General features: G+C 38.1%; 3 protein-coding genes across 6 annotated transcripts; all 3 read left to right on the top strand.

The window, feature by feature from the left end:
• Nucleotides 1–6,697: 6,697 nt before the first annotated feature.
• Nucleotides 6,698–29,336, top strand: Cfhr1-ps1 (complement factor H-related 1, pseudogene 1). Its single transcript, XM_063272686.1, is given in 6 exon segments — nt 6,698–6,989; nt 10,063–10,257; nt 11,151–11,327; nt 15,521–15,697; nt 24,959–25,141; nt 27,624–29,336. Coding segments are annotated over 6 exon segments (1,056 nt in total). The 5' UTR covers nt 6,698–6,862; the 3' UTR covers nt 27,821–29,336.
• A 25,875-nt stretch (nt 29,337–55,211) lies between these two features.
• On the top strand, nt 55,212–65,440 carry LOC102555306 (complement factor H-like). Its single transcript, XM_006249954.2, has 4 exons — nt 55,212–55,284; nt 62,324–62,497; nt 65,004–65,201; nt 65,415–65,440. Exons 1-4 carry the CDS (start codon nt 55,212–55,214, stop codon nt 65,438–65,440), a joined length of 471 nt encoding a protein of 156 aa, XP_006250016.1.
• A 29,210-nt stretch (nt 65,441–94,650) lies between these two features.
• Nucleotides 94,651–128,783, top strand: Cfhr2l1 (complement factor H-related 2-like 1). Of its 4 annotated transcripts, NM_001402196.1 has the most exons (7): nt 94,651–94,802; nt 98,827–99,000; nt 110,712–110,906; nt 111,268–111,444; nt 121,678–121,854; nt 124,456–124,638; nt 128,094–128,783. In NM_001402196.1, exons 1-7 carry the CDS (start codon nt 94,730–94,732, stop codon nt 128,294–128,296), a joined length of 1,182 nt encoding a protein of 393 aa, NP_001389125.1. In that variant the 5' UTR covers nt 94,651–94,729; the 3' UTR covers nt 128,297–128,783. The 4 variants fall into 4 exon arrangements, with proteins under 4 accessions (NP_001389125.1, XP_008767803.2, XP_038947270.1 ...); XM_008769581.4 differs by lacking the exon at nt 121,678–121,854 and having other exon boundaries at nt 94,654–94,802; XM_039091342.2 differs by lacking the exon at nt 98,827–99,000 and having other exon boundaries at nt 94,661–94,802.
• The last annotated feature ends 12,379 nt before the right edge of the window (nt 128,784–141,162 follow it).

Below are 141,162 nucleotides of genomic sequence, written 5' to 3'. Positions count from 1 at the left end.
ATCTCAGTCAATCAATCATAAGGAACACACCATAAGGCTCTAGGTATATAATTTTCATCTGACATCATTTCAGAAGGAGTAAAAATCATTTGGCCAACTTCTTCATGTAATTTACTTGTTCTTGCCTTCAAGAGCTGCTGAGACCCACTCTTGTATATATCACTTTCATTTGATAATAAATTGCGGCTGAGTACATTTTGCTTTATGATTGGCACATCAGATAACACTTATCTCATCATGGACTTCTCAGGTCACATGATAGATAGGGTCCCAAATAGCAAGCCAAGAACTGTCTTTCAAATGGAGAATAGATTGTTTACAGCTTATGGTAGAGATTTGCTTCTAAATCTCAAAGTTCTATTCTTCAATTCACCAATGGAGGCCTGTGGCAGGCTCCAAAGACCATTCCTATCTGCCATTGGCACTTCAAGTACCATCTACTCTTCTGGATCATAAGGTCCAAGTAGTAGATCAGTCATAGACCTTTCAAAGAGATTTCGCCTGTTTTAGGCTAACCAAAATCTACCAGTCACTTGGTATATGCACCAGAGTAGCATACCTAAGTGAGGAATGTGATTTCTCTGGAATCAAAATAGGCCCTGTAAACATTTTATTTTAAGCGGGTGAGATACACCAGGTATAATAAAAAAATCTATCCTCTATAAATTTCCTACTTTTATGAATATTAATATAAGTATCTGATATTCAGGATATCTGATAAGCACATTTATGAAATTGATGTTTGATTCCCCAAAGGCAGCATAACACATGGCTGAGGATTCCCTTAAGGAAGATCTATGTCAGATGAAAACCTAAGATTCGGTGTCTTATCAATATTTACCTTCCCTTTTCGTGCTGCTTCATGGTAGAATCTTGGTAAAGAAATGCTGTGTGCTTTGCTTGTAATGGATCTAACTTTATTATTGAGGAAACTCCCACCTTATCCAGTTGCCCAGAAAACCCCATTATCTTTGAAGGTGATGTGAAAGAATCAAGTAAATGTTAGGTAGAATCTACCCTGCTGCCTCTGCCTGTCGTCGACTATTCCAAAACTACCTGAATCACTGGAGACCTGCTGCTGCTCAGGAGAAACAGAGGCTTGCATCCATCAGGAGCTCCCAGCTCTACCTGTACTCCTGGAAGCCTCCCCTCATGCAGGACAACCATCTGCTTAAAGTTATCAGAACCTACCATCTCTGCCTGCATACGTGGAAACCTGTCACCACCAAGAACACACAGTTCTAACTGAAATGCCAGTATCCTGCTGACTTAGGGATTAGGAGCTCTACTTATAAACCCAGAAACCTGACCTCATCAGGGATTACCAGGAATGCCAAAACTAGGGCCAATCTGATGATGAAAGGCAAGTATAAGAGCATAATCAACAACAGACAGGCAATATGGCAGCACCAGTACTTAGGAATCCGATAACAGCAAACCCTAAATATCCTACCATACCTGAGTCACAAGGAAATGACCTTAAATCTAATCTTAGGAAGATAATAGAAATCCTAAAAAAAAAAATGAACAGTACTTTTTTTTCTTCCATCATTATTAAATTGGGTATTTCTTATTTAATTTTCAAATGTTATTCCCTTTCCCGGTTTCCAGGCCAACATCCCCCTAGCCCTTGCCACTCTCCTTTTATAAAGATGTTCCCCTCCGCATCCACCCCCCTCATTAGAGCCCTCCCCCAACAATCCTGTCCCCTGCGGGTTCAGCCTTGGCAGGATCAAAGGATTCCTTTACCACTGGTGCCCCTACTAGGCTATTCATTGCTACCTATGAATTTGGAGCCCAGGGTCAGTCCATGTATAGTCTTTGGGTAGTGGCTTAATCCCTAGAAGCTCAGGTTGGTTGGCATTGTTGTTCATACAGGATCTCAAGCCCCTTCAGCTCTTCAAGTCTTTTCTGTGATTCCTTCAACAGGGGTCCTGTTCTGAGTTAAGTGGTTTGCTGCTGGCATTCGCCATATATTTGCCATATTCTGGCTGTGTCTCTCAGGAGAGATCTATATCCCGTTCCTGTCAGCCTGCACTTCTTTGCTTCATCCATCTTATCTAGTTTGGTGGCTGTATATGTATGGGCCACATGTGGGGCAAGCTCTGAATGGGTGTTCCTTCAGTCTCTGTTCTAAACTTGGCCTCCCTATCCACTCCTATGGTATTCTTGTTCCCCTTTTAAAGAAGGAGTGAAGCATCTACATTTCGGTCATCCTTCTTGAGTTTCATGTGGTCTGTGCATCTTCGGTAATTCAAGCATTTGGACTAATATCCATTTATCAATGAATGCATATCAAGTGCATTTTTCTGTGATTGGGTTCCCTCACTCAGGATGATATTTGCTAGTTCCATGCATTTGCCTAGGAATTTCATGAAGTCATTGTTTTTGATTGTTTTGTGAATTCTTTATTATAAAACTGCAGGTATAAATGACAAAGTCAAAATTGAATAGATATCTTGAATCTTTTTATCACATGATATTGGAGAGTTGAAACATAAATTATCCAAACTTCAGTGAAATGCTTTACTCTTAACAGTAAAAGTACTTTACAAAAAGAATTGTGTTTAACAGCTGTGAAGTTAGTTGTCTAAAAGCACTAATGTAATAAATTACCATAAGCAGGATGTTCTAGCTGAAAAGACACTCATCTCTTGAAGTTCTACAGGATAACATGTCTAAATGTCTAAAATGATGGCATAAGATTTGGTGTCAGACTGGGGATTGCCTTCCCTTTTATAAGTTTTGCTTTCTAGCTGCACCTTGGCAAGGACAAACTCTGAGATTTATTTGTAATAAAAATTAACTCCATTAGTGAGAAAAGAACCTTCTCAACCAATAATCTGGCAAACCCCATCATATCTATCATCACAGAGGTGATATAGAAGCAACATACAAATGTTAAGGAGAATTTCTATTAGGACTATAACAGAGAAATGAAAAGAAACTATTCATGGATTGGGAAGCAAGGATATCACTAAGGATACTAACATCAGAAAAATAGAACTTAAAAGTAAAAAGAGGAAACCACAAATAAATTTGTAATTATGAGATAAGTTCATAAAATATAGCTGACAAGTAGGTATATGTATAACTAACTTATAAAAATATATTTATTTGTATACACCCAAATCCAAAGGTAGAATACACTTGTGGGCCTTAACTATTAGAGTCTTGCACAGCACTATTTAAATTTGTATTAATTAGACAGACAGAAACACTGTACGATGATAGTAGAATATATTACACATATTGTCTTCTTCTTCAAAATAATATTATTTCACAAAAATTTAAAACTAACCTGACAAAATTTACACTATTGCTGAGTATAAAACTTGAGTCTGGGGGCTGGGGATTTAGCTCAGTGGTAGAGCGCTTACCTAGGAAGCGCAAGGCCCTGGGTTCGGTCCCCAGCTCCGAAAAAAAAGAACCAAAAAAAAAAAAAAAAAAAACCTTGAGTCTGTCAGATATATGCAGAGCACAGAGCATGCTAACTAAAAAGAGCATGGTGCACGTCATTTTCAGAGTCATTGAAAAATATTCTAAAAGATAGATCCTATGCTATACAAGGAAACTCATCTTTAAACAATAATTGGGTTTTCATTTCAGCCTACTCACAACTCCATATCCATGCCATGTAAACATCAGCATCTGCATCCTTAGCCATTATAGCCATGTGCATTCACTGTGAGAAGCTTTTCAAAATGCTGGAACCCCAAAGCCTGGCTGTACAATGACCAGCATCTGACTCCCTAGTACATTAACAAGGAGCACTCTGATCTCTCTCCCCTTGTCATCTGATATCCTATGCTTTCTGAGAAACTTTTTAACCTACTGGTCACATGCATTACTTTTTCTCTCATACCTCCAGACTTAACTTCATGGGAACCCAAGTGTTTAAGCTTTCTATTTCCTTCATTGAAAAAAAATAATACATTTTATCTGGGTCATGCTTTTCTAAACTTTCTTGTCTCATAGGCTTCACATACACTGAATCCATGAGGGGCTTTAGCATTCTTTTTAGAAAACAAATGGACCAAAGAATAAAATCAATCAAACAAACTAATAAATAAAAAATGCAAAAAGCATACACAGAATTCAAACAATAAAAACACATTGCCAATCACATAAAGTCAAAACATCAATAAGACAAAAGAAACACTCAAGGAAATATGAAACAAAAAGTCTATAAATATACCATTGACTTTGTTTGTGTTTTCATTCTCCTGCTGGGCAATGGCACCTACCTTTAAGTCTGGTTCACATGCCCTGTGCAACTGTACTGAAGCAAACCAATTTCTTTCATTCTTCAAACAATGTCCATAGCATTTTGGTTAGTAGTGGGAGCCCCAAACCACTTCTCTCCTTAAACACCAATGTTACTTCCCTAAGGACATTCTGCTACACCCAGAGATAAGTGCCTTGCCCACTTAAAATTAGAGACCATCCTCTTGTATTAGATGGGAACTAAACCGGATATTGTTCAGCAGGAAAATGTGCTGGGTATAAGGGATACTGGAACATGCAGTTCTAAACAGGATGTCTGCATCAAAGCCTCCACTCAGGTCTCTGGGAGCTATGCAGAAGCAGAAGTAGAAAGAGTCTAAGAACCAGAGGGGGAAATATCCAACATTATACTGAATGGGAAAAAATTAATGGTTTTTCTGATATGGAAAATAAGACAAGGTTGTCCACTTTTACCACTCTTGAACAATATAGTACTTGAAATATTTCACACAACAATAAGAAAAAGTATAAATTAAAGAGAAGCTTACAGCAAATTAACTGAAATTGCATATATTATGATGTTATCCATGAAAGGCCCTGATGACTTCTTCAGAAGATTGCAATATTTGATAAATAATTATGGTACAATATCAGAGTACAGAATCAACACCCAAATATCCAATACTTTAACACAGTAAGAATGATTTCCTGAGATATATACAGGAAGCAATTTCATGCACCACAGAAATCAAAATTACCTGAGAAGCAGTATTATGCAAGATGACTTAATAAGGTGTATGCCGCACAAGCAAGAGAACCAGAGTTTGCATCCTCAGGTTCTGTATGGTGGGATCTGACAGCATGGGTAACTAATCCTAGAACTGGAGAAGCAATACAAGTTGATTTCTATAGCTCATTACACACACACACACACACACACACACACACACACACACCTCGAGAATAAACAGGCCCTAGCCCGTTATGTTTGATGAACTAGATTTTAAAAAATAATGTTTACATGGAAACACAAATAGCCAAAAAAATCCTAGGAAATTAGAGCAAAGATGCAGGTCTCGCAAACCTGATTACATGTGATATTTCAAAGCATGAAACTTGTACAGAAGTAGATGTCAAGCCCAATAGAACAAATGGGATATAAATTAGCCCATGAAACTATAACCAGCTGATTTTTTTTTATGAAAGAGATAAAAACTTCATTTTAAGGAAAAAAATATATAATAATTAGTGCTGGGACAACTTGATATCTATACAGAATTTTCAAACTTAACTCTCATGCTATGGAAAATATCATCAAATGCCTTATCATAGGACTGAAGCTTTCATACTGCTGAAAAAATGCAAATATATCAAAGACATAATTGTAACCCATTGCTTTCTGGTAGGATTCCAATGGTTAAGGAAATAATGTTGATAATCAATAAAAACATTGCATTAAATTGAGTGTTTTTTTCAATACAGAGGAGGAAACAATCCGCAAAGATCACAGTTAACCTATGGATCAGGAGAAAATGTTTTCTAGCTGGACATAGGATGGGGGGGATAATGTATAGAATGTACAATGGGTTTAAATCATTTACCAACAAAAAACAAAAATTTCACCACAAAATTGGGTAATGTTTTGAGTTTATAACTTTCAAACATTTTTGCTTACACCGAAGATTCCTACCTCTAAATCTTCACACATATGTCCACATCCTGGAGTAACTACAGAAATAGGGAAAGTAAAGACAGACTTTTGCCATAGTAATTTGGTGGGTGAGCAATGGAAAGGTGAAAGGCAGGATACAAACAATCTGACAGGGGAAAGGGGAAAGTAAGATGGCCCTAATTAGGGAGAGCTGAAAGAAATAAGTTCACGAGGGAGAAGGTAAAATAACAATAAGGATGTATGAGAAAATCATAACAAATCATACTATTAACTCTCCACATTCAGAATGAACTATCATTTGAGTAATTCTATGTACACAGATATCATACAAATAGAAATTATTTGTATGGATATTATTATGTAAATATAATATTAGATAAAATTTTCTCTTCTAGGTTGATAATGTTCCCTCCAAATACCAATGATCACCTAATAAATACAGTAATACTAGACAAGAGAAATACTCTTGTAAGTTGTTGGTCAGGGTTGTCTTATAGAACCTAAGAGACTACTTACTTGCATTGCATTTGGTGGAAGATAAACACATATTGCAGAAGGCACAATGTACTTCATCACAGGACCTGATGCACCCTGAGCTGGAACTGTTCTGAAAGTCTCCTACCTAAGGACCAGCATTCATCATACCAGCAGTTGTCATATAAGGATTCAAAGAAGAAAATCAAACAACAGCCCAAACCAACTAGCATACCTATAAGGAAGTGCTATCTTTCATCTTCTTTTCTGAATAGTTCAGTTTGATTGTCTAGGATACTCACACCAAAAATAATAAATAAATAAATAAATGCTAGTATATTGCTAAATAAATGGTTAATGTGAGTGTTGAATGTTAATGTAAAATGCCCATTGGATGTTGTTTATTTGTTTAGCCCCTCCCTTGTGACCTTTGATATTTACCAAACTGGCTGCCAGTTATACACTGAAACTTCATGTCATGCACTGTTAATGACCAGGTTCCCAGAAGCAGCACCGCGGCTGGAGTGCCCTCGGCTTCAGAAGATGAGGTTCTGTATCCTGTTGTTCTTAGCCAATGTCCTCCTAACTTCATGGTTCTCTTTTGCCAAAGGGGAAGGTAAGCATAAAGAGATGGGAAACATCCACATCCTGTTTTGTATATTAGCATATTTTTAATTTATTTTATTTTTAATACCAACCAACCAGAGCTCCCAGGGATTAAACTACTACCCAAAGGGTACACATGGACAGACCCATGGCTCCAGTTGCATATGTAGCAGAGAATGGCCTTGTTGGGCACCAATGTGAGGAGAAGCCCTTGATCCTGCAAAAGCTGTTAACCCCCTCAATCCCCTCCCCCAGTGTTGGGGAATGTCAGAGTAGGAAGACAGAAAGGTGTGTGTGTGGTTGGGGATATGGAACACTCTTATAGATAAGAGGAGAGGGGGATAGGATAGTGGGCTTATGGATGGGAAACTAGGAAATGGAATAACATTTTAAATGTAAATACAAAATATCCAGTTAAAATGAAAAATAAACTAAAAAGTATTTTAAGTGAAAAATAAGAAACACTTTGAAGTGTAAACACCAGTGTACTTATGAATATAGTTTCCTGTAGGCAATTAAAAGGAAAAATTGAATAAAAAGGTTTTGTTCCTGTTTTCTAAACTTCCAATGCAGTTTAGACAACACAAACAGTAATATTTTAAAATGCATAGATAATGAGTGTTACAGGATTTATTTTCAAAGATAATGGCGCTATAAATAAACAGAGCCGCTGACAAAGCCAAGCTCCATAAGGACCCTAAAGTCTCCTGAATCTGTGTGAAGTTGATTTCCTTTTCACAGATTAGATGCCTTTTAACTCTGTCATCATCAAAATGTGTCTTTCCTTTTCAACCAAATTCACCTTTTATCAACTGGAAATGTCTTACGTAAGATTACATGAGGAAACCGGGAAAGGTAATAGCAATCGAAATGTAAATAAGAAATACCCAAGTTAATAAAGATGAAAAAAATCATAAAAAAAGATTACATGAGGAACACTGTTATTTTTTTTTAATTTATTTAATACTTAATAATAATTCTTTGGTTTCCGGGCAAACATCCCCCTCCCTCCTCCCCTTCCTTATGGGTGTTCCCCTCCCAACCCTCCCCCCATTGCCACCCTCCCCCCAACAGTCTAGTTCACTGGGGGTTCAGTCTTAGCAGGACCCAGGGCTTCCCCTTCCACTGGTGCTCTTACTAGGATATTCATTGCTACCTATGAGGTCAGAGTCCAGGGTCAGTCCATGTATAGTCTTTAGGTATTGGCTTAGTCCCTGGAAGCTCTGGTTGCTTGGCATTGTTGTACATATGGGGTCTCGAGCCCCTTCAAGCTCTTCCAGTTCTTTCTCTGATTCCTTCAACAGGGGTTCTATTCTCAGTTCAGTGGTTTGCTGCTGGCATTCGCCTCTGTATTTGCTGTATTCTGGCTGTGTCTCTCAGGAGCGATCTACATCCGGCTCCTGTCGGTCTGCACTTCTTTGCTTCATCCATCTTGTCTAATTGGGTGGCTGTATATGTATGGGCCACATGTGGGGCAGGCTCTGAATGGATGTTCCTTCAGACTCTGTTTTAATCTGGAACACTGTTATTTTTGATATCACTTCCATGCAATCTCAAATGACGCTTTAAACAAAGGGTGGGATTCTGGAATTTAGTCACTGTACTTGAGTCTAGTTTCAGAAAGACTTTATTTTGTGATATATATTTTGGCTAATCGTCACATAAAATTAACGGTTATTTAAAGAGTGATTCATTTTTCACTTAAGAGAATAAATTAAGAACAAGTCATCATTTTTGTTTTGAAATGCATCCTACGAAATTTTACAATATTATTTCAGAGATTAAAACATGGTTTTTTGATTACCACATCTCACTGTGAGAAATAATAGTTACAGAATGAGAGAAGAATTTTATCCTGCCAAATGACAGAAAATATTTATTTACTTTTTTAACTTAAAATTTTTTGAGTTTGTAGTGTATTAAAATTTACCCTTCCCTTTTGTCTCTACAAAGCATTGTGTGTGTGTGTGTGTGTGTGTGTGTGTGTGTGTGTTCCTAAATACAGTTAACTATGTCACACAATTTCATTTTTAAATACTGAGAGTTTGGTATTCTGTACAGTCTGGAAAATGACCTACGATATTCAAACATGTAATTTTGACTTAGTTTACTAAGAATGAAGCAAGTCAGAGTTAAAAATAAGTAGCAGCTAAGAAATTTATGAATAGATGAGAGATCAGCAGACAGGGTGGCATGCAGACAAACAGACACAGAGAAGTAGATTGAGAGAGAGAGAGAGAGAGAGCGCACAAAACATTATTTTTCACAAAATGATGTCCAGCAATAATCCTCTAGGGCTGCTAATTTATAGCAGGCATCTTGACTTCACCTCTGAGAGTCTTTTTAGATGACACATTTAAGTAATAGAACAGTCAGCAACAGATATCACATGATCAGTTCTCACAATATCCAACAGAAACTGACAAAAAAGGTTGAAATCATAAGCTGAAGTGTCCAGTTAATTTTCCTTCAAAGATAACTTAGCCATAGCTGATTTCTCAGTTGTTTTCTCTGCTCTTCCTGGGAATCTGGATGGGGTTCTCCAGTTGGCTGCCTTAGACACACTTTCTCGGTTTCTGCAGGATATTTGAAGATGCTCCATTTGTGTTACTTTTGCTTTTTACGTGTAATTCTCACCCAATGGGACATGTCTTTGCCTTTTGGAACTCTACATGGCTGTCACTAAAAAACAGTTTCCCTCACCTATTTCTTCAGGGTATTCTGGACATAGAACATGTGTGTGTGTGTGTGTGTGTGTGTGTGTGTGTGTGTGTGTGTGTGTGTGTGTGTGTGTCCTATAGTAAAGATATTTGTAAGTTCACATCAGAATCTATAGGAAAAAAATCATTTTCCATTTCGTAGTGGGTAGTTGAGTAAAGGAAGCCTGACAAGGGTGCTAAACATTTCTGGTCAATGGCATCACTGAGTAAACTCAGTAATAGGTGATTGGTGTAAAATATTTTGAATGAAGTCGGAATGTTGTTGGTGGATAGGAGCAATATTATTAGAAAACACAAAAATGTGCAAATAAGTGTATACTCAATAATTATAGGCTATTACTTACCTTTTTTATTTTTTCCAAGGGATCCATTGTGATTTTCCAAAAATAAGACATGGAATAGTATATGATGAAAAGAAATATGAGCCAATTTCACTGGTTCCTGGTGGGAAGATTTTATACTACTCCTGTGAATATAATTTTGTGTCTCCTTCAAGTTCCTTCTGGAATCCCATAATTTGCACAGAAGCAGGATGGTCACCAGTTCCAAAGTGTCTAAGTGAGTAAACACCCATCCTTAGATGAACACTGAGTCCATGAAAACAAGAACATGTAGGAAGGGAAAGTGGGATCTGGAAAATCCCAGAATTAGGCTGGAGAAGGGGCAGATAAATCCTTTCTTTTAAGAGTATTTTTGTCCTCAGAAAAAATCCAATGAAGAACATATTGTCAACGTCTACAAAGAAAAGTATGAATTGGAAGCTGATGATGAATATATTTAACTACTAAGAGCTCTTAAAACCAATATGGCCACTCTTTTATGGAAAAATAAACACGTAACTATACACTTTATTTGAATTATTTTTCTCATAATGTCTAGCAAGACATTTTACTAGTCTATTTTCCAAAACTTACTTCACCCTAAGACTTGTTATCTATAATACATAGATCCTTAAGTGAATGCATGCAAACCCCGTGATGAAGGATATATTTTAAAAAAATGAAGGGAAACAATATAGATCAGTGAAGGGCAGATTAATAAAGTCATTATTTGTTGAAGAAAGAATCAGGAAACCTGTATATCATAACTATTCTATACAGAGAAATTTATCAGTGAAAATAATTTATTCAAAGAACATTTCAAAGCACCATGAATATGGAGATGGATTGGTAGATGAGATGCTTGACCTATAAACGGGAATACCAGAATTGAGTCATACAGAACCCACATGAAATGCACAGTGGCCATCTACAGTCTCAGCACTAGGGATGTGGAGGTATAGTATCCTTGGGGAACCTCTCTATCTGGACCAGCTAGGATTCACAAGCCTCAGTAGATTCATTTGTATAGTTTGCGTTACTGTGTCATTCTTTTAACAATATTCTAAAGTGCAACCTACCTTTCAATTAACATCCTTCATATTTGGAATTGATATTTTTTCTCTCTCTTAGGGCTATGCTTCTTTCCTTCTGTGGAAAACGGTCATTCTACATCTTCGGGTCAAACACGCAAAGAAGGTGATATTGTACAAATTGTTTGCAATTAAGGCTACAGCCTTCAGAATAATCAGAGCACCATCACCTGTGCTGAACAGGGCTGGTCCAATCCTCCCAAATGCATTTCCCCCAGTAAGTACACAAACACTGTCCTTTCAGATCCTTCCATAATCCACGATACTTAAAATCAAATTTACTGTTATGGGTTAAATAAAGTTCTTTCTACTGACTTTTACCATTAAGCACTTGGATTTAGGTTACAGCATGTCTTATTTCTCACCATTTCCTATTTCTACAACCATATTTAGAGGAATACAAGAAATGGTTAAAGAGTAAAAAGTAAACTTAATTATAAATTTGAACTAAAATTTGCATATTTTTGATCTCAAAAGAAGTTGAGGAAAGGCCAATGAAATTGTTATTTCTTCAACTGATCACTATACTGGCAAGGGTTGTCTGGAATTAGCAGCAGCATTGGAAGTCAGACAATGAATGCTACTTTCTGGTCACTGATTAAACATATTCTTTGCTATTAAAGTTTCTATATGACCTTGCAATGGTAATGAAAACAATTTTGAAGATAATCTTATACTTAAGATAGGATCTTTGTTCTAGTGCAGGCTGAACTAAAACTCACTATATCATACAACATGTCTTTGAACTCAATGAAAATCAATTTTTCTGAACATCCTGAATGCAGGAATATCATTTGTAGCAGTAAATAAATTGAAGTAACTCTTCCTAATAATAAAGTCTTCAAATAGTGCTGAGTTGTGCAAAATAATGCTGTTCCTTGAATTTCATTTATCAAGAAAAGTTTCCTCCAATTCAAACAAAAATATAGACTATATTCAGAAATCGGCACTAATGGGTCATTATAAATAGCAGACTCTAACTTCCCTCTCCAAATTTTGGGAAGTGTGAGAAGAAACATTAAACTTGCTCTACATGTTTAGCAGGATTAAATACTCACTCGATTTTATCCCAGTCTTCTCCTTGTTAGAGTTAATGCTCCCTAAGTCCATTCGTAATCCTTTGCACCATGTTTCAATGTAGTAGATCACAGGTGTTTAGGATTTGTTTCTTCTAAATTTTCCAATTTACTGTCATCAACTGTGTCATAGACGTCTTCTCTGGATCAAAGCTCTAATGCATGTTTTAGGAATTTATTCCACATGAGCTCTGAGACAGCCCCCCCGCCCCCTTTGTGATGAAGTAACTGACAACCTTGTCAGTGGGGTCCATTGAGACTGTCTGCTTCATGCTGTCTATTGTGGTACAGATTGTCCTCCCCTAGAAAACCACTCTCACTTTAGCTCATGTTGTAGCTCACAGTTCTGGCACTGCTTCAGTTATCTTCATCCTACAAAGATTCTTTTGATCTTTTCTTTGATAATTTTTGATTTGAGAGTGAGACTACTACTACTGAAAGTCTCTATTTGGTCTTCTGTAAATTTTGATGTTTACTATATTGTTAGATACAAATATGGTGTGTGAATAATCTTTAATTTTTTTTGGAATTGTTACATATAACTAAACATCTCTAAATATTCTGTCACCTTTAAATCTATGATACTATAGCTATTAAAGGTATTCTGGTGATAATACCTCTTTAAACTACCTTTTACTTTTTGTTTGGTTTTTTTTTTTTTTTTGCTTCTTTTTTTCGGAGCTGGGGACCGAACCCAGGGCCTTGCGCTTCCTAGGCAAGCGCTCTACCACTGAGCTAAATCCCCAACCCCTGTTTGGTTTTTAATATCACTTTTTATTTAAACTTTTTTACAGTCTAGATTTTATCCCAGTCCCATTCCAGCATCTGATTGACCCACATTACATACCTCCTCCCCCACTCGCTTTCTCCATGAAGATGTTTCCACCTCCCCAACTACTACCCCACCAAACCTCCCCACCCCTGTGGCCTCTAGTCTTTTGAGGATTAGGTGCATTTTCTCTGAGTCCAAACCTGGAAGTCTTCTGATGTAAATGTGTTGGGGGCTTCATAACAACTGATGTATGCTGGCTGGTTGGTGGCCCAGTGTCTAAATGATCTTGGGGTCCAAGTTACTTGAGACTGCTGGTCCTTCTACAGGGTTGCCCTCCTCCTTATCTTTTTCTGGCATTTTCCTAATACAACTACAGGTGTCAGAAGCTTCTCTCAATTACTTGGGTGTAAATATCTGCATCTGACTCAGCTGCTTGTTGTGTCTTTAGGAGAGCAGTCTGTCATGGCAGGCCCCTTTATGTGAGCATAGGATAGCCTGAGTAATAGCATCAGGCCTTGGGGCCTCCTCTTGAGCCTGTTGCTGGACCTCCTTTCCCACAGCCTTCTCTCCATTTTTGTTCTGCAGTTCTTTCAAACAGGAATAGATATGGGTCAGAGTTTTTGACTGTGGAATGGCAACTCCATCCCTCACTCTATGTCCTGTACCTCTACAGGAGGTAGACTCTACAACTTCCCCCTCTCCACTGTAGTGCATTTCATCTAAAGTCCCTTTCCTTTGAGTCCTGAGAGTCTCTCACCTCTCAGGTTTCTGGTACATTCCTGAAGTTGCCTGCTTCCATTCTTTCTGCTGCCCCTCAGAACTTCAGTCCTCTTCCCCTAAGCCAATAGCCGACCATGTTCCCCTATCCCACTCCTGTCTGCTTTCCTAACCAGGTTCCTCCCTCCCTCCCTCCTCCTGTGATTGCTTTCTTCTCCCTTCCAAGTGGGATTGAGGTATCCTCACTTCTGCCTTCAAATGTGGCAAGATTCTCATTTAGTTTGTTTTCTGTTAACCACTTACTACTCCGCATGGTACATGGCATTCAGCATGACTTGTATACCCAAATAAACAAACATGGAAAAAGAACTATCCATTGTGAGCTAAAATCACTTCAAGATAGCTTCTGGGCTTGAGTTCTCCTTCAGGTCATGGACAACATCTAGCTTAGTTCATGCATGCTCTGTGCACGCTGTCAGAGAGTCTGAGTTCATGTGTGCCTGCTGTGCTTAGAAGTCCCTTTTCTGGTGTTCTTCATCACTTCTGACTTATACGATATTTTGCCTCAACTGCCTGATTGGATTGTTAGCCTGGTGAACCTGGTTGTTTTACTAAATAAATCGATATCTTAAACAGATGCTATAAGTGAAACACATATTTTAACAATTATTTGTATTTGTTTAGGATTGTATAACATATAAAGTTGATAAAATACATGAAACCTATTTAATAATAAAATATCTTGATAACATATAGATATCTATGTGAAGTTGTTCTCACCTACCCAAAGAGACCATTTGTCCTGTAATTCCACTTTCTTTCTTGGAAAAGAGGATTGGATAAAAACAAAGAAAAAATAATAGAATGAAAGTTAATGGTGAAAGAAACTAGCAAGGTTTCTTTAACTCAGTGTTATACATGAGGCATTTTCACAGTTTTCTTTGCCATTTAAAAATATCAGTGCTCTATAGCTGTGGCTGTGGTAAACATCCTCAGCACAGTTCATGAGAATATCCTAAATCTAATTTTTATTTTCTAATGGGAAGGTATAGAGAACAAAAATGTTTAGATCATTACAACATGTAAATATGAGTGAGAAATAGGTAGTGGGCTTTGGTTTTAGAAAATAAAGAATATAAATTGGTGTCTGACTTGACACTTTCAAGAAAAAAATTGTATCTTGTTTAATGTAACCAAAAGCCATAATTTGGATTTGCAGTTAAACAGGCAGAAAGGTTTCCTCCAAATCCCATATCTACTCCTTATCCCCCTATTTCCATGAGGATGTCTCCACCCCACTTCACCCCACCCCCCTCAAACCTCTAAACTACATGCGGTCTCCAGTCTCTTGAAGGTTAGGTGCATCTTCTCTGAATGAACCCAAATATGGCAGTCGTCTGCTGTATATGTGTTGAGGGTCTCATATCAGCTGGTGTATGCTGTCTGGTTGGTTTGCCATTGTCACAGAGATCTCGGGGATTGAGGTTAGTTGAGACTTCTGGTCTTCCTATGGGTTCGCCTCAGCTTCTTTCAAGCTCTTCTGTAATTCAACAGACACTGGGTCAGCAGCTTCTGTCCATTGGTTGGCTGATTTTTCAGCTTCTAGTCTGGTCTTTTGGAGGGCAGTCATGATAGGTACCTTTTTGTGAGTGCTCTATATCCTCAATAATACTGTCAGGCCTTACAGCATCCCCTTGAGCTGGATCCCACTTTGGGTCTGTCACCAGACCTCCTTTCCCTCACGTTCATTCAAGTCAGAAATATATTTGGAATCTTATGCACTACCTGGACACTCAAGATGAGGAAAAGGAAGTAATGCTATTTTTTTTCTTTTTTGCTCTTTAGATAATTCCTGTGTGAATCCACCACATGTGCCAAATGCTGTTATACTAACAAGGCACAAGGCTAAATATCCATCTGGTGACACAGTACGTTATGAATGTAATAAACCTTTTGAACTATTTGGGGATATGGAAGTGATGTGTCAAAATGGGATTTGGACAGAACCACCGACATGCAAAGGTAGGGCATCATTTCCCCTAATGTTTATTTGACAATGCAATTTAGTTATTGTACATTAGTGAAAGTAAACTGAAGCAATCTTTAAAACTTTAAAATTATTTTATTTATTTACAAACCAAATGATGTCCTCTCCCAGTCCCCCCTCCAAGAACTCTTTCCCCCATACCCTACTAGTTCACCTCTGAGATGGTGCTTCCCCATCCCTCTTGCCTGGGGCATCAATTTTATAAAGGATTAGGTGCATCCTATCCCTCTGAGGCCAGAAAAGGGAGTCCTCTGCTAGGTATCTGCCAGGAGCCTCAGGTAGCCTCTGTATGCTCTTTGGTTTTGTGGCAGAGTCTCTGTGAGCTGCGAGTGGTGAGCAGTCCATGTTTGTTGACACTGTTGGTCTTCCTGAGGTTTCCATTCCCTTCAGCTTCTTCAATACAGCCCCTGCCTGACTCTTCCATAGAGGTCCCAGACCACTGTCCAGTGTTAGGCTGAAAATACCTACATCAGTCAACTGCTGGTAGAGTTTATTAGAGGAAAGCCATGCTAGGCTGCTGTCTGCAAGCACAACATAGCATCAGTAATAGCATCAGGGTTTTTTGGTGACCATCCCCACCTCCATGGGACAGAACTCATATTGGGCCAGAAACTGGTCAACAATTCCTTCAGTCTCAGCTCCATTTTTGTCCCTGAATTTCTTTCAGACAGGAACAATTTGGAGTCAAAATTTTTGAAGTTCAGTTGGTTGTCACATCCCTCCTCTGGGGGTCCTATTGAATTATTGGAAGTGGTTTCTTCAAGTTCCTCTTCCCACCATTGAGTATTTTGCTTAAAGTCACCCACATTAAAACCTGGGAGTCTCCTCCACTCTGGGTCTCTGGGATTTTAAGCATTATCTCCAGATTCCCTGTCCCTGGCAACTTTATGTTTCCACTTATTTTCCTGGCCTGCTGGGCTTCTCTTCTGTTTTGCCCCATATCTGATCCTGCCTGCAGCCCCCCCCATCCCTTCCCCTCCCACCCAGGTAACCTCCTCCCTGTACCTACCATGATTATTTTGTTTCATATTCTAAGTTGGATTGAAGCATCCACATTTGGACCTTCATTCTTGTTTAACTTCTTAGGGTATGTGGGATATATCATGGGTATTCTGTATGTTTGAGCTAATAGCCACTTACCAATGAGTACATAGCATGAATGTCCTTTGAGTCTTCGTTTCTCAATCAAGATGATTTTTCATTTCTTTTTATATTTTATTTACTCCTTTTTTACACTCCTAATGTATCCCCCCTTTTTGTCCACCCTCTGACTCTTCCACATCTCTTCCCTGCCCTACCTCATCTATGAGGATATCCACAGCCCCTAAACCGTACCCCACCACCAGATCTCTAAACTGCCTGGAGCCTCCTGTCTCTTGAAGGTTAGGTGCCTCTTCTCTGACTGAACCCAGACCTGGCAGTCTAGTGCTGTATATGTGTTGAGGGTCTCATATCAGCTTGTGTATGTTACGTGGTTGGCGGCTCAGTGTCTGAGAGATCTCAGGGGTCCAGGTTAGTTGAGACAGCTCGTCTTCCTATGGGGCTACCCTAATCCTCAACTTCCTTCAAGCATTTCCCTAATTCAACCAAATAGGTCAGCATCTTCTTTCTATTGGTTGGGTGCAAATATCTGCATCTGAATTTTTCAGCTTCTTGTCGGGACTTTTGGAAGCCAGTCATGAGAGGTCCCTTTTTGTGAGTGTTCTATATCCTCAGAAATACTGTCAGGCCTTATAGCCTCCCAGTGAACTGGATCCCACTTTGGGCCTGTCAACAGATCTCTTTTTCCTTGTGTTCTTCTCCGTCTTTTTCCCTGTAGTTCTTTCAGACAGAAACAATTCTGAGTTAGAGTTTTTTGAGTGTGGGATGGCAACCCCATCCTTCATTTTATACCCTGCCTTCCTACTGGAGGTAGACTCTACCAGTTCCCTCTTCCCACTATAGGGCATTTCCTCTAAGGTCCTGCTTTTTGGAACCTGGGAATCTTCCATGACCCAGGTCTGTGGTACTTTTTATAGGGTTTCCCCCATCTCCTACCTCCCAAGTTTGCCTATTTCCATTCTTTCTACTAGCCCACGGGGCTTCAGTCCTGTTTCCCATGCTGCCAATACTTATCAAGGTCCCCTATTCTCCTTTCCCATCCAATTGAGGTACAACCCTTCTCTTTTCCCACCCTCTCACATGATTGCTTTCATCTCCATGACAAATGGGATTGAGGAATCCTACTTGGGCCCTTTAGCTTGTTAACCTTCTTGAGGTCTGAGGATTGTATCCTGGGTATTCTGTACTTTTTGGCCTAATATTCATGTATTAGTGAATACATACCATGCATGTCTTTTTGGGTCTGCGTTACTTCACTCGGGATGATATTTTGTAGTTCTATCTATTTGCCTGCAAAACTTTTTATACTTAATAGTTAAGTAGGATTCCATTGTGTAAATGAACTACATTTGCTCTATCCATTATTCTGTTTTAGGACAGATGGATTATTTTGAAATTCTGGTTATCACACATAAAGGCTGCTATGAACATAGGGGAATGCATGCTACCTGTTGCATAGTAGGTAATCCTTTGGATATATGCTCCAGAGTGATATAGCTGGGTTTCAGGTTTATCTATTCCCAATTCTCTGAGGAACCTCTAGATTGATCTCCAGAGTGGTTGTACCTGTTTTCAATCTCACCAGCAATGAAGGGGTGTTCCTCTTTTCCCACATCCTCACAAACATATGCTGTCTCCCAGAGTTTTGATTTTAGCCATTCTGATTAGCAAAAGGTGGAATTTCTGGGTCTCTTTGATTTGAATTACCCTGAGCTAAGGAATTTGAACATTCTTTAAGTGCTTCTGGGCCACTTGAGATTCCTTCCTTGTTAATTTTTTTGTTGAGTTCTATATCCCATTTTTGATTGGTTTTTGGTTTCCTGGTGGTTAGCTTCTTGAGTTCCTTATGTATTTTGGATATTAGCCCTCTATTGCATGTGGGGTTAGTGAAGAGTGTTTCCCAATCTGTAGGTTGCTGATATTGCCTATAATTGTCTCCTTTGCCACATAGAAGCTTTTCAGATTCATAAAGTCCCATTTATCAATTATTTATTTAGAGGCTGAGCCACTGGAGATCTGCTTAGGAAATTTGAACCCAAGGCCAATGAGTACAAAGTTCTTTGCCAAATTTCTACTACAGATTCAGGTCCTTGATCTACTTGGACTTGAACTTTGTGCAAAGTGACAGATATAAAACCTTTTTTTTTTTTAATGTATAGACTGCCAGTTAGACCAGAGCCATTTATCAAAGATCCTTTCTTTTTTCCATTGTATATTTTTGGCTTCTTTGTCAAAGATCAAGTGTTCATAAATGCGCAATTTTATTTCTGGGTCTTAATTTCTATTCCATTGATCAACATGTCTGTCTATGTATCAATCAATACTGTGTAATTTTATCACTATTCTGCTATAGTATAGCTTGAAGCCAGGGATGATGATTCCCTCAGAAGTTCTTTTATTAAGAATTGTTTTTGAGGGGGATGTTTGCCCGGAAACCGGGAAAGGGGATAACACTCGAAATGTATATAAGAAATACTCAAGTTAATAAAAAAAAAAAAGAAATGAGAAAAAGAAAAAAAAGAAATGTAAGTTAAGAAATATATCTAATAAATATTTTTTAAAAAGAAAAAAAGATAAAAGAAAAAATTAGAGGCTAGCTGTGAAAAAAAAACAAAAAAAAAAAAGAATTGTTTTTGATCCTTCTTGGCTTTCTTAACTTATATATGAAATTGAGAATTTTTCTTCATCTATCGTGTTGATTTTCTCAAAGAACCTGCTTTTGGTTTTGATGGTACTTTGTATAGTTCTCTTTGTTTTTATTTGGCTGATTTTATCCCAGAGTTTGACTATCCTACTCTCTAATTCTCTTGGGTATTTTAGGTTCATTCTGTTCGAGAACAGTCTAGTGTGCTGTTAAATTGCTAGTATAGAATGTCTATAATAGTTTTTTAACCAGAACAGTTAGTTCTATGAATTTTCCCCTTTGCACTGCTTTCATTGTGTCCCATATGTTTGGGTATGTTGTATAATTATTTTCATTGAATTTCAGGAATTTTAATTAATTTATTTATTTCTCTTTTTCTTTCTTTCTTTCTTTCTTTCTGTCTTTCTTTCTTTCTTTCTTTCTTTCTTTCTTTCTTTCTTTCTTCCCTGACCAAGTTATCATTGTATAAACAGTTATTCAGTTCCTATGTGTATGTGGGTTTTCCCATGTTTTGCTGTTATTGGAGACCACCCTTAGACTGCAGTGGTCTGCTAGGATGCATGGGATTATTTCAATTGTCTTATATCAGATGAGGCTTGTTTTATGACTGATTATATGATCAATTTGGGAGAAAATAACATGAGGTGCTGAGAAGACAGTATATGCTTTGGTTCTAGAGAGAAGTGTTCTGTAGATATCTGTTAAATTCATTTGATTCATAACCTCAATTAGTTTCACTGTGTCTCTGTTAATTTGTGTGGGTTTCATTGTGTCTTTTGATCTTTAATGAAGTTTAGTTTTTGAATGTGGGTGCTAATGCATTTAGGGCATAGATGTTCATAATTGCCACTTTTTCTTGGTAGATTTTCCTTTCCTGAATATGAAGTATCCTTCCCAAACTCTCTTGATAACTTTTGCATTTAAAATCTACTTTATTGGATACTATAATGGCAATCCCTGCCTTTTTCTTGGGACTATTTGCTTGGAATACCTATTCTTTCCCAGGCTTTCTCTCTGAGATACTTTCTGTATTTTTTATTGAGGTATATTTCTTCTATGCAACAAAATGCTGGATCCTGTTTGTTTATCCAGGCTGTTAGCTTAGGTCTTTTTATTGGGGAATTGAGTCCATTGGTATTGAGAGATATTAAATCAGGTGATTGTTAGTTCCTGTCATGTTTGTTTTTGTAGGTGGCATTATGTGCATGTGATTCTCTCCTACTTTCTTTGTTGTTAGAGGTTTAATAACTTGCTTTTTCTTCTCTGTAGGTACCCTCCTTATCTTGGAGTTTACTTCTAGAATCCTCTGTAGGGTTCATTAGTAGTTAGGTATTGTGTGAATGTGATTTTGTTCTAAATTATTTTGGTTTCTCCATCTATGTTGATTGGTAATTTTGCTGGGTATTGTAGCCTGGGCTGGCATTTATTTTCTCTTAGGGTGTGCGTGATCTCTGTCCAGGCTCTTCTGGCTTTTGGTGTCTTTTCTGACAAGTCTGCGGCAGTTCTGATCTGTCTGCCTTTGTATGTTACTTTGCTTTTGTCCCTCACAGCTTTTAATATTCTTTCTTAGTTCTGTGCATTTAGTGTTTTGTTTATTATGTGATGACAGTACTTTTTCCCCCTCCAATCTATTTGGTGTGCTATACATTTCTTGTCTATTTATGACCATCTCTTTTTTATATTGGGGAAGTTTTCTGCTGCGATTTTGTTGAAGAATTTTTTAGGTCCTTTGCTCTGGGAATCTTTGCGCTTCTCTATTTTTATTATTCTTAGATTTGGTATTTTCATTGTTCCTGGATTTCCTGGATGTTTTGTGTTAGGAATTTTCTTAGGTTTTGAATTTTGTCAGTCGTGTCAATATCTTCTTAAGTATGTTCTACACCTTAAATTCTCTATTTTATTTCTTGTATTCTTTTGGTAATGCTTTCATCTGTGATTCCTGACCTCTTTCCTAGGTTTTCCAATTCAAATGCTGCCTTCTTTGTGTTTTCTTTGTTGTTTCTATTTCACTTTTAAGTCTTGGACCATTCTCTTCAGTACCTTTAACTCTTTGATTTTTTTCCCTGTATTTCTTTAACGGATATATTTTTCCTCTATAATGGCTTCTACCTGATTACCTGCTTTTCTGTTTGTCTTTCCATGACTTACTTATATCCTCCTTAAAGGAATCTATTATATTTATAAGATAAGATTTTAGGTCAGCTTCCTGATTTTTCCAATGTGTTTGCACAATCAGGGCTTGCTGTGGTGGGAGAAATGGTTTCTGCTGATGCCAAAGTATATTGGCTTCTGTTTCTTATGGTCTTGCGCTGTCCTCTAGCAAACCAGTTATCTTTGGTGTCATCTGTTATGGCTATCTCTGTCTTGGTCCTACCTCTTGTGACCCTCGGTCCTGCAGTTCTCTGTAGGCTTGTGTCCCTGGCTGTAGCTGACCTCTTGTGAAGCCTTCAGAATGTGAGGTCTTCATAAGGGAATGTACTCTAGTGACCTGTTGTCCTGGCTGTAACAACTCTCCTGAAAGGCCTTCAAACTGTGCAGTCTTCTGAGGAGAAGACAACCTGCTGGTCTGTTGCCCTGCCTGTAGCAGGTATCTTTGGAGGCCATCAGACCGTGGGGTCTGCTGCCCAGTGTGCAGTAGAACTCAACAGGAGGCCTTTAAACTGGTCAGTTATCCTGTATGCAGCGAAATTCCTGGGAAGCCTTCAGACTGTGATGTCTTCAGAGAAGCAGAGAAGCTGATGATCTGCTATTACAGAAGGTGCAGGCTGGAAAGCATTCTTTTTTGGGAGGATCCCTTACTTATTGCCCTGTATGCAGCAGAACTGAGAGGCCTTCAGACTGTGATGTCTTCAGAAGAGAAGTCAAACTGGTTGAACCTTATTTCTGTTTTTTTCTTCATGTTTTGCAGGACTTGTTCTCAATAATTTAATAGTTGCATGCATTTTTATTGCTTTTGAATACACAATCTGACTATGTTATCTCTAATAGTTTCCTAAACCCCTGTTATTAAAGTCACCCTAGGTGTTTGTGTATGTAAAATCACTGATTAATGCTAACATTAATCAGTGACCTGCTACAGGCAGGGCAACAGATCAGCAGATTGTCTTCTCCTTGGAAGACTGCACAGTTTGAAGGCCTTTCTTCCAATGAGTCAGTAGAAACTGAACTTACCTTCAAAACCAATTATTTTTCCCATTTCTATGTTTTTGAAAAGATTCTTTCAGAGTTTTCTGTTACATATATTAAATGCCATTCTTTTTTGTTTTTATTTTTTCAGAGTCCTTGTTTCATATAATTACTCCACTTCCTAGTACTCCCCTTTGAATAAATCTCCTTTATTTGTTTTTCATCATTACTCATCAAGCTTTTTCTTTTTATTATTTTATTTATTTAGTTCCAAATGTTGGCTCCCTCCCTAGTTCCCCATTCCCAAGCTCTGCATTGTACCCTTTCCTTTGCTTTGGAGAGGGTAATCCCTGACCTACACCTCACCCCTGCCAGCATAACTCTTCCCTTGTGCAATAAGTTTCTACAGGATTTGGCTGTTCCTCTCCTACTGAGGTCAGACAAGGCAGCTCTCTGCAATGTATGTACCAGGGGCCATGGATCAGTCCATGTATAATGCTTTGTTGGTGGCTTAGACTCTGGGAACTCTGAGGTGTTCTGTTTATTTGATACTGCTGTTCTTCCTGTGGAATCACAATCCCCTTCAGCTCCATCAATCCTTTGTTTAACTCATCCACAGAAATGCCAGAACTCATTTTACTGGTTGGCTGTAAGTATCTTCATATATTTCAGTCTGCTGCTGGTAGAGCCTCTCAGGGGACAGCCATGCTAGGCTTATGTCTACAAGCACAACATGGCATCAGTAATAGTATGAAAGTTTGGTGCCCATTCATGGGATCGATTCCAAGTTGAGAGGGTCACTGGCTGGGCTTTCCTTCAGGCTCTGCTCAATTTTTCTCCTTGCACTTCCTTTAGACAGGACAAATTCTTGGTCAAACATTTTAAAGGGGACTGGGTGACCCCACCCCTCACCTGGGGCCATGTCTACCTACAGGTGTTCTCTTTAGATTCCATCTCTTCACTGTTGGACATTCTGACTAAGCTTATTTCCATTGGATCCTAAGAGACTCCTGTCATATCCTTGCTCTCTAAGATATTCTAGGGTTTCTCAAGTCCCCCAGCCATTCATGGTAAATATTTCTATTCATTCTCAAGGCCCTCTAGGATTATGTCCTGTCTCCCACCATATCTGATCTTGACTTTCTTCTTTTCCCTCATCATCCCCTCGACCATTCATGTACCTCCCTCCCTCTGCCTCCTATGATTATTTTTAACAGTATTTGTATATGCTAGTTTTCCCTTGAAACACAAACTTAATTTGATGAAAACAAAGACTATCTATTCTATACCCTCAATTTTACAGTTAAAATTTTCCTACCCTTAATTTTTATTCTTACTTATATAATGAATTCTAATGGTTATTCTTTAGGAAGAACTCTTTGTTGGATATTAATCCCCTTTATCTTCTTTGATCTGATAATGTCTCATTAATGTCTTTATTCAAAAGGTAAGCACCACAGGATGTAGAAATTAAGGCTGACACTCATTTTTTTCCTTGCTATGGTCTGCATGGTGAGAGGATAGGAGTCACTTTCTTTGGGATCTTGGTCCAGTGTGGTCGATGATGACTTCCTACTGATTTTTGTCCAAGATGTTTTCTTTAAACAATTCAGTAGATGGATCCCCAGGAGCTACATGGGACTTGTCCTATTTGAGTTTACTCAGCTCTTGAATATGTACAGTCATGTATTATGGAGAATTGTTTTCATTTTCCCTCACACTAAACCATTAATTTTGCTTAAATCTAACTAATATGTTAGTTTTATCTAAAAAATGATTGAGTTTGTCTCAGATTCATGATGTTCCTCTTGAGATCTTTCAGAACAGAATCAATACTTTCGAATTCAGATTTTTTCTGTATCCTTACAAGGGCAATCAATAGTCTAAAGAAAAACATGGGACAATATTATGCTGATAGATGAGTTCTGAAATTCTTTGCTAGAATTTCCAATTTAGTCACTGTCAGATACCCAGAAAGCCTCATTAGCCTTCTGTAATATTAAAAGCTTTCAAGTCTTGTTTACAAATGTATTTATATGAAATGGTAAAGAGTGGGAGTATATATGTTTACATACTATCAAGTTTCTTTAAAAAATGCCTATCTGTATTGGCATCTGTGTGCTTAGAAACTGTTAAGATATTTACTAGTACTTGAGGGTTTTCTGAAACATGTTTGCTGTAATTAAGTGCTTAATGTGAAAAGGAAAGAAGAACTTGTAACTCTCAGTTTATATTACTAATCTTTCTTCAAGTAATCATTTATTTAACCAGAAATCACTAACGTGTTAATACTTCATTCTTTTTGGCTCTGCATAAGCCTGTACTTTGACTTGATCGCTTGACTACTCAAATGATGTTTCCTTAGACTCAACAGGGAAATGTGGGCCTCCTCCACCTATTGACAATGGAGACATCACCTCCTTGTCATTACCAGTATATGCACCATTATCATCAGTTGAATATCAGTGCCAGAACTATTTTTTACTTAAGGGAAATAAGATAATAACATGCAGAAATGGAAAGTGGTCTAACCCACCGACCTGCTTACGTAAGTACCTTATTTGCATAGATTATAAGAGATTCTGTTTTATATTATAGATACTTTTCTGTTGATGATAGAACATTCACAGAAACAAGTGCTGTTTTGTCTGTGCTTCAGTGCCAAACATCAGCATGTGATAAAACAAGATTGTTAGATCCTTAAAAACCTGTCAAATAAAATTGTGCATGTTATTCTTTAAAATTAAGGTTTCACTAACATGTATTAATGTCTACAAAACAGGGTGCCAACATGATATTTTATATCTTTTGTCTGAGTCAGTGTTCTATTGTTGTAATGAGGCACTATGACCATGGCAACTCTTTTAAAAGAAATCATTTGGTGGGGATTGCTTACAACTTTAGAGATTTAATCTATTATCTTCATGTTTTTGAGCATGATGGCACAGAATTAAACTTGATTGTGGAGAAGTAGCTGAGTATTCCATATCTGGCTTTGCAGGAAACAGAAAGAAATTGACATATGTTTAACAAGTCTACACAAACTCCAACAAGACCTTAGCACATAATAGTTCACAAGTATAACCATTGTTCAATGTATAATCAATATGTGTGTCTATGGTGGCCATTATTTCACAAATCAGCAAACCTGTATACACCTTGCAGTTATTAAATCCATGCAACAACTCCTTCCCCATAGATAAGAAACCTAACATCTATTAATCACTGTCATGCATTTTAAAGAAATTATAGTCTTTCTTTTCTCTTTGTGAGATAGAACACAAAGTAGTTGTCTTTCTGTGTTTGGTTTATTTCACTTAATGTCCTCCTTTCTTCTAACTAAAATATTAAAATATATCTTTAATGTTTGAACAATATTTTACATTTAAATATACCGTGTTGTCTTTATAAATTCACCAATTACTATTAGTCCATGGAGGTTTTTCATCTTAGTTGTTTTCCTGTAGCAGTTTAGAATGAATATATACATGCAGGTTGAGTAATTTGATTTTATCTCCTTTGTGTACATACCAGAAGAAACATATAAGAACAATGTATAAAAAATCTATTTTTAAATTTTTAAGAAATCTCAATTGTTATCTATAGTAACTTCACAAAGTCATATTTCCATCAATGGCTTGTGAGTTTTCACCACATACTCATGAGCACTTGTAATTTTAAGGGCTCCTTTCTTGGGTGCTATTTAACTGAGTGAGAAGATATCTTATTAAAGCTTTGGCAAAGAAATGACAGCTAATAATCCTTAGGTGTTTCTTTTAGAAATATCTATTCATTTATCCAGTTTTGATTGGCTTATTTTTTCTTTTAAAATGTTTTTTTTTACTGCAGACTAATGACAGTTCAGCTAAAGGTTATCAACAAACTGAAATCTTTCTCAATTATTTAAGTACAATTTGAGACAGATGTAGTGCAAGGCCTTTTCACAATTTGCTAAAAATGGTGTTGTAACTTCTAACAGACCAACAAGACCCAAAGCAATTAAATCAAATTAAATAAAAAAACAAAACAAAAGCAAATAAATATACTTTCACATCTTTATGTTTTCATGACATAGAACATCCCTATAAAAGATATGTAAATACCTGGAAACAAAGAATAGACAACCATTTACTTCAATTAAACTTGCTGCCAATTTCTTAATTGCATTGACTATGCTCTGTGATATGCACAAGTACCACAATGGGATCAAATCCATAGGTCAAAGTTTGCTTTTTGCCTTGTGATTTGGAGTCCCAGCCAAACATGCAGTGTCAAAACCATGAAATGTTTCACTGTTGTGCTTCCTGATACTTTCAGTGGTTTGTTCTTACATCAATGTCTTAGACCAAATTTCAGTTGACTTTGCCCAGAATGACAGACTGATATTGAATTTCAATCATCTCCATATGGATATCAATTATCCTCATATCATTTATTGAATATGGTATCAGTTCCCTAACATAAGTTTTGGGAAAGTTTATTAAGATCAGTAAGCTGTAGATGCATAGATCATTTTCAAATCACTTTTCTCATTCATTGGAGTCCTCAGAGTGTTCTGGTTACTGTGGGGTTCCTGGTGTATACTGGAATAAAGTATCATGGTATGTCCTGATTTTTCCTTTCTGTCCTAGTTACAGTTGTCTATTCATTCTATTGTAGTTCCGTTCAAGTTTTAGATTTTACCCCTATAAGGATGAAAACTGTTATTGGTATTTCAGTGTCAGCTCACAGAGTCTGCTGTTAGCCATAGGATATGTGGACATGTCTACACCTATATTAATTCTTACAACCCATTAATAGACAAGCTTTCTCTATTTCTGTCTTTTCAGATTATTTTACCAATTAACTAATATTTTTGATTGAAGTTTTCACTTCTGTTTATAAATTCATAGCTGATTTAATTTTTGAAGTTACTGATAATGACATTGCATTTATAGTTAATTCTCAGAAAAATGGAATTTTTCTATAGAAAGGGGGTGATTTCTGTAGGTTTATATATTAATTTTGAACTTTGGTAATTTATCTTTCAGGTGCATGTGTGATATCAGAAGATATTATGGCAAAACATAATATAGTTCTCAGATGGAGGGAAAATACAAAGACTTATTCCCAATCGGGGGAGAATATTGAATTCATGTGTAAACCTGGATATGGAAAATTCAGAGGATCACCTCCATTTCGTACAAAGTGCATTGAGGGTCACATCAATTATCCCACTTGTGTATAAAATTGCTATACAATTATTAGTAAACCTTATGGATGAACATTTGATTAGAAATGCACATACATATTACTAATACAGTTTGAATTTGCATTTGAAATATTGTTTAGCTCATTTCTTCTAGTAAGTATATAAACTTTTTTGTTATATGGTGATTAATCTTAGCAGCTGTTGCCACAATGGAAGAAGACTGAATTCAAAACTTCTAATCCAAAACATGACATGTCCAAGGACAAACTATGTCCAAGCAAGAAAATAAATTCTTCAATTTCTGTTTCTGTTTAGAACTTTTCAGATTTTCATGGATACCTTTTAATGTAAGGTTCTGATTCACAGTTAGTAGAAGACATACTGACTCTGGCTTCAAATTAGTATTATGTCCCAAACATATAACAACCAAACTATCATATATAATATCACAAATGCATATAGCTAAGTACTCTAAGCTACTTTTGTATCAATAAAGAAATGTAAGAAAGTTCTTGCATATGAACTTCTAATACTTCATACATTGAAATGATAAAATATTCAAATAATTATACAAAAGGATTAAATAATTTCCTAAGGATATGATTCTATTACTGTAATAATATTTACATTTAAACTATAAATATTTTGGATCACTTATAAACAGGTAATGAGTATTGTCTTAGACAGGGTTTTACTGTTTATAAGAGACATATTAACCAATAAAACTTATGAATAATAACATTTAATTGGGACTGGTTTACAAGTTAACATATGTAGACCATTATCATCATGGTGGAAAGTATGGAAATTTTTAGGCGGACATCATGCTGGCAAAGATGCTGAGAATTCTACATCTGGATCCATAAACAGCAGAAGACCATGTGCCACACTGAGCATGGCTTGAGCATAGAAACCTTCAAAATCTGCCTCCACTGTGACATACTTCATCCATCAAGACCACACCTACTTTAACAAAGCTGTATGTCCTAATGTTGTCATTTCCTATGGATATGCATTCAAGGACTTGAGTATAGGGGCCATAGACATTGAAACTACCACATACACGTGAACACTCTGTACCCAAATTAATAAAAAAGTAAAATAACAATAAATACACTTTAATTTATTAAAACTACAGTTATCTTTAGAGTTCATATTGTTAAGGGTTGCTATTCATTATCCTAAAATTGTTTCTTAGTGTATGGACATCTCTTATAAATATTTTGATAGAGAAAACCGATATTTATTCAGCAAATACTGAGTGTTTAATTTTATATATGTAACCTTTTGTTCATATACATATACACATGTATAAATATATATTACATACACATTAAATACACATTTATATACATATATAATAGGCATATTATATGTTTATATACATATATACATGTATATGTTTATATAATAAGACAATCTGGGAAAGAGAAGGAGTAATTCACAATAGTTCCTGTTTAACTAATGTAAGAAGTCAACATTTCAAAAATCTCTGTTACTGAATGTGATTAATAATCTGTTAGGTATTTAAAATAAATTTAATCCAACCCTGTTTTCAGTGTACATTGGTGTATTATTCAGGTTTTTCTAGAGTAACAGAACATATGGAATGAATCTTATACAAGATACATTCCTGGTATCTAAGAATGAGTGTAAAGGAACAAAAAGTCCAAGAATTCAGTAGTTGCTCAATTCGTAAGGCTGCATGACCCAGTTGGTTTTTAATGTACTCTGCAATCCCAAAGACATAATCTCTAATTCCAGAGAAATAATTGTATGTGCTAGCAAGGTGAGGGCAAGAAGAGAAAAAGCAAAAGAGCAAAAGTCCCTTCTTTTATGTCCTTATATAGGCTTTTAGCAGAAACTGTGCCCCAGATTAAATGTGTGTCTTCCCTCCTCAAATTCTGGACTAAAGCCATTTGTCTTCCTGCCTCAAGTTCCAGATCAAAGGTGTTTAATTTCCTAACTCAAGGATCCACACTAGAAAAGAGGATTTTCCTATTTCAAATCAAGTAGAATAACTCTCATAGGTATGCACTCCATCTCTGGATTCTACTTTTTTCAAGGGGTAATCAAATTGACAATCAAGATCAGCCATCACGAACTTCACACACAATCATATCTCCTCATTTCATGATTAATTTCCAAATTAAAACAATAACCAGGTTATAGACACACTTAAACATATTTACTGTTGATATATACAATTGAAACTTTATTATAAATTTAGAATAGAATAGAGCACTTATTTTGATTATTTTATTATCTCAAAGTTTAAGAAAACCATTATCCCCTTAGTTGATGTTAGAGCATATGATTAGGAAATAGAAGAAATAGAAAGAAAACAGAAATATGTTCACAAATGCACTCTCAACAAAATACAACCAAAGCACCCATTTCACCATAATATTTGTTCCTCAAACTGGTTACACTGTCTTAGCTGATGGCATTGATAGGGTGCTATTGTGGTGAAGAGACACCATGGCCATAGGAACTCTTACAAAGGTAAACCTTTATTTGGGGCTGGTTTCCTGTTTCAGAGGTTTTGCCATTATCATCATGATGTGAATCATGGCAGCTTGAGGGTAGCAATGTTTCAGGAAGTGAGATATTTTACATCTTGATCTTCAGGCAGCAGAAGGAAACTGCGTAGCACTAGTCACAGCTTGAGCATAGTCTTCAAAACCTGCCCCAACATTGACACACTTCTTCCACCAAGAATACACCTTATTCAAAAAGGCCATATCTCCTAATAGTACCACGCCTAATGTGCCAGGAAATTTAAAAGGTGGTATATGTGGGTCATTCTTATTTAATTATCACATCTGGTACTTATAACTATATTCCTTTAGTATCCATTTTGTATTTTCCTCTACCATCTGCAAGCACCTCAGCAGATCTTGGCTCTCTTCCTGGATGAATGACTCAGTTTCACTCCTGAAAGGTCTGTGCTTTTGGTCATGTTGTCTAAATTAGGCCATGGTAAATTTCTATTGACTTTCACCACAGGACAATGTAGCACCAACAGATACCCTAAAGTACTCTATGCATGCAAGACTTAACCTTTCTTACCTCCATTGTGGAGTTGCAATCCAATTTTATCATGGTAATTTGGATCAATCAACCCTCTTAACACTGTTATGCCTCTCTTACCCTGTTTGTTAAAGGACATTAGAAACCCAAAGTGGCCATATGGAAGTGTGGAATTCTAGGTCAATAGAATGTTTGTTGTAGAGATGCTGGAGCATTTTCTACTCTGGAAACAAAACTTCCAAGATAGCAGAACTTAAGGTCTCAGGAACAGTAAACAATTTTTTCCAAGTACATTACTAGGGGTGGTGGTGGATTTCTGATTCACAACCCTTGATCCTTGACTCATGGATCTTGGCTACAAGAGACATCATACTATATGTTAGCTAAATATTCAAAACATATTCTGCCCTGTGGAAAACACAGCTCTCCTGGCTGTTGTCACATAATTTTACACTATAGCTCTGTCTTCAAAAGGCCTTTTTATCTCTCCATTAGGTTAGTTGCTGCATAATAATAATGGAGAGCAAAAGACCAGTGCATTCTGTGACTATGGGCCTTGATCAGATGCAATACTGTGTAGAATACCATGATGGTGAAAAAGGCATTCTTTAAGTCCACAGATGGTCATTTGCCAGAGGTATTGTTTGTAGGAGAGTCAAATTTATAACCAAAATAAGTATCTACTCCAAGAGGACAAAAGGATATACTTCCCACAGAAGAAGACATACAATATCAGTCAACCTGTCACCAGGTTGCTGGCTGGTCTCTACCAGGAATGGTGCCATATCAGGAGGTAAGTACTGGTCTATGTTGTAGACAGACTTGACACTTAGAACAAAGCTGTAACCAGGGCAGGTTTGGTGAGTAGAAGTCCATGTTGTCAATCCCATGTATATAACTCATCATGTCACTACTTTGTTTGTGGGCACATTGGACAATGACAGGAATGCCTGGGAAAAGAAGCTGACTATCCACAGAATGCAGGCATTAAGACTAATTGATTCCTGATCTCTTCCTTTCATAAGTTACGTATGGATGAACATTTCTGTAGGACACAAGTTTCTCCACAACTTCTGACAATTTGGAGAGATCTATCCACACAGAGCTTCTTATCCAGATGTCATTACCATCAATTTTTCCAACCATGATCTCCCTCACATAAGTAAAGGAAAAATTTTCCTGAACAAAACACCAGTGGCTTATGCTCTAAGATCAAATGGGACCTCATAAAATTGTAAAGCTTCTGTAAGGCAAAGGAAACTATAATTAGGACAAAACTCCAACCAATAGATTGGGAAAAGATCTTTACCAATCCTACATCTGAGAGATGGCTAATATCTAATACATACAAATAACTCAAGAAGTTAAACTCTACAGAATCAAATAATTCTTTGACAAAGGAGCTAAAACCATCCAATGGAAGCAAGATAGCATTTTCAACAAATGGTGCTGGTTCAACTGGAGGTCAGCATGTAGAAGAATGCAAATAGATCCATTCTTATCACCATGTACAAAGCTTAAGTCCAAATGAATCAAGGACCTCCAGATACACTCAAACTAATAGAAGAAAAAGTGGGGAAGAGTCTTGAACTCATGGGCACTCGGGAAAATTTCCTGGACAAAACACCAATGGCTTATGCTCTAAGATCAAGAATCGAAAAGTGGGACCTCATAAAACTGCAAAGCTTCTGTAAGGCAAAAGACATTGTCATTAGGAGAAAATGTCAACCAAAAGATTGGGAATTATCTTTACCAATCCTTCATGTGATAGAGGGCTAAGATCCAAAATATACAAAAAACTCATGAAGTTAGACTGCAGGGAGACAAATAACCCTATTAAAAAATGAGGTTCATAGCTAAACAAAGAATTCACAGCTGAGGAATGTCGAATGGCTGAGAAGCACCTAAATAAATGTTCAACATCCTTAGTCATCGGGGAAATGCAAATCAAAACAACCCCGAGATTCCACCTCACACCACTCAGAATGGCTAAGATCAAAAACTCAGGTGACAGCAGATGCTGGCAAGGATGTGGAGAAAGAAAAACACCCCTCCATTGTTGGTGGAATTGCAGACTGGTACAACCATTCTGGAAATCTGTCTGGAGGTTCCTCAGAAAATTGGACATTGCACTACCTGAGAACCCAGCTATACATCTTTTGGGAATATACCCAGAAGATGCTCCAACATACAACAAAGACACATACTCCACGATGTTCATAGCAGCCTTATTTATAATGACCAGAAGCTGGAAAGATCCCAGATGCCCTTCAACATGGAATGGATTCAAAAAATGTGTTACATCTACTCAACTATCAAAAACAGTGACTTCATGATATTCATAGGCAAATGGATGGAACTAGAAAATGTCATCCTTAGTGAGGAAATTCAATCACAGGAAAACACACATGGTATGCATTCATTAATAAGTGGATATTAGCCCAAATCCTTGAATTACCCAAGATGCACAGACCACATGAAACTCAAGAAGGATGACCAAAATGACGATGCTTCACTCCTTTAAGAGGGGAACAAGAATACCCATAGGAGTGGATAGCAAGGCGAGGCAGGGTTTAGAACATTGTCTGAAGGAACAGGCATTCAGAGCCTGCCCCACACGTGGCCCATACATATACAGCCATCAAACTAGATAAGATGGATGTAGCTAAGAAGTGCAGGCCGACAGGAACCGGATGTAGATCGCTCCTGAGAGACACAGCCAGAATACAGCAAATACAGAGGCGAATGCCAGCAGCAAACCACTGAACTGAGAATAGGACCCCCGTTGAAGGAATCAGAGAAAGGAGTGGAAGAGCTTGAAGGGGCTCGAGACCCCATATGAACAACAATGCCAAGCAACCAGAGCTTCCAGGGACCAAGCCACTACCCAAAGACTATACATGGACTGACCCTGGACTCTGACCTCATAGGTAGCAGTGAATAGCCTAGTAGAGGCACCAGTTGAAGGGGAAGCCCTTGGTCCTGCCTAGGCTGACCCCCCAGTGAACAGGATTATTGGGGGGAGGGCAGTAATTGGTGGATGGGGAGGGGAACACCCATATAAAAGGGAAGGCAGAAGGTTTAGGGGGATGTTGGCCTGGAAACCGGGAAAGGGAATAACATTTGAAATGTAAATAGGAAATACCCAAGTTAATAAGGATAGAAAAAATATAAATGTTAGTAAAATAAAAAAAAATGTTCTATGTCCTTAGCTATCAAGGAAATGGCAATCAAAACAACCCTAAGGTTATACCTCACACAAGTCAGAATGGCTAAGATTAAAAACTCAGGTAACAGTAGATTCTGGGAGGGTGTCAAGAAATAGGAACAGTCCTTTGGGGACAGTGGGCAATGAAAGGTACCCTGATTCCTTGTCAAGATAGTCAAATTACCAGGAGACCCTAAAAGGGACAGCAGGTGCATTCCCAGTCTCCTATGATATCAGGGCCTCACTTAACTGTGCCCCCAAAGACCCCTGTAAAGAGGTTTGAGACAGATAAGTCACAAAGAACAATACCCCAAACACCTCCTCCACAGGTAAAGACATGAACATACATCACGTAAGCTCAAGACAGATCAGTCATAGAGGCAGGTCCATGCCTCTGATTATGTAGATGAGATCTTCCCAAGCTCTCAGGCCAAACCAATAGGAAGTACCTGCTGTCAGACCCTGATCCATCTAAAACTGTATTTAAGTATTGTGTTCAGAACTAAAGGTGTGCAGGAATTACTCCATCATCCTAAAACTTCTGTCATAGAGCTGTAACACTGACTCTCGGGGAAGAGATTTGCTCTCTCAAAATCACTGTCAAAAGCTTCCCTGCACCCCTCAGTCTCCTGCTGACTCAGCCCAGCCCGGGCAACAGAAGCAGCAGCAGAAACTGAGGTGGAGCAGGACCAGCTGGAGAGGTGGCAGAAGCAGTTCCCTCTTCCTGCCTGAGTTCTCTCCCCTGGCCTGAACCCATGCACCTAGCCAGGCAAGAGATCTCCAAGAAGAGCCCCTGGAACCAGAATCTCACACACTCCTCTCTTGTTTTATCTCAGAATGGATCATCTGTGCTGGCCAGCTATACCTCATCCTATGGTTAAACTTTTATGCAGACCACTGACCACTTGTGACTCCCTAACACCCACCAATGAAATTTTAGATTACATAATCCTTCTAGAGTGCTCCTTCAGGTCCTTATAAGAAGGCCTACAACCTTTGACTAGGATGACTATTTCAAACAGCGTTGACCCTCGAATGCTGATTGTTACAGCAGAATAAACTCTTTGTCTTCATAGTGTTTGAGTCTGGGGTCTTCATTGATTTTTAGACTCTTACAAGATATTAAACACACCCTTGTCTCCTGTACCTATTCTGTCTCTAGTTAGCATGGAGTCTACAGTCTGAGGCTCAGGACAATTTGAGCTGACTTGGGGGATCCCTGCGAAGAGCCTGGGGCTATAGTGTTCCCTTGGCTGACAGGACATTCCTTGAAGGAATAAAGGGAAAGAATGTACATTATTATACACACCACAACCATCAATACTCAAGGAGTCCCACATCCTGCTGGTTCACTTCCAGGGCCAGGAATAACCATGCCATGTCATCCCTTATAAATGGCCAGGCAGGACTCAGCAAAAGGTATTAGGTTCATGATATCTTTCTCAGATAATTTGCCATTTGTGCATAAGAGACGTACTGATGTTCATTAACTGATCAACGGTAAGAGTTCCCAAGTAGAAATTTGGGGGGGGTCATGTACTGTAGGGTTGTGGGTCCCAGATCCATTCCAACACAGAGCTCTGCTGCTTGGGGAGGCAGGACATGGGGAGTTTGGCTAGCCTTACCCCATGCCATCACCAGGTGAGTGCTGAGATATAGGGAAGAACAGAGGCAACACTTGGAGTGGGAAACTACAGTCTAAGGCTCAGGACAATTTGAGCTGGCTTGGGGGATCCTTGGGCCTGCAAAGAGACTGGGGCTGTGGAGTACCCAGAATCTTGGACACCCATGCATAGCTGGGAGTTGTGGAGAGCTGAGATAAGAATACAGGCCCATGGGCTGGATATAGACTGGGATGGGGAGATTGGAAAAGGAGGAGCTTGGGCTGGTTCCATGGGGAGAGTTCTTGGCTTGATGGCAGTGGGCTTGATGGTGGTTGTGATTAGAAGTGTAGAAAGGCCTTCTATGGGAGATTAGATAATAGCTCTATAGGCAAAGGATTTCTCCATGGCTTCCCAAGGCAGATCCTGATGAAAGAGACAGTTCATAGTTCTGAATCATTTATTGCCATGGTGGAAAGTCGATGTGTAAAACCATACCCCACGTCTCAGTTTGGGTCTGAGTAAATACCTGTTGCAGGGAGGAATATCTGGCAAGGAAAGCCTATTGACTAAGCCTTCCAGGTCTCTAGGTACATCATAAGAATGACAATCTCTGTCTTGAGCCTTCATGATCACAAGTCATGTCCTTTTTCTTATTTACATGTGTAGGGGCTTGGAGCATTGCCTTTATGTGACTGATGGCCACAAATCTATAGGGGGGAGGGGGCTGTGGCTAGTGACAGGGGACTGGTGCCTGGGAACAGGTGAAGCTCCTAGTGTACCTTCAGGATCTCCAGGGCTTCTAGCCTTAGCTTATTTAAGGACCAAGCTACATTTTAAGGTCCAGTTCCCCACAATGGTCTGTTCTGCCCCTGTTAATATAGCTGTAGCCATTATGTTCCATGCCTTTTATCTATTTCATATTCTTGCTGCAACATGCCTGTCACTCATTGACAGAGAAGTTATTTGGCTCAAAGACATGCTGACTATATACCCTATTTAATTTTGTTTTGTTTTATATGTTCTGAATATTCTGTATGAGGTTTACTAATCTCAAAAATTTCACAAAGCTTTACATAGGACCCATTAAACCAACAGTCAATATGAATTGTTATATCTAAATTTGCTTGAGTGAGAGCTGACCAGTGGGCAACCCTTACTGCATAAGCAAAAAAGTTATGTTTATAATACTCGTGCTCTGCTGTTTCAGTATTCTAAAATTCCCTGTTCACCACCCATCTACCACCCCGTTGGGAGCGATGCCCTTAAAACCCTCCATTATTGATGTTAATAATATAGTTAGAGTTAAGTATGACTGGTTCATGGAAAATCCACCAAACTAGATAAGATGGATGAAGCAAAGAAGTGCAGGCTGAAAGGATCCAGATGTAAATCTCTCCTGAGAGACACAGCCAGAATATAGCAAATACATAGGCGAATGCCAACAGCAAACCACTGAACTGAGAATGGGACCCCCGTTGAAGTAATCAGAGAAAGGACTGAAAGAGCTGAAGGGGCTTGAGACCAACCAACCAGAACTTCCAGGGACTAAGCCACTACCCAAAGACTATACATGAACTGACCCTGGATTTCAAATTTATAGGTAGCAATGAGTAGCCTAGTAGGTGAACCAGTGGAAGGGGAAGCCCTTGCTTCTGCCAAGGCTGGACCCCCAGTGAATGGGATTGTTGGGGGGAGGGCAGTAATGGAGGGAGGATGGGGAGGGGAACAACCATATAGAAGGGGAAGGGGAGAGGTTTGGGGGATGTTGACCTGGAAACCAGGAAAGGGGATAACATTTGAATTGTAAATAAGAAATACCCAATATAATAAAGATGAAAAAAAAGAACCAAAGGAATAAAAAGAGGTAGAACTCGAATTTCCATCTTCAGTACCATGTCTGCTGGATGCTGTTCTGTGTCCCACCATGATGATAATGAAGTGAACCTCTGAAACTGATGCCTATGTAGCCCTAGCTGTCCTGGAACTTGATATGTAAACCAAGCTTCTAAGCCAGCCTGGCCGTGGATAAAATGTCTTCTGGTTTTTTTTGGCTCAGCATTAGGACAAGCTGAGGAGTAGCACTCCATGGAAGACAAAAACTCAGCAATGATAAGGTGCTATTAATAAACCTTTTCAACTGAATGCCAGGATCATTTTATCAGTGAAAAGCACTAAACTGTTAACTAAGCCTTTCTGGATGCTAATATTGTCGTTCCATGTTCCACCTCTGCACAGGGGTGTGGGAACTCTGTCCAGCATGTGAAATGCAGACCCTGTACTGGATTTACCCTACAGCACCACAGCATCTGGTGATGGGATTGTGGGAAGCACTGATGCCCTGTTCAGGGGGTGGGAAAATGCAACCTAAAATGTGGACTCATCCCAGATGAGAAACAATGTAGTCTGAGGCTAAAGCTGGGGATTCCAAACTTTTGGACATCCAGACACTGCTAAAAGTCAAGGGGAGTTGGGAATGGGGCCCTGTGCTGATAATGATGAGCCTGGGGCCAGGGGAGGGAACCTCTGGCTTAGCTCATGGGTGAACGTCCAGGAATACAGAGGGGCCTTCTGTGGGAGACTTAAGTGGCTAGGCTGTGTAGATGAAGGCTTCATCCCCATGCTCCCTATGGGGTTTCTTGATGAGGGAGGCAGTCCTTGGTTCCAAACTGTTTATTGATTATTCATTATGGAAAATGGATGCTTAACCCTTCCTCTGTGTGGAACAGAGATTAAATATCTTTTTCAGGAAGGAATATCTGTGCCCCTACACCAAGTACAAAAAAAACAAAAAACAAAAAAAAATTAATGTTTTCTGATTCTCCATTTATATATTCATTCAATATCATTTCCATTACTTTGTGGCTCCATGTAGACCTACACAATGGTTCTCTACAAGAAGCTTCATTACCATCGCACATGGCTGGGAATAGGAGAGCTCAGGGTCATCAATTGATTAAATAACAGAGTGGCAAACAAGACAAAAGTAAAACTCTCACTCAGCAAATTTCAAACCAGTTATTTGCATGAAGAACCACTTCAAACATTATAAATCCAGATGCTTAGTTATATCCTAGCCCAAAAATACAAATATGAATAACCAAGTGAGGATGCTTCCTCCAGAAGCCAGACCCCTATGAAGGAAAACTGAACTGAAGCAAAAGAAGAGCTTCAAAATGGCAACTGTTGAAGAATGTTTAAAGGATAAAAATAATTACCTAAATGTAGATAGTAAAAACAACACACAAACAGTGGAATGAAATTATGAAAACAATTCCAAACAAAAAATAAAATTCGTCTTTGACCTGGAAATTACCCTGTACCACAGGTTTCTGTACCCTAGACCCACTCAGAGAGAGCTGGTCTCCCAGGAGTGGTGACACACCAAAAATCACAGGTGAGACCACCACTGCTACCCAATTACTGGGTCCAATTGGGACCTACCCAGAGACCATGGGACCCAGGAACTGCAGAGACAGGATTCTTCCAGTATCAATCTGCACTCTGGAGCTGACCCTTGGCCACAACTATCAACACCCCAGTCTCCCCTGAAGAGAGCAGGTCTCCCAGGAGTGCTGACACACCTAAGATCACAGAGAGAGCTGGTCTACCAGGAGTGCTGATGCATCTAAGACCACAGGTTCATAGGCTCACAGGCTCACAGGAGGAATAAGCTCCAGTCAGAGACAGCAAGACCAGCTAACACCAGAGATAACCAAATGGCAAAAGGCAAGTACAAAAACATAAGCAACAGAAACCAAGGCTACTTGGCATCATCAGAACACTGTTCTCCCGCTCCAGCAAGCCCTGGATACCCCAACACATCAGAAAAGCAAGAGTTATATTTGAACAGATGTGTGTAGCAATGGGGAATGGGAAACTAGGGTAGCCACCATAAAGTCCCAGATGCCAGGAAAGCAAGACCAGGACCCAGTGGGTACAACTTTAGCTGAAATGCCCAACAAAGGGGAGTGAGAACCTGTAGAGACCACATCCAGAGGTTAGGAACAACCCTGGTTGAGGGATGAATCACTCAGACTTCTCAAAATTTTAACCCAGAATTGTACCTGTCTAAAGGAAACACAGGAACAAAAAGTTGAGTAGAGACAGAAGGAAAAGCCATCCAGAGACTGCCCCACCTGCAGGTCCATCTTATATGCAGCCCACCAAACTCAATCACTATTGCTGATGCCAATGGAGGAATTAGGGGAAGGACTGAAGGAGCTGAAGGGGTTTGCAACTCCATAGGAAGAACAACAATATCAACTAACTAGACCCTCCAGAACTCACAGGGACTAAATCACCACCCAAAGAATGCACATGGAGTGACCCATGGCTCCAGCTGTATATGGAGCGTGCGTTTGGCCTTATCTGGCATCAGTAGGAGAGAAGGCCCTTGGTTCTGTGAAGGCTTGACTCCAGCATAGGAGAACACTAGGACATTGAGGAAGGAGGAGTATGTGGGGGAGCACTGTCACAGAAGCAGGGGGCGAGGGTGGGTAGGGAGTTTTCAGATGGGAAACTGTGAAGGGGCATTACATTTGAAATGTAAATAAATAATATAACCAATAAAAACTTTTTAAAAAGAAAATTGAATTTAATTAATGAATAAAATCAATAATGAAATGTCAAACTGAAGTGAAATTCAAAAAGCTCAGGATATTGAATAAAAATGTAGTGTAATGGACTGATATAATTAAAAGAGTAATTTCAATTCTTGAAGGCAAGATGAAAGAAATGAAGAGCTCAGTTAAGAAAAATGTTCATTTTAAAAGAGAATAAATAACAATAATTAGAAGGAGGAGGAAAAGGATAAAGAAGAGGAATAAGAAAAATATGAGCAAGAGGAGGAGGAAAGAAAAGAAAAAAATTCAAAAACATCCAGAGAATCTTGGAACCACAAGAAGATCAATAGTTACAGGAAAAAGTAACATTGCAGAAGAATGGCACATAAAATATTTTTAACAAAACAGAAGAAAATTTCCCTCAATCTAAAGAAAGATGCATGTATAATTATGTAATAGTCTTACATGAAGGGTAGTAGACAGTGCCAAAAAATAAATTTTCCATGAACATAAAAATTAAAATAGGAAATATGTATAATAAAGGATTTAAAAGTTTCAAGGAGCCAGGAATAATAGCACTTGGAAGGCAGAGGCAGACATATTTCTTGAGATCATCCTGGTCTACAAAATGACTTCCAGGATAGTCAGATAGTCAGGGTTGTTGCACAGAGAAATCCTATCTCCAAAAAAAAAAAAAAAAAAAAAAAAAAAGGAAAACGATGTATAATGTCAGATACAATTTTTTGGGGGGAGGATATCACTGTTTATTGACATATAGGTACCTTTGAATTCTACTTCCTGTAACTCAAGATAGAGTGACTGTAAGCCACAGTGGCAATATTCCTCTGTGTATGCCCAAATGCATGCACATGCAGAACATACATCTTCATGATGACACTGTGTAGTCAGAATGCTTACCTTTTAGCTAAACAAATAATTTTCCATACAAGGAAGCAATAGAAGGGAATCTCTCTCCTTGTTGGCACCAATGTTCATTTCTTGGGCCAGTATAAAAAACTAGCACAAACGAGGTGACCTGAAACAACAGAAATTTATCCATTCATATTTTAGGAGCTTAGTTCAGAGGATAATATCCTCCCTCAAAAATCAGGCAGTCTAAACTTTTGACATCATGGCAAGATGTTCACGTTGTTCTCTATAAAGTTCATGCTTAAGAACCTTGAGTTACGAAGCAAAATCTCATATTGTTTTAGGTGAACTGATGATATTTGTATTGGGCTGCCTTCGTAGCCATTCACTCAGCTGCATGCCTTACCTCTTGTGGCTTCTGGTGGTTTCCAGAAATCTCGAGAGTTTGTTGGCTTGCATATGTGATGGATGGTTAGTCTTTTTATTTATTTATTTATTTTATTAACTTGAATATTTCATATTTACATTTCGAATGTTATTCCCTTTCCCAGTTTCCGGGCCGACATCCCCCTAACCCCTCCCCCTCCCCTTCTTTATGGGTGTTCCCCTCCCCATCCACCCCCCATTACCACTCTCTGCCCAACAATCCCGTTCACTGGGGGTTCAGTCTTGGCAGGACCAAGGGCTTCCCCTTCCACTGGTGCTCTTACTAGGCTATTCATTGCTACCTATGAGGTCAGAGTCCAGGGTCAGTCCATGTATAGTCTTTGGGTAGTGGCTTGGTCCCTGGAAGCTCTGGTTGCTTGGCATTGTTGTTCATATGGGGTCTCGAGCCCCTTCAAGCTCTTCCACTCCTTTCTCTGATTCCTTCAACGGGGGTCCTATTCTCAGTTCAGTGGTTTGCTGCTGGCATTCGCCTCTGTATTTGCTGTATTCTGGCTGTGTCTCTCAGGAGCGATCTACATCCGGCTCCTGTCGGTCTGCACTTCTTTGCTTCATCCATCTTGTCTAATTGGGTGGCTGTATATGTATGGGCTACATGTGGGGCAGGCTCTGAATGGGTGTTCCTTCTGTTTCTGATTTAATCTTTGCCTCCCTATTCCCTGCCAAGGGTATTCTTGTTCCCCTTTTAAAGAAGGAGTGAAGCATTCACATTTTGATCATCCATCTTGAGTTTCATGTGTTCTGTGCATCTAGGGTAATTCAAGCATTTGGGCTAATATCCACTTATCAATGAGTGCATACCATGTGTGTTTTTCTGTGATTGGGTTACCTCACTCAGGATGATATTTTCCAGTTCCCTCCATTTGCCTATGAATTTCATAAGGGCATTGTTTTTGATAGCTGAGTAATATTCCATTGTGTAGATGTACCACATTTTCTGTATCCATTCCTCTGTTGAAGGGCATCTGGGTTCTTTCTAGCTTCTGGCTATTATAAATAAGGCTGCTATGAACATAGTGGAGTACGTGTCTTTTTTATATGTTGGGGCATCTTTTGGGTATATGCCCAAGAGAGGTATAGCTGGGTCCTCAGGTAGTTCAATGTCCAATTTTCTGAGGGACCTCCAGACTGATTTCCAGAATGGTTGTACCACTCTGCAATCCCACCAACAATGGAGGAGTGTTCCTTTTTCTCCACATCCTTGCCAGCATTTGCTGTCACCTGAGTTTTTGATCTTAGCCATTCTCACTGGTGTGAGGTGAAATCTCAGGGTTGTTTTGATTTGCATTTCCCTTATGACTAAAGATGTTGAACATTTCTTTAGGTGTTTCTCAGCCATTTGGCATCCCTCAGCTGTGAATTCTTTGTTTAGTTCTGAACTCCATTTTTAATAGGGTTATTTGTCTCCCTGCAGTCTAACTTCTTGAGTTCTTTGTATATTTTGGATATAAGGCCTCTATCTGTTGTAGGATTGGTAAAGATCTTTTCCCAATCTGTTGATTGCCATTTTGTTCTAACCACAGTGTCCTTTGCCTTACAGAAGCTTTGCAGTTTTATGAGATCCCAATTTTTGATTCTTGATCAGATACAATTTTTAAAAAGCAAAAACTAACCCTGACTTCTAAATAGAGACCCTTGATTTAGAAATAGATACTGAAGCCATGAGGATATAGATGTGTGTTGTACAAACTCTGAAAGGTCACAGACACTAACTCAGATTACATATACAGCAAACTATTAATTAAAACCAATGAAGAAAGAAAATAATTCATGAAAAACATTAAACAATTACTGTCCCCACGAATCCATCTCTGCAGAAGGCACTAGTAGGAAAGGTTCAGTTTTCAGAGGTCTAACTATGCCATAAGTATAAAGAAAAATAAATTCCAGAAAAGCAATTTAAAAGTAAGGCCATAGTGATACCACCACAACAAAATACCAATAATCAGCAATACTCCTCAAAAATACTCTCATTATTAATGTTTCCAATTCCTCAATCATGCAAACCCTCAAACCATGATTCCTGATTAAAAGCTGTACTACAGAGCAATAGTAATAAAAACTGCATGGAATTAGAATAAAAACAGTCAGCTTAATCAACGGAATTGAAGACCCAGAAATAAATCCACACACTTATGGACACTTAACTTTTGGGCAAAGAAGTCAAAACTATGCAATGGAAAAACAAAAGAATTTTCAACAAATGGTGCTGGTCTAATTGGATGCCAGAAGCCAGAAGAATGCAAATAGATCAATACCCATCTCCCTGCACAAAACTCAAGTCCAAGTGAATCAAAAACTTTAACATAAACAAGATACATTATACCTGATAGAAAGGAAAGTGAGGAATAGCCTTGGATGGATTGACGCAGGAGACAACTCCCTGAAGAGAATACGCATCCTAGCTCAGGAACTAGGATCAATAATTAAAATGGGACCTTATGAAACTGAAAAACTCCTGCAAGGCCAAAGACACCATCAAAATGGCATCAGCCTATCAAATGGGAAACAATCTTCACCAACCCCATATCTGACAGGAAGAATGTCCTGTGGAGGACTGATATCTCTGAAACTCAAGAAACTAGGCGTTAAAAAAAACAAATAGTCCCATTAAAAATGGGGTATAGATCTAAATAAAGAATTCTTAACAGAAGATTCTCTAGTGTCCAAGAACTTAAAAGAAAAGTTAACCTAAGCTCCCAGGAAAATGCAAATTAAAATGGCTCCGAGCTTGAATCTTGCACCTGTCAGAAGAGCTAAGATGAAAACACAAGTGCCAGTTGCTGGTGAGGATATGGAGTGAGAGGAATACACCTCCATTGCTGGTGGGAATGCAAACTAGTACAACCACAATGCAAATCTATATGGCAGTTCCTTAGAAAATTGGGAATCAATTCGCCTTAAGATGCAGATATACAGCTCCGGAGCATATACCCAAAGGACACTCCACCATACCACAAGGGCACTTTCTCAACTATGTTCACAGTAGCTTTACTCATAATAGCCAGAAGTTGGAAACAATCTAGATGTCTCTCAATGAAAAATAAATGAAGAAAATGTGGTATATTTCCACAAGGGAGTATTATTCAGCTGTGAAAAACAACAGTATCGTGATGTTTTCAGGCAAATGAATGGAACTAGAAAAAAATCATCCTGCATCAGTCTTAGAAGACAAACATGGTATGTACCTGTTTATAAGTGGACAGTAGTCCTAAAGTCAAGGATAACCATGTTATAATACACAGACCTAGAGAAGCTGAGAAACAAGTAGGGTTTGGGAGTGGGAGTATGCATGAGTCTCATTGTGAATAGAGAAAGAGAACAGAATGGGAAACAGAATAGTGGATAGTGGAGATGTCTTGATTCAGGATTGGGATTGGAGCAGGAGGGATTATGTTGCTGGTAGATGGAAGAAGACAATACTGAGAGAGTTAACTGGAATCTGGGGGAATCTCTAGGATGAATTAGAAACCTAGTAAAATGAAAACTATGATATATCTATGAGGGTGACTCTAGCTAAAATGGGGGATAAGGTTCCTGAACCATCCATGTTCTGTAACCAGGCAAGATTTCTTGTTAGAGGAATTGGTCAGCCAAGCACCCTTTTAAACATAAATAATAAAATATTTATCCCTTTCTTTGTAAACTCAAATTGCTTTCTGCCAGTAAGAGAAACTGGCTAAGGAAATTACCAGGCTTGCTTAACTTTGTTAATTTATAACAAGTTGCTTAGTTACGAATGTACGTGGGTTATTGGGAATAATTTGTTTTCTTTACCTGTACTACATAATGTTATTTCTTATAAAGGTATTGGGTAACACATTGCTTTTTCACAATCATTCACTAGAAGAAAACGAAAATGAAATCACATTGTAATGTAATACTCCTTGAAAAATTTTGCTGAGATATATGTTATGGAAGAAAAAAAAATCAAGCGTCAGGGTTGTCACACTGCTCCTTTTATCTATCAATTGTATGCATATATATATGTATATATATATGTGTGTGTGTGTGTGTGTGTGTGTGTGTGTGTATGTAAAGCTTGTCTGGGTGTGAGTTAGAGCTCGCTCTGTCTACTAAATTGGTTGTATATATGTATGTTTGTATATGTATGAAATGATGAAATGATTGGAGCCTGTTTGCTGCAGCTTTGCTCTAACCATTCTATGTGTAAATATGCACATATCTGTCTGTAGGTATGTATGCATGTATGTATGTATGTGTATATGTATGTATGTCTGCATGTATGTATCCCTATATATGTGTGCATGAAGTTATTGGACTCTCCCTTTTGTTTTGTCTACCCATTGTGTATGTGTAAGTGTGTGTATGATGTGTATGTGTGTGTGTGTGTGTGCATGTGTGTAAATTTTTTATCTTTATTTCTTTTTCTTGCCTACCTCTAAGAATTAAAAGAGTTCAAAGTTTTTTACTGGTCACAGAGAATAATTTAAGCCCCAGTAATTTAAGCTTTGTTTTTTTCTCAGAAAATCTGCTGAGTAACTTCTATAACTACTGGCTGCCATAGGCAGCAGCCCCTGTAGGCATCTGGATCCAAACCCATGAGCCAGCAGCTCTACGGACTAACCCTAAAGGCTGGCTGCCTTAGTTTACCCACCTCATAGATGTCAAAGCTGGGGATTGGCATTAAGACAATGTACCAGAAGATTGAAAGACACCACCCTCCCACATGCACATATTCACTAATTGGTCCAATAAATACTGTAAAAATGGCCATGTTACCAAAATCAATTTATAGATTTAATGCAATATCTGTCAATATTCCAACATGATTATTTTTAAATATTTATTTATTTTTTTAATGTGCAGCAGTGTTTTTCCTGTGTGTGTGTGTGTACGTGTGTGTGAGTGTGTGTGTGTGTGTGTGTGTGTGTGTGTGTGTGTAATGATGTCAGATGCCCTGATACTGGAGTTAAAGACAACTCTAAGCTACCATGTGGGTGCTGGAAATTGAACCTGGGTACTTTGGAAAAGCAACCAGTATTCCTAACTAAGGATCCATCTCTCCAGACCTCAAATACGTTTCTTTAATGGTGTATAAAGAAGAATCTTCAACTTCATATGTTAACACAGTAATCTCACAATAGCTAAAAACAATTCTTAATGATTAAAGAATTCCCTGGGATATCACTTTCCTAGATTTCAAGTTATACTACAGACTAATAGTAATAAAATTGACATGGTATTGACATATGAACAAATCCATGAATTATAATTCAAAACCCAGACATAATTTCACAACATTTTTGACAAAAACAACACACACAAACACACAAACACACACACACACACACACACACACACACACATACACACACACGGAAAAAAGACAACATCTCAGCAAAAGGTGCTGGTCAAAGTGGATGGTTCCTGTGTAAGAGAATTCAAATATATCTATCTATATTTGAATTGAAACTATCATCCTATATAAAAAAATCAACTCCAACTGGATCATGGACCTCAACAAAAGACCATATATCCTGAATCAGGAGTAAGAAAAAGTGGGGAATTCACTTAACTTCATTGCACAGCAAATTACTCTGAACAGGACATCAATAACACAGTCCTTAAGACCTGTCAATAGCATTTGTAATCCCCTAAAGCTAACACCCTTTTGTACAGTAAAGGACATAATCATTTAAACAGTCCCAACTTACAGAGTGGAAAACTTTGCTTATTAAAAAATGGGGAATGTAATAACAAACATACAAAGAAGTAAAATAAAGAGATCACAGATACTCTCCCAAACACAGTAGCTTCAAAGAAAACAAAATATATAGGAATAAACATAGAAAATGAAGTGAAGGATCTCTACTATGAAAATTTTAAACTTCTGAGAAAAAGGACAGAGACAAGCACTAGGAAGGGGAAAGGCATCCATGCTTTTGAATTGGTAGAATTAACACTTTGAGAATAACCATTTATGTATATACACTCAAGGAAATTCCAACCCAAATCCCAATGTCAGCTGTTTTATTTCTATTAAAAAAAAAACCTCTCCTAGATATCTCCTGTGATAACAAAAGAATCCAAATACCCAATATTCTTGAGAAAAAAATCAACAATGCCAGATAAATGATGATTTGAGATCTTAAGGTATGTTACAGAGTCAAAGAAATAAAAAGATTATGCTATAGGCACAAAACCAGACACATAGACTAGTGAAAAAAAAGATCCAGACATGGGTAAAATTAAGTTCAACTAACTGATATTTAACAAAGTTATAAATAACACATCCTCACGAAAGCAAAGCATCTTCAACGAAGGTGAGAAAACTAAATGTCCACATGCAGAAGAATTAAGCTACAGAAAGGGACTTTCTAAATTGAAGTCCTTTTTACCAATATCAAGGCCAACTCTTGACGAGTGGGACTTCTAAATCCTAAAAGCTTATACACAGTTAAAGAAACAATGGGCTGAAGAGAAAGTCTACAAATTAGGGGTAATTTGCCATCTTTTTGTCATCTTTATTCATGTGACAGAAGATTAATACCCAGAATATGTAAAGATCTAAAGGAAAATCAATAAGACAGAGGGAGGGAGAGAGGGGGAAGAGAGAGAGAGAGAGACCCATTTAAAAAACAATGGTTCTGCGATCTGTGCAGAGTTCAGAAAAGAAGGATAGTGATGTTTAAAAAACGTCTCAAACACTGTTTTTGAAACCTAGCAAGTAAAGAATGTAAATCAAAATAACTATGAGCTTTCAAATTATTCTGTCAGAACAGCAAGGAGTAATGACCACAAGAACAATGACAAAGAATCAAACAAACCCTGACAACAAAGACTAGAGGGGTATGTCAAAGGGGAAACATTATTCAGCTTTTTTTTTTGTGGAGACTTTTATATCTAATAATGACTTGACCTGGCTATTTCTTTAAACTAAAAGGACTTTACATACATAGAGTAATATGTGCATATATCTTTTCCTCTGTACCCTTCAGATCTTTTATATATGCAATATGCTTGATGACTTTGTGTTGTTATACTATTCTAGAATGTGTAACTGTTGACTTAAACAACGAATATTGGTTTTGCGACATTTCTGTTTGTGATTAAGGCCATCGTTATTTTCAAATACCTGGAATCTCATCTTTTTTTAATTTTTTTATTTTTTTATTAACTTGAATATTTCTTATATACATTTCGAGTGTTATTCCCTTTCCCGGTTTCCAGGCAAACTCCCCCCCTCCCCTTTCTTATCTGTGATCCCCTCCCAACCCTCCCCCCATTGCCGCCCTCCCCCCAACAGTCTAGTTCACTGGGGGTTCAGTCTTAGCAGGACCCAGGGCTTCCCCTTCCACTGGTGCTCTTACTAGGATATTCATTGCTACCTATGGGGTCAGAATCCAGGGTCAGTCCATGTATAGTCTTTAGGTAGTGGCTTAATCCCTGGAAGCTCTGGTTGCTTGGCATTATTATTCGTAAGGGGTCTCGAGTCCCTTCAAGCTCTTCCAGTTCTTTCTCTGATTCCTTCAACGGGGGTCCTATTCTCAGTTCAGTGGTTTGCTGCTGGCATTCGCCTCTGTGTTTGCTATATTCTGGCTGTGTCTCTCAGGAGCGATCAACATCCGGCTCCTGTCTGCCTGCACTTCTTTGCTTCATCCATCTTGTCTAATTGGATGGCTGTATATGTATGGGCCACATGTGGGGCAGGCTCTGAATAGGTGTTCCTTCTGTGTCTGTTTTAATCTTTGCCTCTCTATTCCCTGCCAAGGATATTCTTGTTCCCCTTTTAAAGGAGGAGTGAAGCATTCACATTTTGATCATCCGTCTTGAGTTTCATTTGTTCTAGGGATCTAGGGTAATTCAAGCATTTGGGCTAATAGCCACATATCAATGAGTGCATACCATGTGTGTTTTTCTGTGATTGGGTTACCTCACTCAGGATGATATTTTCCAGTTCCAACCATTTGCCTATGAATTTCATAAAGTCATTGTTTTTGATAGCTGAGTAATATTCCATTGCGTAGATGTACAACATTTTCTGTATCCATTCCTCTGTTGAAGGGCATCTGGGTTCTTTCCAGTTTCTGGCTATTCTAAATAAGGCTGCGATGAACATAGTGGAGCACGTGTCTCTTTTATATGTTGAGGCATCTTTTGGGTATATACCCAAGAGAGGTATAGCTGGATCCTCAGGCAGTTCAATGTCCAATTTTCTGAGGAACCTCCAGACTGATTTCCAGAATGGTTGTACCAGTCTGCAATCCCACCAACAATGGAGGAGTGTTCCTCTTTCTCCACATCCTCGCCAGCATCTGCTGTTACCTGAGTTTTTGATCTTAGCCATTCTCACTGGTGTGAGGTGAAATCTCAGGGTTGTTTTGATTTGCATTTCCCTTATGACTAAAGATGTTGAACATTTCTTTAGGTGTTTCTCAGCCATTCAGCATTCCTCAGCTGTGAATTCTTTGTTTAGTTCTGAACCCCATTTTTTAATAGGGTTTTTTGTCTCCTTGCGGTCTAACTTCTGGAGTTCTTTGTATACTTTGGATATAAGGCCTCTATCTGTTGTAGGATTGGTAAAGATCTTTTCCCAATCTGTTGGTTGCCGTTTTGTCCTAACCACAGTGTCCTTTGCCTTACAGAAGCTTTGCAGTTTTATGAGATCCCATTTGTCGATTCTTGATCTTAGAGCATAAGCCATTGGTGTTTTGTTCAGGAAATTTTTCCCAGTGCCCATGTGTTCGAGATGCTGCCCTAGTTTTTCTTCTGTTTGAGTGTATCTGGTTTGATGTGGAGGTCCTTGATCCACTTGGACTTAAGCTTTGTACAGGGTGATAAGCATGGATCGATCTGCATTCTTCTACATGTTGACCTCCAGTTGAACGAGCACCATTTGCTGAAAATGCTATCTTTTTTCTATTTGATGGTTTTGGCTCCTTTGTCAAAAATCAAGTGACCATAGGTGTGTGGGTTCATTTCTGGGTCTTCAATTCTGTTCCACTGGTCTGTCTGTCTGTCTCTGTACCAATACCAGGCACTTTTTATCACTATTGCTCTGTAATACTGCTTGAGTGCAGGGATAGTGATTCCCCCTGATGTCCCTTTATTGTTGTGGATAGTTTTAGCTATCCTGGGTTTTTTGTTATTCCAGACGAATTTGCAAATTGTTCTGTCTAACTCTTTGAAGAATTGGATTGGTATTTTGATGGGGATTGCATTGAATCTGTAGATCGCTTTTGGTATAATGGCCATTTTTACTATATTAATCCTGCCAATCCATGAGCATGGGAGATCTTTCCATCTTCTGAGGTCTTCTTCAATTTCTTTCTTCAGAGTCTTGAAGTTCTTATTGTACAGATCTTTTACTTGCTTGGTTAAAGTCACACCGAGGTACTTTATATTATTTGGGTCTATTATGAAGGGTGTCGTTTCCCTAATTTCTTTCTCGGCTTGTTTCTCTTTTGTGTAGAGGAAGGCTACTGATTTATTTGAGTTAATTTTATACCCAGCCACTTTGCTGAAGTTGTTTATCAGCTTTAGTAGCTCTCTGGTGGAACTTTTGGGATCACTTAAATATACTATCATATCATCTGCAAATAGTGATATTTTGACTTCTTCTTTTCCGATCTGTATCCCCTTGACCTCCTTTTGTTGTCTGATTGCTCTGGCTAGAACTTCAAGAACTATATTGAATAAGTAGGGAGAGAGTGGGCAGCCTTGTCTAGTCCCTGATTTTAGTGGGATTGCTTCAAGTTTCTCTCCACTTAGTTTAATGTTAGCAACTGGTTTGCTGTATATGGCTTTTACTATGAATAGTTATGGGCCTTGAGTTCCTATTCTTTCCAGGACTTTTATCATGAAGGGGTGTTGAATTTTGTCAAATGCTTTCTCAGCATCTAATGAAATGATCATGTGGTTTTGTTCTTTCAGTTTGTTTCTGTAATGGATAACGTTGATGGTTTTCCATATATTAAACCATTCCTGCATGCCTGGGATGAAGCCTAGTTGACCATGGTGGATGATTGTTTCGATGTGCTCTTGGATTCGGTTTGCCAGAATTTTATTGAGTATTTTTGCGTCGATATTCATAAGGGAAATTGGTCTGAAGTTCTCTTTCTTTGTTGGATCTTTGTGTGGTTTAGGTATAAGAGTAATTTTGGCTTCATAGAAGGAATTTGGTAGTGCTCCATCTGTTTCAATTTTGTGGAATAGTTTGGATAATATTGGTATGAGGTCTTCTATGAAGGTCTGATAGAATTCTGCACTAAACCCGTCTGGACCTGGGCTCTTTTTGGTTGGGAGACCTTTAATGACTGCTTCTATTTCCTTAGGAGTTATGGGGTTGTTTAACTGTTTCATCTGTTCCTGATTTAACTTCGGTACCTGGTATCTGTCTAGGAAATTGTCCATTTCCTGCAGATTTTCAAGTTGTGTTGAATATAGGCTTTTATAGTAAGATCTGATAATTTTTTGAATTTCCTCTGAATCTGTAGTTATGTCTCCCTTTTCATTTCTGATTTTGTTAATTTGGACACACTCTCTGTGTCCTCTCGTTAGTCTGGCTAAGGGTTTATCTATCTTGTTGATTTTCTCAAAGAACCAACTTTTGGTTCTATTGATTCTTTCTATGGTCCTTTTTGTTTCTACTTGGTTGATTTCAGCTCTGAGTTTGATTATTTCCTGCCTTCTACTCCTCCTGGGTGATCTTGCTTCTTTTTGTTCTAGAGCTTTTAGGTGTGCTGTCAAACTGCTGACATATGCTCTTTCCTGTTTCTTTCTGCAGGCACTCAGCGCTATGAGTTTTCCTCTTACCACAGCTTTCATTGTGTCCCATAAGTTTGGGTATGTTGTAATTTTCATTAGATTCTAAAATGTCTTTAATTTCTTTCTTTATTTCTTCCTTGACCAGGTTATCATTGAGTAGAGCATTGTTCAATTTCCACGTATAGGTAGGCATTCTTCCCTTATTGTTATTGAAGACCAGCTTTAGGCCGTGGTGGTCCGATAGCACACATGGGATTATTTCTATCTTTCTGTACCTGTTGAGGCCCGTATTTTGACCAATTATATGGTCAATTTTGGAGAAAGTACCATGAGGAGCTGAGAAGAATGCACATCCTTTTGTTTTAGGATAGAATGTTCTATAAATATCTGTTAAGTCCATTTGGCTCATGACTTCTCTTAGTCTGTCTACGTCTCTGTTTAATTTCTGTTTCCATGATCTGTCCATTGATGAGAGTGGGGTGTTAAATCTCCTACTATTATTGTGTGAGGTGCAATGTGTGTTTTGAGCTTTAGTAAGGTTTCTTTTACGTACGTAGGTGCCCTTGCATTTGGGCCATAGATATTTAGGATTGAGAGTTCATCTTGGTGGATTTTTCCTTTGATGAATATCAAGTGTCCTTCCTTATCTTTTTTGATGACTTTTAGTTGAAAATTGATTTTATTTGATATTAGAATGGCTACTCCAGCTTGATTTTCTGACCATTTGCTTGGAAAGTTGATTTCCAGCCTTTCACTCTGAGGTAGTGTCTGTCTTTGTCTCTAAGGTGTGTTTCCTGTAGGCAGCAGAATGCAGGTTCCTCGTTGCATATCCAGTTTGTTAATCTATGTCTTTTTATTGGGGAGTTGAGGCCATTGATGTTGAGAGATATTAAGGAATAGTGATTGTTGTTTCCTGTTATATTCATATTTGGATATGAGGTTATGTTTGTGTGCTTTTCTTCTCTTTGTTTTGTTGCAAAGATGATTAGTTTCTTGCTTCTTCTAGGGTATAGCTTGCCTCCTTATGTTGGGCTTTACCATTTATTATCCTTTGTAGTGCTGGATTTGTAGAAAGATATTGTGTAAATTTGGTTTTGTCATGGAATATCTTGGTTTCTCCATCCATGTTAATTGATAGTTTTGCAGGATACAGTAACCTGGGCTGGCATTTATGTTCTCTTAGGGTCTGTAGGACATCTGTCCAGGATCTCCTGGTTTTCATAGTTTCTGGCGAAAAGTCTGGTGTAATTCTGATAGGTCTGCCTTTATATGTTACTTGACCTTTTTCCCTTACTGCTTTTAATCTTCTTTCCTTATTTTGTGTGTTTGGTGTTTTGACTATTATGTGATGGGAGGTGTTTCTTTTGTGGTCCAATCTATTTGGTGTTCTGTAGGCTTCTTGTATGCCTATGGGTATCTCTTTCTTTAGGTTAGGAAAGTTTTCTTCTATGATTTTGTTGAAGATATTTACTGGTCCTTTGAGCTGGGAGTCTTCACTCTCTTCTATACCTATTATCCTTAGGTTTGATCTTCTCATTGAGTCCTGGATTTCCTGTATGTTTTGGACCAGTAGCTTTTTCTGCTTTACATTATCTTTGACAGTTGAGTCAATGATTTCTATGGAATCTTCTGCTCCTGAGATTCTCTCTTCCATCTCTTGTATTCTGTTGGTGAAGCTCGTATCTCCAGCTCCTTGTCTCTTCTTTTGGTTTTCTATATCCAGGGTTGTTTCCATGTGTTCTTTTTGATTGCTTCTATTTCCATTTTTAATTCCTTCAACTGTTTGATTGTGTTTTCCTGGAATTCTTTGAGGGATTTTTGCGATTCCTCTCTGTAGGCTTCTACTTGTTTATTAATGTTTTCCTGTGTTTCTCTAAGGGAGTTCTTCACGTCTTTCTTGAAGTCTCCAGCATCATGATCAAATATAATTTTAAATATAGGTCTTGCTTTTCTGGTGTGTTTGGATATTCAGTGTTTGGTTTCATGGGAGAATTGGGCTCCAATGATGCCATGTAGTCTTGGTTTCTGTTGCTTGGGTTCCTGTGCTTGCCTCTCGCCATCAGATTATCTCTAGTGTTACTTTGTTCTGCTATTTCTGACAGTGGCTAGACTGTCCTATAGGCCTGTGTGTCAGGAGTGCTGTAGACCTGTTTTCCTGTTTTCTTTCAGCCAGTTATGGGGACAGAGTGTTCTGCTTTCGGGCGTGTAGTTCTTCCTCTCTACAGGTCTTCAGCTGTTCCTGTGGGCCTGTGTCTTGAGTTCACCAGGCAGGTCACTTGCAGCAGAAAAGTTGGTCTTACCTGTGGTCCCAAGGCTCATGATTGCTCGTGGGGTGTTGCTTACAAGCTCTCCGGGGCGGCAGCAACCAGGAAGATCTGCGCCGCCCTTTCTGGGAGCTTCCGTGCACCAGGGTTCCAGATGGCGTTTGGTGTTTTCCTCTGGAGTCAGAGATGTGTGCAGAGTGCAGTCTCTTCTGGTTTCCCAGGCGTGTCTGCCTCTCTGAAGGTTTAGCTCTCCCTCCCTCAGGATTTGGGTGCAGAGAACTGTTTATCAGGTACATCCCTTCAGGTTCTGGTGGTGTCTCAGACTCAGCGGTCCTGCTGCTCTTGGGCCCTCCTCTACGGGAACCCAGAGGCCTTATACAGTTTCCTCTTGGGCCAGGGATGTGGGCAGGGGTGGGCAGTGTTGGTGGTCTCTTCTGCTCTGCAGCCTCAGGAGTGCCCATCTGACCAGGCGGTGAGGTCTCTCTCCCACGGGGTTTGGGAGCAGAGAGCTGCTGCGGGCCGACATTATTCAGCTTTAACAGTACTGCCAACTGGTGCAACCACTTTGTTCATTTCTTTGGCTGCTCCCTTGGGACCTTTGATATTTACCAAACTGGCTGCCAGGAATGCACCGAAATTCAATGTCATGCACTGTTAATGATTAGGTTCCCAGAAGCAGCACCATAGCTGGAGTGTCTTCTGCTTCAGAAGATGGGGTTCTGTCGCCTGTTGTTCTTAGCCAATGCCATCCCAACCTCATGGTTCTCTTCTGCCAAAGGGGAAAGTAAGCAGAAAGAGATGGGAAACATCCACATCCTGTTTTGTGTGTGAGGATATTTTTAAATCATTTTTATTTAAATATAAAATATTCGAAATAGAAACTAAAATAGAAAAATGTTTTAAATGAAAAATGAGAAAACATTTTAAATAATAAAAGTCAATTGTTTTATATAGTTACTGATCAGCAATTAAATAGAGAAAAAATTGAATAAAAATGGTTTCTTCTCTGTCCTCTGAACCTCAAAGTGTGATTATCCTCTATACATAATTCGGAGAGAAGAAAAGAAATTCTCAGAGAAATTGATGGAACTAGAAAATATCATCTTGATTGAGATAACTCTGACCCAAAAGGACTTGTACGGCATGTTCTCACTACACAAAAAAGTACAGAATAACCAAGATACAGTCCACAGAACTCAAAAAGATCAACAAGCTTAAGGGCCCAAGTGTGGAAGCCACAGTCCCACTTGTGAGGGAAAGAAAACAATCACAAGGAGGGAAGGAGAGTGGGGCCTGGGAGGGAAAGGACAACTGGATGAGGGAAGAGAGGAACATGATATGGTATTGGGTGAGGAAAAAGAACTGAAGCCCTGAGGTCCAGCAGAAAGAATTAACATAGGCATCCTCAGAACTAGGAATTTGGGAAGACCCTCCAGAATATACCAGAAATCTGGGTGAAAGACTCTCAGGACTTAAAAGAAGGGAGATTAGATGCAATGCCCTACAGTGGGGAGAGGGAACTTGTAGTGTACACCTCCAGAAGAAAGACAGGGCATCCCACATGCAAAACTCTGACCCATAATTGTTCCTGAAAGAACTATAGGGATAGAAATGGAGAGGGGACTGAGAAAAAGGAGGTCTAGCTACAGTCCCAATGTGGGATCCAGCTCAAGGTGAGGCCAAGACCTGACACTATTACTGAGGCTATGGAGTGCTCACAAAATGAGACCTATCATGACTGCCCTCCAGAGGACTCAACAAGCAGCTGAAAGAGTCACATGCAGATACTTGCACCCAACCAACGGACAGAAGCTGCTGACCCCTGTGAATGAATTAGAGAAAAGCTGGAAGAAGCTGAGGAGGAGGGCAACCCTGTAGGAGGAACAGCAGTCTCAATTAACCTGAATCTCTGAGATCTCTTAGACACTGGGTCATCAACCAGGCAGCATACACCAACTGAGATGAGGCCTCAAATACAAATAAGGCAGAGGACTTACGGGTCTGGGTTCTGTCAGAGGAGGAGCACTGTTATAAGACCCCCGAAGTGGCCCTACCTCAGGAGCGCCACCCACAGAGCACATCTTGACAAAGAGACCACTGCAATAGTATGAGGGTATAAGGTTTTTTAATCCATGTGCATGGGGTTGCTCATACACACAAGGAGAGGCAACCCCAAACCCAAAAAGTAGAGAACTTTTATACTTTACAGAGGCAGACTTTAGCAACAGGGCTAGTTGGCTTATTCTCATTGGTGGTACACAGGACAAAGGATCTTGTCAGGTATTGGGTGGCCTGCTCAAGGGGCTGTTCTTGGCTTAGTTAGTCACTTCCCTCACCTAACCCTACACCTGGGAAAATCACTGGGTAAGGGATAAGTTGGCAAGCCTCTTAGAAGGGAGAGGAACTGGGTGATCAGGCAGGGTCAGGAGGACATCTTGAGGTTGTTCTTGGAATTTACCACAGAGAGGGGTAGGGAGAACAGTTATTGTTTTGTCTTAATTAGTTTAGTCAGAATTGCCTCAATATTTTGATCACCAAAACTTTATCATATCACTGGGCAATCTGACGCCAGATGTATTTCTCAAAACCTTGTTTTTACAGCTTTGCTTTTCACATCTATGAAACTTTATTTCTTCAGCACATAACCCTCTAAAGACTAGAGGCCCTAGGGAGTTTTGAGGTCTGGTGGGGTAGAGTTTGAGAGATGGGGACATCCTCATGGAGACAGGAATTCAGGGAGGAAATATGGGACATGGAACAGTCAGACTGTGGACTAGGAGAGGAATAAAATTTGGAGTGTAAAAAAGACTAAATAAAATTAAATAATATATAATTATGACCAACAAATCTGGGTAAATGGTACACAGATGACTCTTGTAATAAATACATATATAACATATCAGTAAGAAAAACATACTTAATTTTATTAGTTCTCATGATACTCCCAATCCAAGCCACAATGAAGATACTTCATCATCTCACTAAAATGGTATTACTAAAAGGAGCCCTTAAAAATAACAAATGCTCATGCAGAGAAAATGAAGCTCATCAGCTCTTGATAGGAATGTGATTTTGTATAGTGACTATGTAGAATAGTATGAAGATTTCTGAAAAATATATCTAACATATACCATCCCTATGTTCCTCTTTTGGTATATATGCAAAGGAAATAAAATTAAATAACTCAGTCTCCAAGTATATATTATTTGTGCAGTGTTATTTTACAGAACCTAAGAATGGAAATTTGTCTGGTTTTATGTTACGGTATTTGATCCACTTGTATATGAATTTTGTGCAGTATGACAGATATGGATCAATTTCACTTGTCTTTCATGTAGACATCCAGTTAGACCAGCACTATTTTTGAAGATGTTTTTTCCCATTTTATATTTCTGGCTTCTTTATCAAAAATGTCACATGTCCACAGTTATACATATTTACATCTGGGTGTTTGCTTTGATTCCTATAACTAATCTGTCTGTTTCTATGCCCATACCATACTGTTCTTATTAGTACAGTTATGTAGTACACAATCAAATCAGGGAGTGTGTCACTTCTTGACATTCTTTTATTCTACAGGATTGCTATAGCTCATTTGAAGTTTTCTGTTGGTCTGTCTGTTTGCTTGCGAGCTTGCTTCCTTGCTTTTTTACATAACATTGAGTATTGTTTTCCAAGGTTTGTAATGACTTGTTTGGAATTTTGACAGAGATTATATTGAATCAGGAAATTGCTTTTGGTAGGATGGCCATCTTTACAATGTTAATCCTACTGTTCCAGGAGCATGGGGGATCTTTCCATCTTCTTCAATTTTTCTCTTTTTCTTCAAAGACTGGAAGGTTTAAATCACAAAAGTCTTTCATTCACTTGCTTGGTTCGATTTTCACAAGATCCATGTATTATTTGGGGCAGTTATAAAAGGTGCTGTTTTCCTTGATTCCTTACTTAGCCCATTTCTCATTTGCATATATGAGAGATATTGATTTTTGTTGAGTTTCTCTTGTATCTAACTACTTTACTGAAGGTGTTTTCAGCTTGAGTAATTTTTGTGGGATTTTTGGATATATATATATATATATATATATATATATATATATATATATATATATCACATTCATATCACCTGCAAAGAAAAATATATACTTCTTTCTTTCCAATTTGTATCTCCATGATCTCCTTCGGTTGTCTTATTGCTCCAGCTAAAACTTCAAGTACAATATTGAATAGATATGGAAGGAACACATGTGTTTCTGTCCTTGCTCCCAATTTCAATAGACTTGCTTTGAGTTTCTCTCCATTTAATTTAATGTTGGCTATAAGTTTCTGGAAAATATCTTTGTTATGTTATATCCCTTATAGTCCTATCTCTCTAAGACATTCATCTTGAAGGAGTGGTGGATTTTATTTCTTTATTTATCTATTTCTTTATCTATTTATTGAGATTATTGTTTTGCTTTTATTTTCAATTATATGTATTTTATCTCTTTGCAACCAATATCAGCCTATCCTCTTCTCCCAGTAATCCACTCATACAAATCCCTCCCCTACTCCTCCTTCCTCACTTTTGAGAAGGGGAAGTCTCTGTCTAGGTATCAACCCCCACTCCCTCTGCACATCAAGTCCCTGCAGAAATAGACACATCCTCTCTCACTGAGGCCAGGCAATGCTGTCCATTTAGGGGTGCAGGATCCACAGGCAGGCAACAGGCTCAGGGATAGACCCTGCTCCAGTTGTTTGGGAGACCTGCATGAAGACCAAGCTGCTAATCTGATACATATGTGCAAGTGGCCTAGGTTAAGCCAATGTTCAATCTTTAGTGGGTAATTCAGTCTCTGGGAATCCCCAAGGATCCAGATTAGTTGACTCTTGGTCTTTCTGCGCACTCCCTGTCATCGTTGGGTCCCTCAACTCTTCTATAATCCTCCCTCAGTTCTATCTAATATTTGGGTATGAGTTTCTATATCTTTTTCCATTAGCAGCCGGTTGCAGCCATTAAGAGGGCAGTTATGCTAGGCTCCTGTCTATAAGTATAACAGACTATCATTAATAGTGTTAGGTTCATGCCCATGTGATGGGTCTATATTTGGGACAGTCCTTTTTGAGCCATTCCCTCAGTCTCTGCTGGATTTTCTTAAAGAATTTTTCAGCATCAATGAAATGATCGTGTGGTTTTTACTTTCAGTTTGTTTGTAATGTGGGTTACATTGACAGATTTTTGTATGAAGAACCACCTCTGCATCTCTTAGGGGATGCCTAAATGATCACCGTGGATGATCCTTTTGATGTGTTCTGTGATTCAGTTTGTTAATATTTTATTGAATATATTAGCATCTATTTTCATGACGGAAATTGGTAATTCTCTTTCTTTGTTGAGTCCTTGTGTGGTTTTGACATCAGGGTGACTGTGGCCACTTTAAATGAATTTTTCATTGTTCCCTCTGTTTTTATTTACAAATTTGACAAGTTTTAGCATTACCCCTTCTTTAAAAATCTGGTAGAACTCTGCAGTAAAATCATCTGTCCCTGGTCTTTTTCCCCAACTGGGAGATTTTTAGTGACCAATCCTAAAGTCCCACCTCTGTTTCCCTGCCCAACCATTAGCTGTTGGCAACTTTATTTACTAATCAAAACCAAGTGGAGGCAGGAACATTTAGAATATTGCATGCAGGTTCTCTTGCAATTTGGGGAACCCAATTAACATAATTCAAGCATTAAACCAAATCCACAACAAAGATCTTCCCGAATCATTGGTTCCAAACCTAATGGGGACATTTAGAAGTGAGCCAAGCAAGAATGAGGAACTGACTCATTTTACTAATTTGCTGAGAACCCTAGGCATTAGAAGAATTATATCTCCTGATTAGGATATGGGGAGCTACTAGGTACCAATAATTAAATAAAAATAAAGTTTCTGTGGTATGCAATTTATCGCCTCTATACTGTACCACAATTCCTACCAACCATGCTCTCTTAGGTTTACGAAAGAGCTCTTTGAGATGATCTTAGCTTGTTCACTTTTCTTTATTATGGGTGGATGTGAATACATGTGCTTTATTTGCAGTGAACAAGAGATTACATAATTGGGGTGGGTGAAAATATCCATGAAGGGCAGGTCATTTGCTGAATATTAAAGATACTGAGATGCTTCATCAGCTGGAAGAGAAGTTCCAGATGTTGTGGTACATGATTGATTGCCCTTGGTCACCTTAGTAAAAAGTTGTAGTTATATGCGCTAGAACAGGTATGGGTGCAGGGAGGGAGCAGCATCACTCCTGTTGTTAAAATTTCTGAGTTTCCTAGGGTTTGGCAATGCTCAACACAGTCCATGTGCCCTGCAGTGGGAATTAAAGTATAAACTGAAAACTGGGACAATACAGGGATGATGATCATGATCTGCATCGAGAGAAATCCCACAAATTGATCGTTTGTGACATACTGAATCTTTAGTAGGATGAAATTTAGCAGTAATAAATAGAAGATCCTGAACTGGATCTTCTAATGAGCTGTATGATCACTGATTTGGAACATTAAATATATTAATCAATACTGTAAGTAGCTTGAGTGAAGACTTTGATGAAAAAAAAATCACAGCTCATAGGGCCACAGCATGCATCTGGAAAAGTGTTAGCTATTAATCTATTTGGGGCAGATTTAAATGCATCCTACCAGCATTGATGATGCCCTTTAAAGAATATTAGGTTTATTTCAAGGAATAAGTAATAAAAAATGACAAATTCAGAGCATGCTTACCCACATGAGAATTAAAAATAGATAAGCATCTGAGGACTGTGATAATATGACAGTATTTTAAACTATGCCACTTTTAATAATGAATGCTATTCTGATAGTAAACTACTTATTATTTATTAATAAGAATATGAAGAGGAAAGATTTATGAAAATGTTACTTATAAACATATTCATACAATGAGCAATAAAGAAGTTTAATATGATGTTGCAAAATAGCTTTAAAATGATGTAATCTCATCAAGTACATCAAATGATGTAATTTCAAGTCAAACTTTGAATAAGTAGTTATCATATTGGATACTAATGAATGTCCCTAATCTACTTCTCTGGTGAGTTGTAATAATAAGTGTGACTTCATGAGGAAAGACTTCTGCACATACTTCAGGTATCTGAATTATATTTGTTTTCCTGTCAGCCACACATCTGTCTTCTTATGCAGCTATTTTAATTAGGATAAAATGATTCACTGATCAAGTGGTTTATCTATGGGGTGTGTGTGTGTTTGTGTGTGTGTGTGTGTGTGCGTGTGTGTGCACACGCATGCATACATGTGTGTTTAAAAGTGAAAATTTATACACCATTTTCCTGTAACGTGAAAGATAAAGCTTCCTTATTCCATCAGTTTTCTCACATAAGTCAAAGGACACATTTGGTTCAAAAAGGAATGGGTACAAAATCTTCACAATGATTTAGGAGGATGAGCCTGTAAATATTAATTCATAGGTCTAAAGAGTGTTGAGAACAGCAAGGTCAAAATTAGAAAATAGAGGTAAAACATGAAGTTCTCTATGGTGAAGTTATGGCCAGGTATGTGAATCATAAATTATGAAACACTAAATGTGATGGCTTCGACAAAGAAGAATTCCTATCAGAGAGGCACAAGTACATCAGGAGGACAGAGAGGACACCTGAGTGATATGTCAAGCACAGGAAGATGTGCTTATTAAATGTGATATTTACAGATTTTGGAAACAAAAATAGTAACTGCCATTATATAGTAATTATAATAGTTATAATATTCTAAATTGTAAAATTATTCAATGTATTCTAATTATTTTATATGCTTCATTTCAGGAAATAAGTGCAGACCTCCTGATATTCTAAATGGGATCTCCTCACCTCACAGGGTTAACCACACAACTGAAGATGAAATAAGATATGAATGTAAAGGTGGCTTCTCCCCTTCAATCCTGGGAACCGTTGTAAAGTGTAGAAGCACTGGCTGGTTCCCTGCTCCAAGATGTAGTTGTAAGATTTATTTACATCTATTTTCCCCATAGAACAGAAATTACTCTTTTAAACATGCACAAATGGAGACATATTACTAGCAAATATTTGATTATTTATTTCTGTACATCCCTTAAAAACACTCTACTGTTCAAACAAGTATTTTATGTGATATTACATTTTAATTAATATTAAATTTTAAGATATTAAGTAATATTAAAAGCACATTTTAGAAAACCAAAAATTCATAATTTTTCTACTGAAATTTATGTATATGTGGATATGTATATTTTTGATGAACATTTTCAAAAATTTTTAGCAATTTATTGGGTAAGAATATCGGGTAAGAAAATTGTAACAAAAGAATCAGTTTTACTTACTTATTTGCATTGTAGCAAATATTTTTCAATAATATGTGCTTCATAATGAAACTTTGTTGTCCCCCATTTCTTTCAGCCAGATTTGAAGATAACCTGGCTGCTGACTGCATCAGTGTGATGGTGTCAGACATTATCTTGGCTGTCAGTTACCAGGATACTTTGCTAGGCTGTAGGCCATATGTCCAACATGGCTCACTCACTAGGATTTGGCAAGAGGCCTCAGTTCCTTGTCAGATAAGACTCTGCTTTGATTGGTTGATGAACAGCTAACTTACCTTACAGTTACTGATCAGAGAGATAGTAGGGGTCTAGAATCCATCCATGAACATCTCACACACACTATGTTTTTGCCATGGCAAAGCATATGCCTCATATGCTGAGTTCAACATGCACATGTAGAGGGAAATTACATTTCTCTCTGGAGAGAGTATCTTTGAAGGCTGTCAGTTCTCAAAACTCAACATGTCATTTTAGTCAAGCGTATTTTTTCCTGGGATACTTGTTTCCTTACTTACACTTTTTAGCCTGTCTGCACTCTGTTTATTTCTTTCTATCTAGTAATAGATGGTAACTGGGTATCATCACAAGCCTGATATTCCCTAAACGAACAAACAAACAAACAAACAAACAAAAAACTGAAGAAAAAGGCAACAATGCAAATGAATGATAAAGCATCTAATGTTAGTTATCTTTCCATCTTTGAGTTAATGTTACTAAGTAAATAACAAGGATTCATTTACTATTTGGGTGACTTGAATTCATTGTCAACTAGTCCAATCATTTTAAACCTCTGAACAGGAAGTTCTTTATGCTAAATATTGGGTTCTAAAGCAAATCTCATTGCCTAATGTCTACCAGGAAACAAAGGAGGAAAGGAATGAACAACTTCCTGATATCCCTTCAGAGGGAAGCCCTTGGTCCCAGTGCAGCAGAATATAGGGGGGCAATAAGGGAAATGGATGGGGGAATATCTGTATGGGGAGGGGGAGGGGATGGGAGAGTTTGTGGACAGGAAACCTGGAAAGGAAATAACATTTGAAATGTAAGTAAAGAAATATATCTAATAAAAAAATCCTAACAAAAAGAAAAGAAAAAATATGTGAGGTCCAAATTGTAATGAATAGATAAGATATTTGCAGTAAGAGATACCATTAATACATATGAGAACTGTAAGGAAATCATTTAATATTTTTATCATGAAAAATAACTATAAAAATAGTCTATTTTAATTTTTAATATTTAGTCCATCCAAAATTTCTTACACATATATAGTGTATTTTGGACTTTCTATCTCTTCTCATTCTCCCACATTTCTCCAACTCTGTGAATATCTAATTCTTGCCTGTCTTTTTCCAAATTCATAAGTTTGAGTTTTGATATATGATGCATTTAGTTTAACCTAGGTCATATGTGTAACTCTGAGATGGGAACTATCTTTTGGAACCTGGTTCAATCACTAGTGGATATATACTTGGAAGCATGGATTCCCGCTTTTCAAGCATCTCTCACCATGAAATATTTCAGATGTGACAGCCATGATGCCCTGGGCTCTTATTCCAGTCATTCCTGGATACTGTAGAAAATTCTCAAAAATCATCTCTTATGAAGCCAAAACTGAAATGAATAAGAAAGCCATACGATGTTTGTATGCTTTTGCTGGTATTTGTTGGAATTCTTTTAACATTGCATGAGGTTCTCTGATGTAGACTTATACTTCAAGGAAAATTAATACAAATCTGATATTAAAATTATTATTTGTATGTAAAAACATGAAGAAAAATTTAATGAAACATTTATATAACTTATTAATACAATGAAAATTGCAGCCCTTCTCTAGGAACATAAAAGTATAGTTCAATATGATATAATCACAATAGATTTCAGTTCTTATTCATATTGTAAATAAGTGGTTACATTAGATATTAACAACACTCTAATTCACCTCTCTGTTAAGCTGTAAGATATAAATGAACTTCATGAAAAAGACCTCCCTACAAATCTCAGTTGTCTAAATAACCTGTGTTTCTTTATTGAGGACACCCTCTGCCATCTCATGTAGTTATTTTAATTTATTGAATATAATTTAACAATCAAGCATCTTATCTCTGATATCAGTATTTTCTGCTTTCATTTATTCTTGTTGCAAGTGACACCTTGTGATTTTTCACAGTCCAAAAATGGAAATCTATACTATGATAAGAGACAACCAAGACCCTACTTCCCGGTACCTATAAGAAAGAAGTACAGGTATTACTGCAATCGTGGCTTTTTGATACCTTCGGGGTCATACTGGAACTACCTTCAGTGTACAGTACAGTGGAAGGGGCCTGCAGTCCCACGCCTCAGTAAGTCAATGTCTTTATTAAATCATGTTTGATTCTATCAAATACTGGAAAGAGAGGAGCACATGAATAATTATAGTTAAGTTTGTCATGACAAAAAGAAGACACATAGAGGAGTTTGGGGGCAAAGGTAACTGTAACCTGTGAGCAGATCTGCATGAAATGCACATAAAATGTAGACTATTAGAACGCCCTTATTGTTTTTTTCTCTTTCAGATGTTGAATATTGGCTTTATTTTTGAGTGTCATATATGCTCATTTAACTATTATATAAATTTGATGGTGTCATTGTTTTTCTTTTTTTTCTTTTTATTTATTTTTTGTATTAACTTGAGTATTTCTTATTTACATTTCTATTGTTATTCCCTTTCCCGGTTTCCAGGCCAAATCCCCCTAACCCCTCCCACTCCCCTTCTATATGGGTGTGCTCTTCCCCATCCTCCCCCCAATTACCCCCCTCACCCCAACAATCACATTCACTGGGGATTCAGTCTTAGCAGGACCAAGGGCTTCCCCTTCACTGGTGCTCTTACTAGGCTATTCATTGCTACCTATGCAGTTGGAGCCCAGGGTCAGTCCATGTATAGTCTTTGGGTAGTGGTTTAGTCCCTGGAAGCTCTGGTTGGTTGGCACTGTTGTTCATAAGGGATCTCAAGCCCCTTCAAAGTCTTCCACTCCTTTCTCTGATTCCTTCAATGGGGGTCCTGTTCTCAGTTCCGTGGTTTGCTGCTGGCATTCTCCTCTGTATTTGCTGTATTCTGGCTGTGTCTCTCAGGAGAGATCTACATCCGATTCCTGTCGTCCTGAACTTATTTTCTTCATCCATCTTGTCTAATTCGGTGGCTGTATATGTATGGGCCACATGTGGGGCAGGCTCTGAATGGGTATTCCTTCTGCCTCTGTTCTAAACTTTGCCTCTGTATTCCCTGCCAAGGGTATTCTTGTTCCCCTTTTAAAGAAGGAGTGAAGTATTCGCATTTTGATCATCTGTCTTGAGTTTCATGTGTTCTGTGCATCTAGGGCAATTCAAGCATTTGGGCTAATAGCTACTTATCAATGAGTGCATACCATGTTTTTCTGTGATTGGGTTACCTGGATATTTACCAGTTCCATCCATTTGCCTATGAATTTCATAAAGTCATTGTTTTTGATAGCTGAGTAATATTCCATTGTGTAGATGTACCACGTTTTCTGTATCCATTCCTCTGTTGAAGGGCATCTGGGTTCTGTCCAGGTTCTGGCTATTATAAATAAGTCTGCTATGAACATAGTTGAGCATGTGTCTTTGTTATATGTTGGGGCATCTTTTAGGTATATGCCCAAGAGAGGTATAGCTGGGTCCTCAGGTAGTTCTATGTCCAATTTTCTGAGGAACCTCCAGACTGATTTCCAGAATGGTTGTACCACTCTGCAGTCCCACCAACAATGGAGGAGTGTTCCTTTTTCTCCACATCCTCGTCAACATTTGCTGTCACCTGAGTTTTTGATCTTAGCCATTCTCACTAGTGTGAGGTGGAATCTCAGGGTTGTTTTGATTTGCATTTCCCTCATGACCAAAGATGTTGAACATTTCTTTAGGTGTTTCTCAGCCATTCGGCATTCCTCAGCTGTGAATTCTTTGTTTAGTTCTGAACCCCATTTTTTAATAAGGTTATTTGTCTCCTTGCGGTCTAACTTCTTGAGTTCTTTGTATATTTTGGACATAAGCCCTCTATCTGTTGTAGGATTGGTAAAGATCTTTTCCCAATCTGTGGGTTGCCGTTTTGTCCTAACCACAGTGTCCTTTGCCTTACATAAGCTTTGCAGTTTTATGAGATCCCATTTGTCGATTCTTGATCTTAGAGCATAAGCCATTGGTGTTTTGTTCAGGAAATTTACTCCAGTGCCCATGTGTTCGAGATGCTTCCCCACTTTTTCTTCTTTTAGTTTGACTGTATCTGGTTTGATGTGGAGGTCCTTGGTCCACTTGGACTTAAGCTTTGTACAGGGTGATAAGCATGGTGCGATTTGCATTCTTCTACATGTTGACCTCCAGTTGAACGAGCACCATTTGCTGAAAATGCTATCTTTTTTCCATTGGATGGTTTTGGCTCCTTTGTCAAAAATCAAGTGACCATAGGTGTGTGGGTTCATTTCTGGGTCTTCAATTCTATTCCATTGGTTTATCTGTCTCTGTACCAATACCGTGCAGTTTTTATCACTATTGCTCTGTAATACTGCTTGAATTCAGGGATAGTGATTCCCCCAGAAGTCTTTTTATTGTTGAGGATAGTTTTAGCTATCCTGGGTTTTTTCTTATTCCAGATGAATTTGCAAATTGTTCTGTCTAACTCTTTGAAGAATTGGATTGGTAGTTTTCCATTTCCTACTTAGAAAAGCTATTCAGTTTCTGAGTCTATTTTTTAATTGATTATTACAGTTCCTAGTTATTGGTGTTTTCTTCAGGCTGTTGTATCACATGTCAGTGCATTGAAGGCTATTCTTCACTTCTCTTCAATCAGATTTAGTGTGTCTGGTTCTATGTTGACGTCTTTGATCTACACAGACATCAGTCTCTGCAGGGTGATACATATGACTCTACTAGCATTCTTCTAAATACAAATATCCTGCTAATACAGCACCACTTGTTGAAGATGCTTTCCTTTTTCATTGTGTATTTTTGGCTGCTTTATCAAATCAGGAGTCTATAAGTGAGTCCATAAGTATGCAGAGTTTTGTCTGAGTCTTTTATTCTTTTCCATTAATCTATTTTTAGTTCAATAACTTGTGGGTTTTTTTTTTTACAATTGCTCTGTAGTATATCATGAATTCAGGATGGTGATAGCTTCAGAAGGTATCCTGGGTTAGGTGTTTTTTATTTTGCTTTTATTTTTGTTTTTCATATGAAGTTGAATATTGTACTTTCAAGCTAATTGTAGTGTAATTTAGATGTGGGGGGCAATAAATCTGTAGATTATGTTTAATTAGATGCCCATTTTAAATGTCTTAATTTTACCAAACTATGAGCATGAGAAATCTTTCTATCTTCTAATATTTAATTTAGATCTAATATTTAATTAGATGTTTTTGATGGGTCCTTATGTTTGCATGTATTTTATTGGTTGGAAAAATGATCTATAATTGCCTTTCTTTGCTGAATCTTTGTGTATTTGGGTATCAGGGTGACTGATGCTTTATAAAAAAGTCAGTGTTGCATCTGTCTCTATTTTGTGGAATAAATTGAGGGATTTTTGTGCTAGCTCTTCTTGGAACTTCTAGTAAGATATATGATTTGATTGCTTAGTTTGGGGATTTTGTGGGACTCTGAAATATATGAGGGTGTCTCTGACTCTTGCCTGTTCTTGGAACTCTTTTTCTACCTACTGGGTTCCCTCATCCAACCTTGATATGAGCCTAGTCTTTGTGCCTAGTCTTATTGCACCTTGTTAGGCCATGTTCAGTTGAAAACCCTCAGAAGTCTGATTTATTTCTGAAGGGAAATAAGGACCAAAAAAGAGTTGAGAAAGGGGAGTGGGGAAGGAGGAAAGAACTGGAAGCAGTAGAGAAAGGAGACACTGTAGTTGTGATGTACTGAATGAAGAAGAATAAATAAACAGAAAAGAAAGTCTGGTAGAATTCGGCATTAAATCCATCTGGCCTTGAGCTTTTTTGTTACCTAGACTTTTAATGACTGTTTTCATTTCACTGGAGGTTGTAGGTCTAATTTAATTCTATATCTGACCTTGATTTAACTTTCATCTATTAAGACAATTATCCATTTCTTTTACATTTTCAAATCTTCAGAAGTACATGTTTTAAAAGGGTGCCCTATAATTCTTAGGTTTTTCTCAGTGTATGTTATGTTTCTCCTTTCATTTCTAATTTTTTTTAATGTAGATATGTTATTTCTTCTGCTTAGTTAGTTTGGATAAGGGTTTTTCTAACATGTTGGTTTTTCTCAAGGAAAATCAGCTTCCATGAGTTTGTAGTTTGTAGGCTTTTTTTTTTTTTTTTTTTTTGCTATTGTTAAAATCCAGCATAAGTTCATGGATAGGATTCAGGAAGTTATTTCAATTTTCTTGTATCTATTGAGACTTGCTTTGTGGCAAAATATGTAGTCAATTTTGAAGAAAGCTCTTGCCGTGTTATATTCTTTTTAATTGTGTAAAATGTTCTGAACATATCTGTCAGGACCATATGTTGGTTCAAGTATTTCTCTCCTTAGTTTTGGTTTGGATGACCTGACCATTGGTGAGAGTGGGGTATTAAAATCTCCCACTATTAAAGTATGTCTTGAGCTCCAGTATTATTTATTTTACAGACATAGGTATCCTTTTTGAGGATAGATGTTAAGAATTAATTGCAGCAATATTCTGATGGCTTTTTCTTTGCTGTACTATGAACTGTCCTTCACTGTCTCTTTTGATTAATTTTAATTAAGATTTTTAGGTTGCTTCTCATGTCTGTTTGCTTGAAAAATCTTTTTATAACCTTTTACTCTGAGGTAATGTTTCTCTTTGATGTTGAGGTATTTTTTCTTGTATGTAGCAGGATAGATACTATTTTAACATCCATTCTGATATTCCATCTCTTTTTCTTGGGGAAATTGACCCATTTATGTTTAGAGATGTTAATGACCAATGATTGCTAATTCCTGTTATTTGGTGGTGCTGCTGCTGGTTGTGCTGATGATGGTGGTAATAGTGGTGGATGGTGATGATGGTGGTGGTGGTGATAGTGGTGGCTGGTGATAGTGTTGATGGTGATGGTGGTAGTAATGGTGGTAATGTTTGTGGATATAATGATATTTGTGATTATGGTGGTTGTTGTTGTGTGTGTATATGTGTTCTTTTATTTTTTAATTTTGGTTTGAGATTATTTAATACCTGTATTTTCATGGGCGTAGTTAAGCTCCATGTGTCGCGCCCACCTCAGCTGGCAAGGAAGACACAACACAGTCGGATTCTTCTCAACAGCCTTTACTGCAGGACCACCTCATTGCTGATACAGGGACCTTGAGGGCAGAAGCGCTCGTCTTATATACACAACAGGCTGGGGATATGCTAATTGTCTTTCAGGGATTGGCGGAGCATGAATCACCCCACTATCACCCCTGCTATTTTTCCTCCAGGGATTGGCGGAGAACGAATCACCTCACTAGCATGGTACTGTCCCGGCCAACTGACACCAGGTGCAAAGCCCGTGCATGCGCAGTACCATTGTTCACTACAGAAGAGCACCCTACATCTCCCCCTTTTTTGTTTAATAAAATGACTGGTCTAGATCTGGGTGGCACGTCAATCTTGTCATCACTCCTGTCTTAGGTCGTTCTCATCCAAACTCGGCCTTACCTGTTATAGAGTTACCCTATCGTCACTGGGCCCCATGTCTTAGGTTGGTCTGAGCTCCAGGAAAGTTGCCCATCTCTGGATACAATGACCCACATGACAGTGACAAAAATGATCTAGGGCGAACTCTTAATCTTTCAAAGAGGCCAGCCATATGTTGGGAGAAGCACCATTTTCAATGGCAGTCATAGCCTGGTAAACAACCACTTTGTGTCTGACATGTTTTCTTTTTAAACGGCCAATAAGCCAGAGACCTACTCCGCATCCCAGGAGGACAATAGCTCCCAGGCAAACATGCCCACCCACTCCTTAAAAAGGGAGAAAGCATTGGTAATCCATGAGGTAAAATCTTCAACTGTGATGGGATCCAACCTAGTGCTGTTGAGGACAGCAATCTGCATCAGCAATTGTCTTGATAGTTGCTCTTGCTCTGTTGAGAATGCTGAGAAAAGTTAGCTCGCAAAGGAATAATGCATAAACCTCTAAAGGAGGAAACGCAGGACAGCTGCGTCATATGATACAGTGCTTCAGTTTGTTCTTGAACTAAATCTATCCTTTGATTAGCTAATAGAAAGCCAGATGCCAAATGGGTACATTGCTCACATTAGAGTTTATATTATATTGAATATTGAAATGTGGCTCTACGCAACCAAACGCAGGGCAGGGAAAAGTTCTTAACAGTAAAACATAAGGTATGCGACAAGAAAAGTTAGTGGCAGCATACCATTGAGCCATTTCTCCATTTGGCACTTTACAGGGAACATCACACAAACAGGAGGTAGAGAAAAAGGTTGGCAAAACAGTAGAATTGCTATGAATTGGCATGGGTACTGGCCAGGATCTGGCAATAGCCCACAAGATGAGTGAATCAACCTAGATTACCATTCCCAGTAATAGTAGGGTTCGTAGTCTCATCTTCAGGAAGAGCAGAAGGCAATTTTCGAGTCAAGAGCTCAGGTACCCAAATTGGATTTTCTTGATTCTGCGGAAAAAACACAAATAGCTCTCCTAGATCTTGAAATCACGGGATCTGGGCCACGCCATTCACCAGTTAATACATCCTTCCACTTTACTTCTACATTAGTCATAGGTGTAGTAGCAGCATGGCTATCCGCAGCAGGGCGGCCATGTGCATTCAAAATTAAGAAATTTAGAGTAAAAAGTGCTAAAGGAAGTTGTTCTTTTGGTGTTTGGCCACTGGCAATTCCCTCTTTTTGTTTTTGTATAAGCTCTTTTAAGGTACGATGTGCTCTTTCTACAATTCCTTGACACTGGGGATTGTATGGTAATCCTGTAGTATGACCGACCTGCATTGTCTGGCAAAATGCCTGAAAGGACTTTGCAGTGTAGGCAGGTCCGTTGTCTGTCTTGAGACTATCAGGCTTTCGCCAGGCCGCCCATGCCTCCAAGCAATGACTAATGGCATTACGAGCCTTTTCACCAGTCATCAGAGTAGCGTGTATAATACCGGAACATGTATCAACAGAAACATGAGCATATTTTAAATTTCCAAATTGAGATATGTGTGTGACATCCATCTGCCAAAGTTTTAGTGGGATCAGACCACGACGGTTAATCCCCACATGAGGAGAGTGGTGAAATTGAACACAATTCTGGCAACGTAACACCACATCACGAGCTGTAGCCCTAGAGATGTTAAATTTTTGTTGAAGAGTAAAGGCAGGAACATGAAACTTTTGATGAAATTCTCTAGTGAGATCAACCAGAGCAGCATGAAAAATAAACTCTCTATGAGTACTAGCATCCACTAGGGTGCTATAACTGGTCATGGGACCAGGCAAATTAGTATGAGCTCGAATATGTTGTATGAAAAATTTATTTTTTCTGGCCCAAATCAAATTTTGCAATTCTAAAAGAATTTGACATATGGTACTACTCGACCGAATTGGCCCTGCAATTTCAAGTGAGCGCACAGCATTAACTTCATAAGCAGAGTCAGAAATTAAATTAAAAGAATCATGAAATCTTTTAAAAACTTCCAATACAATTTTACATTCTATAATTTGGGGAGTGCCTGGACTGTATTGAATTAAGACTGGTTCTTGAGAATCAACCATATAGGCACCTACACCTGTTTTGGAGCCATCTGTATAAATATCTAACATTCCAGACAAAGGCTCTGAGGCAGTGACCTTGGGAAAAATCACTGGATGTTCAGTAAAAAATTGTAGCAAAGAATCCTTAGGATAATGATTGTCAAACTCTCCGTCAAAACTACAGTGTAATATGGCCCAATCATCTATCAAGGCACACAGTGTTTCTATCTGAGCTGTTGTATATGGTATAATAATTTTCTTGGGTAAAATACCAAAATGCTGAGTACAAGATTTTATGCCTAACACAGCAAGCTGTGCAACAGCAGAAGGGTATTATTCAAGGGTCTTATTAGGAGAAATATGGGGATAAATCCAAAGACGCGGTCCCTGTTGCCATAGCACTCCTGTAGGCTGACGAAAGGTTCTCAGTATTCAAAAAGATAAGATTTCCAATCTAAATATTGACCTGAGGAGAGGCAGGCTTTAGCCAGACTCCCCCGATCCCCAGGGATGAGGCAATACCTAGCAATAGCCTCAACTTGAGCTACAATAAAAGCTGCATTGACCCCATAGGTTCTGACCGATTCTGCCAATTGCTTTATAGTCTTAAAGTCAACGGGTTCATGATATCGATGCCCATTAGCATCCAGAAACACTGGAAAACTTAATTCCATCTCTTTCCACACCTCTGGGCAAAAGAAAGTAGCTTTTTAGGCTTCACCATGCTTTTATATTGAGGGTTATATGGAGGTGCTGTTGGTATAACCACTTTCTTGCCTAATAGTCTGCCTCATTGCCACGTGCACTAGCATGTGGCCAGTCTGGATCATATCTCTCCCTCTTACACTGAGCAGCCTCTTCCTCGAGATCAGCCTCATCATCCCAAAATCCAGTCTCCAAAACACCGAGTCTATCCTTCATGCTACAAGGTTTGACTGCCAATCCCTATATATGAACGTATGATGGTGCGGTCTCCAATACCTCAACAAAGAGACATTGCCTTAAAATCTTTTAGAAGCCTGGTTTCTAGAATAAGATTTCCATAAAAATATCATCCCAATTTAGACCTGTTTCCCTAGATTGGCTCATGCCACATGTTGTCTAGAATGACTCCGTCCAAATTTACCAGTTTTATGTCAACTTTCTGTTACCAATATTACATTTTTTAATGTTACATTTTTTAACCATATCCAATAACTTAAAAGCCAATAGTCCATAACCAAGGCATGTAGAGAATATTCATACATTTAAAACCAATCAGAAACAAAATTGAAATGGCTACACATACCTTTATTATTTAAATCAATCACCATTTTTACTTTTTCTAGCTGTAGTTTTAAGAGAAACACCTTGTCACCTGTTGAGTCCAATAATCACAGTCAAAGATTTTTCTAAGAGAAACAGTCATCAGTTCCATTAACTTAGAAGCTGTGAAGCTCCTGGTGTCTTTAGGATTGGCTAGTGTAAACATTTAGCCAGCCCCCTGGGGGCTTGCCCAGCCGACTTAGGCTTCTAGCTACAGATGCAGGCTCCAAAAGCCAATTGAAACTTTTTATTCATTTGTTCCTTTCTTGAAAGGAGTTAAAGCTACATCAATGGGTGAATCAGCCAGCATTTAAAATTTTAACCTTTTCTTTTAAACATGAAACACAAAACATTCAAGCAATGAGAAGCAAAACCCAGACATAAATTGACATACATGGACAGCTTGGTGCACCAAGGACAGACAATAGACACAGAGGAAAAGAAAGATGGTTCCACCAAAGTGACCCAGACATCCTACCTAAAGAACCCAGAACCAGAAATAAGCACTTCTCCAATAGGAGCCAGCAAGGAGGCAAGACGTCTCCCATCTCCTTCTGTCTCCAGGAGAGCTTCAAAAAACTTAAACTCATTTACTTCTTTTGCCAAAGCATCTGTGGAGAGTTCGGGAGGACTGTTTTTCTCAACCCCATTCTCTCTCTTGTCTAGGGTGTAAACTGTCTCTTGCCAGGGTCCAAAGACTAAAAGCATCTATGAGAATCGACTTTGCTTCTCTAGATTTTAACATAACTCTAAAAGAACACATACACAAAAACATTTTACCATTATTACCTTGTCCCCTTTTGACCACTACCACTACCCCAAATCTTTATCTTTGCACATGCTTTCAATTTCTGCGATCCTTCTGAATTCTGCTTACTGGGGCCTTTAAAATCTGTATCCACCACCTGAGTTCCCATTTGAGGGGTCAATACGAGTCTGGTGGTGGAACTGAGGTCGAGTCCTGCGCTTCCTTTTATTGCTCTGCGGGGCAGCCCTGGACCCGATGGTTCTACCTTTAGTTTCACTTTCTCTAACCTGTTGGTGATGCTTTCTAGATTGTCTGACATTTCTAAGGTCAAGGCTTTTAAAGAAGAATATATCTTATTTGTTTCCTGGTCCTGATTATCCTCTTTTTTTTTATCTCTGGCTTCTCTCTGTTCCTTTTATCTCCTTTTCTTTTCTTTTTTTCTTTCGAGACCTTTTCTCCATCCGACATACTTTCTTGTTGCTCTGCAAGGACCCTCTGACCTGTCCTAACCGCTCTAACAGCATCCTCACATCGTTTATCCTCTAAGCAGGCACGGGCCATTTGCAAAAGAGGTTTTGGTCCAGGCTTAAGCTTGCCCTCTGTGGCTTCTCTATCCCACAAAAGAAAAAAAGAAACAAAATTACAAGCCCTACCCACAAAGGATCCATTGGCAACAACATTGCCATAGTTTAGAAACCTTTCCGCCTCTATACCAAGGCTTTCATCTTCTCTGCTTACCTCCAGAGAACCTTATTGTCCCTTATCCGGGAATTTACCAACGTCGCTGTCCTGAATTTAAAGAGTTCTGAATCCATGAGAATGTCCTCGGGTCACCGTATGGGCCACCAGTTGCCGCGCCCACCTCGGCCGGCAAGGAAGACACAACAGGGTCGGATTCTTCTCAACAGCCTTTATTGCAGGACCACCTCATTGCTGATACGGGGACCTCGAGCGGCAAAAGCACTCGTCTTATATACACAACAGGCTGGGGCTATGCTAATTGTCTTTCAGGGATTGGCGGAGCACAAATCACCCCACTATCACCCCTGCTATTTGTCCTCCAGGGATTGGCGGAGAACGAATCACCTCACTAGCATGGTACCGACCCGGACAACTGACACCAGGTATAAAACCCATGCATGCGCAGTACCTTTGTTCACCACAGGAGGGCGCCCTACATCCATGGATTGGAATTATCCTTCTAGTATCTACCATAGGGCTTGATTTGTAGAGAGGTATTATTGAAATTTTACTTTATCATGGAAAATATTCTTTTCTCCTTCAATGCAATTGATGATTTGTCCAGGCATAGTGGTCTAAGCCAGCATCTGAGGTCTCTGTGAGTCTGCAGGACATTTGTCCTGACACTTCTGTGTTTTAGAGTCTCAATAGAAAACTCATGTAACTCTAGTAGGTCTGCCTCAATATTTCACTTGCTTTATTTCCCTTGCAACTTTTAATATTTTTTTCATTTTGTCTATATGTTTAGTGTCTTCATGGTTATATAACAAGAGAAGGTTTCTTTTCTGGTCCAACCTACATGCCATTCCATCTGTTTCTTTTATGTTTATAGGCTTGTCCTTTAGGCTAGAAAATATTTCTTTGATGACTTCATTAAAATAGTTGTGAACCTTTGAGCTGGGAATCTTCTATATCTTTCGCTGCTGTTTGATCTTCTTTTTATTTATTTACTTATTATTGGATATTTTAATTTACATTGCAAATGTTATTCCCTTTTCCAGCTTCTCTGCCATAATCCCCCTATCCCATCCTCCCCTTCTTCTATAAGGGTGTTTCCCCTCCACAAACACCTCCCCCTTCCCACACCCCCTGACATTCCCCTGCACTGAGGGGATCCAGCCTTGGCAGGACCAAGGGTTTTTCCTCCCATTGGTGCCAAATAAGGTCATCCACTACTACAAATGCAGCTGGAGCCACGGGTATGTCCATGTGTAGTCTTTGGGTAGTGATTTAGTCCCTGAGAGATCTGGTTGGTTGGTATTGTTGTTCTTATGGGGTTGCAAGCTCCTTCAGCTCCTTCAATCCTTTCTCTAATTCCTCCAATGGGGACGCTGTTCTCAGTCCAGTGGTTTGCTGCTAGCATTCGCCTCTATATTATATTTGTCATGTTCTGTCTGAGCCTCTCAAGAGACAGCTATATCAGGCTTCTGACAGCACGCACTTCTTGGCTTCATCAATTTTATCTAGTTTTGGTGGCTATATATAAAGGGACTGTATACCCAGATGGGGCAGATTCTGAATGGCCATTCCTTCAATCTCTATTCTAAACTTTGTCTCTATGTCCCCTCGTGTGAATATTTTCGTTCCCCCTTTTAAGAAGGGCTGAAGCATCCACATTTTAGTCATCCCTCTTCTTGAGTTTTGTGTGGTCTATGGACAGTATCTTGGGTATTCGAGCTTTAGGGCTAATATCCACTGATCAGCGAGTACATAGCATGTGTGTTTTTTTCTTTTGTGATTGGGTTACCTCACCCAGGAAGATATTTTCTAGTTCCATCCATTTGTTAATGAATTTCATAAAGTCATTGTTTTTAATAGCTGAGTAGTACTCCATTGTCTAGATGTGCCACATTTTCTGTATCCATTCCTCTGTTGATGGATATCTGGTTTCTTTCCAGCTTCTAGCTATTATAAATAAGGCTGCTGTGAACATAATGGAGCATGTGTCTTTGTTGTATGTTGGAGCATCTTTTGAGTATATGCCCAGGAGAGGTATACCTGGGTCCTCAGGTAGTTCAATATCCAATTCTCTGAGGAGCCTCCAGACTGATTTCCAGAGTGGTTATACCACTTTGTAATCATACCAACAATGGACGAGTGTGCCTCTTTCTCCACATCCTTGCCAGTATCTGATGTCACCTGAGTTTTTTATCTTAGCCATTCTGAGTGGTGTGAGGTGGAATCTCAGGGTTGTTTTGATTTGCATTTCCTTGATGCCCAAGGATGTTGAACAGTTCTTTAGGTACTTCTCAGCCTTCGATTCCTCAGCAGAGAATTCTTTGTTTACTTCTGTACTCCATTTTTAATAGGGTTATTTGACTCTCTGGTGCCTAACTTCTTGAGCTCTTTGTATATTTTGGATATTAGCCCTTTATCAGACGTAGGATTGGTAAAAAATCTTTTCCCAGTCTGTTGGTTGCCTTACAGAAGCTTTGCAGTTTTATGAGATCCCATTTGTCGATTCTTGATCTTATGGTTTAATCAGGAAAATTTCCCCAGTACCCATGTGTTTGAGGTTATTTCCCACTTTTTCTTTTATTAGTTTGAATGTATCTGGTTTGATGTGGAGATCCTTGATCTACTTGGACTTAAGCTTTGTACATGGTGGTAAGAATGGTTCGATATGCATTCTTCTACATGCTGACTTCCAATTTAACCAGAACCATTTGTTAAAAATGCTATCTTTTATCCACTTTTAGTTCCTTTGTCAAAGATCAAGTGACCATAGGTATGTGGTTTCATTTCTGGATCTTTACTTCTATTCCACTGATCTACCTGCCTGTCTCTGTACCAATACCTTACAGTTTTTAATCACTATATCTCTGCAGTACTGCTTGAGGTCAAGGATGGTGATTCCCCCCAGAAGTTCTTTTACTGCTGAGGGTAGTTTTCACTGTCCTGGGTTTTTGTTGTTCCAAATGAATTCTTCAAATTGCTCTTTCTAATTCTATGAAGAATTGAGTTGGAATTTTGATGGGGATTGTATTGAATCTGTATACTGCTTTTGGGAAAAATGGCAATATTTACTATATTAATCCTGCCCATCCATGAGCATAGTTTGATCTTTTCATGGAGTCCCAATTTCCTAGATGATTTGTATCAGGAAATTTTTTTTAAGATTTAACATTTTATTTTACTGATACATCTATTTCTTCAAATATGTGTTCAACACCCAAGATTCCCTCTTTAGTCTCTTGTAGTCTGTTGGTGAAGCTTGCTTCTGTAGTTGCTATTTGCTTAGCTTGTTTTTTGTTTTTTGTTTTTTGTTTTTTCATTTCTAGACGTTTCTGGGTACGTGCTTTATTGCTTCTATTTTATTTCCAGGTCTGGAACAGTTTTAATCAAACTTCAAATGTATGTTTTGTTTGGCTTTCTTGACTTTCTTTCAGAAAATTCTCATTTCCTCAATTTTTTTGTTTCTTTTTTTCTTCATGTTCTTTAAGGAATTTGATTCACTTCTTATTTAAAAAATAGTATCATTGTCATAAATTTTAAGGTCTTTTCTTGTGCTTCTCTGTGTTAACATATTAAAGAATGATATAGTAGAATAGCAGAGCCCTGGTGGTGAAATTTTGCCCTGACTTTTGTTGATTGTGTTCTTTAAAATGCCTTCTACATATCTAGTTTTGGCATGAATACAGGTCTACTTGCTGATTTCTGAGTTTGTCACTGCTGGAAGGATGTTGTTCTTAATTTCTGTTCCTGTCTACTCCTCTGCTGTGGAACCTGTAGTTGAGCATGGCTCTTGACACAGGATGGTGTCTACGACAACGCAATGAGTATGGTAGTGTGTTGGGGATAAAAAGGGGAAAAATGGGGAAGGTCTGCAGACCAGCACCATATCTGTTCATCAACCAGAAGGTTCTCACATATATTGGGGGTTAGAATACCAAGACTATGGAGAGAGATGATTGGAATAGTATGTGGGGTTGTGGAGAAAATAGGGAACGTCCTTAGGCAAGAGGCCTACCTGGGCAGTTTTGGAGAAGGTTCCATGAGATGTTGAGAAGAAGATATATCCTTTTAATTAGGATGGAGTGTTCTATAAATATCTGTTAAATCCATTTGGTTCATAACTTCTGTTAGTTTCTCTATGTCTCTGTTTAATTTCTGTTTCCATGATCTGTCCTTTGATGAGAGATGGGTGTTGAAATCTCCTACTATTATCATGTGAGGTGCAATGTGTGCTTTGAGCTTTAGTAAGGTTTCTTTTATGAACGTAGGTACTCTTGCATTTGGAGCATATTTAGAATTGAGTGTTCATCTTGGTGGATTTTTCCTTTGATGAATATGAAGTGTCCTTCCTTATCTTTTTTAATGACTTTTGGTTTAAAGTCAATTTTATTTGATATTAGAATGGCAACTCCATCATGTTTCTTCGGGCCATTTGCTTGGAAAGTTGTTTTCCAGCCATTTACTCTGAGACAGTGTCTGTCTTTGTCTCTGAGGAGTGTTTCCTGAATGCAGAAAAATGCTGGGTCCTTATTACATATCCAGTCTGTTAGTCTATGTCTTTTTATTAGGGAATTGAGTTCGTTGATGTTGAAAGATATTAAGGAATAGTGATTTTTGCTTCCTGTTATTTGGTTGTTAGAGGTGGAATTATGTCTTCTTTGTCTCTCTTTTCATTTCCTTGCAAGGAAATTATATTCTTGCTTTCTGTATTATGTAGTTTCTCTCATTCTGTTTGAGTTTTCCATCTATTATACTTTATAGGACTGGATTTATAGAAAGATATTGCATAAATTTGGTTTTGTCATGGAATATCTTGGTTTCTCCATCTATATTCATTGAGAGTTTTCCTGGATACAGTAACTTGGGCTGGTTTTTGTTTTTCTCGTAGATGTCTGTATGACATCTGTCCAGGATCTTCTGGCTTTCATAGTCTCTGGTGAGAAGTCTGGTGTAATTCTTATAGGTCTGCCTTTATATGTCACTTGATCTTTTTCCCTTACTACTTTTTTTTTCCCTTACTACTTTCAATATTCTTTCTTTGTTTTGTGCATTTGGTGTTTTAACTATTATGTGATGGGAGAAATTTCTCTTCTGGTACAATCTATTTGGAGTTCTGTAGGCTTCTTGTATGTTAATGGGCATCTCTTTCTTTAGGTTAGGGAGGTTTTCTTCTATAATTTTGATGACTATATTTACTGGCCCTTTAAGTTCAGAGTCTTCACTTTCTTCTACACCTATTATCCTTAAGTTTGATCTTCTCATTGTGTCTTGAATTTCCTGTTTGTTTTGGGCTAAGAGCTTTTGGCATTTTATATTACTTTTGACAGTTGTATCAATGTTTTCTATGGTTTCTTCTGCCCCTGAGATTCTTTCTTTTATCTCTTGTATTCTGTTGTTGATGCTTGTATTTACAGCTCCTTGTCTCTTCCTTTGGTTTTCTATATCCAGGGTCGTCCTCTTTTGTGCTTTCATTATTGTTTCTATTTCCATTTTCAATTCATTCACCTGTTTGGTTGTGTTTTCCTGTAATTCTTTCAGGGATTTTTGTGTTTCCTTTCTAAGGGCTTCTACTTGTTTACTTGTGCTTTCCTGCATTTCTTTAAAGGAGTTCTTTAGGTCTTTCTTAAAGTCCTCCATCATTATAAAAAAAATGTGATTTTAAATCTAATCTTGCTTTTCTGGTGTGTTTGGATATCCAGTATTTTCTTTGGTGGGAGAACTGGGCTCTGATGATGCCAATTAGTCTTGGTTTCTGTTGCTTAGGTTCCGGAGCTTGCCTCTAGTCATTGGGTTGTCTCTGGTGTTTGTTTGTCTTGCTGTTTCTGTGAGTGACTTGACCCTGTATAGGCCTCTGCATCAGCACTCCTGTAGAACTGTCTTTCTGTTTTCTTTCAGCCTTTCCTGAGAATAGGTGCTCTGATTTTAGGTGTGTTGGCACTCCTGGAGACTGTGTTCCAGCTCTAGGCGTGAGCAGGAATCAAAGGGTCCTGCCCATGATTGCTCCTAGGTCCTTGCACCCAGGGGGCACAGTTGGCACTATGCGATTCCCTCTTGGGTCTGGACTGTGGGCAGAGGGTAGTCTCCTCTGATTTCTCAGGAGTATCCACACTTCTGAGCACCCATCTCTCTTCCCCATGGGATTTGGATACAGGGAGCTGTTTGGACAGTTCAGTTTGGTCCTTGTCACAGATCAAATTCACTTTTCTAAATTCTGTTTCATATTAGCCACTAAGTATGGGGATTTAATTCACAAAATTTTGATTATGCTTCCCTAAAAATATATATCTGCCCTTTCCTATAAATATATACCATGTGATAAATATAATTAAACTGAGCTGTACAATATTTTTAAACTGAAATTTTATAAAAGCATAAGTGAAGATATAAATGCTATAAAGAAACCTATTTTCTTATTAATATTCTTTCAGCAAAATGGTTTATTGTTGGTCTTCTTAGACAGTTTTCATACAGTTTTTATTTTGTTAGCATATAATAACCTATAAAATCTTTGTTCTTGTTATTGGAATTACTATAATTATCCACTGATGTATTAGAAATGAAATCTTCGGGGCTGGGGATTTAGCTCAGTGGTAGAGCGCTTACCTAGGAAGCGCAAGGCCCTGGGTTCAGTCCCCAGCTCCGAAAAAAAGAACAAAAAAAAAAAAAAGAAATGAAATCTTCAATTTTATTATGCACTAGAGTCATGTGATGTACCTGTATTTGAGAATGTTGTAACTAAAAATAATATCACATGGTTTAAACTAAATGACAAAATAAATTATTAATGTCATATTGGATACTTGAACAAAGATAAAGATGCCAAGGGCTCCATAACATGTAATTATGATAGATGGTCTGATAAAACTTCATGTTGTTATAAGTACTATTGTTTTTTAAATTCTTTTTAAAAATGTATTTTACTTTAATAATTGAATTTCCCAGAATCTTATATCTGATTTAAAGTAAACTAAGAGAAAAGAGAAATTACTAGCACAAAGATGATATTTGCTTATATTATTTCATTACATTCATTTATTTTTCCTATGTGTGTATTTGCATGCATGTGTGTATTTATGGATGTATGTACATCACACTGTACATGTAGATGCCAGATATTTGTGAGAATTGGCTCATTGTTTTCATCATATAAATCCTTGAGTTCAAACACAGGTCTCCAGGCTTAGAGCCAAGCAATCTTACTACCTTGGGCTACTCACTGTCCTGATAATCTGTTTTAAAAGAAAAAATTCATTAGGTGTGATGGCACATACTTGTGACACCAGCACTTAGGATTCTGGAAGGTTTTAAGTTTGAGGACCTATTAAGATAGAAAATTAGTCCCTGTTTCCAAAAACAAGCAAAGAAATATATACTAAATTAATGATTCATGTGCATAAACTGTGTATATCATGTGCCCCTGATTGGAGTATAATTGTTTTATTATCATAAAAGCAAGATCTTATTTATGTGAGCAGAATTTATTTATGTTTACCAAAATTAGGATTTGTAATAGGAAACAAAATCATGTAAACTTAAACAATGTGAGGAAGAAGATGAAGAACAAATTGACAGAGTAGAAAATATTGGAAAGATAGTACCAGAGACTGAGAAAATTGATTTTCAGTTCAACGGTCTACTCACGTTTAATTCATTAAGGATGTGAACATATAGCAAAGGGGCACACACTTTCCTGTAATCCTAGCACTTCAGAGAGAGAGAGAGAGAGAGAGACGCATGAAGATAATAAATTCCAGAAAATTCTGGAGTCTCTATAAAGGCTTATTTTATATGAACAAGAGAAAACTTGAGGCTCACAAATAAAATCAAAGGGAAATGATGAACATTAATATCTCTCTGATTATAAGCAGTTCAGAATTATGACATCAGGGGTTTCTACAATAAAATGCTAAAATAGAATGAAGGGGCAAGCTATTAATTCATTTTGACAACTTGCCAAAGCCAAAGTATTATGATCAGTTTTAGAATTATAAAATAATTTGAAGATTAAGATATGACTCACTGTGTTCTATAAAAACAATTTCCTGTAGAGATGATACACAAGCATCTATTTACCTCAGATAAAGTCAGTCGAGCATACCTATGTACAGTACCACCAAAATGAAACATGAGGAGTCATAAGTTTTATTGGTATTACTTACAGAAATATAGGTGATGGTTTACTTACTGGAGGGGAATTGAATCAAAGACAGTTATATCATCAAAGCTTACCTAACATACGTAAAAGCTGACAAAATGTGGGAAACTAGAGTACACTGCACAGCATGTAAGCATCTCAATGCTCAACATGATAGAGAATGTTATTTCCATCAGACTCCATGGGTCTGAAAACTCTCCCAGAAAACTATTCTCGTGCCAGTTACTCCTAGGCAGCCAGTAGCCAGGGTGCCCATACTCACCTTGACCTTATCAGAAAACCAGAAAACCTAGTTAACCTCTTGCCAATAACATGCATTTCTATAAAATATCTTAATGAAGATAAAAAATGTGGATAGAGGAACAGTAACTATTCCAGTGTCTTGAAAACAAAGAAACTTCAACCATGTGCATTGGCATCTATCTTTTCCTCAGCTGACAGGACATTTACTGTCACTGGAAGGCTTCAGAGCAAACAAGCTTGCTCTAATTCAGTAAGCACTTTAGGTGAGAAGAACTTGCCCTTTAACTCTCAGTTTATATTGTTAAAATTTCTTCAAGAAAGTATTTCTATAGACAAAAATCACTAAAGTTTTGATTTTGCATTTAGCACTGTACTTTTATTGGCTCCTCTTGAACCAGTACTTTAACTTGATCTCTCAAAATTTCAAATGTTGTCTTTTTAGATTCAACAATGATATGTGGGCCTCCTCCACCTATTGAGAATGGAAACATCACATCCTTCCCACTACAAGTATCCACGCTATCATCATCAGTTTAATATCACTGCCATTAATCATACAAACTGCAGGACAATAAGAAAATAACATGTAGAAGTGGAGAGTGGTCAGAGCCACCGAAATGTTTATGTAAGTACCCAGTATTCATAGATCTTGGGAAAGTCCATATTCTAATAATAAGATGGAAGTCAATATATTTTTTTGAAAGTGTCAGTTATCACATGTCATGAATCCCAAATAGGCAACCAAATTTAAGTACTGACAACAAACCCGATTAAGAAACAAAATGGTTATCATTATACAAAAAGTACTTTTTTAATATACCAATTCAATTTTTATTGCTAGTAACAATAAAAGCAATCTCATTCAGAGTGCTTAAGAAATTATCTAGCTGCCCATAAGCATGCAAGAAGCCTACAGAACTCCAAATAGATTGGACCAGAAAAGAAACTCCTCCTGTCACATAATAGTCAAAACACCAAATGCACAAAAGAAAGAAAGAATATTAAAAGCAGTAAGGGAAAAAGGTCAAGTAACATATACAGGCAGACCTATCAGAATCACACCAGACTTCTCGCCAGAGACTAAGAAAGCCAGATGATCATGGACAGATGTCATACAGACACTAAGAGAACAAAAATGCCAGCTCAGGTTACTGTATCCTGCAAAATTCTAAATTAACACAGATTAAGAAACCAAGATATTCCATGACAAAACCAAATTTACACAATATATTTCTACAAATCCAGTGCTACAAAGGGTAATAAATGGTAAAGCCCAACATGAGGAAGCAAGCTACACCATAGAAAAAGCAAGAAACTAATTGTCTTGGCAACAACAACAACAAAAAAAAAAAAAGAAGAGAAGAAAAGCACACAAACATAACCTCATATCCAAATATGAATATAACAGGAAACAATAATCACTATTCCTTAATATCTCTCAACATCAATGGTCTCAACTTCTCAATAAAAAGACATAGATTAACAAACCGGATGAGCAATGAGGACCCTGCATTCTGCTGCCTACAGGAAACACACCTCAGAGACAAAGACAGACACTACCTCAGAGTGAAAGGCTGGAAAACAACTTCCCAAGCAAATGGTCAGAAGAAACAAGCTGGAGTAGCCATTCAAATACCGAATAAAATCGATTTTCAACTAAAAGTCATCAAAAAAGATAAGGAAGGACACTTCATATTCATCACAGGAAAAATCAACCAAGATGAACTCGCAATCCTAAATATCTTTGCTCCAAATACAAGGGCACATACATATATAAAAGAAAGCTTACTAAAGCTGAAAACACACATTGTACCAAACACAATAATAGTAGGAGATTCCAACACCCAACTCTCATCAATGGACAGATCATGGAAACAGAAATTAAACAGACATAGACAGAATAAGAGAAGTCATGAACCAAATGGACTTAACGGATATTTATAGAACATTCTATCCTAAAGCAAAAGGATATACATTCTTCTGACCACCTCATGGTATTTTCTCCAAAATTGACCATATAATTGGTCATTAAATAGGCCTCAACAGATACAGAAAGATAGAAATAATCCCATGCGTCCTATCAGACCACCATGGGCTAACGCTGGTCTTCAACAACAATAAGGGAAGAAAAACTCACATATACATGGAAGTTGAACAATGCTCTACCCAATGATAACCTGGTCAAGGAAGAAATAAAGAAAGAAATTAAAGACTACTTAGAATTTAATGAAAATGAAAGTACAACATACCCAAACTTATGGGAACACAATGAAAGCTGTGCTAAGAGGAAAACTCATAACTCGCAGTGACTGCAGAAAGAAACAGGAGAGAGCATATGTCAGCAGCTTAACAGCACACCTAAAAGCTCAAGAACAAAAAGAAGCAAATACACCCAGGAGGAGTAGAAGGCAGGAAATAATCAAACTCAGAGCTGAAATCAGCCAAGTAGAAACAAAAAGGACCAAACAAAGAATCAACAGAACCAAAAGTTGGTTCTTTGAGAAAATCAACGAGATAGATAAACCCTTAGCCAGGCTAACAAGAGGACACAGAGAGTGTGTCCAAATTAACAAAATCAGAAATGAAAAGGGAGACATAACTACAGAATCAGAGGAAATTCAAAAAATCATCAGATCCTACGACAAAAGCCTATATTCAACAAAACTTGAAAATCTGTAGGAAATGGACAATTTCCTAGACAGATACCAGGTACTGAATTTAAATCAGGAACGGATAAACCAGTTAAACAACCCCATAACTCCTAGGGAAATAGAAGCAGTCATTAAAGGTCTCCCAACCAAAAAGAGACCAGGTTCAGATGGGTTCAGTGCAGAATTCTATCAGACCTTCATAGAAGACCTCATACCAATACTATCCAAACTATTCCACAAAATTGAAATAGATGGAGTGCTACCAAAATCCTTCTATGAACCCACAATTATGCTTGTACCAAAATCCCCACAAAGACACAACAAAGAAAGAGAATTTTAGACCAATTTCCCTTATGAATATTGATACAAAAATACTCAATAAAATTCTGGCAAACTGAATCCAAGAGCACAACAAAACAATCATCCACCATAATCAAGTAGGCTTCATCCCAGGCATGCAGGGATGGTTTAATATATGGAAAACCATCAAAGTGATCCATTATAAAAACGAACTGAAAGAACAAAACAACATGATCATTTCATTAGATGCTGAGAAAGCAGTGGACAAAATTCAAGACCCCTTCATGATAAAAGTCCTGGAAAGAATAGGAACGCAAGCCCCATACCTAAACATAGTAAAAGCCATATACAGCACACCAGTCACTAACATTAAACTAAATGGGAAGAAACTTGAAGCAATCCCACTAAATCAGGGGCTAGACAAGGTTGTCCACTCTCTCCCTACTCATTCAATATAGTTCTTGAAGTTCTAGCCAGAGCAATCAGACAACAAAAGGAGATGATCAAGGGGATACAGATTGGAAAAGAAAAAGTCAAAATATCACTATTTGCAGATGATATGATAGTATATTTAAGTGATCCCAAAAGTTCCACCAGAGAACTACTAAAGCTGATAAACAACTTCAGCAAAGTGGCTGGGTATAAAATTAACTCAAATAAATCAGTAGTCTTCCTCTACACAAAAGAGAAATAAGCCAAGAAAGAAATTAGGGAAACAACACCCTTCATAATAGTCCCAAATAATATATAATACCTCGGTGTGACTTTAACCAAGCAAGTAAAAGATCTGTACAATAAAAAGTTCACTTTCTGAAGAAAGAAAGTGAAGAAGACCTCAGAAGATGGAAAGATCTGCCATGCTCATGAATTGGCAGGATTAACATAGTAAAAATGGCCATTTTACTAAAAGCAATCTACAGATTCAATGCAATCCCCATCAAAATACCAATCCAATTCTTCATAGAGTTAGACAGAACAATTTGCAAATTCATCTGGAATAACAAAAAACCCAGGATAGCTAAAACTATACTGAACAATAAAAGGACTTCTGGGGGAATCACTATCCCTGAACACAAGCAGTATTACAGAGCAATAGGGATAAAAAAAAACTGCATGGTATTGGTACAGAGACAGACAGATAGACCAATGGAATAGAATTGAAGACCCAGAAATGAACCCACACACCTATGGTCACTTGATTTTTGACAAAGGAGCCAAAACCATCCAATGGAAAAAAGATAGCATTTTCAGCAAATGGTGCTGGTTCAACTGGAGGTCAACATGTAGAAGAATGCAGATCAATCCATGCTTATCACGCTGTACAAAGCTTAAGACTAAGTGGACCAAGGACCTCCACATCAACCAGATACACTCAAACTAATAGAAGAAAAAGTGGGGAAGCATCTCGAACATATGGGCACTGGAAAAAATTTCCTGAACAAAACACCAATGGCTTATGCTCTAAGATCAAGAATCGACAAATGGGATCTCATAAAACTGCAAAGCTTCTGTAAGGCAAAGGACACTGTGGTTAGGACAAAACGGCAACCAACAGATTGGGAAAAGATCTTTACCAATCCTATAACAGATAGAGGCCTTATATCCAAAATATACAAAGAACTCAAGAAGTTAGACCGCAGGGAAACAAATAACCCTATTAAAAAATGGGGTTCAGAGCTAAACAAAGAATTCACAGCTGAGGAATGCCGAATGGCTGAGAAACACCTAAAGAAATGTTCAACATCTTTAGTCATAAGGGAAATGCAAATCAAAACAACCCTGAGATTTCACCTCACACCAGTGAGAATGGCTAAGATCAAAAACTCAGGTGACAGCAGATGCTGGCGAGGATGTGGAGAAAGAGGAACACTCCTCCATTGTTGGTGGGATTGCAGACTGGTAAAACCATTCTGGAAATCAGTCTGGAGGTTCCTCAGAAAATTGGACATTGAACTGCCTGAGGATCCAGCCATACCTCTCTTGGGCATATACCCAAAAGATGCCTCAACATATAAAAGAGACACGTGCTCCACTATGTTCATCGCAGCCTTATTTATAATAGCCAGAAACTGGAAAGAACCCAGATGCCCTTCAACAGAGGAATGGATACAGAAAATGTGGTACATCTACACAATGGAATATTACTCAGCTATCAAAAACAACGAGTTTATGAAATTCGTAGGCAAATGGTTGGAACTGGAAAATATCATCCTGAGTGAGCTAACCCACTCACAGAAAGACATACATGGTATGCACTCATTGATAAGTGGCTATTAGCCCAAATGCTTGAATTACCCTAGATCCCTAGAACAAAGGAAACTCAAGACGGATGATCAAAATGTGAATGCTTCACTCCTTCTTTAAATGAGGAAAAAGTATACCCTTGGCAGGGAAGGGAGAGGCAAAGATTAAAACAGAGACTGAAGGAACACCCATTCAGAGCCTGCCCCACAGGTGGCCCATACATATACAGCCACCCAATTAGACAAGATGGATGAAGCAAAGAAGTGCAGACCGACAGGAGCCGGATGTAGATCGCTCCTGAGAGACACAGCCAGAATACAGCAAATACAGAGGCGAATGCCAGCAGCAAACCACTGAACTGAGAATAGGTCCCCCGTTGAAGGAATCAGAGAAAGAACTGGAAGAGCTTGAAGGTGCTCGAGACCCCAAAAGTACAACAATGTCAAGCAACCAGAGCTTCCAGGGACTAAGCCACTACCTAAAGACTATACATGGACTGACCCTGGACTCTGTCCCCATAGGTAGCAATGAATATCCTAGTAAGAGCACCAGTGGAAGGGGAAGCCCTGGGTCCTGCTAAGACTGAACCCCCAGTGAACTAGACTATGCGGGGAGGGTGGCAATGTGGGGAGGTTTGGGAGGGGAACACCCACAAGGAAGGGGAGGGGGGAGGGTGATGTCTGTCCGGAAACCGGGAAAGGGAATAACACTTGAAATGTATATAAGAAATACTCAAGTTAATAAAAAAAAAATAAAATAAAAAAAAATAAAAAAAAGAAATGTAAATGAATAAAAAGATTAATAATACCATAAAAAAAAAAGAATCGACAAATGGGATCTCATAAAACTGCAAAGCTTCTGTAAGGCAAAGGACACTGTGGTTCGGATTAAAAAGGCAATCCACAGATTGGGAAAAGATCTTTACCAATCCTACAACTGATAGAGGGCTTATATCTAAAATATACAAAGAACTCAAGAAGTTGGACTGCAGGGAGATAAATAACCCTATTAAAAAATGGGGTTCAGAGCTAAATGAAGAATTCACAGCTGAGGAATGCCGAATGGCTGAGAAACACCTAAAGAAATGTTCAACATCCATAGTCATAAGGGAAATGCAAATCAAAACATCCCAGAGATTTCACCTCACACCAGTGAGAATGGTTAATATCAAAAACTCAGGTGACAGCAAATGCTGTCGAGGATGTGGAGAAAGAGGAACACTCCTCCATTGTTGGTGGGACTACAGACTGGTACAACCATTCTGGAAATCAGTCTGGAGGTTCCTCAGAAAATTGGACATTGAACTACCTGAGGACCCAGCTATACCTCTCTTAGGCATATACCCAAAAGATACCCCAACATATAACAAAGACACATGCTCCACTATGTTCATAGCAGCCTTATTTATAATAGCCAGAAGCTAGAAAGAACCCAGATGCCCTTCAACAGAGGGATGGATACAGAAAATGTGGTACATCTACACAATGGAATATTACTCAGCTATCAAATACAATGACTTTATGAAAATCATGGGCAAATGGATGGAACTGGAAAATATCATCCTGAGTCAGGTAACCCAATCACAGAAAAACACACATGGTATGCACTCATTGATAAGTGGCTATTAGCCCAAATGCTTGAATTACCCTAGATGCATAGAACACATGAAATTCAAGACGGATGATCAAAATGTGAATGCTTCACTCCTTCTTTAAAAGGGGAACAAGAATACCCTTGGCAGGGAATAGAGAGGCAAAGATTAAAACAGACACAGAAGGAACACCCGTTCAGAACCTGCACCACATGTGGCCCATACATATACACCCACCCAATTAGACAAGATGGATGAAGCAAAGAAGTGCAGGCCGACAGGAGCCGGATGTAGATCTCTCCTGAGAGACACAACCAGAATACAGCAAATACAGAGGCGAATGCCAGCAGCAAACCACTGAACTGAGAATGGCCCTCCGTTGAAGGAATCAGAGAAAGGAATGGAAGAGCTTGAAGGGGCTTGAGACCCCATATGAACAACAATGCCAAGCAACCATAGCTTCCAGGGACTAAGCCACCACCCAAAGACTATACATGGACTGACCCTGGGCTCCAACCTCGTAGGTAACAATGAATAGCCTAGTAAGAGCACCAGTGGAAGGGGAAGCCCTTGGTCCTGCCAAGACTGAACCCCCAGTGAACGTGATTTTTGGGGGGAGGGCAGTAATGTGGGGAGGATGGGAAGGGGAACACCCATATAGAAGGGGATGGGGAGGGGTTAGGGGTATGTTGGCCGGGAAACCGGGAAAGGGAATAACATTTAAAATGTAAATAAGAAATACTCAAGTTAATAAAGAAAAAAAAAAAAAAAAAGAATTTATATTAAAAAATGGGCGACAGAGCTAAACAAAGAATTTTCAACAGAGGAACCACAAATGCAGAGAAGCACCAAACAAAATGTTCCACACCCTTAGTCATCAGGGAAATGCAAATTAAAATGACCCTGAGATTCTACCTCAAAGCATTCATAATGACTCAGATCAAAAGCTCAAGCAATAGCACATGCTGTCAGGGAAGTGGAGAAAGGGGAATACTCCTTTATTGCTGGTGGAATTGAAAACTTGTACAACTACTTTGGAAATCAATCTGGCAGTTTCTCAGAAAATTAAAAATAATTCTACCTGATTACCAGTTCTACCACTCCTATGCATATACCCAAATGATGCTTCACCATACGCTAAGGACAAATGCTCCATTATGTTCATTGCAGGTTTATTCAGAATAATCAGAAACTGAAAACAACCTAGATATTCCAAAGAATAAATATGGGAATCTGAATCAAGGTAGAATTCAAGAAGAAATTTTCAAATTTAGAACTGAATTACAATTAAAATACAATGTACTGACACTTACTGGTTATATTAAAGGCAGTTTCATGAGGTGAGTTCATAGCACTAAGTGCCTACATTAAAGAAATAAAATAAAATAAAATAGCCTAGAGAAATCTTATGTTATTTTTACATAATGGCATCTTAGAAAACCCTAGAAATAACACCCCAAATAGAAAGGGGTAAATTAAACCATCAAAATCAATGAAATAAAACAAACAAAAATTACGAAGACTCAATGAAACAAAGCAAAATTATTTGAGAAAGTTTGACAAAACTTTCACCAAATTAATCAAGAGATGAAGAGAAAAGGAAACAGCAAGGATACAGTAGACAACAAGGAAAATCAGAGAATCAGAAAGGCATACTTTAAAAAATTTGTATTCTACAGAACTAGAAAACTTAAAAGAAATTAATAAATTTATTTGTATGTATTACCTACCGAAGTTAAACCAAGATAAACAATTTACACTGATCCATATACCAAGGAGAATAAAAGCAGTAGTAAAAAGTCCTCCCTCCCAATAAATGCCTACATCAGATATGATTCAGAACAGAATTCTCCTGCAAATTCCAAAAAATTCCTACTAACAATATTCCTCAAATTATTGCTCAGAATAGAAAGAAAGGAAGCATTTCTAATTTCTTTTTATAAACTTCTATTTTTATACCAAAACTATTCTGAGACTCCTATACAGAATGTGTAACAACATAATATAGGCAATTTACAACAAGCATGGAGAGAAACTAAAGTAATTCCATGGACATTAGAAACAAGACAAGGATTTCCAGTCTGTCCCTACAAACTCTTATAGAAGAATAGGAGGAAGGATTGTGGGCTGTGAAAGTGATAGAAATGCCACAGGAAGATCAACAGAGTCAACTAACCTGGATCTTTGGGGCTCTCAAAGACTGAACCACCAACCAAAGAGCATGCTTTGACTAGACTTAGGTCTCCCTGCAAAATATCAAGCAGATGTGCAACATGGTCCCCATGTGGGTTACAAACAACTAAAGAGAAGACTATCCCAAAAGCTGTTGCCTGTCTGGGTGATGTATACTTCTAGTTTGGCTGCCCTGTCTGGCCTGAGTCAGAGAGGAGGTGCCTAGCCTCACAGACACTTCAAGTGCCAGGATGGTGGGAGACCCAGGGGCCCCTACCAGTTGAGAGGAGAATTAGAAGGGAAAGAGGTAAAGGATTGTGAGAAGGATGACCAGGAGAGGGGCAGGGAACAAGATGTAAAGTAAATATGTAAAAAAAATTTAAAAATGAAGAAACAATGGAATGAAGACAAAAACCTACCAATTGGAAGGAGAATCTTTGTCAGCTACACATGTAACAGATTTATATCCAGAATATATAAAGAATATAAAAACATAAAAATAAAACAACATTTACTCACAAAATGGGCCTGTGATCTACACAGAGTTCATAAACCAAGAAAAAGCAATGTTTAAGGAGTATCTCAAGCAAGAGTTTGGAACCCTAGCAGCTTTCATTTTATTCTGTCAGAATAACCAACAGTAATGATCACAAGAACAATACAAAAAAGAAAGAAAGAAAAAGAAAAAGAACTAAAGAACTGGCATCAAAAGCTGGAGAGATGTGAGAAAATGGAACATCATTGAATTTTTATCAGTATTACCAATTGTGCAGCCACATTGGAAATTATCAAAAAATTAAAATAAATTGACCTATGAGCAGAATGACTTATCATCCTATCCCACATATACTTGCCCAGCTATGTTTATTTCTGCTCTATTTACAATAGCCAGTGAATGGAAACAACCTAAATGTCCTTCAGCTGGTAAATGGGTCATATGAAAATGGCTGGTTTATACACTATGCGATACCATTTGGCTGGTAAATGGGTAAATGGGTGAACTAAAAAATATTATATTGTGATGTAACTGAGACCCACAAAAACAGACTACATGATGTCAACCTCCCTCACTGGATACTTCTCCGAATCTTCATAGGTGAGTCATATTCTGAAACAACTACAGACTCCAGTACAGTAAACACAGACCAGGGCCAGAGTATCAGGCCAGGTGAGCAATGGAAAGGTAAATATCAGTGTACAAATGATCTGAAGGAGAAAATATCAAAAGGGACGGAGACCCTGAGAACACAAATACAAGAGGGAGAATGGTAAATAACATTAAGGATATATGGGAAAGTCATAAGGACTCTATCAACTCCTCACCATTCAAAATTAACTATAATTTGTAATAGTCTCTGTATGTATGTTCATATATACTATTAAAGAATATTTTATTCTCTAGGCTAAAAAATGTTCCTTCCAAGAACCAAAGGCCATTTGAGAAACACAGTCATAACATCTAACATAAAATGAATGCTAGGAGAGAGAAATATTCTTTTGAGTTGTTGGTCAAAGTTGCCTTATATAACACAAAATATAATAGACTACTTGTACTGCATTTGGTGGCCACCAAGAGGTAGAAGATAAGTACGTATTGCTAAAGACAACATTTACTTCATCACGGGGTCCAAAGTACCCTGATGTGGACTGTCCTGAAAGCTTCCTCTCTCAGCACTACCATTCATAGTACCAGAAGTTGTCATGTAAATTTCTAGTCAGAGAAGAAAGTAACCGTCCTGCAACTATGATGCCAATAAGAAGGAAGCAACAAATTTAATGTCTTGTCTTCTTTTCCAAATCCTTCAGTTTGGCTGACTAGGAGACTCGCACAAGGAAATTGAACTTTATTATACTGGTCAATAAATGTAAAATGAACTCAGCGTGTTAATGTGAAAACACTGATTGGACATTCTCTGTTTGTTTTGCTCCTCCCTTGTGAACTTTGATATTTACCAAACTAGCTGCTAGTAGTGTGCTGAATTTCAGAGTGATGACAGGGTTCCCAGAAGCACCACCACGGCTGGAGTTTTAAGGTTGAGAACATGGGGTTCTGTAACCTGTTGCTCTTAACCACTGTCTTCCTAACCTTATGGTTCACTACTTCCAAAGGTGAAGGTAAGAGGAAACAGACTTGAAAAATGCACTTTATAATCAAATATATTTTTCTCCTGTATGTTTACAAGAATACTTTTTAGAGTCTTTCATTTATTTTTATTGGTTATTTTATTTATTTACATTTCAAATGTTATTTCCCCTTCCTGATTTCCCCTCCCCCTCCTATTCCCCACCACGTACTTCTGTGAGGGAGCTCCCCCACCCACCCACCTACTCCCGCCTCACCACCCTAGCATTCCCCTATGTTGGGACATTGACACTCCATAAGACTAAGGGCCTCCCCTCCCATAGATGCCAGATAAGGTAATCCTTTGCTATACAAGCAGCTGGAGCCATAGGTTCCCATCTGTGTACTCTTTGGTTGGTGGTTTAGTCCCCGTGAGCTCTGGGGGAGGCGTCTGGTTGATTGATATTATTGTTCTTCCTATGGGTTGTAAACCCCTTCGGTTCCTTCAGTCCTTTCCCTACCTCCTCCATTGGGGTTCCTATGCTCAGTCTGATGGTTGGCTGCAAGCATTCTTATCGTATTGGTCAGGCTCTGGCAGAGCTTCTCAGGGAACAGCTATACCAGTCTCCTATCAGCAAGCACTTCTTGGCATCGGCAATAGTGTCTAGGTTTGGTGTCTGCAGATGGATGGATCCCTAGGGGGACAGTCTCTAGATGGCCTTTCCTTCAGTCTCTGCTCCACTCTTTGTCCTTGCATTTCCTTTAGATAGGAACAAATCTATGTTAGTATTTTTAAGGTGGGTTGACGGCCCCATCCCTCAACTGGGGGCTGTGCCTGACTTCTGAACATGATCTCTTCAAGTTCTCTCTCCCCTTTGTTAGGTACTTCAGCTAATGTCATCCCTTTTGGGTCCTGGGAGTCTCTTGCTTTCCTAGCATCTGGGACTTTCTGGTGGTTGCCACCAGATTCCCATCCTCAACTGGTACATACCTCAGTTCAATATCCTAACCCTCTGTACTTCTTCCCCTCCCATCTCCTCCCAAACCTGCTCCTGTCCCTCCCTTTTCCCTCTCCTTCCCTCCCAAGTTCCTTCCTCTATCTTTTTCCTGTGATCATTTTGTTCCCCCTTCTAAGTAGGGCTTAAACATTCACGCTTTGGTCTTCCTTATTCTTGAGCTTCATATGCTCTGAGTTGTATCATAGGTATCCCAAACTTTTTGCCTAATATCCACTTACCAGTGAGTATACATGATATGTATTATTTTATGACTGGGTTACCTCACTCAAGATGATATTTTCTAGTTCCATTTATTTGCCTATGAATTTCATGAAGTCATTGTTTTTAATAGCTGAGTAGTACTCCATTGTCTAGATGTACCACATTTTCTGTACCCTTTCCTCTGTTGAAGGGCATCTGGATTCTTTCCAGCTTCTGGCTATTATAAATAAGGCTGCTATGAATATAGTGGAGCATGTGTCCTTGTTATATGTTAGAGCATCTTTTGGATATATGCCCAGGAGAAGTATAGCTGGGTCCTCAGGTAGTACTATGTCCAGTTTTCTGAAGAATTTCCAGACTGATTTCCAGAATATTTGTACCAGCTTGCAATCCCACCAACAATGGAAGAGTGCTCATTTAGAATGGGAAATATATTAATCATGATTCTGAGTAGCCTGAATCAAGACTGTGATTGAAAACCATCAATGGGACCAAAACCTGCATCAGAAAAGTGTAAAGTATCAATATATTTTGGTCTGATTTGAGGACCTGCTATTTCTGCCTAAGATACACTTTTTAAAAAAATATTAGTTTTACTTCGAGGAATCAGATACAAAAATGACAAAGACAAATCCATATATGCCCACATGAGAATTAAAATTAGCTAAATATCTGAGAACTGTGATAATATGATACTCTGTTTTAAATGATGCTCCTTAAAATAACTTGTAAAAAGGAAATCTCAGATAATTTAATTTACCGATGATCTATGCAAAGTATAATTCTCAAATTTGTTAAAGAAAAATATTTAGGATACAAAGAATATAATTTTAAACCATGTACCAAAAATATAGAAAATTCATGGGTTTTCAACTTATTAAAAAATACAATGAAAAGCGAAACTATAGCAAATTTGTATGCTTTTGTTGGTATTTGTTAGAATTCTTTTAACATGTTGCATGAGCTTTCCTGAAGTATAATCATACTTTATGAAAACTCATACTATTATGACAGTAAAAGTACTAATTATTTTTAAATAGGAGTAAGAAGAGATAAATGTGGCAACTTACATATAAATTTATTAATACTATGAACAATATAGCAATGTAGAAATGTTATAACATAGTTTAAAATAATATAATCACAATAAATTTCAGTTCAAATTCAAGTTTTAATTAAGCATTTATCATAGTCAATATTAATAAATATCCCAAATCTTCTTCTCTGGCGGGCTGTAAGATATAATGTAACTTCATAAAGAAAGACTTCCTCACATACTTCAGTGTCTGAATTCTATTTGTTTTCCTGTCCATCATACCTTTGTCTTCTTAAGCAGTTATACTAATTAATAGAAAGTAATTCTATTCAGGTGGTTTATCTATGATATGTATGGTTTATTATTTTAAACATGAAAAATTACACTACATTTTCCTGTAAGGTAAAAGAAATACTTCCTTATTCAGTAAATTTTCCCAATTAAGTCAAGGGACACATTTACTTCAAATATGAGTATGAAACATTCACATCTTTGAAAAGTAAGAACCTGTGAATATTAATACATGTGCCCAATGAGTGCTGAGAAAAGCAATTTCAAAATTAGAAAAATGTATGTAATCATTGAAGTTCTATATTGAAGTTATTGTTGATTAGATGAGTCATAAATCATGAAGCACTATATGTAATGGCTTCAACAGAGAAAAATTCAAGTCAGAGAGGCACAAGTACATTGGGAAGAGAGAGAGGAAGCATGAGTGATATATGAAGCTTGAGAAGATGTGCTTATTAAGGTCATTTTTACAGCTTTCAGTAAAAAAAGGAAAAAGAGTGTCTGCCTTTTAGTTTTCATATACATACTTAACATTGGAAAATGGGGAGCTGGAGGTAACCACTAGAAAGTACCAGACAACTGGGAAATGAGAGGTTTCTAGGACCAAACAGGGATGACTTTAGGTGAAATGCCCAACAAAGGAGAATACAACCTGTAGAGACCACCTCTCAAGATAGGCAAGGCCCCCAGTTGGGGAAACTCACGCAAATCAAAATTGTTAACTCAAAAATGTTCCTGTGAAAAAACAGGGGGAGAAATTGGAATAGAGACTGAAGGAAAGGCCATCCAGAGACTGCCCCACCAAGGGATCCATCCCATCTACAGATACCAAAGCTGAAATAATTGCTAATGCGAAGAAGCACTTGCTGACAGTAGCCTGGTATGGCTGTTGCCTGAGAGGTTCTACCTGACCAACACAGGTGTGGATACTCACAGCCAACCATCAGACGGAACCCAGGGGTCCCAATGGAAGAGTTAGAGAAGTACTGAAGGAGCTGAAGGGGATTGAAAACCTCATAAGAAGAACAGTATCAACTAATCAGACTGCGCAGAGCTCCCAGAGACTAAACCACCAACCAAAGAGTATACATGGATGGATCACTGTCTGTCAATACATATGTAGCACAGGATGGCCTTAGCAGCCATAAATGGGTGGGGGGTTTGGTCCTGTGGAGACTTGTTGCCCCATCAAAGAGGGATGCTAGAACAGTGAGGTGTGACTGAGTGAGTGAGTGGAGATGCACCTTCATAGAGGCAAACATAGTGGGAGAGGGGGAATGGAATGGAAGGTATGTGGAGGGGTAACCAGGAACAGGAAATATCATTTGAAATGAAAACAAATAAAATATATGTGTGTCTATGTATATATGTATATATATATGTGTGTGTTTGTGAATATGTGTTTATTATATATTATATGGCATTTGTTATACATATACATATAATGTGTATACACACACACATATATATATATATATATGTATGTATGTATGTATGTATGTATAATTGTTTTCAAATGCTTACTTTCAGGAATAGCATGCAAACCCCCGTATATTCCAAATGGAATCTACTCACCTCATAAGATTAACTACACAATCGATGATGAAATAAAATATGAATGTAAAAATGGCTTCTACCCTGCAACAAAGGGAACTGTTGCAAAGTGTACAAGTACTGGATGGATCCCTCTTCCAAGATGTAGTTGTAAGTTTAAGTCAAAACTTTACTCCACATATTACTGAACTTACTCTTTAAACATGAACAAATGGAGACAACTTACTAACAAATATTTGATGTTTTACTTGTGTACAACCCTTAGAGACACTCTACTGTTAAAACTAATATTTATGTGATATTATATTTTAACTAATAGTAAATTTTAAAATATGAAGTAATATTAAATTTTTGCTTTAGAAACCAATAATTCATATTTTACTTCTACTGCAACTGATCAATATGTTTTTATGTGTCTTTAATTAATGAATTTCAAATATTTTTAGCAAATTATTGGGTAAGAATATTGTCATATAAGAATTGATTTTACTTATTCATTTGCTTTGTAGCAAATATCTTTCACAAATATTTGCTCCTTAATTAAACTTTGTCATCCTCCATTTCTGTCAACCATATTTGAGGATGACATGGCTACTGGCTCTGGATGCCATGCTGTCAGAAACTGTCTTTATTCTCAGGAATCAGGAGATTTTGCTGGACTGTAGACTGTATTCCAACATGGCACACAAATTAGTACATGAGCCTTCAGTTCCTTATCAGATAAACTGCCAGATTGGTTAATGAAATCTAACTTACCCTAGAGTTACTGATCAGGGAGACAATAGAGGTCTAGAATCCATGCATGAACAATTCTCACCCATTATGTTTTGTTTCGTTTTGTTTTTGTTTGTTTGATTTTAAGTGCTTATGGAATTTTTTTTATTGACATTTCATACATTATTCCTTTTCCTGGTTGCCAGTCCATAAAGGCCCTAATCCATCCATCTTCACCTTGCTTCTATGAGAGTGTCCTCCACTCACCCACAATCCCCTTTTTGCTCCCCACCCTGACATTCCTCTACACTGGGGCATCTAGCCTTGACAGGATCAAGGGCTTCTTAAACAATTGATGCCCAACAGGGCCATCCTGTGCTACATATGCAACTGGAGATATGGCTCTGGCCATATGTACTCTTTGGATGTCGGTTTAGTCCATGGGAGCTCAGGTTGGTTGGTATCGTTGTTCTTATGGGGTTGCAACCCCCTCCAGATCCTTCATTCCTTTCTCTAACCCTCTAATGGGGACCTTCTTTTCAGTGAAATGGTTGACTCTGAGCATCTGCCTCTGTATTTCTCATGCTCTGGCAGAGCTTCTCAGGAGACAACTATATCAGGTTCCTGTCAGCTTGCATTTCTTGGCATCAGAAATTTTTTTCTGGGATTGGAGGCTGTATGTTTATGGGCTGGATTCCAAGGTAAGGCAATCTGTGGATGGCCTTCTCTGCATTCTCTGCTCCAAGCTTTGTCACCATATCTCCTCCTATGAATATTTTTGTTCCCCTTTTAAGAAGGACTGAAGCATCCCCAGAAAACTGGAAAGTTATCAACCTCAAGACCCAGCTATACTACCCTTTGGCATATACCCCAAACACATCCTATCAAAAAGCACTCTCTAATCTATGTTCATTGCTTCTTTGTTTTTAATAGAAATACGAAGAAAATAACCTAGGTATTTCTCAAGAGAAAAATAAATTTTGAAAAAAATATGTTGCATTTATATAATGAACTTATACTCAGAGGCTTAAATAATTACAACATGAAATTTTCAGGCAAATGAATAAAACAATAAAATAAACATTGTGCATGGTATAACCGAGACCCAGATATATAAATATGGTATATATTGACATATAAGTGGATATTAGCTGTTAAGTAACTTATAACCATACTATAATCTTTAGATCCGGAGAGGTTAGATAAAGAAGGTTATAGAAGGAAAACATGGTTTAAGTATGAAGAGGAAATAGAATAAATGATGTTCATAGAGTGAAGGTTGGTAGAGAAAAGAACAGGAGGGATCAAGTGTGTGTGGAAGGAATAGAGAGAGATAGTATGGGGAGAGACAATTGGAATTGAGGCCTTTTGGGGTAGCAATAAGGAAACCTAGTGCAATGAAAAGTTGCTGAGTCTATGTCGATGAACTTAGACAGGATTCCTAGTCATGAAGATACATGGTCTGAACATAATCAGGCAAGGGTTCCAAAGGTAGGACGGGGTTATATTGTTTGGGTTGTTGAACTAGAAGGACAAATGAAGATCTCTGAACAACCCAGACTTGTGTTAGAACCAATGATTGCCCTCTTAAAACTGATAGTGCAGGCCTTATGATGAGAATAACATCCATTCAGATCACTGATTATAGGTAAGTCAAGTTGATATGGGCTTGATGCCTTCACTCTTATATTCTAGACCCTTTGTCCCCATAATGTAATATACAGGCTATTGAAAAAAATCTGGAAAACTACCAAGCCAAACACTCCCCAACCATATTCTGTCTTGCCTGTAAGATGTACAAGGGCAAAGTTGGCACAGAACATGTAGGACTGGCTAACCAACATTCGGTTTAACTTGAGGCATATGCCACAAAAGAGAGACCATTCCCATCACTGCCTGGAATACTAGGAACCAAGACTGGATATCCCAAAACCTACAGTATAACAAAGTTATACCTAGAAAATAGGGATGCTAGAGTGTTGAAGCATGGTAAGTTTAGTGGGTAGAGAAGCACTCTCATAGAACCAAAGGGGAGGGGGAAGAAGAGGGATGAGATGCATGGTTTTTGGAGGGGTAACCAAAAAGGAGGAATGTCAACTTATAAAATGATTTATATACATATAGATAGATAGATAGATAGATATAGATATAGATATTGATATAGATATAGATAAGATATTGATATATAAATAAATATATAATTATGATTACTTTGAGACATGACATTGCAAACCTCCTCATATTCCAAATGGGAACAACACACCCCAGATATTTAACTACACAGTTGAAGATGAAATAAGATACGAATCAAAAGATGGCTTCTATCCTAAACCCAAGGAACTGTTTCAAAATTCACAAGTACTGGATAGATCTCTTCTCCAAAATATAGTTGTAAGGTTCAGTTACATCTTTACTCCACCCAGTACTAAAATTGCTCATCTAAAAATACACAAGTGGAGATACATTACCAGCATATATTTGATTTTTATTTCTGTACAACACATGAACTCTACTGTTCAAAATAGCACTCTACATAATGTAATATTTTTATAGAAAGTTTTTTATTTACATTTCAAATGTTATCCCCTTTTGTTGGGAGCGATGCCCTTAAAACCCTCCATTATTGATGTTAATAGTATAGTTAGAGTTAAGTATGACTGGGTTCATGGAAAATCCCCAGCCAGCTGCAGAAGACTAATACAAATCTGGTGGTCAGGATGAATAGTGATATGATAAAGTTCTGACCTTGCTGAGAAATACATCTGATGTCAAGATGCCCAATGTGATGACTTGTAACCTTTCGGAGAAACCAACATCCTGCTGACTAATGATATGATGTAATGATGTAACCTTTCTGAAAGAACAACATCCTGTTGACATCAGCTGACCACACAAATACTGTGTCCTTGGCCTGCATAAATGTTTCCCACTCCCCATCTCTCTCTGTTACCCCTGTTATGGTATAAATTCAGCATTGGGAAAAATTAAAATTGTCGCCTTGGCATCCTTCTTTGTGCCTCTTGTTCCCCATTCTCTTCCAGGTACCCTCGGCACACTCATTGACTGTCCTGTAGGATGAGACACCCTTTTCAGGCTTCATGTCCATAAACCCCTATTTCATCCTTCCTCCCCCTTGTTGTATGAGAATATTTCCCACCCATTCACCTACCACTACTCACCTCCCCGTTCTGACATTCTCCTATCATGGGCCATCAAGCCTTGGCAGGACCAAGGGCTTCTCCTCTCATTGGTGTACAACAAGTACATCCTGTGCTACATATGCAGCTGGAGCCATGGGTCTGTCCATGTGTACACTTTGGATGGTGATTTAGTACCTGGGAGCACTGGTTGGTTGATATTGCTGTTCTTATAGGATTGCAAACCCCTTCAGCTCCTTCAATAGTTTAACTCCTCCAGTGGGGACCCCATTATCAATTCATTGGCTGTCTCCTAGCATTTGCCTCTATATGTTTTATATTCTGGCAGATTCTCTCAGGAGACAGTTATATCAGGCTTCTGTCAGTATGCAATTATTAGCATTAGCAATATTATCTGGGTTTAGTGGCTGTATGTATATAGGCTGGCTCCGAAAGGTCATTTCTTCAATCTCTACTCCAAACTTCATCTCCGTATCCCTTCCTGTGAATATTTTGTTCCCCCTTTTAAGTAGGACTGAAGAATCCACACTTTCTTCTTCCTTCTTCTAGAGCTTCATGTGATCTGTGCATTGTACCTTGACCAAATTGAGCTTTTGGGCTAATTTCCAAATATCAGTGTGTACATACTATGTGTGTGTTTTTGTAATTGGGTTACCTCACTCAGGATGATATTTTCTAGTTACACCCATTTGCCTATGAACTTGATAAAACCATTGTTTTTCATAGCTAAGTAGTACTCAATTGTGCAAATGTACCATATTTTCTGTATCCATTCCACTGTTTGAGGACATCTGGGTGCTTTCCAGCTTCTTGGTACTATAAATAAGGCTGCTATGAATATAGTGGAACATGTGTCCTTGTTAAATACTAGAACATCATCTGGGTATATGCCCAGGAGTGGTATTCTGAGGAACCTCCAGAATGATTTCTAGAGTGATTGTAACAACTTGCAATCCCACCAACAACGGTGGAGTGTTCCTCTTTCTCCTCATCCTTACCAGCATCTGTTGTTGCCTGAGTTCTGATCCTAGCCATTCTAACTGGTGTGAGGTGGAATCTCAGGGTTGTTTTGATTTACATTTCTCTAATGACTAAGGATGTTAAACTTCTCAGCCATTCGATATTCCTCAGCTGAGATTTCTTTGTTTAGCTTTATACCACATATTTAATAGGGTTATTTGACTCTCTGGAGTCTAACTTCTTGAATTCTTTGTATATATTGGATATTAGCCCTCTATTGGATATAGGATTGGTAAACATCTTTTCCCAATCTGTTGGTTGCTGTTTTGTCCTAATGACAGTTTCCTTTGCCTTACAGATGCTTTGCAATTCTATAAGGTCCTATTGGTCAATTCTTGATCTTAGAGCATAAGCCATTGGTGTTTTGTTCAGGAAATTTTCCCCAGTGTCCATGTGTTTGAGGCTCTTCCCCAATTTTCTTCTCTTACTTTGAGTGTATCTGGTTTTATGTGGAGGTCCTTGATCCACTTGGACTTGAACTTTGTACAGGGTGATAAGAATAGATCAATTTTCATTCTTCTACATGCTTACCTCTACTTGAAACATCACCATTTGGTGAAAATGCTATCTTTTTTCCACTAGAAGGATTTTAGCTCCTTTGTCAACGATTAAGTGAACATAGGTGTGCGGGTTCATTTCTGGGTCTTCAATTCTATTCCATTGAGCTACCTGCCTGCCTCTGTACCGATACCATACAGTTTTTATCACTATTGCTCTGTAGCACAGCTTGAGGTAAAATTTGGTGATTGCCCTGGAAGTTCTCTTATTATTAAGGATAGCTTTTGCTATCCTGGGTTTTTTTGTTCTTCCAAATGAATTTGCAAATTGCTCTTTACAATTCTACAAAACCTTGAGTTGGGATTTTGATAAGGATTGCATTGAATTTGTTGATTGCTTTTGACAAAACGGCCATTTTTACTATATTAATCATCCCAATCCATGAGCATAGGAGATCTTTCCATCGTCTTAGATCTTATTCAATTTCTTTCTTCAGAGACTAGAAGGTCTTGTCATACACATCTTTCACTTGCTTGGTTAGAGTTACACTGAGGTATTTTATGTTATTTGTAACATTTGTGAAAGGTTTCATTTCCTATTTCTTTTTCTCAATCTGATTATCCTTTGAGTAGAGGAAGGCTACTGGTTTGTTTGAGTTATTTTTATTTCCAGCCACTTTGCTGAAGTCCTTTATCAGGCATAATAGTTCTCTGGTGGAATTTTTGGGTCACTTAAATATCCTATCATGTGCAAATAGTGATATTTTGACTTCTTCCTTTCCCATTTGTATCCCTTTGACCTCTTTTTTTCTCTGCTCTGGCAAGGACATCAAGTAAGTGTATTAAATAGGTAGGGAGAGAATGGGCAGTCTTGTCTAGTCCCTGATTTTAGTGTGTTTCCTTCAAGTGTCTCTCCATTTAGATTGATGAAGGCATGTTGAATTTTGTCAAATGCTTTCTTGCATCTAAAGATCATGTGTTATTTTCCTTTTGAGTTTGTTTGTATAGTTATGATATATAAGTTGTTAATGAACTTCCATATATTAAACCATCCCTGCATCATTGAGATGAGGCCTACTTAATTATTATGGATGATCATGTTGATGTGTTCTTGGATTCGGTTTGGGAAAATTATATTGAGTACTTTTGCTTCAAAATTGATAAGGGAAATTGGTCTGAAGTTCTTATTTGTTGGGTCACTGTGTGGTTTAGGTATAAGCATAATTGTGACCTCATAGAAGGAATTAGACAGTGTTCCTTCTCTTTCTATTTTGTGGAATAGTTTGGACAGAATTGGTATGAGGTCCTCTTTGAAGGTCTGATAGAATTCTGTACTTTACCTATCTGGTCCTGGCCTTTGTTTTGGATAGGAGACGTTTAATATCTGCTTCGATTTCTTTAGGAGTTATGGGACTGTTTAGGTTGTTTATCTGATCCTGACTTAACTTTGGTACCTGATATTTGTCTAGAATATTGTCAATTTCATCCAGATTTTCTAGTTTTCCTGAAGATAGGCTTTGGTAGTATGATATGATGATTTTTTTTAAACTTCCTCTCTTTCTGTTGTTATGTCTCCATTTTTCTTTCTGATTTTGTTAATTTGAATATTCACTCTGTACCCTCTCCTTAGTCTGGCTAAGGGTTTATAGATCTTGTTCATATTCTCAAAGAAACAGCTCCTGGTTTTTCTGATTCTTTGTATAGTTCTTATTGTTTCTACTTGGTTGATATCAGACCTGAGTTTGAATATTTCCTGCCTTCTACTCCTCTAGGGTGTATTTGTTTCTTTTGCCCTATAGCTTTTAGGAGTACTGTCAAGATGCTAGTGTATGCTCTCTCTATTTTCTTTTCGGAGGCACTGGGAGCCATGAGTTTTCCTCTTAGCACTGCTTTCATTGTGTCACATAAGTTTCAGAATATTGTGCCTTCATTTTCATTAAATTCTGAAAAGTCTTTAATTTCTTACTTGACCAACTTGTAATTGAGTAGAGCATTGTTCAGCTTTATGTATATGTGGGCTTTCTGTCATTTCTGTCATTATCGAAGACCAGCCTTGGTCCGTGGTGATCTGATAGGATGCATGGGATTATTCCAGCCTTCTTGTGTCTGTTGAGGTCTCTTTCACAACCAATTATATGGTCATTTTTGGAGAAGTACTTTGAGGTGCTTAGAGGAAGGTATATTCTTTGGTTTTAGGAAGAAGTGTTCTATAGATACTTGTCAAGTGCATTTGGTTCATAACTTCAGATAGTTTCACTGTGTCTCTGTTTAATATCTGTTCCCATCATCTGTCCATTGATGAGAATGGGGTGTGGAAGTCTCCCACTATTATTGTGTGAGGTGCAATGTGGGCTTGGAGTTTTAGAAAGGTTTCTTTAATGTATGTAGGTGACCTTGCATTTGGGGCATAGATATTCAGGATTGAGAGTTCATCTTGGTAGATTTTTTTCTTTGATGAATATGAAGTGTCTTTCCTTATCATCTTTGATAAATTATGGTTGAAAGTAGATTTGGTCTGATATTAGAATAGCTATTCCAGCTTGTTTCTTGGGACCATTTTCTTGGAAAATTATTTTCTAGTCTTTTACTCTAAGGTAGTATCTGTCTTTTTCACTGAGGTGTGTTTCCTGTATGCAGCAAAATGCTGTATCCTCTTTATGTGACCAGTCTGTTAGCTTATGTTTTTCATCCGGGAATTGAGTTCATTGATGTTCAGCAATATTAAGGAAAGTTATTGTTGTTTCCTGTTATTTTTGTTGTTAAAGGTAGAATTATGTTTGTGTGACTCTCTTCTTTTGGATCCATTGCAAGAAGATTACTTTCTGGCTTTTTATAGGGTGTAGTTTCCCTCTTGCTGTTTATCATCCTTTGTAGGGTTGGATTTGGAGAAAAATACTATGTAAATTTGGTTTTTGTCATGGATTATTTTGGTTTCTGTATCAATGGCAATTGAGAGTTTTACTGGATATAGTAGGCTAGTCTGGAATTTGTGTTCTCTTAGGTTCTGTATGAAATCTGCCTAGGGTCTTCTGGTTTTCATAGTCTCTAATGAGAAGTCTGGTGTAATTCTGATAGGTCTGCCTTTATATGTTACTTGACCTTTTCCCCTTACTGCTTTTAGTATTAATTAGTTTTGCCCATTTGGTGGTTTGACTATTATTTGACAAGACAATTTTCTTTTCTGGTCCAATCTGTTGGTGTTTTGTAGGCTTCTTGTGTGTAATGGGCATCTCTTTCTTTAGGTTAAGGAAGTTTTCTTCTATAATTTTGTTGAAGATATTTACTATCCCTTTAAGTTTAGAATCTTCACTCTGTATCATATTTGTTATCCTGGGGTTTGATATCCTCATTGGGTCCTGAATTTCCAGTATGTTTTGGGTTAGGACCTTTTTGTGTTTTACATTTTGATTGACAGTTGTGTCAATGTTTTCTATGGTATCTTTTGTCACTGAGAATCTCTCTTCTAACCCTTGTATTTTGTTGGTGATGCTTGTGTCTTTGACTTCTGATCTCTTTCCTATGTTTTCTATCTCCAAGGTTCTCTCCTTTTGTGATTTTTCATTGATTCTATTTCTACTTTTAGATCGTAGATGGCTTTGTTCAATTCCTTCACCTGTTTGGTTGTGTTTTCCTATAATTTTTAAGGCATTTTTGTGCTTTCTTTTTAAGGGTTTCTACTTGTTTACCTGTGTTGTCCTGTATTTCTTTAAGGTAGTCACTTATGTCCTTCTTAAAGTCCTCTATCATCAACATGAGATGTGATTTTAAATCTAAATCTTGCTTCTCTGCTGTGTTAGGATAGCCAGTATTTCATTTGATAGGAGAACTGGGCTCTGATGATGCCAAGTAGTCTTGGTTTCTGTTGCCTAGGTTCTTGTGCTTGCCTGTCATCATCTGATTAATTCTGGCATTAGCTGCTCTTGCTGTCTGTGAAAGTGACTTGACCCTCCTGTAAGCCTGTGTGTCAGCACTGCTGGAGATAGGCTTTGTTCCACTGTGGTCTGTGTACAGAGAACTCTGTCACAGGGTCAGCTCCAGGCACAGACATAAACCGGAAGAATCCTTGCACAGACTGCTTCTTGGTTCTTGTGTCCAGAAGGCTCCCAGCAGTTTCCTCTGGAGTCAGGAATGTGAGCAGAAGTGGTGGTCTCCCCCTGTGTTCTCAGGATTGGTCACACTTTGAAGAGTCCCATTCTACCCCCAGGAGATCTGTATACAGAGGGCTATCGGACCAGGTCAGCTCTAGGTACAGGTGGCAACCACAAGTCTCCTGTCCCAGACTTCTCATGGATTCCTGTGTCCTGAGGGCTAGAGGCAGGTTCCTTGGAGCAGAAGTAATGGTCTTCCCTGTGCTGTCAGGATTTTTCACATGTCTAAGAGTCCAGGTCTCTCCCATGCAGTGTCTGGGTATAAAGTTATATTAAAAGCACATATCAGAAAAACAATAGTTCATAATTTAATTCTACTCCAATTTATGAATATGTATATAGGTTTCTTCAATTAATGAATATTTTCAAAGATATTTAGCATATTATTGGGTAAGAATATTGCCATATAAGAATCAATTTTACTTACTCATTTGCATTGTAACCAATATACTTCAAAAAGATTTGCTTCATAATGAAATTTTGATGTCAACCCACTTCTCTCAGCCATATTTGAAGATGATTTGGCTACTGTGTCCACATCATTGTTGTGCTGTCAGACACCGTCTTGACTGTCATTCATTAGGAGATTTTGCTAGGCTATAGGCCTTGTGTCAAATGTGGCACACTCACTAGAACACATGAGGCCTTAGTTCCTTATCAGATAATCCTCTACATTGATTCGTTGATGACAGCTAACTTGCACTAGAGTTTTTAATCAGAAAGACAATAGTGGTCTAGACTTCATCCATAAACAATCTCACCCAATATGTTTTTCATCATAGCTGTTTCACATATACTGAGTTCAACATTGACATAAAAGGGGATATTAAGCTTCTCTCTCTGGGAAAGTTTGCTTTGTAGGGTTTCAGTAAATACATATGTGGGGCAGCAGGCTGTGAAAGGTACCCTGATATCTGGTTGAGAAACGTTGAATCCCCAGAGGCCAAAAGGGAACAGCGGGCACATTCCCTTTCTCCTAGGAGATCAAGGCCTCACTAGCTGCAACCACCCACAGACCAATTTAAGATAGACCAGTCATGTATAAAATGCTACAAACCCCTCCTCAACAGGTGAGGACAGGAACACAGGTCTCATAGGCTCAAAACAGATCAGTCAGAGAAACAGGACCATACCCCCAAATATGTAGATGAGGTCTTCCCAAGCTCTTGGGCCTAACTAATAGGAAGTACCTGCTATTAGACACTGACCTATCCAAAAACTGTATTTAAGAATCGTGTTCAGGATTAAAAGTGTACAGGAATTACCCCATCATCTGAGAGCTTCTGTCATAAGAGCTGTAACACACCACTACTTGGGGAAGAGATCTGCTCTCCCAAAACTGCTGCCAGATGCTCCCCTGCACACCTAGTGGGCTAGTCATTCTCCTGCTCTCTCAGCCTGGCAAGAGCAACCAAAGAGGCAGCAGGCAGAAAGGAGCAGAACCAGCAGCAAAGGAGGCAGAAGCAATCCTACCTCCCTGCCTGAGCTCTCTTGCCTCCTCCTGAACCAGCAAACCAACCCCATATCTGGCACGCAGAGATCCTCAGGGAAAACCCCCAGCTTGCAGCACCACACACGTACACTGCATTGTTATTTGTGTCTAAAGTATCTTATTTCTGGAATATTTCTTTTCAGGTTTTGGGCTATCTGCACCTATATTTATTTCTATCTAGTAGTCCATAATAACTGAGTATCACAACCCTTATATCACACTCTGAAAGGAAGAAAGAAAGAAGTTGAAAGCTTTATTAATCCTTATATAGATATGAATATGCATTACCTCAATTTCCACTTTGGCAAGATACCCTAAGATCATTATTCCCACAATACCAGGAACAACTGAGGCAAGACTAAACAAAGAAATATGACTAAACAAAGGTTTCTTCTCAAAATATTCACAAAACAAACCACTCCTCTTATTATTATCAAAATATACTCACCATTACCAAGAAAGCATGAGAACTGCTTTCACAGAAACAGGACACAGCAGAATATATTTTAAGGCCAAGTAAGAAAAACATTTTCTTCTCAAGGGTTGCATTCCAGCCCCTACTTGCACCTGTCACCAGTCCTTACTTGATTCTTCCTGGGAGCTGCATTTCTATGTCTCAACAATGGTGATCTGTAACATATCACAAGATTTCTAGAAGAAAGACTTCCTCATATACCTCAGATTTCTGAATTCAATTTGTTTCTTGGTCCTCAGTGCCCACGGCTTTCTCATGTAGTTCTTTTAATTTACAGAAAGTAATCTACTGATCAAGTGTTTTATCTCTGATATGAGTGTTTTATGGTTGTTTTATTTTATTATTTTTTCTTTCAAGTGAAGCCTTGTGATTTTCCACAATTCAAACATGGACGTCTGTATTATGAAGAAAGCCGGAGACCCTACTTCCCAGTACCTATAGGAAAGGAGTACAGCTATTACTGTGACAACGGGTTTACAACGCCTTCACAGTCGTACTGGGACTACCTTCGTTGCACAGTAAATGGGTGGGAGCCCGAAGTTCCATGCCTCAGTAAGCCAATGCCTTTGTATTTAACTATGTTGATTCTTTTAAAGAAAAAGCACATACATAATTAAGTTATTCATGACAAAAATAAGACCAACAAAAGAATTTGTGAGCAAAATGGCTAGGTTCTGTCATGAAATGTTTCTTCATGAAATATACACACATACAATAGGGACTATGGAAATACCTTGCATATTTTATTTTTACAAATGAAAGAGAAATGCTATTATCTTAAATGTTTGTTATTAATATTATTTTTGAATGACGTGCATGCTCATTAAACAGTTTTAAAGATAACATTTAACAGTTTATTCTTAAACAAATTAAAGATTTTATTTTTTTAATTTTTAATTATTATGTTTCTTAGGGCAATGTATTTTCCATTATGTGGAAAATGGAGAATCTTCATACTGGCAAAGAAGATATATAGAGGGTCAGTCTGCAAAAGTCCAGTGTTACAGTGGCTATAGTCTTCCAAATGGTCAAGATACAATGATATGTACAGAAAATGGCTGGTCCCCTCCTCCCAAATGCGTCCGTATCAGTAAGTACCTTGCTCTGAGGTTCTGAGATGCTCATGACTTCTCACTCATCTATGTTAACTGGGGAAAATTGCTCCATTGTTTCAAGTAAAGGATTGCTTACCGGAAGGATTCTTAACAAATACATAGTAAATTGAACATACCTACAGATACTAGTTAATAATAAAGCAAAACATTGAGTAATTTATTCTGTAATTTACAATATTTGCAATATTTAAAATCACTCTGTCATTTGACTTAAAAATTATAAAAGTGCAATGTAGAATTAAACAAATATGACAATAGCAATATACATCATTGATATATTTAGGAATTTATTTTTATATTATTAATATTAGTTATTTGTTTAAGTATGTACTGAATTAGATTTAGTATTTTATTTATGCTTGTTTTCTTCATATATATTATTGTACATATTCTTTTTAGTGTATATGTCAATTGGGCTGATTTATCTGAACTTACTGCCTTTCCTATTTATACATCTTTTCATATTTAAAGTATTATCTATGTATATTGCTTTAGCTTTTTTTCCCTAGGTAACTGAATAAGATCCTAACACAAATAACAGGGGATCAGAGAACACCAAAGACTCCCATGCTATGTGGCCTGCCCACAGCAGGACCTGCTATAATGTACAAATGAGTGGTGAACAGATGGGAGAAAAAGAGAAAACAGTTTGACCATTAAGTAGAGAGGTGGGAATTGAGAAGTGAGGGTGGAGAGAACAGCCTGTTTAAGTAACTACCTTTGACACTTGAGATCATGGTGAAATCTCAGCCCATGCTACCACTGAGGGACATGTCCTGGTTGATGGATTTGTAGTAGCATGGCTCCGTGTAGATATCATTGACTGGTATGAGCACTAAACTTCATGGAACCATCAGTTAGTGGCTTCTTAAAAGAATATTTTTTTTCTCCAACCCTTACTACCTCCCAAATAATTAACACTAGACTATTATATATATATATATATATATATATATATATATATATATATATATATATATATATATAAAACAAGCTTTAAGAACACAACTGAGTACTACTACTCTATTTAATCCTCCCAGCTATTCTGGCTACCCCCCTGCCAAAATCCCTGCATTTTAGCACTGTCTGCCTCTCTCTGCTCCAGGTGTTATCTCATGTTATATCCTGGACTCTCCCAATTGCAAGTCCCCATTTCTCTCTCCTGCCAGCCTCTGGGCTGGGAGGAAGTCCAGTCCTATTATATCCTCTGCTCAGACATGGGCTTATCAGCTTTTTACTAATCAGGGAATAATTGGAGAGCAATGTTTACACAAGGTTTAGACTGGAGATTTTTCAGAATAAGGATTATACCTAGATATGGGGGCACAATAATCAGTATTTAAGTAATACAAGGGTAATCTGTACACACTTCAAAATAATGTTGTACGTACCTTGGTTTGTCACCTAGGACCACTTTAAAGTCTTAGGGCTATGCAGAACTGTCCCCACCACTTGTGTGCTATGAGATGGCCTGTGTGTGGCTGTGATGCCCTCCTCCACATCTTGTCCCTTGCCAACTAACCTACAGCAGTCAGGAGATCTGGCCCTGGGATAAGGAGAGTAGGAGATCTGCATATGCCTCCAACCAGCTACAACACTTGGGAACTTAAGCTATTCACCTCACCGGGGGAGCACAGTTAAGCTCAAGCTCGCCCTGGTAACAGTGGCACTGGTGAGCTGGTCTGAGGGTATGAACAAAGAAGAGGCAACCCCACTACCAAAAACTAGTGTGGGAATGGGGAAGATGTCCTTCCCCAACACTTTCCACATGATTAGGTAAGAGAGCTATCCCAGCCCCTTGATTAGTGCAACACTTGGGAAAGTGTGACCTGCACTTTGATTGGGCAACACAGTATAGCAGGATCTGGTGGTGTGGGTGTGGGTGATCAGGCCCTGAGGGCATGACACCAGGAGAGTTGACCTTGAAGCATGTAGCATTGGGTGAGCCAACAAGCCAGGATAGTGCTGTAGAGTTTGCCCTGTTGGTGGAGGAGAGTTGGCAGGCTGACCAACTCAGCTACCTCCCGTGTCCAGATTCAAGATGTTGAGCTGGCCCACCCTAACATCTACCTCATCTATGACCTGCTGGAGTAGGTGAAAGAGCTGATCCTGGAGGTGCAAAGCTGCTGGGTCTCCATGACACAGGGTGAAAATATGACATCCCAGAGGGTTCCTGGTAAGGAACCAGTATTGATGATATAGAAAAAAATCAGAAGCCTGGGTTCAGACTAATAACTCACTGCAATAAACATTTGCAAATAACAGTATGTGAAAAAAGTGCATACTCTGTGACATTGTGACACATTACAGCTTCCATGAAAAGATGAAAATCTACACTGTAAAAGATAATATTATAGAAAAAATTTTTAAAAAAGAACTTCTATTTGAATCACTATCCCTGAACTCAAGTTCTACTACAGAGCAGTAGTTATAAAAATAACATTGTATTGGTACAGAGACAGACACATTGATCAATGGAATAAAATTGAAGACCCAGAAATAAAGCCACACACTTATTCATAGTTGATCTTTGACACAGAAGCCAAAAATATACGAGAGAGAGAGAGAGAGAGAGAGAGAGAGAGAGAGAGAGAGAGAGAGAGAGAATAAATGGTGTTGGTCTAACTGGCAGTCTGTACGTAGAAAAATGAAAATAGATTCAAATTTGTCACCTTGCACAAAGCTCAAGTCCAAATAGATCAAGTACCTCAACATAAAACCAGACACAGTGATTCTAATAAAAGAGAAAGTGGGAAAGAGCCTTGAAAGCATTTGCACAGGGGAAAATTTCCTAAACAGAACTCCAATGGCTCAAGCTCTAAGATCAAGAATTGATAATTTGGACTTCATGAAACTGAAAAGTTTCTGTAAGGTCAAGGACATAGTCAATAGGACAAATTGGCAACCTACAGATTGAGAAATAAGTCTTCACTAACACCACATCTAATAGAGGGCCTATATTCAAAATATATAAAAAACCCAAGAAGCTAAGCATCCAAACACCAAACAACCCAATCAAAAATGGGGTATAAAGCTAAGGAGAAAAGTCACAACAGAGGAATCTTGAATGATGAGAAGCACCTAAAAGAATTGTTCAAAGTCCTTAGTGATCAGAGAAATGCAAATCAAATTGACCCTGAGTATGCATTTTACACCAATCAGAATGGCTAAAATCAAATCTCAGTTGACAGCACATGTTGGCGAGGATGTAAAAAAAGAGGAACACACATCCATTGCTGGAGGGATTGCAAACTGGTACAACCACTCTGGAAATCAATCTGGAGATTCCTCAGAAAATTGGAAATAGATCTACCTGAAGATCCAGATATGCCACTCTTAGGCATATACCCAAAAGATGCCCCACCATGCCACATGGACAGGTGTTCTAATATGTTCATAGGGCCTTATTTGTGATAGCCAGAAGCTGTAAACAACCCAGATGGCCCACAACTGATGCGCCCACCTCGACCAGCAAGGAAGACGCAACACCGTCGGATTCTTCTCAACAGCCTTTATTGCAGGAACACGTCATTGTTGGTACAGGGGACCCCGAGGAACAAAGGCACTCGCCTTATATACAAAACAGGCTGTGGCTGTAAACTTGTCCTCTAGGGATTGGTGGAGCATGAAGTACCTTATTAGCATGAATATCACCCTGGCCTTGTAGATGTTGGAGGTATGCCAACACATGTGCTGTAATGGTTGTATACCACAAACGACCACTAGATGTCAGCGCCATCTTTATCTATATATGCCACTCCCTACACACAACAGAATATTGGATACAGAAAATGTGGTTCATTTACACAATGGAATACTCCGCAGCTATTAAGAACAAGAAAATCCTGAGTTTTGCAGGCAAATGAATAGAACTAGAAAATATCATCCCGAGTGAGGTAACTCTGAACCAAAAGGAGGTATGTACTCACTATTAAGCGGGTAGTAGCCCAAAAAGTACAGAGTACACAAGATACAGTCCACAGAACTCCAAAAGGTCAACAAGGGGAAGGGCCCAAGTGAGGATGCCTCAACCACACTTAAGAGGGAGAAGAAAGCAATCACAGGAGGTGGGAGGGAGGGCAGGATCTGGATAGGAAAGGGGACCGTGAGGGGAAGAGGGAATCAGGTATTGAATGGGGAAAACAACTGAAGCCCTGAGGACCAGCAAATGAATGAGAACAGGAAACCTTGGGAGAAAGAAGCTAGGGGTAACCTCCAGAATGTAACAGAGAACTGGAAGGTGAGAGACTTTCAGGACTCAAAGGGAGGGGCCTTAGATAGAATTCCCTACGGGGGGAGAGGGAACTTGTACAGTCCACCTCCAGCAGAAAGACAGAGCATCAAGTGAGGTATGGAGTTACCATTCCACAATCAAAAACTCTGATGCATAATTCTTCCTGTCTGAAAGAAATGAAGGGATGGAAATAGAGAGGAGCCTGAGTAATAGGAGGTCCAGCGACAGACCCAAAGTAGGATCCAACTAAAGAGAAGGCCCCAAGGTCTGACACTGTTACTGAGCCTATGGATCACTCACAAAAAGTAACCTATCATGACTGCTCTCCAAAAAAAAACAAAAAACAAAAAACAAAAAACAAAACAAAACAAGCAGCTAAAAGAGTCAGATGCAGATATTTACACCCAATCAATGGACAGAAGGGTTCCTGACCCCTGTGGTTGAATTAGGAAAAAGTTGGAAGAGACTGAGGAGGAGGGTGACCCTACAGGAGGACCAGCAGTTTCAATTAACCTGGACACCTGTTTTCCTCTCAAACACTGGACCACCAACCAGACAGCATACACTAACTGTTATGGGGCCCCCAATACATACACAACAGAGGACTCCTGGGTCTCGGTTCAGGCAGAGAAGATGCACCTAACCCTCAAGAGAGTAGAGGGAGTTGGGAATGAGGAGGTCTGGTGGGATGGGGGTGGAAGGGACATCGTTGTGGAGATAAGGATGGGGAGGTATGAAATGTGGAACAGTCAGAGGATGGACCTGGAGGGAAATAGATTTTGGAGTGTGAAAAAGAGTTTAAATTACAAAAAGATAAAAAACACATTATAAAATTTTAAATCTTGGGGTTGGGGATTTAGCTCAGTGGTAGAGCGCTTGCCTAGGAAGCGCAAGGCCCTGGGTTCGGTCCCCAGCTCCGAAAAAAAAGAAAAAAAAAAGAGAGAACACGTGATGTTTAAAATTTTAAATCTTAAACAATTCTTTGAAGAACTGATATTTTTAAAGGTGTTCTGCATTGCATAGCCAAACCTTTGTTCCCAAATATGAAGATACAATTTTTAGTGAAGATATATATCCATGTTTTAAATCATAGTATATGTGATGACATTTATAATATATTTCACACTATGTGTTCAAATCCATTTCTCCCTATTAGAAAATCTTTCCAAGTGTCTTGATATTGGAAAGAAAAAATGTTTCAAATACCAGCAAAATGTATATTTTGAAAGTTAACTTTGATTTACAAACTAATGAAAGTTTCAGTTTGCCTTATTTATTAGGAAACTAGGCAGTGGTATTATTCAACACACCTTACATGAAAGGGTTCTTTAAAGCATTCATTACTTTTTAAATTTATGTTTTATTCATCATGCTTATACATGATTTTGTAAATCATGATTTTGTAAACTTACTCCTATTTGTAAATCCATTTTATTAAATTATAAGTAATCAGACTACATTGGTTTTTCTTATTGTTAAAAAGAAAACATTTAATATACTACATTGAATGTATTTTTAAATTAAGCTAATCTACTTTTCTGAATTCTATATTTCACGTTAGCTACTAAATATAGGATCTAATTCAGATAAATGCTATTACATGTTCCTAAAAAATATGAATTTTCATCTGTATATTTATTTATATCATGTAATAAATATGAGCAAATTTTAGCCATGAAATTATTATTAATTGGAAAATTTTTATTTACATTTCAAATGTTAGCCCCTTTCCCAGTAAAACCCCTATCCCATCCCTCAGCCCCTGGCTTCTATGACGGTGTTCCCACACCCACCCATCCCTTCCCGCCACCCTGCCCAGACATTCCACTACACTGGAGTATCTCGCCATGGCAGGACCAAGGGCATCTCCTCCCATTGATGCACAAGTCCATCCACTGCTAAATATGCAGCTAGAGCCATGGGTCTGTCTATTTGTAGTCTTTGAATGATGGTTTAGTCCGTGGGAGCTCTGGTTGGTTGGTATTGTTGTTACTCTGGGGTTGCAAACCCCTTCAGCTCCTTTAATCCTTTCTCTAACTCTTCCAATGGGGACCCCATTCTCAGTTCAATGGTTGACTTGCAAGGATCTGCCTCTGTATTTGTAATGTTCTGACACAGCCTCTCAGGAGATGGCTATATCAGGCTCCTGAGCATTAACCTCTTGTCATCTGGAATATTGTCTGGGTTTGGTGGCTGTATGTTTATGCGCTGGGTCCCCAGGTGGGGCAGTCTTTGCGTGGCCATTCCTTCACTCTCTGCTCCAAATTTTGTCTACGTATTCCCTCCTATGAATATCTTCCCACCCCACCCCTCATTTTCTTGATTTTTTATTAGAATTTTTTATTTACATTTCAAATGTTATTCCCTTTCCCAGTTTCCCGTCCATAAGCCCTTATCCCATATCCCCTACTCCTTTTTCTATGAGGGTGTTCCCCCACACATCCACCCAATATTCCTGACCCCCCAACATTCCCCTACACTGGGGTGCCCAGCCTTAGAAGGACCAAGGGCTTCTCTCATTGGTGCCCAGCAAGGCCACCCACTGTTTATCCATCTGGAGCCATGGGTCAGTCCATATGTATGCTTTTGATGGTGGTTTAGTCTCTGTTTGGTTGATATTGTTATTATGGGGTTATAAACCTCTTCAGCTCCTTCTAAGAAGGATTGAAGCATTCGTAATTTGGTTGTCCTTCTTCTTGAGTTTCATGTAGTCTGTAAATTGTATCTTGGGTAATTCGGAGCTTTTAGGCTAATATCCAATTATCAGTGAGTGCATACCATGTGTGGTTTTTTGTAATTGGGTTATACAACTTAGATTGATATTTTCTTTTTTTTTTCTTTTTTTAATTGGGCATTTCTTATTTACATTTCAAATGTTATTCCATTTCCCAGTTTCCCGCCCATAAGCCCCCAACCTCTCCCTCTCCCCTTCTATAAGGGTGTTACCCTCCCCATCCACCACCCTTACCCACCCCCCGACAATCCCCTACACTGGGGGGGGGGTTCCAACCTTGAAACCCAGAAGAGAATACAGAGACAAGGACTTCTTCCATTGGTGCCCAGCAAGGCCATCCTTTGCTACATATAGAGTTGGAGCCCAGGGTCAGTCCATGTATAGTCTTCGGGTAGTGATTTAGTCCCTGGAAGCTCTGGTTGGTTGGCATTGTTGCTCTTATTGGGTTGCAAGCCTCTTCAGCTCTTTCAATCCTTTCTCTAATTCCTCCAACAGGGGTCCCGTTCTCAATTCAGTGGTTTGTTGCTAACATTCCCCTCTGTATTTGACATGTTCTGGCTGTGTCTCTCAGGCGAGATCTATATCTGGTTCCTGTCAACCTGCACTTCTTAGCTTCATCCATCTTATCTAGTTTTTGTGGCTGTATATATATGGGCCACATGTGGGTCAGGCCCTGAATGGCCCTTCCTTCAGTCTCTGCTCTAAATTTTGCCTCCCTATCCCCTCCTATGGATAGTTTTGTTCCCCTTTTAAAGAAGAAGTGAAGCATCCACATTTTGGTCATCCTTCTTGAGTTTCATGTGGTTCTCTTTCTTTGTTGGGTCTTTATGTGGTTTAGGTATAAGAATAATTGTGGCTTCATTGAAGGAGTTGGGTAGTGCTCCTTCTGTTTCTATTTTGTGGAGTAGTTTGGACAGAAATGGTATTAGGTCTTCTATGAAGGTCTGATAGAATTCTGCACTAAATCCATCTGATCCTGGACTTTTTTCAGTTGGGAGACTTTTAATAACTGCCTCTATTGCTTTAGGAGTTATGGGACTATTTAGATGGTTTATCTGATCCTGATTTAACTTTGGTACCTGGTATCTGTCTATAAAAGTGTCCATTTCTTCCAGATTTTCCAGTTTTGTTAAGTATAGGCTTTTGTAGTAGGATCTGATGATTCTTTGAATTTCCTCAGTTTTTGTTTTTATGTCTGCCTTCTAATTTCTGATCTTGTTAATTTGGATACTCTCTGTGCCCTCAGGTTAGCCTAGCTAAGGGTTTATCTATCTTGATGATTTTCTCAAAAAGCCAATTCCTGGTTTTCTTGATTCTTTTTGTTTCTACTTGGTTGATTTCAGCCCTAAGTTTGATTATTTCCTGCCTTCTACTCCTCTTGAGTGTATTTGCTTCTTTTTGTTCTAGAGCTTTTAAGTGTTGTCAAGCTGCTAATGTATACTCTCTTCTGTTTCTTTCTGGATACACTCAGAGCTATGAGTTTTCCTCTTAGCACTGCTTTCATTGTGTCCCATAAATTTGAATATGTTATGCCTCCATTTTCATTAAACAATAAAAAACCTTTAATTTCTTTCTTTATTTCCTCCTTGGCCAAGTGATCATTGAGTAGAACATTGTTCAGCTTCTGTGTGTATGTTGGCTTTCTGTCATATTGTGTAATCTTGGTTTTGTCATGACATATCTTGGTTTCTCCATCTATGTTAATTGAGAGTTTAAGGTGGATATAGTACCCTGGGTTGACATTTGTGTTCCTTTAGGGTCTGTATGACATCTTCCCAAGATCTTCTGGCTTTCATATCTCTGGTGAGAAGGCTGATGTAATTCTAATAGGTCTGCCTTTATATGTTACTTGACCTTTTTCCCTTAGTGTTTTTAATATTCTTTCTTTGTTTTGTGCATTTAGTGTTATAACTATTATGCAATGGGAGGAATTTCTTTTCTAGTCCAGTATGTTTCCAGGTATATAGGCTTCTTTTATGTTTATGGGCATCTCTTTCTTTAGGTTAGGAAAGATTACTTCTATAATTTTGTTCAAGATAGTTACTGGCCCTTTAAGTCAGGAATATTCACTCTCATCTATACCTATTATCTTTAGGTTTCATCTAGATTTGTCCTAGATTTCTTGGATGTTTTGGGTTAGGGGCTTTTTGCTTTTTGCATTTTCTTTGACTCTTTTGTCAATGTTTTCTATGGTATCTTCTGCCCCTGAGATTCTCTTCTGTCTTTTGTATTCTGTTGGTAATTCTTGTGTCTATGACTCCTGATCTCTTTCCTAGGTTTTCTATCTCCAGGGCTGTCTCCCTTTGTGATTGTTTATTGTTTCTATTGCCAGTTTTAGATCCTGGATGGTTTTGTTTAATTCCTTTACCTATTTCATTGTGTTTTCCTGTAATTCTTTAAGGGATTTTGGGGTTTCCTCTTTAAGGGCTTCTATTTGTTTACCTGTGTTGTCCTGTATTTCTTCTAGGGAGTTATTTATGTCCTTCTTGAAGTCCTCTATTGTAATCATGAGATGTGATTTTGAAATCAAAATCTTGCTTTTCTGGTGTGTTGGGGTACCCAGGGATGTGCTTGGCTTCTGATGATGCCAAGTGGCCTTGGTTTCTGTTGCTTAGGTTCTTGCCCTTGCCTCTTGCCATCTGCTTACCTCTGGTGTCAGCTGGTCTTGCTGTCTGACAGTGATTTGACCCTCCTGTAAGCCTGTATGTCAGCACTACTGGGAGACCACTTCTTTTCCAAGGGTATTTGGGTACAGAGAACTGTGTTACAGGATTAGCCCCAAGCACAAACAGAAACCAGAAGCATCCTGTCACCAACTGGTTCTCAGTTCCTGTGTCCTGAAGGCTCCAGGAGGGTTCCTCTTGGGACAGGAATGTAAGCAGAAGTAGTGGTTTCACCTGTGCTCTCAGGAATGTCAGCACTTCTGAGAATCCAGCTCTCTCCCAGTGGGATCTGAGTACAGATTTCTGTGGCACACGGGTCAGCTCCAGTCGCAGGCAGAAATGGGAATAGTGAAATTATTTTTAAATTGAAATATTTTGAAACTTAATTAAAGAGATAATGCTATATTGAAATTCATTTCATTTTAATAACAATATCAATTGGTCTTCTTAGATGGTTTTTACATAGTGCTTAATTCATTAGTACAAATTAACTTATAAAGCCTTTTCTTGTTATGAGAATTATTCAGATTATCCATTGACTCCTTAGAAATGAAATGTCAATTTTATTTTACATTAGAGTCATGTGATATGCCTGTGTTTGAGAATGCTGTAATTAAGAATAATAGCACATGGTTTAAACTCAACGACAAAATAGACTATGAATGCCATGATGGATATGAAAACAAATATAAACAAACCAAAGGCTCCATAACTTGTAATGATGATGGATGGTCTGATAAGCCCTCATGTTATGGTGAGTACTGTTGTCTTTAGAATTTTTCACAAAACAAAATTAAATATTAATACTTTAATTTCAAAAAATTAAATGTTCTAGAATCTTCCATCTGATTTAAGGGAAATTAAGAAAATAGAATATGAAAAAAAAAAACTTTGGAAGGCTAAGGTGATAGTATTTTATTACTTCATTATATTAATCTATTTATCCAATGTATATTTGCATACATGTGTGTGTTTATGGATGTGTGTACACATTGCACATACACATTTCTGGTGTCAGAGGCTTGCAAGAATCTGCTCACTCTTTTCATCAAGTGAGTCCTTGGGATTGAACTCATGTCACCAGGCTTAGAACTCTCATTTTAAGTCTTTTAACTGATGGGAAAATCTGCTTTTATAATAATACATTCAAGTTGATATGCCTTTTATTTGACCATGTATGTCATAGTATCATAAATGAAAGCTCAAAATTATTTAAACTAGGTCATCATTACAAAAATTACAATTTTATTGTAAGTAAGATCATGCATCTTGAAAAATGTGAAGGAGGAAGATGAAATTGGCAGAATAGGAAATATTGAAAGGATAATAGCAGAGACTAAGAAACTTGATTTTCGGCTCAAGAATCCACTCAAATTTAATTCAGTAGGATGTCAACTTCTAGCAAAATGGCACAGACCTATAATTTTAGCACTGGGAAGATAAAAAATGAGGGTCTAGAATTTCAGATAAGTCTGAGTTACATAGGAAAACTTATCACAAACGAGAGGAAACACATGACCACCAAATAATGAATTCAATCTAAACAAATAAAGATTATTTCGTTCTCTGAGTATAAGCATGTCAATATTATGAAATCAGAGCTTTCTGCAGTACAATGGTAAAATAAATGCTAGAGCAGAGGTATTACTTCATTAGAACGATATTTGGCTAAGCCTTTGTCTCAAGGTCAGTTCTAGCATTATATAAATAAGATTAAAATCAATATGAAATTATTTATATACAATTCTGTTTTGTGACAAAAAAATTTTATAGAGATGATACACAGGCATCTACTCACACCAGGTTAGGAGCCCAGAACACACCAATGTACAAAAATCATCAAAGTCCAATGTGGTGAAACATGAGTTTTATTGAATTACTTACAGAAAAATGACTCAAAGACAGTTGCCTAACCAAACCCTATGCAGCACGGGTGACAAAATCTGGGAACCTGAAATATATTGTACAGCCTGAATATGGCTCAACGTGTTGGAGAATGTCTCTTCAACTGACTCCATTGGTCTCACGTGTTGGAGAATGTCTCTTCAACTGACTCCATTGGTCTCACGTGTTGGAGAATGTCTCTTCAACTGACTCCATTGGTCTCACGTGTTGGAGAATGTCTCTTCAACTGACTCCATTGGTCTCACGTGTTGGAGAATGTCTCTTCAACTGACTCCATTGGTCTCACGTGTTGGAGAATGTCTCTTCAACTGACTCCATTGGTCTCACGTGTTGGAGAATGTCTCTTCAACTGACTCCATTGGTCTCACGTGTTGGAGAATGTCTCGTCAACTGACTCCATTGGTCTCACGTGTTGGAGAATGTCTCTTCAACTGACTCCATTGGTCTCACGTGTTGGAGAATGTCTCTTCAACTGACTCCATTGGTCTCACGTGTTGGAGAATGTCTCGTCAACTGACTCCATTGGTCTCACGTGTTGGAGAATGTCTCGTCAACTGACTCCATTGGTCTCACGTGTTGGAGAATGTCTCGTCAACTGACTCCATTGGTCTCACGTGTTGGAGAATGTCTCTTCAACTGACTCCATTGGTCTCACGTGTTGGAGAATGTCTCTTCAACTGACTCCATTGGTCTCACATGTTGGAGAATGTCTCGTCAACTGACTCCATTGGTCTCACGTGTTGGAGAATGTCTCTTCAACTGACTCCATTGGTCTCACGTGTTGGAGAATGTCTCTTCAACTGACTCCATTGGTCTCACGTGTTGGAGAATGTCTCTTCAACTGACTCCATTGGTCTCACGTGTTGGAGAATGTCTCTTCAACTGACTCCATTGGTCTCACGTGTTGGAGAATGTCTCTTCAACTGACTCCATTGGTCTCAAGCTCTTCCAGACGGTTATGGTGGTTCCAGCTACTTCCAGGCAGCTGGCAGCAAAAGTAAAATATATAAGTGCCCATTCTTACCTTGACCAGATCAGGAAGCCAGAGAGTCTAATTTACCTCTTGTCAATAAATGTGTGCTTCTACAAAAATGACAATAAAGATCAAGAATATGTAGATAAATAAACAGTAAATATTCCAGTGTCTTAAAAATAAAGAAATGGTGCTTGTCTGCATTGGCATCCATCTAATCAGCACCTGATAATACATCTATTATCACTGGAAGGCTTCTGAACATACATGCTTACTCCAGTTGAGTATGTGCTTTAGGTGAGAAAGAAGGAAGAACTTGCCCTTTAACTATCAATTTACATCATAGAAAGTACTCCAAGCAATCAGTATTGTGACCTGAAACCATCTTGACATTTGTTAGTCCAATATGTTTATTGGTTCTGCTCAAGCCTATACTTTGACTTGATCTCTGAAAACTTCAAATGTTGTCTTTTTTAGATTCAACAAAGATCTGTGGGCCTCCTCCACCTATTGACAATGGAGACACCACATCCTTCCCACTACAACGATACATACCATCATCATCAGTTGAATATCAGTGCCAGTCTTTATACCAACTGCAGGGCAACAAGACAATAATATGTATAAATGGAGAGTGGTCTGATCCACCAAAATGTTTACGTAAGTAACTTGTTCTCATGGATCCTGGGAAAGTCAGTATTCCAAGATGAAGGTGGCCGTCAAGTCATTTGGGATGTATGGGTTGCCGTGTGTGGTAAATTCCAAAGAAGCACTCAAATTTAAGAACAAATTTGATTAAGAATCTAAATGGGGGGATTGGGGATTTAGCTCAGTGGTAGAGCGCTTGCCTAGCAAGCGCAAGGCCCTGGGTTCGGTCCCCAGCTCCGGAAAAAAGAAAAAAGAAAAAAAAAGAGTCTAAATGGGTATTAATACACAAAATCAGCTTTTTTCTGTATAATAATTTCATTTTATGAAAAGTAACAGTAAAACAATCTCATTCACACTAATTAAAAAATAATCTACCAATGAATTTGAAAGAACTGAATGACTTCTGAGTTCTGAAGTTTATTAAGGAATCTCACAGAACAAAAATTGAGAAACCTATATTACAGGGTTAGAAGAATTAATATTAAACTGCCCACATTGCCCAAGGCAATTAGCAGACTCTATGAAACTCCATTAAAATATGGAAAACATACTTCATACAATATGAGAAACAATTCTAAAATCTGTATGAAAGTACTATAAAATGTGTACGAGTAAAAGGAACTTAACATATAGAAAAAATCTGGAAATGTCATAATACTATATTTCAAAGTACACCAGTAGCCATAGTAACCAGAACTTTATGACAATGGGATAAAACTAAAGCACCAAAAGAGAATATATATTTGAAAAAATGCTCTATGCATCTATGGTTAATTGTTCAAGACAGAGATTCAAAAACACACATTGGGAAGAAGGGTAGCATCTTCAGTAAGTAATTCAAGGAAAGTTGAAATGCACAGGGAGATAATACAGGGATACACAGGGATTCCTGACATAGCCTATCGAAAAAAGGTAAGTAAAAGTGGAGCAAAGTCCTAAATGTAAGAAAAAAATTCTAACTACAAGGATAAACAATGGGAAAACACTTAAGTAGGTCTGGACTCTAGATATTTGAATGGTATCTCAAAGAAAAGACTAAAAAGAAAACCCAGTAGATTTTATCACATCGAAGTACTTCTGCAGGGCAAAGAAGTTAATCGATACAATTAATAGATAGACTTTAGAACTAGAGAAAATGATTTTCAGTTACTTCATTGTCAGGAGTTGTCATATGTATTATAGGGGTTTTCCATGTCAAGGAATCACTGAAAAATATTTAAATTCATTTTTAGAATATAAGTAAGTCTATTAAAATGGAGTAAAAGAAAGATACTTATGAAATGATAGATAGATAGATAGATAGATAGATAGATAGATAGATAGATAGATAGAAGATAGATGATATAGATACATATGTCAGTGAGGAAAATAATTTTATTAATTTCATTAGCTCTTATGGTACTGCCTGTTAAAGTCACAATGAGATCCTTTTTCATCCAATAAGAATGGTATCACAGAAAAGAACCCTTAAAATAACAAATGTTCATGTAAAGAAAAAGGATAATCTGTTGATAGGACTGTGATTCTGTGCAGTTTACTATGGAGAACAATATGGAGATTGTTTGAAAATCTAAAAGTAGATCTACCATATACGATCCCTGTACCTCTCTTTGTTATATATCCAAAGGAAATGATATTAATCGATTTAATCTCCAATTACATGGTACAAGTACAGTGCTCCTCGACAAGACCCAAGACAAAAATATTGACTATATTCCCATAAGTTGTTGAATGTGTACAGACAATGTTACCACATTTAAATGGTATATTTACATGATGTATGCTCAGGGACCAAGATAGTGATTGGTAAAGCTGCTTTGCAGCCAGGCTTGTCACTTTTCAAGTTTTGTTATTTGATAGGTTTATTTTTAAAAATCTATCAAAATAAAATTCATGATACATTCACACTTACTACTTTGTGACTATATAATAATTATTGTGAAAGCAATTATGATCATGCTGTGTAATTGCACTATGTTTTCTACATTGCTTGTTTTCAGATTTTTAGTGCACCAGATAATAACAAACACAAAATCCTCCCACACACTTGATTTTTTTTAAAGAGATTTATTTATATATTATGTATACATTGTTCTGCCTGCATATACACCAGCAGGTCAGAAGAGGGCATCACATCCCATTATAGATGGTCGTGAGCCACCATGTGGTTGCTGGGAATTGAACTCAGGACCTCTGGAAGAGCAGACAGTGCTCTTAACCACTGAGCCATCTCTCCAGCCCCACATTTGATTTTTTTTATTTCCTTTATGGAACAGAATATTAACTCAGGCAGAGTAGGAATGATCATTTCTTACTGTCCCAGTCAAAATCATGCTGAAAATACAGGTGTATTTTCACCTGATCATTTTGATTTTCTTTTTGTGCAGCCTTTTACAAATTATTTTACTTATTTACATTCTAGCCATTGCCTGCCCCTCCCAGTTCCTCATCAATTCTTCCTCCCCCTTGCCTCCAAAAGGCTGCTCCTCCCTCCCCAGCCCCTGACAGAGTCCTGCTTCCTGGGGCCTCATGTCTCTTGAAGACTAGGTGCATCTTCTCCGACTAAGGCCAGACCAGGCAATCTTCTGCTCTATATATGGCAGGGACTTTGGACCAGCCCATGTATTCTACCTGGTTAGTAGTTCGGTCTCTGGGAGCTCCCAGGAGTCTTGGATAGTTGAGACTGCTGGTCTTCCTATAGGGTCACCCTCCCCTTCAACTTCTTCAATTCTTCCCCTAATCCAACCATAGTGGTCCATGACTTCAGTCCAATTGTTGGGTGTAAGCATCTACATTCTTGGTCAGCTGCTGGTACTTCTCAGAGGACAGCTATGCTAGGCTTGTCGTGCATGTCCTTTTGGTTCTGGGTTGCCTCACTATGCATGATGTTTTCGACTTCTATCCATTTGCCTGCAAAATTTATGATGTCCTCGTTTTAAATAGCTTAATAGTGTTCCACTGTGTAAACGAATCACATTTTCTGTATCCCGTGTTTGGTTGAGGGACATCTGGGTTGTTTTCAGCTTCTGGCTATTACAAATAAGGTTGCTAGGAACATGTGTCCTTGTGGAATGGTAGGGCATCTTCAATCCCATAATTGCACTGTTTTTAATGGTTGTCATATCATTGAATATTAGATTTGAGTATCATAAATAAATAAATCATATCTCAAATTGTAAACTTCAAATTTTATAACTTTCCCAATAACTAAATCAAAGTAAACAATCACAAATAAACTGAGATGCAAGTTATTGATATTAGGAATGCCTGCTGATGAGATCTAATTTTCGTATCAAACATCATGTTTCCATCATTTAACATTCTCTATTTACTTAGCTGTATAAGCTATTTTCATAGTTGTTTATAGGAATTTAGCAAAGGATGCCTTAAATATAATATACTCTATTTGAAAACTGGATCTCAGTAACTTCATTTACTGATATTCTTGTGGTATGTTTTTCTTTTAGATCCCTGTATAATATCAAAAGAAATTATGGAAAAACATAACATAACTTTCAGATGGGAAGAAAAACAAAAGCGCTATTACCAATCAGGGGAGACGCAAGAATTTAAGTGTAAAAACGGACATCATCTGGCAACAACTCAACCGTTGATTACAATATGCATTAATGGTCAAATCAATTATCCCACTTGTACAAAATCACACTAACACTCTTAGACTTTAAGCATACACTTTTGTTCAGTTAGGGTGCATGCATATTATCAATACAGTAAGAGTATTACTTTTAAACTCTTGTTTAACTAATTTTCATTCATAAGTATAAGCTGGTGTCCATATTTGGTGATTAATCTGGGAACTAGGAGACTGTAGACAGCAAGGGAAAAGAAGTTTCTTTAAAGTTTCTAAATCAAAATATGATATATCCTAGCATAAAAACCAGTAGCAATAATTACAGGTAATTACTTCTCTATCTGCCTCTATCTACCACTTTCCCAAATCTTTCAAAGCTTCTACTCTGCCTTTTGTTATAAGACTTTGATTCACAATGAACACAAAACATGTTCTCAGTCTCCAAAACTGTAGCATTTCACAAATATATAAGAAAACTGTCATAGTTTATATTACTAGTGAATATAAATAATTCTACATATTGCTTTTGTTACCAATAAATAATACAAAGAACTTTGCAAATGAACTTCTAAATATGTTACTGTTATACTTTAAGGCTTTGCCAGAGCCTGAAAAATACAGAGGTGTATGCTCACAGGCAACCATTAGACTGAGCACAGGGAGTTAAAGAAGGAGTTAAAGAAAGGACTGAAGGAGCTGAAGGGATTTACAACCCCATAGAAAGAACAACAATATCAACCAACCAGATCCCCCCAGAGCTCCCAGGGACTAAACCACCAACCAAAAAGTAGACATAGAGGGACCCATGGCTCCAGCCACATATGTAGCAGAGGATATTCTTGTCAGACATCAACGGGAGGAGAGGCTATTGATATTGGGAAGGCTCGATGCCCCAGTGTAGGCAAATGCTGAGGTGCAGAGGCAGGAGTGGGCACCTGGATGGGGGAGCACCCTCACTGAAGCAGGGGGAGGGAGAATGGGATAGGGGATTTCCAGAGGGTTAACCGGGAAGGGGATAACATTTGAAATGTAAATAAATAAAATATACAATGAAAAATGCAGTTAACAAAAGAAAGAAAGAAAGAAAGAATGAATGAAAAACTCCAGATATGAGAATAGAATTTAATGTGTGTGTGTGTGTGTGTGTGTGTGTGTGTGTGTGTGTGTGTGTGTGTGTGTGGAGAGAGAGAGAGAGAGAGAGAGAGAAAGCGCCACCAAACTGAACTAAAACTCAAAATAAAAAGCTCAAAAAAAAAATCAAACAAAAAGTCATTGAAAAACTCTCCAACATAATGAACGAAGTGAAATAGAGAATTTCCAGTCCTGATGACAAGTTTTTTAAAAAAGATAGCTCTGTAAAAGGAAATATTAAATTTAAAAGGAAAGAAGAAAAGAAAGGAAGGAAGGAAGGAAAGAAGGAAGGAAGAAAGGAATCAAGGAAAAATTTGGCAGGAGTAAAAAAGTCTCTAGTACAGAACATTCAGGAAATCTTAGATACTGTAAAAAGAACAATACATAGAGGAAAGAAGGAAAAATAACTGATAAATGGCATATTTCCCTTTATCTAAAAGAAGATGATTTTCAGTGTACAAGAAGCATAGCAAAAGGAAAAAGAGACCAAACCAGACCCCCATAGCACACAATAATCAAAACACTAAATGCGAGCTATACAGGATTTAAAAGTTCCAAGGGAAAATGACCTAGTCATACATAAAAGCAGGCACATTAGAATAATACCTGACTTCTCAATAGAGACTCTTAAAATCCAGGACATGGGTAAATGTTGTACAAACTTTGAAACACCACAAATGCTGACCCTGGATACATGACAGGTAAAAATATCAATCACAATAAAAAAGAAAGCAAAATAGTCATAATTAAACTAAGTTCAAAGTAATTTTGTCTGCCAAAAGACATTCACAGAAGACACTGGAAGGGATATATCAACCTTAGGGAGAAGGTTATTTACACCAAGAATATAAAAGAATTAAATAATCACAGAACAGTAAATCAAGGTCAGAGGGACATTCTCAACACTGCAATAAAATATCAAGAATAAATAAGTATCACCTAATAATAACTTGCAATATCAATGGTCTCAATTCCTCAAATCAATAGATACAGACCAAACGATAAAGAAAAAAAAGGATGCCAAATTTAGTGGCACAGAACTTCAATTCCAGTATTTGGAAGGGACAGTTCAAGGCCAGCCTGGTCTACAGAGTGAGTCCAGGGTGCACAGAGAAACCCTGACTGAAAAAAAAACAAATAAACAAAAACAAAAAAACAAGAGACAGAGAGATTGAGAATTTGAAGTCTCAACCATAGCACTATAGGAGACCACTTGCATGCAATGAGCTGCCCTACTTTTCTGACTCCACTCTCTGGGAAACCTCATGGAAGAACCTGCTTTCCTCTTTTTGCTAACCCTTTCAGTCACCCTGCTTTTGTGTCAACCTCCAATACATAAAACCACATTCCATGGGAACTCTATTGGAGACACCTATACAAGATTACCAGATAAAACAAGTCACAAGTTCCTAAGATCTGGAGGCAGCAACAGAAAACTAGGAATGGAACACTCGCCCAACAAAGACTAGACAAAATATCAACATACAGTCACAAAACATTCCAAACCCAGATGGCTAGTCACCAATGCAAAAATACAGCTATAAACATGCAACATAGTATAACCCAAAAACCTTGAAATATGCCACTGAGAAATACAATATAACTGAAGCATAGACAAGGACTTCAAAGTAATTGTTACAAATAGGTTTAAGTACTTTAAAGAGAATATGAATATATTAATAAATCCAGAGGGATAACTGAAAATAGAATTTAGAAAGTCAGAGACCTAAAAGGTAAACCTCTCCAATTAACTGCAAATAGTCAAAGGGAGAATCTCGGGCATTCAATAAAGATACAAGATCTAGATAATTCAGTCCAAGAAAATGTAAAATCTTTAATTGTCATGAAATCTAAGGCACTATGAAAAGAGAAAATGTAAAAATAATAGAAAAATAAAAGAGAAAGAACCCACATCAAAGGCACAGAAATTATTTTTAACAAAACTGAAGAACAAAATTTCCCTAACCCTAACTGAAGGGTTATCTATCCATGATAAAAAGAGAATAAAGGACCCCAAATGAGTTGAAAAATAAGCTGGAACAGAAAAAAGAAATCACATAGCACAAAATAATGAAAACACTAAATATACAGAACAAAGATTATTAAAAGATAAAAAGAGAAAACACCAAGTAAAATATAAAGACAGGCTCATTAAAATAACCCCTGTTTTCTCAACAGAGACTCAAAAGCCAGAAGGGTCTGGACAGATACTCTACTCTTTTTATAAGACAATTTATACCAGTCCATTTTACTGTACCCACCAAAACTTTCAATCACAATAGATTGAGAAAGAAAAATATTCTGCAATAAAATCAAATTTAAATAGTATCTATTTACAAATTAAATTCTAATAAAGGCACAAGATGGAAAACTTCAAGCTAAAGAGGTTAACTTCACCCAGAAAACAAAAGGAATAAATGATCTCAAAACAGCAAATGAAAAGACAGGAAAAAAAACCTCAATAACAATAATGTAACAAGAAAATTACAAAATCAATAAACACTGATTTTTGATAATACTCAGCAATGGTCTCAACTCCCCAATAAAAAGACACAGACTGAAAGATGGATGGGAAAACAGGATATATTCTCCTGTGTCCACAAAACTCATCTTCACATCAATCTTAGTTATCACCTAAAGATAAAAGGATAGAAAAAGGTATCTCAATGATGTGGAACCAAGAATCAAGCAAGTGTAGCCATTTTAAAAATCTGACAAAACATACTTATAAGACAAACCAGAAGAGATAGGAAAGAGTACTATATTCTTATCAAATGGAAAATCCAACAAGAGGAAATTATAATTCCAAATACAGGGCACCCATCTTGACAAAATCAACCATGAGAGCTAAAATTATAAATTGGACTTAAGATGAGGGAGGATAACTTCAAGTTCCCATATTTACTATTCATGTTTACTAAGGAACAGATCATCTGCCTTTGGCCTTATTTTTGAACTCTTACTAAGCTAAACTCACTAATCTTCTGTTCGGGTCTTATATTCATAATAGAATAATTTATTATTGGATGTTTTCATTTACATTTCAAATGTTATCCCCTTTCCATGTATCCCATCCATAAATCTCCTATGCTATCTGCTTCCTCCTTCTTGTATGAAGGTGTTCACCCACTCAGCCACCTACTCCTGCCTGCCTCCCAACCCTGATATTCCTCTACACTGGGGGGTACAGCTTTTGCTACAGTGGGGGCTTCTCCTCCCACTGGTGCCCAAAAGGCCATCCTCTGCTACATATGCAGCTGGAGCCACGGGTCTGTACATGTGTACACTTAGGAGGGTGGTATAGTCTCTGGGAGCTCTGGATGGTTGGCATTGTTGTACATATGGGGTTGGAAACCCCTTCAGCTCCTTCAATCCTTTCTCTAACTTGAAAATGGAGACCCTGCTCACAGTTCAATGATTGACTGTGAGCATTTGCCTCAATATTTGTCATGCCCTGGCAGGCCTCTTAAGAGAAAGCTATGTCAGCATGCACTTCTTGGCATCAGCAATATTGTCCAGGTTTGGTGGCTGTATGTATATGAACTGGATCAGCAGTTGGGAGCAGGCTCTGAATGGCCATTCCTTCAGTCTCTGCTCCAAACTTTGTCTCCATATCTCCTCCTATGAATATTTTTATTATTCCGTTTAAGAAGGACTGAAGCACCCACACTTTGGTTGTCCTTTTTCTTGAGTTTCATGTGGTCCGTCGATTGCATCTTGAGTAATTCAAGCTTTTGGGCTAATAACCACTTATCAGTGAGTACATACCATGTGTGGTTTTCTGTGATTGGGTTACCTCACTCAGGATGATATTTTCTAGTTCTATCCATTTGCTATGAATTTCACGATGCCATTGTTTTTGATAGCTGAGTAGTACTCCATTGTGTAGATATACCACATTTTCTGTTTCCATTCCTCTGTTGAAGGACATCTGGGGTCTTTCCAGCTTCTGGTTATTATAAATAAGTCTGCTATAACCATAGTGGAGCATGTGGCCTTGTTATATATTGGAGCATCTTTTGGGTACATGCCCAGGAGTGATATAGCTGGGTCCTCAGGTAATGAAATGTGCAATTTTCTGAGGAAACTCCAGACTGATTTCTAAAGTGGTTGCAACAGCTTGCAACCCCACCACCAATGTGGTGAAAGTGTTCCTCTTTCTTCACATCTTCACTAGCATCTGTTGCCACCTGAGATTTGATCTTAGCCATTCTGACTAGTATGAGGTAGAATCTCAGATTCAAATCTGTTTTGATTTGCATTTCCCTGATGACTAATGATACTGAACATTTCTTTAGGTACTTCTCAGATATTCTGTATTCCGCAGGTGAGAATTCTTGGTTTAGTTCTGTACCCCATTTTTTAGATAATTTTTAATATCAAATGTTTTTCCTGTCCTGATTTCTGGGCCACAAGAACCCTAACCCATACCCTCCTCTTCTTCTATAAAGGTATTCCTCCTCCCCAATCACCTCCCTTCTGTCCCCCAATATTCTCCTACACTGGTGGTCCAGCTTAGACAAGACCAAGGGCTTCTCCTTCCATTGGTGCCCAACAAGGCCATCCTCTGCTACATATGCAACTGGAGCCATGGGTCTGTCCATATGTAGTCTTTTGTAACCCATTTTAATAGGGTTATTTGACTCTGTGGAGTATAACTTCTTGAATTCTTTGTATATATTGGATATTAGCCCTCTTCTGGATGTAGGACTGGTAAAGATCTTTTCCCAATCTGTTGTTTGCCTTATTGTTCTAATGAGAGTGTCCTTTGTCTTACAGAAGCTTTGCAATTTTATGAAGTCCCATTTGTTGATTCTTGATCTTAGAGCATATGCCATTGGTGTTCTGTTCAGGAAATTTTTCCCAATGTTTGAGGCTCTTCCCAACGTTTTCTGGTATTAGTTTGAGTGTATCTGGTTTTATATGGAGGTTCTTGATCCATTTGGACTTGAACTTTGTAAAAGGTGATAAGAATGGATCGATTTAAATTCTTCTACATGCTGACTTCCAATTGAACCAGTACCATTTGTTGAACATGCTATCTTTTTTCCACTGAATGGTTTTTGCTCCTTTGTCAAAGATGAAGTGACCATAGTTGTGTGGATTCATTTCTGCATCTTGAACTTGATTCCATTGATCTACCTGACTGTTTCTGTGCCAACACCATATAGTTTTTATCACTATTGCTCTGTAATACAACTTAAGGTCATGGAAAGTGATTCCCTCAGAAGTTCTTTGATTGTTGAAGATAGTTGTTCCTATCCTGGGTTTTTGTTATTCCAAATGAATTTTCAAATGCTCTTTCTAATTCTATGAAGAATTGAGTTGGAATTTTGATGGGGATTGCATTGAATCTATAGATTGCTATTGGAAAGACAGCCATTTTTACATATTAACACTTCTTATCCATGAGCATGGGAGATCTTTCCATCTTCTGAGATTTTTTTTTCTTCAGAGACTTAAAGTTCTTGTCATGAAGATCTTTCACTTTCTTGGTTAGAGTTACACCAATGTATTTTATATTATTTGCGACTATTGTAAAGGGTATTATTTCCCTAATTCCTTTCTATTTATCCTTTGAATAGAGAAAGGCTACTAATTTGTTTGAGTTAATTTTATACCCCGACACTTGGCTGAAGTTGTTAATCAGGCTTAGGAGTTCTCTGGTGGAATTTTTGAGGTCACTTAAGTATACTATCATATCATGTACAAATAGTGATATTTTGCCTTCATCCTTTACAATTTATATCACTTTGACCTACTTTTCTTGTCTGATTGCTCTGGCTAGGACTTTGCGTACTATATTAAATAGGTAGGGAAAGAGTGGGCAGCCTTGTCTAGTCTATAATTTTACTGGCATTGCTTCAAGTTTTTCTTCATTCAGTTTGATGTTGGCTACTGGTTTGCTGTATATTGCTTTAACCATGTTTAGGTATAGGCCCTGAATTTCTGATTTTTCCTACACTTTTAGCATGGAGGAGTGTTGAATTTTGTCAAATGCTTTCTCAGCATCTATGAAGATGATATTGTGGGGGATTTTTGAGTTTATTTATACAGTAGATTACATTGATGGGTTTCCATATATTGGACCATCTCTGCATCCCTGGGATAAAGCTTACTTGATCGTGATGGATGATAGTTTTGATGTGTTCCTGGATTTGGTTTGGGAGAATTTTATTATTTTTGCATCATTATTCATAAGGCAAATTGGCTTGATGTTCGCTTTTTTTGCTTGGGTCTTTGTGTGGTTTAGATATATGTGAAATTGTGACTTTATAGAAGGAATTGGAGAGTTGTCCTTCTGTTTCTATTTTGTGGAATAATTTGGACAGTATTGTTATTAGGTCTTCTAAAAAACTCTGACAGAATGCTGCACTAAACTCCTCTGGTCCTGGGCTTTGTGTGTGTGTGTGGGGGGGGGGGTAATAGCTGCTTCTAATTCTTTAGGAGATATGGAACTGTTCAGATGGATTATCTGATCCTGATTTAACTTTGGTACCTGGTAGCTGTCTAGAAAATTGTCCATTTCATCCAGATTTTCCAAATTTGTTGCATATAAGCTTTTCTAGTAGGATCTGATAATTTTCTTAATTTCCTCAGATTCTGTTGTTATGTCTCCTTTTTCATCTTGGATTTATTTGACTTATGTGTGAGTGGGCATGAGAAGACCCTCAATGCATATTGCCTGGCATGATTATTTGCTTTCTGATACCACACACTGTTGGGCAATTTTCATGCAAATCATCATGAAGATGATTATTCTTGAGATATTTAGATATTTAGGTGAATTAATGATTTTATGGAATTCCTTATTTGATTTTCATAGGTTTAGGAAGCTGTTTGATTTAAATAATTTTGTGAAGTTAGAGTAGTTGCCAATAGATAGTTTAAAATTAGAATCACATACATATGGGCATGGTATTTTTTTATATACAGACTCCAGAAATTCCCACTGTACAAAAGGACAGAGTCCTCTGGATGTCTGAATATAGAAGAATACAAACAGATCCATACTTATCATCCTATATAAAACTCAAATCAAATGGACTGAAGAAATAAGCTGGAGTTGCCATTCTAATATTGAAAGAAATTGACTTTAAACTAAAATTCATCAAAAAAAGATAAGGAAGGACACTTCGTATTCATCAAAGTAAAAATCCACAGGATGAACTCTCAATCCTAAATATCTGTGCTCCAAATGCAAGGGCACCTACATACATAAAAGAAACCTTACTAAAGCTCAAATTACACATTGCACCTCACACAATAATAGTAGGAGATTTCAACACTGGACTCTCATCAATATACAGATGATGGAAACAGAAATTAAACAGATAGAGAAACTAACAGAAGTTGTGAGCCAAATGGATTTAACAGATATTTATAGAATATTCCATCCTAAAACTAAAGGATATACCTTCTTCTCAGCACCTCATGGTACCTTCTCCAAAATTGACCATAGAATTGGTCACAAAACAGGACTCAACAGATACAAGAAGATAAAAATAATCCCACGCATCCTACCAGATCACCACAGACTAAGGCTGGTCTTCAATTACAAAAATGATGACAGAAAACCCACATATACATGGAAGTTGAACAATGGTCTACTGAATGACAACTTGGTCAAGAAAGAAATAAAGAAAGAAATGAAATATTTCTTAGAATTTAATGAAAATGAAACTATGACATACCAAAACTTTTGGGACACAATGAAAGCTGTACTAAGAGGAAAACTCATAGCTCTGATTGCCTGCAAAATAAACAGGAGAGAGCATATGTTAGCAGCTTGTCCGCACACCAAAAGCTCTAGAACAAAAAGAAATAAATAAACCCAAGAAGAGTAGAAGGCAGGAAATAATCAAACTCAGAGCTGAAATCAACCAAGTAGAAAGGAAAAGGATGGAGCAACTTGAGCCGCGGGACCACAGGTAAGACCAACTTCTCTGCTCCAAGGGACCTGCCTGGGGGACTCAGGACACAGGCCCACAGGAAGAGCTAAAGACCAGTAAACAGGAAAGACTACAATCCCAAAAGCAGAACACTCTGTTCCCATAACTGGCTGAAAGAAAACAGAAAAACAGGTCTACAGCACTCCTGACACACAGGCCTATAGGACGGTCTAGCCACTGTCAGAACAAGGTAACACCAGAGACAACCTGATGGCGAGAGGCAAGCTCAGGAACACAAGCAACAGAAACCAAGAATACATGGCATCATCGGAGCCCAATTCTCCCACCAAAGCAAATACTGAATACCCAAACACACCACAAAAGCGAGATCTAGATTTAAAATTACATATGATCATGATGATGGAGGACTTCAAGAGAGACATAAAGAACTCCCTTAGAGAAACGGAGGAAAACATAAATAAACAAGTAGAAGTCTATAGAGAGGAAACACAAAAATCCCTGAAAGAATTCCAGGAAAATCAATAATCAAGCTAGTGAAGGAATTAAAAATGGAAATAGAAGCAATCAAGAAAGCACAAGGGGAAACAACCCTGGATATGAAACCAAAGGAAGAGACAAGGAGCCATAGATACAAGCATCACCAACAGAATGCAACAGATAGAAGAGAGAACCTCAGGAGCAGAAGATTGCAGAGAAATCATCGACTCAACTGTCAAAGATAATGTAAAGAGGAAAAAGCTACAGGTCCAAAGCATACAGGAAATCCAGGACTCGATGAGAAGATCAAACTTAAGGATAATAGGTATAGAAGAGAGTGAGGACTCCCAGCTCAAAGGACCAGTGAATATCTTCAACAAAATCATAGAAGAAAACTTCCCTAACCTGAAGAAAGAGATGCCCATAAACATACAAGAAGCCTACAGAACTCCAAGTAGATTGGACCAGAAAAGAAAATCCTCCCATCACATAATAGTCAAAACACCAAATGCAAAAAACAAAGAAAGAATATTAAAAGCAGTAAGGAAAGAAGGTCAAGTAGCACATAAAGGCAGACCTATCAGAATTACACCAGACTTCTCACCAGACACTATGAAAGCCAGAAGGTCCTGGACAGATGTCATACAGACCCTAAGCGAACACAAATGCCATCCCAGGTTACTGTATCCTACAAAACTCTCAATTAACATAGATGGAGAAACCAAGATATTCCATGACAACACCAAATTTACACAATAACTTTCAAAAATCCAGCACTACAAAGGATAATAAATGGTAAAGCCCAACATAAGGAGGCAAGCTACACCCTAGAAAAAGCAAGAAACTAATCATCTTGGCAACAAAACAAAGAGAAGAAAAGCACACAAACATAATCTCACATCCTAATATGAATATAACAGGAAGCAATAATCACTATTCCTTAATATCTCTCAACATCAATGGTCTCAACTCCCCAGTAAAAAGACATAGATTAACAAACTGGATATGCAACGAGGACCCTGCATTCTGCTACTTACAGGAAACACACCTCAGAGACAAAGACAGACACTACCTCAGAATGAAAGGCTGGAAAACAACTTTCCAAGCAAATGGTCTGAAGAAGAAAGCTGGAGTAGCCATTCTAGTATTGAATAAAATCAATTTTCAACTAAAAGTCATCAAAAAGGTAAGGAAGGACACTTCATATTCATCAAAGTAAAAATCCACCAAGATGAACTCTCAATCCTAAATGTCTATGCTCCAAATACAAGGGAACCTACATACATAAAAGAAACCTTACTAAACTTCAAAGCACACATTGCACCTCACACAATAATAGTAGGAGATTTCAACAGCCACTCTCATCAATGGACAGATCATGGGAGCAGAAATTAAACAGAGACATAGACAGACTAAGAGAAGTCATGAACCAAATGGACTTAACAGATATTTATAGAACATTCTATCCTAAAGCAAAAGGATATACATTCTTCTCAGAACCTCATGGTACTTTCTCCAAAATTAACCATATAGTTGGTCATAAAACAGGCCTCAACAGATACAGAAAGATAGAAATAACCCCATGCATGCATCTTATCAGACCACCACGGACTAAAGCTGGTCTTCAACAACAATAAGGAAAGAACGCCCACATATACATGTAAATTGTACAGTGCTCTACTCAATGATAACCTGGTCAAGGAAGAAATAAAGAGAGAAATTAAAGACTTCTTAGAATTTAATGAAAATGAAGGTACAGTATACCCAAACTTATGGGACACAATGAAAACTGTGCTAAGAGGAAAACTCATAGCTCTAGTGCCTGCAGAAAAAAACAGGACACAGCATATATCAGCAGCTTGACAGCATGACTAACAGCTCTAGAACAAACAGAAGCAAATACACCCAGGAGGAGTAGAAGGCAGGAAATAATCAAACTCAGAGCTGAAATCAACCAAATAGAAACAAAAAGGACCATACAAAGAATAAACAGAACCAGAAAATCAACAAGATAGATAAACCATAAGCCAAACTAACAAGAGGACACAGAGAGTGTGTCCAAATTAACAAAATCAGAAATGAAAAGGGAGACATAATAACAGAATCAGAGGAAATTAAAAAAATCATCATATCCTACTACAAAAGCCTATATTCAACAAAACTTGAAAATCTGCAGGAAATGGACAATTTCCTAGACAGATACCAGGTACCGAAGTTAAATCAGGAAAAGATAAACCATGTAAACAACCCCATAAATCCTAACGAAATAGAAGCAGTCATTAAAGGTCTCCCAAACAAAAAGAGCCCAGGTCCAGATGAGTTTAGTGCAGAATTCTATCAGACCTTCATAGAAGACCTCACACCAATTCTATCCAAATTATTCCACAAAATTGAAACAGATGGAGTTTCAATTCCTTCTATGAAGCCACAATTACTCTTATACCTAAACCACACAAAGACCCAACAAAGAAAGAGAAATTCAGACCAATTTCCCTTATGAATATCGATGCAAAAATACTCAATAAAATTCTAACAAACCGAATGCAAAAACACATCAAAACACATCCACTATGATCAAGTAGGCCTCATCCCAGGCATGCAGGAATGCTTTAATATATGCAAAACCATCAACATAATCCATTATATAAACAAACTGAAAGAACAAAATGACATGATCATTTCATGAGATGCTGAGAAAGCATTTGACAAAATTCAACACCCGTTCATGATAAAAGTCCTGGAAAGAATAGGAATTCAAGCCCCATACCTAAACATAGTAAAAGCCATATACAGCAAACCAGTTGCTAACATTAAACTAAATGGAGAGAAACTTGAAGCAATCCCACTAAAATCAGGGACTAGACAAGGCTGCCCACTCTCTCCCTACTTATTCAATATAGTTCTTGTAGTTCTAGCCAGAGCAATCAGACAACAAAAGGAGATAAACGGGATACAGATTGGAAAAGAAGAAGTCAAAATATCCAGCTATACCTCTCTTGAGCAGATGATATGATAGTATATTTAAGTGATCCCAACAGTTCCACCAGAGAACTACTAAACATGATAAACACCTTCAGCAAAGTGGCTGGGTATAAAATTAACTCAAATAAATCAGTAGCCTTCCTCTACACAAAAGACAAACAAGTTGAGAAAGAAATTAGGGAAACGACAGCCTTCATAATAGTCCCAAATAATATAAAATACCTCGGTGTGACTTTAACCAAGCAAGTAAAAGATCTGTATGACAAGGACTTCAAGACTCTGAAGAAAGAAATTGAAGAAGACCTCAGAAGATGGAAAGATCTCCCATGCTCATGGATTGGCAGGTTTAATATAGTAAAAATTGCCATTTTGCCAAAAGCGATCTACAAATTCAATGCAATCCCCATCAAAATACCAATCCATTCTTCAGAGAGTTAGACA

The sequence above is a fragment of the Rattus norvegicus genome, chromosome 13 (assembly GCF_036323735.1).
Source record: "Rattus norvegicus strain BN/NHsdMcwi chromosome 13, GRCr8, whole genome shotgun sequence".
Classification (NCBI taxonomy): Eukaryota; Metazoa; Chordata; class Mammalia; order Rodentia; family Muridae; genus Rattus; species Rattus norvegicus.
Note: the sequence above shows the minus strand (reverse complement) of the source record. Positions and strands in the feature narration are given on the sequence as shown.

Bases quoted from the DNA above. Each gene is read 5' to 3' on its own strand.
- LOC102555306 (XM_006249954.2), top strand. From the start codon at position 55,212: ATGGGGTTCTGTCGCCTGTTGTTCTTAGCCAATGCCATCCCAACCTCA. The intron at 62,498-65,003 runs GTAAGATTTATT...TCTTGTTGCAAG, and splicing joins CCCTGCTCCAAGATGTAGTT to TGACACCTTGTGATTTTTCA. The intron at 65,202-65,414 runs GTAAGTCAATGT...TTTCTCTTTCAG, and splicing joins GCCTGCAGTCCCACGCCTCA to ATGTTGAATATTGGCTTTAT.
- Cfhr2l1 (NM_001402196.1), top strand. From the start codon at position 94,730: ATGGGGTTCTGTAACCTGTTGCTCTTAACCACTGTCTTCCTAACCTTA. The intron at 94,803-98,826 runs GTAAGAGGAAAC...GCTTACTTTCAG, and splicing joins CACTACTTCCAAAGGTGAAG to GAATAGCATGCAAACCCCCG. The intron at 121,855-124,455 runs GTGAGTACTGTT...TGTCTTTTTTAG, and splicing joins TGATAAGCCCTCATGTTATG to ATTCAACAAAGATCTGTGGG.